Source organism: Coffea eugenioides, unplaced genomic scaffold, assembly GCF_003713205.1.
Source record: "Coffea eugenioides isolate CCC68of unplaced genomic scaffold, Ceug_1.0 ScVebR1_47;HRSCAF=261, whole genome shotgun sequence".
Lineage (NCBI taxonomy): Eukaryota > Viridiplantae > Streptophyta > Magnoliopsida > Gentianales > Rubiaceae > Coffea > Coffea eugenioides.
In genome coordinates, this window is record NW_020864320.1 from 312,196 (window position 1) to 456,374 (window position 144,179).

General features: G+C 38.6%; 1 protein-coding gene and 1 pseudogene across 1 annotated transcript; both read left to right on the top strand.

The window, feature by feature from the left end:
* The first annotated feature begins 2,964 nt into the window (after positions 1-2,964).
* Positions 2,965-42,164, top strand: LOC113758320 (annotated as a pseudogene).
* A 22,195-nt stretch (positions 42,165-64,359) lies between these two features.
* LOC113758321 lies at positions 64,360-104,378 on the top strand. Its single transcript, XM_027301239.1, has 5 exons — positions 64,360-64,551; positions 73,805-74,020; positions 83,274-83,489; positions 103,141-103,453; positions 104,110-104,378. Exons 1-5 carry the CDS (start codon positions 64,360-64,362, stop codon positions 104,376-104,378), a joined length of 1,206 nt encoding a protein of 401 aa, XP_027157040.1.
* Positions 104,379-144,179: the final 39,801 nt, after the last annotated feature.

The following is a 144,179-nucleotide window of genomic DNA, read 5'->3' on the forward strand; positions in this document are numbered from 1 at the left end:
TGGCAATATATGAATACCAGAAAATAATAGGAAAACTAAAATCAGTTAGATATCACAATTTAAGTCAAATCAAATCTTCTGTTGTTCCTTAACTAGAAAAGGAGATTAGTTCATCCCTGTTGAGAAAAACCCATGCGTAATTGTAGAAATACTTGCGGCGTACATCGCCCCCAACCGAGATGATTCAATTCGTTGGAATCAGGAAAAGAAAAGCAAAGACGACAAAGAATGGCTAATTGTTTTCTCCTTGAGTGTCTGCCATATGATGGAAAAGCTAGCTACCAAAAAGTGCAAAAGTCAATAGTCAAGAAGGAGTCAAAATTGACGGCTACTTTTTCTCTCTAATTTCCTATATAATCTCTACTCCTATTTGGCTAGCAATAAGGAGTAAAAGGAAGACTCCTCGTCTCGTTTTACTTCCTCCTTTTTGGAAACCGCCAATAAGAAGAAGAGTGGTCTAGTCTTCCAAAATTGCCCCTGGCTGCCGCATATCTTCCACTCAACAAGGAAACAAAATCGAATCAGCCTCCACCTTGTTGACTGCTACTCAAACTCTTATGCTGGTTACTGTTAGATTGACACCTTTTTATGGTATTTTGTTCCACTCCCTGCAATAATCACAAATTTTTAAAAGTGAGTGGAATCTAACAATTATAAAATAAATGACAAATTTGTGACTTATCATCAGGATCCTATTTTGCTTCTACCACTGATTTGATGTGCAAATATCTCAATGAAGAAGGCCAAATCAGCTCTTGTGCAAAATACAAAAGTTGTAGCCCATTGATTTAAATTTCCAATGCATCAAGAATCAAGTTATTTGGAGATCGTAGGCTAACAAATGATCAAAATATCCTCAACTATTTAGAAGATAAAATGTGTCAACTTTGAGGATCTTTTTGGTTTCTTCATTGCACTTCTTTTCTTCATCATTTGCACTTCATGTACACTTGAAAACCACTTCAATTCATCAAAATTCATCCAAACACATACTTTACTCCATTTGATGATTGAATCCATCAAACCTATAAAACATGAAGTTTTGATCATTTAAATTCATAAAAATGCAATGTTTCTCATTTTAATCATAAAATGCAAAACTTAACTAAAACCTAGTTGTTTAACTCCTAAAACAACTAAACATTAGTTGCCTAGTTGTTTGACTCCTAAAACAACTAAAACCTAGTTGTTTAATTCCTAAAACAACTCCAAAAACTTAGTTGTTTTGAAATTGTGTCCAAACATGGCTTGTATATTAGTCTGCCAAATTGCCAAGCTTTTTTTTTTTTGTTGAACTCAAATATATTGGATTTTCTACATAAATTCCAAATTTCAAAATGAGCAAACTAAACTCAAATTGAGTTTAGAATATAATGAACTTTTTAACTAACAAAACTCAAATGATCTCTTACAAATTTGAAGCCCCGTTTGGGATTATAGTGTGTTTACAAAAAGAAAAGGCGCTTTTAAATACTAAAAGTATTTTTAAGGTGTTTCGTAACTAAATTTTTGTAATTTAAAGAACCCAATTTTTAGTAACTTAAAAGCACTTTTGTTAAGAATAATTGTGTTAGAGGTGCTTCTTTATAAACCACCCCTAAACAGGGCCAGAATCTCATTTGAACCTTAATTGTTAGGGACTATTTGGGCTTCAAACTTTAACAATCTTACACTTTTAGCCCTCTAGTTATTGTTTTTGTCTTTTAGCTCTTGAATTGTTAAAAATGTGTATTTATAATCCTATCAATCTGAACTATTAATCTTAAAGGAATTTTACTTCAACACCCAATAGATGTCAACTTTTTCAATAGTTTTAACCAATAAACTCCTCACGTTATGAAAATTTTGGAAATATAACTTATTTGGCATAATTTTTGCTGCATTAAAAATCCCAATGTTGGACTACTTCATTTAAGATTTTGATAAAATAGCTTTCTAATTTTGCTTGTATGTTGCAAATTATACTTTTCCATCAACTTTAACACCTCAAACTAATGTAACGGCTACAAGCTTATAAGTATATGTTTTCAACATCAAGGGCCAAAAAGGATATGGCTAAAAGTATAAGATCATTAAAGTTTGAGGGCTAATTATGTTTTTCTCCTAATTTTTATTAGCTTTATTTGTGTTTCTAATCGATCAAACTGAACTATGCCAAATCATTAGGGACACCAACTAGTCTTTTCACTTCCGCAATAGTTGGTCCTGCATCTTAGTCAGACGACGGTTAACAATTTGATTAGACCGCACTTTCTAACTAAAATTACGATGTTTCAACCGCCCTTTGAAGCACAGCTCTTCTCTTCCCGACATTATTTTCCTTCTCCTTGCACTTGCTCGTTCTTGTTTTTTCCCATGCATAATTGCTCATCCGACCATCTACTGTATATTTACGCATCAGGACTTCTACTGTTATCACTTACCCATATCAATTGCACCGTACAATATAAATAGTAGCACAATTAATGTAAATACTAATATATTTCATATTTTTTTTATTTTAAAATGTCTTAAAATATTTGTTATATTGAAAAAGTCAAAGTACCTTTTAATCTCTTTTTTTAAGATAATATTTCTTTCTAATCATATATATAAGTTATCATTTAAATTTAAATTTTAAATTTATGGGGGTAAAATTAAAAAAGAAAGTACAAACATCACAATCAAACCATTATTATTAAAAAAATTAAATTCTTCAAACACGACTAAATAAATGGGACGGAGGGAGTAATAATATAAATATTAATACAATAAAATAAAAAATACAACAAAATTTGTTATAAAATTTATATTTTATATTTAATCTTCTCCATCCAATTTCAAAGTAGTCTATCTCCCACCTTTAACTGTAACTTACAGCGCGTACGACTATAGAGGATCTCAATCCTATATATACCACCATTACTCCAAACAGATCAAACTACTATCAAATCTACCTCCAAAGTCCCATAAACAACATTTCCTCACAAATTTTCGCAATGCCGAAAGGCACTAAACCATCCCTTTTCTTTCTTCTTCTCTCTTTGCTTTTATCACCAAAAATCTTTGCCCGAAACCCTCTTCCTCTTCAGCCTCAATCACCTTACACTGCATGCAAATCCACCCTTTATCCCAAGCTATGCCGTTCCATTCTTTCATCTTTTCAGCATTCACCTACAAACTTAGATGGCTATGGAAAATTCTCTGTAAAATGGTGCCTAAAACATGCCCAGAAAATATCTGACCTTACTAACCATTTGCTATCACAGCAAAAACAAAGCAGATTTCTTAGTAGTAAAGAGCTTAATGCATTGCATGATTGTGCTCAGCTATCGGAGCTGACGGTGGATTACTTGGAATCCATATCTGTAGAGCTCAAATCAGATAATTCCTCTTCCGGGAGCGACAGTTTGGTTGGTAGAGTGCAGGCTTTGTTGAGTGCTGTTGTGACGAATCAACAAACATGCTATGATGGCCTTGTTGACAGGTAAAACGTTCCTTTTTCTTGTGGATATTTTTTTCTTTTTTTTTTTGAAAATTTTGTAGATATTCTTAATTAATTAATACTCATTTTTAACCATCTGTTAAATATTGTTGGATTAATTAAACTTGTACATAGGTTGGATGCATATAGTGTAGAATTTTGATATACCATACTCACATATTAATTACAATAATATATTGTAATAACAAAAATTGATGAAAGGAGCACAACGGAGAAGTTTTGATATATTTTGGGTTATTTGTTTTAAAAGATATAGTTGATAATAAGTTTTCTACTATTTTTTTTTTTTCGGGGGTTAGCAATACAGCTTACAAAAATCTTAGCAAAAAAGTCCTTTGTATTTCAAATTCATATAAAGTGCATTTAAACTTTAAAATACATTTCTGTTGCCAATGTAGAGCAAATTGATTCTACATCAAATGCATGAAAAAATTTAAACCTTATTCGCATTGTTAGTTTTCTAAAAAAATTTTATGCATTAATTTTAATTTTTATCTTAAATATTATATTAAATTTTTATAGTATATTTTTCTAAAAACAGTAATTCAAACGGGACCTAAGCTTCTGCAATGCCCTAGTGCCTTCCCTATATGCATAAGTGTACCTAAATTTTCACAATTGACTTGTGTGCTCAAATCTCTGTTTGAGTGACACAGCGGCAGCAACTTGGTGGGTGCACTGATTGCACCGCTGTCTGCTGCCTCGGAGTTGTATAGCGTTTCGCTGGGCTTAGTAACACATGCATTGGGACGCGTTCGGAAAGCTGGAAAAGTAAGCCGACTGTCGGCCTATCGTGGGTTGTTAGAATTGGACTGGACTCGAAAATCAAGTACAAGGATTAACAGAGTAATATCCCTCGGAGGCTCCAAAAGATACCGGCTTTTGGAGTTCTCCTGGGATTAGGTTTGTCTGTCAAAATTTTCGTTTCTCGAAAAAAATGCAAGAAAGAAACTTCCGCTTGGGTCGTCATTCTCTGGGCTTGTGGGGGGTATTTACTTCTTAGTAGCAGCGGTCCAATAGGCTTGGCCCCTGTCGGGGTTTCTATCCCACATCGGCTTTGGGGGGTTGGGAATTTGGGTAGTTAAGTCCCTGGGAGGCTCCAAAAGATACCGGCTTTTGGAGTTTCTCCTGGGATTAGATTTATCTGTCAAAATTTTCGTTTCTCGAAAAAAAAAAAGATTAACAGAGTAATAATTGATCTTGTGCAATGCTGCAAAATTTTTAGGGATAATTTCAGAAACCTCCCTTGAGGTTACTAATCCTTTACAAATTCAGTCCAAATGATTAAAATATTGTTTTAGAGAGTGAAATTAGAATTTTGTACCTGATTTTCCCTTTGTGCTACATGTCCAATGAATGACAAAGTATTACAAATTAATTAATAATTAATAAATTTTAAGGAGCGTAGTTTATAGGCAAATACGTATTACTTATTTAAAGTACCAGCTTTTTACGGGTATTTTACTTTCAAACATTTACTTTATTACAAATATTTATTCTCAAATACAGATTTGTATTTACTCTCAAATATTTAATTTTTGTTAAATAAAAAACCTACCAGTTTTTCTTCCGTAGAAATATTAATATAACACTTTTTCAATTTTAGTTATAAATATTTATGTATTTAGCATAAATTAAATGATTCAGGATAAAATACTCATAAAGAGCTAATACTTTACTCATGCAATGGATGAAAATCATAAAAAAATTAATACTTTATGGGCCATTTCTTTTTTTAAAAAATATTTAATTTATATGAAATAGATAACCTACTGATTTTCTTTTTGCGAGAATGTTACTGTAACACTTTTTAATTTTTAATCACAAACGTTAATATATTTAAAGTACCCGCCCTTTACAGATATTTTATTTTCAAATATTTAATTTATGATAAATATATTAACGTTTGTGATTAAAAATTAAAAAGTGTTACTGTAACATTCTCGCAAAAAGAAAATCAATAGGTTATCTATTTCATATAAATTAAATATTTTTTAAAAAAAGAAATGGTCCATAAAGTATTAATTTTTTTATGATTTTCATCCATTACATAAGTAAAGTATTAGCTCTTTATGAGTATTTTATCCTGAATCATTTAATTTATACTAAATACATAAATATTTATAACTAAAATTGAAAAAGTGTTATATTAATATTTTTACGGAAGAAAAACTGGTAGGTTTTTTATTTAACAAAAATTAAATATTTGAGAGTAAATACAAATCTGTATTTGAGAATAAATATTTGTAATAAAGTAAATGTTTGAAAGTAAAATACCCGTAAAGAGCTGGTACTTTAAATAAGTAATACGTATTTGCCTATAAACTACGCTCCTTAAAATTTATTAATTATTAATTAATTTGTAATACTTTGTCATTCATTGGACATGTAGCACAAAGGGCAAATCAGGTACAAAATTCTAATTTCACTCTCTAAAACAATATTTTAATCATTTGGACGGAATTTGTAAAGGATTAGTAATCTCAGGGGAGGTGAGTGTAAATGTCAGAAACCTCAAGGGAGGTTTCTGAAATTATCCCAATTTTTTATTTGGCCAATTTTTGTGTCGAAAGTTTAGACAGCCGTTTAAATTGCTTTCATTCTTTCAGCTGTAGACATTAATAGATGTAGTACTGGTAGTGATCAACATAAAATTAATAAAATTAAAATATTTGTGAAATTTAATTTTCTTTAGAATTGAAGTGTTAAAAAGTGAAATAATTGCATGGATTGAGATGATTATAAAAAAAAAGTAAAAAAAGGAAAGACGAAAAATATGTGTAATTCGAAAGTGTGTCAGCCTTATATAAACATGAAAAATTTGTACGCAAGGACGGAGAACTTTAAAATGTGAAAGACGGGAAGATAAGAAATTATGGTAAATTTTTTGGGTTTGTTTTTCTCTTTTTGGGTTAGATATTGGAAGTTTGGAACCTTTTAAACCCTTGTCATTACTCATAAGGGTGAAATGTCAAAACACAAAATTTTAGAATCTGAGTTTTTTGGGAGTTTGTCTAAAACTTTACTTTAGTGCACTGTAGAAGTTTTTGAAAAATTTTTGTAGAAGTTTTTGTAAGGTAAAAAACTTTTTTATAGAAGTTTTTGTAATGTGAAAAATTTTGTAGAAGTTTTTGTAAAGTGAAATTTTTTTTTTCCTTTTCTTTCTTTTTCTCTTTCTCTTTCTTTTTCTTTTTCTTTATTTCCTTTTTCTTTTCTTTCCTCTCTTCTTCTTCTTCTTCTTCTTCTTCTTCTTCTTTCCCCCTCCCCCTTCCCCGTTACCTCTGCCTCCCACCTCTAGCACCTCCGCCAGCACCACCTCTCTTCTTTTTCTTTTTTTTTTCTTTTCTCCTCTTCCCCCTCCCTCTCCCTCCCCCGCTACCCCTTTCCTCCCCTCTCCCCGCCACCCCTTTCCCACTCCCTTCCCCGTTCCTCCTCCCTTTGCCCGCCACCCTCCTGGGGCCGCCACCCCTCCCATTCCTTCCCCTGCCACCCCCTATGCCCACCATCCCTTTCCTCCCCTCTGCCCCTTCCCCCTCTCCCCCTGCCACCCTCTTTGTCCCTTCCCCCTCCCCTGTTCCCCTTCTCGCTTCTCACCTTCCCTCTGCCACTTTTTTTTTTCACATTTTCCCTCTCTCTCTCCTCCCGTCTCCTCTCCTTACTCTTGTGGGCAAATGAAGCAGCGAAATGAAAATTTTTTTTTTGGGCAATTTTCCTTCTCTCCCCTCCTCCCCTTCCCCCGCCACCCTCCCCCTCCCCCGTGATATCTGGTCTAGCGACCAGATGGCCAGAGGGGAAGGGGAAGGGTGGTGGGGGAGGAGTGGGGAGATGCAGAGAGAAAAAAAAAGACAGAGAGGATGATGGTAGGGGAGGAAGAGGGGGAGAGGGAAAAAGGGCAAAAAAAAAAAAAGACCGGCACCAGAAGAGGTGATCGGCGCCGAAACCGGCGGCAGAGGTGGTGGCCGGCGACGAAGGTGGTGGTGGGTTGGGGTGGGGGAGGAAGAAGAAGAAGAGAAGGGGAAGGGAATTTTTTAATTTTTTTTGTGTTTTGGATATTTTAAGTGTGTAGGTAAAAATTTTTGAGAAGTTTTTTGGGGTTTCTGTAGCAAAAGTTGTTAAAAAACTAGTAGGTAAAAAACTTGTCAAAAAACATGGCTTCCAAACAGGCCCGTAGGAACCTTTAGTTTAGACATGGTATTGATAAAAATGAAAATGTTCGGGCAAATTGCAATGATAGTCCCTCATATTTGAGTTTTATATTTTTTAGTTTCTCACTTTTAAAATGATGCATTTTAATCTCTTATATTTGAGGTTTTTTCACTTCATAGTCATCCACTTTTGACATGCCAAGTTTGGCTACTTTGCGTTGCTAGTCAAAGTACATAGTGAAGTTCTTAGTGAAGTTTCCATCTAAGTTGTGATAATCCTTAGTAAAGATACTGAATCACCAGGTTCTGCATGGATTAAATGATTCCCAAAGGTGGGGAAGAAATCTAGCCGAATTGGTGGATAAAGGACTAAAGGAGTTAATATCAGAGAGGCAGTTACAGTTAGAAATTATGGGGGTAGCAACTTCACCTCAATAGGAGATGCCATAGCATTTGCACCAGATAACTTGAGGACTGAAGATGGTTATTTTGTGATCTTTGAGAAGCAAGGATTCTATGAAGAGTACGTTGTTGTGCCTAAACACAAGAAAAGTGTAATGTTGATTGGAGATGGAATCAATCGCACTGTGATATCTGGGAATCGGAATGTCGTAGATGGCTGGACAACCTTCAATTCTTCAACATTTGGTAAGTTACTCGTTTAGCTTTCTTGTCTGAAGTTTACAGCAGTTTCATCTCGATCATCTGTAAAACCTTCAAGTGTTACTATCAAGTCTGGAATCATTTGATTCAGCTTTAGAACCTCTTGTCAAACTACTTCTATCTAACAATGATATTCTTCAAACATTAGGCATGATTAAGTTAAGTGGTTAAACTTAATTGTATCGCTACAGTATCTAGAGAAGGTATGTATTTTGAATTACTGGAAGAACCAATGTCTCGAAACTCAAAGAGAGGGCAACTCGGCCAAGTTCAGTCAGGTCAATGGATACAATTGGTAAGTTGGGACTAAAAAATAGAACTATAGAAGACCAGATTACATCATGATTATAATTTAATGTTATGAGTGTGTGTATCTCTCTCTCTCTCTCTCTCTCTCTATTTATACACATGCACAAACACACACACACATAAAAATATCTCATATGGTATTTACAAAATTTAAATGAAATCTTTCTGCATTTATAACTAAATTTATAATATTTATTTGAAAACATATAGAAATTAAGATTGTAATTGAAATTTAAAAAATTTCATAAGAGCATTTATAATTGTTTCAAATGATACAAAATTAAAAATAAATACTATAAAAGTTTGAACAACAAATTGAAGTGAAGAGAAATTAAGAAAATTTATAAAAATAAAAAAAGAGAGCATTAAAAAGAAATAATAAAAAACTTAAGGATTCGTTCTTCTCCTCCCATCAAACTGAATTTTTTACCGGGTCAGCTGCCACATGGTGTTATTTATTAAATCATTGCTTTTCGATTCAACCCCTTGATGTGACGGCCCCACCTCCCCCTAAGGCGAACCAGAGGGTTCGGCGGGTCGCCTGCCCAGCTCTCGCCGGGACTCAGTCGTTCACTACAATCCTCAAACAGATTACAAGATAAGACACAAAAATTACATCAAATTCTCCAATAATTACATGTCAAAAGCAAAGCGGAAATAATTCCCAACTATACATCAAATGATTCCAAATCCAAACTGTACAAGATATAAGCCATCCAGACACGTGAATAAGTACTACCAGCCTTCCTTTGCCACGAGCCCTGTGGAGGGGAATAAAATATTTTTGGGGTGAGCTAAAAGCTCAGCGAGTAACCAGGAAAATCATTAAACAAATATATTTCACAATGTTGCATTTCGATGATTTCGATGATGTCATGATTCAGAGATCAAATGTACGTCTTTTGCTCTCGTGAGCCAGTGAAATCATAGTACTTGAACACCCAACGCTCAAATAGATCATTTAACATTAACATTAAGAGGGAGCCCCTTTTTGAGCTCCAGATAAACATGAACATGAACCGTGAACAGAGGTGGAGACGTTGGTGTCCAGCACAAGACTTTCCCAGAACTCATTGAAGCCAAATCATGTCATGAATCCACATGCAAGCACGCATGATATGCAATCGAATAAATAATGCAAGAAACATTTCACAAGTACTTCGGAAATAGTTTAGGGTCACTCACCTCCACGGCTCAGAAATCATCCAGCATATAACATTGCCTTGCTCAAATCCAAGTCTTAGATCACAAACTCAATGCAAACAAGTCCCTTCAAAGTTCGGACAGCACTTCCCCTGAATTTGCTAACTTTCCCAGCCATCATGGCTTCATTATTTCCTCAGCCAGTCCCAAAGGTACACACACAACAACAAGTTCATCCAATAGTCATTCAGCAAGTTCCAAGTAGTACTAGTACAAGTCAAACTAGGGAAAAGTCCGAAAATGAAAGTTAAGCTCAAAACCAGAAAAATAGCTTTTGACGTCATTTTGTGGTAATGGCACCAAAGGCGCTACGATTGTCGGATGAAGGTGTAAGATACACCGTTTCGAAGCTAAGAGACAGGGCTACAATATCGCAGAAGGCCACTCAACCCAGTTTTGAGTGTAAATAGGTCAAAAATGCAAGAAACTACATCAAAAAAGTAAAACAGATTCACCAAAATGCATTCTAGCGGAAACATCATAACTCAGGCTCTCCAAGTCCAAATCCAGAAATTCCAAAACCAGATGAAAGCTAAGAAAAAGGGTTAAACTTCATCAGAAGGCCTCAACAACCAATTCGGAAGCAATTCCAGCCAAAACAACCCATTACAGACGCACTTCTCAATTTCGGGTGAAACCAGAACAGCAATAGTAATTTCGACTTATCTCATTCTACACGACTCAGATTGACCTGAAATTTTGTAGAAACCTCTAAAATGTCATTCCATACAACTTTTATGTTTTGAGCTAAGGCCAATTCGGCCTCTATCTAGGACCTAAAAATTCGGACAGAATGAAGAACATTGAAACCTAGTTTTCCACTTTTCCTTCCAAAACAGAAATTGATTGTAATTAATCACTTTTTCCACCTCCTAGAGTCATTAAACATCATTTCCAATCATCACACATGACCCCATAATCATATCCATATGAAAACAGAAAAATTCCCAATAATTATAAACTTCACCAATTCAACCAAAATCAAGATATAATCCATAAAAGTGCATCTTATACCACCACCAATCATGAATTGAACATCATTAGAGGAAGGAGAGGGGTCCTTCACAACTCACCTTAGCAATACAAGAGATAGAGCAACAAACCACCTTAGCTTTCCAAACAACTTCACAACCAAGCTCAACTCCACCAAACTAAGAGGTTTTATGGAGTAATTGGAAGATTAATCGGTTTAATTGAAAGATTGGGCAAGATTGGAGACTAGAAAATTGAGAGCTTTTCTTTCTTTCTTGCTTGATAAGGGCCGGCCAAGAAGCTTGTAATATGAAGCTTATTTTGGTCAAATTTTGGTATTTATTTAGTAAAGGTAAAGGTAAAGTTAAATGGTCAAAGTCCAAGATTAAATCACAAGGTGACACTTGTCACCTTTTTGGTTTAAAACTTATCTTTTTGTCTCTCCAATACAAATATCTTAACACCTTGTAAAATAATATCACTTAATACAAAATTCCAACAAGTTGTCAAAAATATAATGCATTTACCGCACTTGCGGGTCCCACGTTCAAAATACGCTTTTAATTTCTCAAAAACTAACCGATACTAGAAAAATCATTTTAAAACTGTCTTTGCTCATAAACTTTATCTGGGAAATTTTTCTAATAAAGAAAATGTAGAAAAGGCGGACGATTAAATAAAATAAACACTAGAAAATTAGAAAATTTTCGGGTTCTCACACTCATTCTTTTCGGGGCGTCACAAACTCCCCTCCTTAAAAGAATGTCGTCCTCGACATTCCATCTTGTACCAATCAAGTCAAGACATCCCAGACATCCCGCAAGAATCACTCAAGCATTCCAAGTAAACACTAAGTCACAAATCAAACCCACAGTCCGGCATCCTAAACTTCAAGCCTAGGATACACTACAGAGATCTGAAACCTAAGCTCTGATACCAACTGTGACAGCCCCACCTCCCCCTAAGGCGAACCAGAGGGTTCGGCGGGTCGCCTGCCCAGCTCTCGCCGGGACTCAGTCGTTCACTACAATCCTCAAACAGATTACAAGATAAGACACAAAAATTACATCAAATTCTCCAATAATTACATGTCAAAAGCAAAGCGGAAATAATTCCCAACTATACATCAAATGATTCCAAATCCAAACTGTACAAGATATAAGCCATCCAGCCACGTGAATAAGTAATACCAGCCTTCCTTTGCCACGAGCCCTGTGGAGGGGAATAAAATATTTTGGGGTGAGCTAAAAGCTCAGCGAGTAACCAGGAAAATCATTAAACAAATATATTTCACAATGTTGCATTTCGATGATTTCGATGATGTCATGATTCAGAGATCAAATGTACGTCTTTTGCTCTCGTGAGCCAGTGAAATCATAGTACTTGAACACCCAACGCTCAAATAGATCATTTAACATTAACATTAAGAGGGAGCCCCTTTTTGAGCTCCAGATAAACATGAACATGAACCGTGAACAGAGGTGGAGACGTTGGTGTCCAGCACAAGACTTTCCCAGAACTCATTGAAGCCAAATCATGTCATGAATCCACATGCAAGCACGCATGATATGCAATCGAATAAATAATGCAAGAAACATTTCACAAGTACTTCGGAAATAGTTTAGGGTCACTCACCTCCACGGCTCAGAAATCATCCAGCATATAACATTGCCTTGCTCAAATCCAAGTCTTAGATCACAAACTCAATGCAAACAAGTCCCTTCAAAGTTCGGACAGCACTTCCCCTGAATTTGCTAACTTTCCCAGCCATCATGGCTTCATTATTTCCTCAGCCAGTCCCAAAGGTACACACACAACAACAAGTTCATCCAATAGTCATTCAGCAAGTTCCAAGTAGTACTAGTACAAGTCAAACTAGGGAAAAGTCCGAAAATGAAAGTTAAGCTCAAAACCAGAAAAATAGCTTTTGACGTCATTTTGTGGTAATGGCACCAAAGGCGCTACGATTGTCGGATGAAGGTGTAAGATACACCGTTTCGAAGCTAAGAGACAGGGCTACAATATCGCAGAAGGCCACTCAACCCAGTTTTGAGTGTAAATAGGTCAAAAATGCAAGAAACTACATCAAAAAAGTAAAACAGATTCACCAAAATGCATTCTAGCGGAAACATCATAACTCAGGCTCTCCAAGTCCAAATCCAGAAATTCCAAAACCAGATGAAAGCTAAGAAAAAGGGTTAAACTTCATCAGAAGGCCTCAACAACCAATTCGGAAGCAATTCCAGCCAAAACAACCCATTACAGACGCACTTCTCAATTTCGGGTGAAACCAGAACAGCAATAGTAATTTCGACTTATCTCATTCTACACGACTCAGATTGACCTGAAATTTTGTAGAAACCTCTAAAATGTCATTCCATACAACTTTTATGTTTTGAGCTAAGGCCAATTCGGCCTCTATCTAGGACCTAAAAATTCGGACAGAATGAAGAACATTGAAACCTAGTTTTCCACTTTTCCTTCCAAAACAGAAATTGATTGTAATTAATCACTTTTTCCACCTCCTAGAGTCATTAAACATCATTTCCAATCATCACACATGACCCCATAATCATATCCATATGAAAACAGAAAAATTCCCAATAATTATAAACTTCACCAATTCAACCAAAATCAAGATATAATCCATAAAAGTGCATCTTATACCACCACCAATCATGAATTGAACATCATTAGAGGAAGGAGAGGGGTCCTTCACAACTCACCTTAGCAATACAAGAGATAGAGCAACAAACCACCTTAGCTTTCCAAACAACTTCACAACCAAGCTCAACTCCACCAAACTAAGAGGTTTTATGGAGTAATTGGAAGATTAATCGGTTTAATTGAAAGATTGGGCAAGATTGGAGACTAGAAAATTGAGAGCTTTTCTTTCTTTCTTGCTTGATAAGGGCCGGCCAAGAAGCTTGTAATATGAAGCTTATTTTGGTCAAATTTTGGTATTTATTTAGTAAAGGTAAAGGTAAAGTTAAATGGTCAAAGTCCAAGATTAAATCACAAGGTGACACTTGTCACCTTTTTGGTTTAAAACTTATCTTTTTGTCTCTCCAATACAAATATCTTAACACCTTGTAAAATAATATCACTTAATACAAAATTCCAACAAGTTGTCAAAAATATAATGCATTTACCGCACTTGCGGGTCCCACGTTCAAAATACGCTTTTAATTTCTCAAAAACTAACCGATACTAGAAAAATCATTTTAAAACTATCTTTGCTCATAAACTTTATCTGGAAAATTTTTCTAATAAAGAAAATGTAGAAAAGGCGGACGATTAAATAAAATAAACACTAGAAAATTAGAAAATTTTCGGGTTCTCACACTCATTCTTTTCGGGGCGTCACAAACTCCCCTCCTTAAAAGAATGTCGTCCTCGACATTCCATCTTGTACCAATCAAGTCAAGACATCCCAGACATCCCGCAAGAATCACTCAAGCATTCCAAGTAAACACTAATAGTCAAATCAAACCCACAGTCCGGCATCCTAAACTTCAAGCCTAGGATACACTACAGAGATCTGAAACCTAAGCTCTGATACCAACTGTGACAGCCCCACCTCCCCCTAAGGCGAACCAGAGGGTTCGGCGGGTCGCCTGCCCAGCTCTCGCCGGGACTCAGTCGTTCACTACAATCCTCAAACAGATTACAAGATAAGACACAAAAATTACATCAAATTCTCCAATAATTACATGTCAAAAGCAAAGCGGAAATAATTCCCAACTATACATCAAATGATTCCAAATCCAAACTGTACAAGATATAAGCCATCCAGACACGTGAATAAGTACTACCAGCCTTCCTTTGCCACGAGCCCTGTGGAGGGGAATAAAATATTTTGGGGTGAGCTAAAAAAGCTCAGCCGAGTACCAAGGAAAATCATTAAACAAAATATATTTCACAATGTTGCATTTCGATGATTTCGATGATGTCATGATTCAGAGATTCAAATTGTACGTCTTTTGCTCTCGTGAGCCAGTGAAATCATAGTACTTGAACACCCAACGCTCAAATAGATCATTTAACATTAACATTAAGAGGGAGCCCCTTTTTGAGCTCCAGATAAACATGAACATGAACCGTGAACAGAGGTGGAGACGTTGGTGTCCAGCACAAGACTTTCCCAGAACTCATTGAAGCCAAATCATGTCATGAATCCACATGCAAGCACGCATGATATGCAATCGAATAAATAATGCAAGAAATATTTCACAAGTACTTCGGAAATAGTTTAGGGTCACTCACCTCCACGGCTCAGAAATCATCCAGCATATAACATTGCCTTGCTCAAATCCAAGTCTTAGATCACAAACTCAATGCAAACAAGTCCCTTCAAAGTTCGGACAGCACTTCCCCTGAATTTGCTAACTTTCCCAGCCATCATGGCTTCATTATTTCCTCAGCCAGTCCCAAAGGTACACACACAACAACAAGTTCATCCAATAGTCATTCAGCAAGTTCCAAGTAGTACTAGTACAAGTCAAACTAGGGAAAAGTCCGAAAATGAAAGTTAAGCTCAAAACCAGAAAAATAGCTTTTGACGTCATTTTGTGGTAATGGCACCAAAGGCGCTACGATTGTCGGATGAAGGTGTAAGATACACCGTTTCGAAGCTAAGAGACAGGGCTACAATATCGCAGAAGGCCACTCAACCCAGTTTTGAGTGTAAATAGGTCAAAAATGCAAGAAACTACATCAAAAAAGTAAAACAGATTCACCAAAATGCATTCTAGCGGAAACATCATAACTCAGGCTCTCCAAGTCCAAATCCAGAAATTCCAAAACCAGATGAAAGCTAAGAAAAAGGGTTAAACTTCATCAGAAGGCCTCAACAACCAATTCGGAAGCAATTCCAGCCAAAACAACCCATTACAGACGCACTTCTCAATTTCGGGTGAAACCAGAACAGCAATAGTAATTTCGACTTATCTCATTCTGCACGACTCAGATTGACCTGAAATTTTGTAGAAACCTCTAAAATGTCATTCCATACAACTTTTATGTTTTGAGCTAAGGCCAATTCGGCCTCTATCTAGGACCTAAAAATTCGGACAGAATGAAGAACATTGAAACCTAGTTTTCCACTTTTCCTTCCAAAACAGAAATTGATTGTAATTAATCACTTTTTCCACCTCCTAGAGTCATTAAACATCATTTCCAATCATCATACATGACCCCATAATCATATCCATATGAAAACAGAAAAATCCCCAATAATTATAAACTTCACCAATTCAACCAAAATCAAGATATAATCCATAAAAGTGCATCTTATACCACCACCAATCATGAATTGAACATCATTAGAGGAAGGAGAGGGGTCCTTCACAACTCACCTTAGCAATACAAGAGATAGAGCAACAAACCACCTTAGCTTTCCAAACAACTTCACAACCAAGCTCAACTCCACCAAACTAAGAGGTTTTATGGAGTAATTGGAAGATTAATCGGTTTAATTGAAAGATTGGGCAAGATTGGAGACTAGAAAATTGAGAGCTTTTCTTTCTTTCTTGCTTGATAAGGGCCGGCCAAGAAGCTTGTAATATGAAGCTTATTTTGGTCAAATTTTGGTATTTATTTAGTAAAGGTAAATGTAAAGTTAAATGGTCAAAGTCCAAGATTAAATCACAAGGTGACACTTGTCACCTTTTTGGTTTAAAACTTATCTTTTTGTCTCTCCAATACAAATATCTTAACACCTTGTAAAATAATATCACTTAATACAAAATTCCAACAAATTGTCAAAAATATAATGCATTTACCGCACTTGCGGGTCCCACGTTCAAAATACGCTTTTAATTTCTCAAAAACTAACCGATACTAGAAAAATCATTTTAAAACTGTCTTTGCTCATAAACTTTATCTGGGAAATTTTTCTAATAAAGAAAATGTAGAAAAGGCGGACGATTAAATAAAATAAACACTAGAAAATTAGAAAATTTTCGGGTTCTCACACTCATTCTTTTCGGGGCGTCACAAACTCCCCTCCTTAAAAGAATGTCGTCCTCGACATTCCATCTTGTACCAATCAAGTCAAGACATCCCAGACATCCCGCAAGAATCACTCAAGCATTCCAAGTAAACACTAAGAGTCAAATCAAACCCACAGTCCGGCATCCTAAACTTCAAGCCTAGGATACACTACAGAGATCTGAAACCTAAGCTCTGATACCAACTGTGACAGCCCCACCTCCCCCTAAGGCGAACCAGATGGTTCGGCGGGTCGCCTGCCCAGCTCTAGCCGGGACTCAGTCGTTCACTACAATCCTCAAACAGATTACAAGATAAGACACAAAAATTACATCAAATTCTCCAATAATTACATGTCAAAAGCAAAGCGGAAATAATTCCCAACTATACATCAAATGATTCCAAATCTAAACTGTACAAGATATAAGCCATCCAGCCACGTGAATAAGTACTACCAGCCTTCCTTTGCCACGAGCCCTGTGGAGGGGAATAAAATATTTTTGGGGTGAACTAAAAGCTCAGCGAGTAACCAGGAAAATCATTAAACAAATATATTTCACAATGTTGCATTTCGATGATTTCGATGATGTCATGATTCAGAGATCAAATGTACGTCTTTTGCTCTCGTGAGCCAGTGAAATCATAGTACTTGAACACCCAACGCTCAAATAGATCATTTAACATTAACATTAAGAGGGAGCCCCTTTTTGAGCTCCAGATAAACATGAACATGAACCGTGAACAGAGGTGGAGACGTTGGTGTCCAGCACAAGACTTTCCCAGAACTCATTGAAGCCAAATCATGTCATGAATCCACATGCAAGCACGCATGATATGCAATCGAATAAATAATGCAAGAAACATTTCACAAGTACTTCGGAAATAGTTTAGGGTCACTCACCTCCACGGCTCAGAAATCATCCAGCATATAACATTGCCTTGCTCAAATCCAAGTCTTAGATCACAAACTCAATGCAAACAAGTCCCTTCAAAGTTCGGACAGCACTTCCCCTGAATTTGCTAACTTTCCCAGCCATCATGGCTTCATTATTTCCTCAGCCAGTCCCAAAGGTACACACACAACAACAAGTTCATCCAATAGCCATTCAGCAAGTTCCAAGTAGTACTAGTACAAGTCAAACTAGGGAAAAGTCCGGAAATGAAAGTTAAGCTCAAAACCAGAAAAACAGCTTCTGACGTCATTTTGTGGTAATGGCACCAAAGGCGCTACGATTGTCGGATGAAGGTCCACGATACACCGTTTCGAAGCTAAGAGACAGGGCTACAACATCGCAGAAGGTCACTCAACCCAGTTTTGAGTGAAAACAGGTCAAAAATGCAAGATACTACATCAAAAACGTAAAACAGATTCACCAAAACGCATTCTAGCGGAAACATCATAACTCAGGTTCTCCAAGTCCAAATCCAGAAATTCCAAAACCAGATAAAAGCTAAGAAAAAGGGTTAAACTTCATCAGAAGGCCTCAACAACCAATTCGGAAGTAATTCCAGCCAAAACAACCCATTACAGACGCACTTCTCAATTTTGGGTGAAACCAGAACAACAATAGTAATTTCGACTTATCTCATTCCACACCACTCAGATTGACCTGAAATTTTGTAGGAACCTCTAATATGTCATTCCCTACAACTTTTATGTTTTGAGCTAAGGCCAATTCGGCCTCTATCTATGATGAGAACATGAAGATTTGCATGGATTCCTTTCATTTTACAAGTCTTCACATTCTAATGATGGTTGATGGTGCAATCGAGCTCGAGAATCATTGAAGATCCAAATTTTCCAAATTTTAATTGGCTTCCAAATCTTGATTGGTATCTTGATTGATTTCCAAATCTTGATTGATATCTTGATTGATTTCCAAATTGAGAGTTAAGTAAGTCGCTTGAATTAGGGAATAAAGGCTAAGGTCATGTTGACCATAGTTAAGCCAATTGAGTCAGTTAGTTCCCTATTCTAATTAAATTAGAGTTTTAGAGAAGTAGTTAACTACTTCCAAATTTATTTAGGAAGTTGTGTCAAGTCAAATAAGGAAGCTTGTATTGTTTCCAATTTAGATTAGGGTTTTGAGTCTTGTAAGGCTATAAATAGCCAACTTTATTTAATTATTGAAAAGACAATTATGAGATGAATAAAAATTGAGAGTTTTCTCTTTCTTGTTCCTTTGGGAGCGTTCCTTGATACAAAGTGAGTTGTATCTCCTTTGTTCAAGTTTCGGCTTATCAATTCAAGACCATGTTGAATTGTGGCGCCTTCTACACTTGCCTGAGGTTCACTAATTCGTTTGGTTACGGGTTGAGATAATATCAACAAGTTCGTAGTCACGGGGATTAGAGGGGTCGTAAGGTCTTTCCATCTTTGTATCCATAACCTGGTCAAGATAGATCCTTCCGCTGCCTGATCGATTCGGTTCTTCAAGACAGGTTCTTGTTGGGTCGAGTTCGTATCATCTGGTATCAGAGCTTCGGCTCTTGATTCAGGTTAATATCCTTTTTCTTTTCTTATTTGTCTATTTTTTTTTCTATCGAAACCCTAGCCGCCTTTCAATTTTAAAAGAAAAAAATTTTTTTGATTCTTGTTTTTTTTTTATTATTTTATCACTTGAGTCTAACCTACCCCCTTGATTGATCGAGGTTGGAATTTCTTGGTGTGATTACGTTCTTGAAAACAGGTTTTTCAAGGGTTTACCTCCCATTTAATTTCTTCCAAGTGAATCCTAACCTTGCATCGAGTCGTCAATAGCAAAAAAAAAAAAAAATTATATATATAATGATGAGAACATGAAGATTTGGCATGGATTCCTTTCATTTTACAAGTCTTCACTTCTAATGATGGTTGATGTGCAATCGGGCTCGAGAATCATTGAAGATCCAAATTTTCCAAATTTTAATTGGCTTCCAAATCTTGATTGGTATCTTGATTGATTTCCAAATCTTGATTGATATCTTGATTGATTTCCAAATTGAGAGTTAAGTAAGTCGCTTGAATTAGGGAATAAAGGCTAAGGTCATGTTGACCATAGTTAAGCCAATTGAGTCAGTTAGTTCCCTATTCTAATTAAATTAGAGTTTTAGAGAAGTAGTTAATTACTTCCAAATTTATTTAGGAAGTTGTGTCAAGTCAAATAAGGAAGCTTGTATTGTTTCCAATTTAGATTAGGGTTTTGAGTCTTGTAAGGCTATAAATAGCCAACTTTATTTAATTATTGAAAAGACAATTATGAGATGAATAAAAATTGAGAGTTTTCTCTTTCTTGTTCCTTTGGGAGCGTTCCTTGATACAAAGTGAGTTGTATCTCCTTTGTTCAAGTTTCGGCTTATCAATTCAAGACCATGTTGAATTGTGGCGCCTTCTACACTTGCCTGAGGTTCACTAATTCGTTTGGTTACGGGTTGAGATAATATCAACAAGTTCGTAGTCACGGGGATTAGAGGGGTCGTAAGGTCTTTCCATCTTTGTATCCATAACCTGGTCAAGATAGATCCTTCCGCTGCCTGATCGATTCGGTTCTTCAAGACAGGTTCTTGTGATACGAACTCGACCCAACAAGAACCTGTCTTGAAGAACCGAATCGATCAGGCAGCGGAAGGATCTATCTTGACCAGGTTATGGATACAAAGATGGAAAGACCTTACGACCCCTCTAATCCCCGTGACTACGAACTTGTTGATATTATCTCAACCCGTAACCAAACGAATTAGTGAACCTCAGGCAAGTGTAGAAGGCGCCACAATTCAACATGGTCTTGAATTGATAAGCCGAAACTTGAACAAAGGAGATACAACTCACTTTGTATCAAGGAACGCTCCCAAAGGAACAAGAAAGAGAAAACTCTCAATTTTTATTCATCTCATCATTGTCTTTTCAATAGTTAAATAAAGTTGGCTATTTATAGCCTTACAAGACTCAAAACCCTAATCTAAATTGGAAACAATACAAGCTTCCTTATTTGACTTGACACAACTTCCTAAATAAATTTGGAAGTAATTAACTACTTCTCTAAAACTCTAATTTAATTAGAATAGGGAACTAACTGACTCAATTGGCTTAACTATGGTCAACATGACCTTAGCCTTTATTCCCTAATTCAAGCGACTTACTTAACTCTCAATTTGGAAATCAATCAAGATATCAATCAAGATTTGGAAATCAATCAAGATACCAATCAAGATTTGGAAGCCAATTAAAATTTGGAAAATTTGGATCTTCAATGATTCTCGAGCCCGATTGCACCATCAACCATCATTAGAATGTGAAGACTTGTAAAATGAAAGGAATCCATGCAAATCTTCATGTTCTCATCAATCTAGGACCTAAAAATTCGGACAGAATGAAGAACATTGAAACCTAGTTTTCCACTTTTCCTTCCAAAACAGAAATTGATTGTAATTAATCACTTTTTCCACCTCCTAGAGTCATTAAACATCATTTCCAATCATCATACATGACCCCATAATCATATCCATATGAAAACAGAAAAATCCCCAATAATTATAAACTTCACCAATTCAACCAAAATCAAGATATAATCCATAAAAGTGCATCTTATACCACCACCAATCATGAATTGAACATCATTAGAGGAAGGAGAGGGGTCCTTCACAACTCACCTTAGCAATACAAGAGATAGAGCAACAAACCACCTTAGCTTTCCAAACAACTTCACAACCAAGCTCAACTCCACCAAACTAAGAGGTTTTATGGAGTAATTGGAAGATTAATCGGTTTAATTGAAAGATTGGGCAAGATTGGAGACTAGAAAATTGAGAGCTTTTCTTTCTTTCTTGCTTGATAAGGGCAGGCCAAGAAGCTTGTAAAATGAAGCTTATTTTGGTCAAATTTTGGTATTTATTTAGTAAAGGTAAAGGTAAAGTTAAATGGTCAAAGTCCAAGATTAAATCACAAGGTGACACTTGTCACCTTTTTGGTTTAAAACTTATCTTTTTGTCTCTCCAATACAAATATCTTAACACCTTGTAAAATAATATCACTTATAACAAAATTCCAACAAGTTGTCAAAAATATAATGCATTTACCGCACTTGCGGGTCCCACGTTCAAAATACGCTTTTAATTTCTCAAAAACTAACCGATACTAGAAAAATCATTTTAAAACTGTCTTTGCTCATAAACTTTATCTGGGAAATTTTTCTAATAAAGAAAATGTAGAAAAGGCGGACGATTAAATAAAATAAACACTAGAAAATTAGAAAATTTTCGGGTTCTCACACTCATTCTTTTCGGGGCGTCACAAACTCCCCTCCTTAAAAGAATGTCGTCCTCGACATTCCATCTTGTACCAATCAAGTCAAGACATCCCAGACATCCCGCAAGAATCACTCAAGCATTCCAAGTAAACACTAAGAGTCAAATCAAACCCACAGTCCGGCATCCTAAACTTCAAGCCTAGGATACACTACAGAGATCTGAAACCTAAGCTCTGATACCAACAGTGACAGCCGCACCTCCCCCTAAGGCGAACCAGAGGGTTCGGCGGGTCGCCTGCCCAGCTCTCGCCGGGACTCAGCCGTTCACTACAATCCTCAAACAGATTACAAGATAAGACACAAAAATTACATCAAATTCTCCAATAATTACATGTCAAAAGCAAAGCGGAAATAATTCCCAACTATACATCAAATGATTCCAAATCCAAACTGTACAAGATATAAGCCATCCAGCCACGTGAATAAGTACTACCAGCCTTCCTTTGCCACGAGCCCTGTGGAGGGGAATAAAATATTTTTGGGGTGAGCTAAAAGCTCAGCGAGTAACCAGGAAAATCATTAAACAAATATATTTCACAATGTTGCATTTCGATGATTTCGATGATGTCATGATTCAGAGATCAAATGTACGTCTTTTGCTCTCGTGAGCCAGTGAAATCATAGTACTTGAACACCCAACGCTCAAATAGATCATTTAACATTAACATTAAGAGGGAGCCCCTTTTTGAGCTCCAGATAAACATGAACATGAACCGTGAACAGAGGTGGAGACGTTGGTGTCCAGCACAAGACTTTCCCAGAACTCATTGAAGCCAAATCATGTCATGAATCCACATGCAAGCACGCATGATATGCAATCGAATAAATAATGCAAGAAATATTTCACAAGTACTTCGAAAATAGTTTAGGGTCACTCACCTCCACGGCTCAGAAATCATCCAGCATATAACATTGCCTTGCTCAAATCCAAGTCTTAGATCACAAACTCAATGCAAACAAGTCCCTTCAAAGTTCGGACAGCACTTCCCCTGAATTTGCTAACTTTCCCAGCCATCATGGCTTCATTATTTCCTCAGCCAATCCCAAAGGTACACACACAACAACAAGTTCATCAAATAGTCATTCAGCAAGTTCCAAGTAGTACTAGTACAAGTCAAACTAGGGAAAAGTCCGGAAATGAAAGTTAAGCTCAAAACCAGAAAAACAGCTTTTGACGTCATTTTGTGGTAATGGCACCAAAGGCGCTACGATTGTCGGATGAAGGTGCAAGATACACCGTTTCGAAGCTAAGAGACAGGGCTACAACATCTCAGAAGGTCACTCAACCCAGTTTTGAGTGAAAATTGGTCAAACATGCAAGATACTACATCAAAAACGTAAAACAGATTCACCAAAACGCATTCTAGCGGAAACATCATAACTCAGGCTCTCCAAGTCCAAATCCAGAAATTCCAAAACCAGATGAAAGCTAAGAAAAAGGGTTAAACTTCATCAGAAGGCCTCAACAACCAATTCGGAAGCAATTCCAGCCAAAACAACCCATTACAGACGCACTTCTCAATTTCGGGTGAAACCAGAACAGCAATAGTAATTTCGACTTATCTCATTCTACACCACTCAGATTGACCTGAAATTTTGTAGGAACCTCTAAAATGTCATTCCCTACAACTTTTATGTTTTGAGCTAAGGCCAATTCGGCCTCTATCTAGGACCTAAAAATTCGGACAGAATGAAGAACATTGAAACCTAGTTTTCCACTTTTCCTTCCAAAACAGAAATTGATTGTAATTAATCACTTTTTCCACCTCCTAGAGTCATTAAACATCATTTCCAATCATCATACATGACCCCATAATCATATCCATATGAAAACAGAAAAATCCCCAATAATTATAAACTTCACCAATTCAACCAAAATCAAGATATAATCCATAAAAGTGCATCTTATACCACCACCAATCATGAATTGAACATCATTAGAGGAAGGAGAGGGGTCCTTCACAACTCACCTTAGCAATACAAGAGATAGAGCAACAAACCACCTTAGCTTTCCAAACAACTTCACAACCAAGCTCAACTCCACCAAACTAAGAGGTTTTATGGAGTAATTGGAAGATTAATCGGTTTAATTGAAAGATTGGGCAAGATTGGAGACTAGAAAATTGAGAGCTTTTCTTTCTTTCTTGCTTGATAAGGGCCGGCCAAGAAGCTTGTAAAATGAAGCTTATTTTGGTCAAATTTTGGTATTTATTTAGTAAAGGTAAAGGTAAAGTTAAATGGTCAAAGTCCAAGATTAAATCACAAGGTGACACTTGTCACCTTTTTGGTTTAAAACTTATCTTTTTGTCTCTCCAATACAAATATCTTAACACCTTGTAAAATAATATCACTTAATACAAAATTCCAACAAGTTGTCAAAAATATAATGCATTTACCGCACTTGCGGGTCCCACGTTCAAAATACGCTTTTAATTTCTCAAAAACTAACCGATACTAGAAAAATCATTTTAAAACTATCTTTGCTCATAAACTTTATCTGGAAATTTTTCTAATAAAGAAAATGTAGAAAAGGCGGACGATTAAATAAAATAAACACTAGAAAATTAGAAAATTTTCGGGTTCTCACACTCATTCTTTTCGGGGCGTCACAAACTCCCCTCCTTAAAAGAATGTCGTCCTCGACATTCCATCTTGTACCAATCAAGTCAAGACATCCCAGACATCCCGCAAGAATCACTCAAGCATTCCAAGTAAACACTAAGAGTCAAATCAAACCCACAGTCCGGCATCCTAAACTTCAAGCCTAGGATACACTACAGAGATCTGAAACCTAAGCTCTGATACCAACAGTGACAGCCGCACCTCCCCCTAAGGCGAACCAGAGGGTTCGGCGGGTCGCCTGCCCAGCTCTCGCCGGGACTCAGCCGTTCACTACAATCCTCAAACAGATTACAAGATAAGACACAAAAATTACATCAAATTCTCCAATAATTACATGTCAAAAGCAAAGCGGAAATAATTCCCAACTATACATCAAATGATTCCAAATCCAAACTGTACAAGATATAAGCCATCCAGCCACGTGAATAAGTACTACCAGCCTTCCTTTGCCACGAGCCCTGTGGAGGGGAATAAAATATTTTTGGGGTGAGCTAAAAGCTCAGCGAGTAACCAGGAAAATCATTAAACAAATATATTTCACAATGTTGCATTTCGATGATTTCGATGATGTCATGATTCAGAGATCAAATGTACGTCTTTTGCTCTCGTGAGCCAGTGAAATCATAGTACTTGAACACCCAACGCTCAAATAGATCATTTAACATTAACATTAAGAGGGAGCCCCTTTTTGAGCTCCAGATAAACATGAACATGAACCGTGAACAGAGGTGGAGACGTTGGTGTCCAGCACAAGACTTTCCCAGAACTCATTGAAGCCAAATCATGTCATGAATCCACATGCAAGCACGCATGATATGCAATCGAATAAATAATGCAAGAAATATTTCACAAGTACTTCGGAAATAGTTTAGGGTCACTCACCTCCACGGCTCAGAAATCATCCAGCATATAACATTGCCTTGCTCAAATCCAAGTCTTAGATCACAAACTCAATGCAAACAAGTCCCTTCAAAGTTCGGACAGCACTTCCCCTGAATTTGCTAACTTTTCCAGCCATCATGGCTTCATTATTTCCTCAGCCAGTCCCAAAGGTACACACACAACAACAAGTTCATCAAATAGTCATTCAGCAAGTTCCAAGTAGTACTAGTACAAGTCAAACTAGGGAAAAGTCCGGAAATGAAAGTTAAGCTCAAAACCAGAAAAACAGCTTTTGACGTCATTTTGTGGTAATGGCACCAAAGGCGCTACGATTGTCGGATGAAGGTGCAAGATACACCGTTTCGAAGCTAAGAGACAGGGCTACAACATCGCAGAAGGTCACTCAACCCAGTTTTGAGTGAAAATTGGTCAAACATGCAAGATACTACATCAAAAACGTAAAACAGATTCACCAAAACGCATTCTAGCGGAAACATCATAACTCAGGCTCTCCAAGTCCAAATCCAGAAATTCCAAAACCAGATGAAAGCTAAGAAAAAGGGTTAAACTTCATCAGAAGGCCTCAACAACCAATTCGGAAGCAATTCCAGCCAAAACAACCCATTACAGGCGCACTTCTCAATTTCGGGTGAAACCAGAACAGCAATAGTAATTTCGACTTATCTCATTCTACACCACTCAGATTAACCTGAAATTTTGTAGGACCCTCTAAAATATCATTCCCTACAACTTTTATGTTTTGAGCTAAGGCCAATTCGGCCTCTATCTAGGACCTAAAAATTCGGACAGAATGAAGAACATTGAAACCTAGTTTTCCACTTTTCCTTCCAAAACAGAAATTGATTGTAATTAATCACTTTTTCCACCTCCTAGAGTCATTAAACATCATTTCCAATCATCATACATGACCCCATAATCATATCCATATGAAAACAGAAAAATCCCCAATAATTATAAACTTCACCAATTCAACCAAAATCAAGATATAATCCATAAAAGTGCATCTTATACCACCACCAATCATGAATTGAACATCATTAGAGGAAGGAGAGGGGTCCTTCACAACTCACCTTAGCAATACAAGAGATAGAGCAACAAACCACCTTAGCTTTCCAAACAACTTCACAACCAAGCTCAACTCCACCAAACTAAGAGGTTTTATGGAGTAATTGGAAGATTAATCGGTTTAATTGAAAGATTGGGCAAGATTGGAGACTAGAAAATTGAGAGCTTTTCTTTCTTTCTTGCTTGATAAGGGCCGGCCAAGAAGCTTGTAATATGAAGCTTATTTTGGTCAAATTTTGGTATTTATTTAGTAAAGGTAAAGGTAAAGTTAAATGGTCAAAGTCCAAGATTAAATCACAAGGTGACACTTGTCACCTTTTTGGTTTAAAACTTATCTTTTTGTCTCTCCAATACAAATATCTTAACACCTTGTAAAATAATATCACTTAATACAAAATTCCAACAAGTTGTCAAAAATATAATGCATTTACCGCACTTGCGGGTCCCACGTTCAAAATACGCTTTTAATTTCTCAAAAACTAACCGATACTAGAAAAATCATTTTAAAACTGTCTTTGCTCATAAACTTTATCTGGGAAATTTTTCTAATAAAGAAAATGTAGAAAAGGCGGACGATTAAATAAAATAAACACTAGAAAATTAGAAAATTTTCGGGTTCTCACACTCATTCTTTTCGGGGCGTCACAAACTCCCCTCCTTAAAAGAATGTCGTCCTCGACATTCCATCTTGTACCAATCAAGTCAAGACATCCCAGACATCCCGCAAGAATCACTCAAGCATTCCAAGTAAACACTAAGAGTCAAATCAAACCCACAGTCCGGCATCCTAAACTTCAAGCCTAGGATACACTACAGAGATCTGAAACCTAAGCTCTGATACCAACTGTGACAGCCCCACCTCCCCCTAAGGCGAACCAGATGGTTCGGCGGGTCGCCTGCCCAGCTCTCGCCGGGACTCAGTCGTTCACTACAATCCTCAAACAGATTACAAGATAAGACACAAAAATTACATCAAATTCTCCAATAATTACATGTCAAAAGCAAAGCGGAAATAATTCCCAACTATACATCAAATGATTCCAAATCTAAACTGTACAAGATATAAGCCATCCAGCCACGTGAATAAGTACTACCAGCCTTCCTTTGCCACGAGCCCTGTGGAGGGGAATAAAATATTTTTGGGGTGAACTAAAAGCTCAGCGAGTAACCAGGAAAATCATTAAACAAATATATTTCACAATGTTGCATTTCGATGATTTCGATGATGTCATGATTCAGAGATCAAATGTACGTCTTTTGCTCTCGTGAGCCAGTGAAATCATAGTACTTGAACACCCAACGCTCAAATAGATCATTTAACATTAACATTAAGAGGGAGCCCCTTTTTGAGCTCCAGATAAACATGAACATGAACCGTGAACAGAGGTGGAGACGTTGGTGTCCAGCACAAGACTTTCCCAGAACTCATTGAAGCCAAATCATGTCATGAATCCACATGCAAGCACGCATGATATGCAATCGAATAAATAATGCAAGAAATATTTCACAAGTACTTCGGAAATAGTTTAGGGTCACTCACCTCCACGGCTCAGAAATCATCCAGCATATAACATTGCCTTGCTCAAATCCAAGTCTTAGATCACAAACTCAATGCAAACAAGTCCCTTCAAAGTTCGGACAGCACTTCCCCTGAATTTGCTAACTTTCCCAGCCATCATGGCTTCATTATTTCCTCAGCCAGTCCCAAAGGTACACACACAACAACAAGTTCATCCAATAGTCATTCAGCAAGTTCCAAGTAGTACTAGTACAAGTCAAACTAGGGAAAAGTACGGAAATGAAAGTTAAGCTCAAAACCAGAAAAACAGCTTTTGACGTCATTTTGTGGTAACGGCACCAAAGGCGCTACGATTGTCGGATGAAGGTGCAAGATACACCGTTTCGAAGCTAAGAGACAGGGCTACAACATCGCAGAAGGTCACTCAACCCAGTTTTGAGTGAAAATTGGTCAAAAATGCAAGATACTACATCAAAAACGTAAAACAGATTCACCAAAACGCATTCTAGCGGAAACATCATAACTCAGGCTCTCCAAGTCCAAATCCAGAAATTCCAAAACCATATGAAAGCTAAGAAAAAGGGTTAAACTTCATCAGAAGGACTAAACAACCAATTCGGAAGCAATTCCAGCCAAAACAACCCATTACAGACGCACTTCTCAATTTCGGGTGAAACCAGAACAGCAATAGTAATTTCGACTTATCTCATTCTACACCACTCAGATTGACCTGAAATTTTGTAGGAACCTCTAATATTTCATTCCCTACAACTTTTATGTTTTGAGCTAAGGACAATTCGGCCTCTATCTAGGACCTAAAAATTCGGACATAATGAAGAACATTGAAACCTAGTTTTCCACTTTTCCTTCCAAAACATAAATTGATTGTAATTAATCACTTTTTCCACCTCCTAGAGTCATTAAACATCATTTCCAATCATCATACATGACCCCATAATCATATCCATATGAAAACAGAAAAATCTCCAATAATTATAAATTTCACCAATTCAACCAAAATCAAGATATAATCCATAAAAGTGCATCTTATACCACCACCAATCATGAATTGAACATCATTAGAGGAAGGAGAGGGGTCCTTCACAACACACCTTAGCAATACAAGAGATAGAGCAACAAACCACCTTAGCTTTCCAAACAACTTCACAACCAAGCTCAACTCCACCAAACTAAGAGGTTTTATGGAGTAATTGGAAGATTAATCGGTTTAATTGAAAGATTGGGCAAGATTGGAGACTAGAAAATTGAGAGCTTTTCTTTCTTTCTTGCTTGATAAGGGCCGGCCAAGAAGCTTGTAATATGAAGCTTATTTTGGTCAAATTTTGGTATTTATTTAGTAAAGGTAAAGGTAAAGTTAAATGGTCAAAGTCCAAGATTAAATCACAAGGTGACACTTGTCACCTTTTTGGTTTAAAACTTATCTTTTTGTCTCTCCAATACAAATATCTTAACACCTTGTAAAATAATATCATTTAATACAAAATTCCAACAAGTTGTCAAAAATATAATGCATTTACCGCACTTGCGGGTCCCACGTTCAAAATACGCTTTTAATTTCTCAAAAACTAACCGATACTAGAAAAATCATTTTAAAACTATCTTTGCTCATAAACTTTATCTGAGAAATTTTTCTAATAAAGAAAATGTAGAAAAGGCGGACGATTAAATAAAATAAACACTAGAAAATTAGAAAATTTTCGGGTTCTCACACTCATTCTTTTCGGGGCGTCACAAACTCCCCTCCTTAAAAGAATGTCGTCCTCGACATTCCATCTTGTACCAATCAAGTCAAGACATCCCAGACATCCCGCAAGAATCACTCAAGCATTCCAAGTAAACACTAAGAGTCAAATCAAACCCACAGTCCGGCATCCTAAACTTCAAGCCTAGGATACACTACAGAGATCTGAAACCTAAGCTCTGATACCAACTGTGACAGCCCCACCTCCCCCTAAGGCGAACCAGATGGTTCGGCGGGTCGCCTGCCCAGCTCTAGCCGGGACTCAGTCGTTCACTACAATCCTCAAACAGATTACAAGATAAGACACAAAAATTACATCAAATTCTCCAATAATTACATGTCAAAAGCAAAGCGGAAATAATTCCCAACTATACATCAAATGATTCCAAATCTAAACTGTACAAGATATAAGCCATCCAGCCACGTGAATAAGTACTACCAGCCTTCCTTTGCCACGAGCCCTGTGGAGGGGAATAAAATATTTTTGGGGTGAACTAAAAGCTCAGCGAGTAACCAGGAAAATCATTAAACAAATATATTTCACAATGTTGCATTTCGATGATTTCGATGATGTCATGATTCAGAGATCAAATGTACGTCTTTTGCTCTCGTGAGCCAGTGAAATCATAGTACTTGAACACCCAACGCTCAAATAGATCATTTAACATTAACATTAAGAGGGAGCCCCTTTTTGAGCTCCAGATAAACATGAACATGAACCGTGAACAGAGGTGGAGACGTTGGTGTCCAGCACAAGACTTTCCCAGAACTCATTGAAGCCAAATCATGTCATGAATCCACATGCAAGCACGCATGATATGCAATCGAATAAATAATGCAAGAAATATTTCACAAGTACTTCGGAAATAGTTTAGGGTCACTCACCTCCACGGCTCAGAAATCATCCAGCATATAACATTGCCTTGCTCAAATCCAAGTCTTAGATCACAAACTCAATGCAAACAAGTCCCTTCAAAGTTCGGACAGCACTTCCCCTGAATTTGCTAACTTTCCCAGCCATCATGGCTTCATTATTTCCTCAGCCAGTCCCAAAGGTACACACACAACAACAAGTTCATCCAATAGTCATTCAGCAAGTTCCAAGTAGTACTAGTACAAGTCAAACTAGGGAAAAGTCCGGAAATGAAAGTTAAGCTCAAAACCAGAAAAACAGCTTTTGACGTCATTTTGTGGTAATGGCACCAAAGGCGCTACGATTGTCGGATGAAGGTGCAAGATACACCGTTTCGAAGCTAAGAGACAGGGCTACAACATCGCAGAAGGTCACTCAACCCAGTTTTGAGTGAAAATAGGTCAAACATGCAAGATACTACATCAAAAACGTAAAACAGATTCACCAAAACGCATTCTAGCGGAAACATCATAACTCAGGCTCTCCAAGTCCAAATCCAGAAATTCCAAAACCATATGAAAGCTAAGAAAAAGGGTTAAACTTCATCAGAAGGCCTCAACAACCAATTCGGAAGCAATTCCAGCCAAAACAACCCATTACAGACGCACTTCTCAATTTCGGGTGAAACCAGAACAGCAATAGTAATTTCGACTTATCTCATTCTACACCACTCAGATTGACCTGAAATTTTGTAGGAACCTCTAAAATGTCATTCCCTACAACTTTTATGTTTTGAGCTAAGGCCAATTCGGCCTCTATCTAGGACCTAAAAATTCGGACAGAATGAAGAACATTGAAACCTAGTTTTCCACTTTTCCTTCCAAAACAGAAATTGATTGTAATTAATCACTTTTTCCACCTCCTAGAGTCATTAAACATCATTTCCAATCATCATACATGACCCCATAATCATATCCATATGAAAACAGAAAAATCCCCAATAATTATAAACTTCACCAATTCAACCAAAATCAAGATATAATCCATAAAAGTGCATCTTATACCACCACCAATCATGAATTGAACATCATTAGAGGAAGGAGAGGGGTCCTTCACAACTCACCTTAGCAATACAAGAGATAGAGCAACAAACCACCTTAGCTTTCCAAACAACTTCACAACCAAGCTCAACTCCACCAAACTAAGAGGTTTTATGGAGTAATTGGAAGATTAATCGGTTTAATTGAAAGATTGGGCAAGATTGGAGACTAGAAAATTGAGAGCTTTTCTTTCTTTCTTGCTTGATAAGGGCCGGCCAAGAAGCTTGTAATATGAAGCTTATTTTGGTCAAATTTTGGTATTTATTTAGTAAAGGTAAAGGTAAAGTTAAATGGTCAAAGTCCAAGATTAAATCACAAGGTGACACTTGTCACCTTTTTGGTTTAAAACTTATCTTTTTGTCTCTCCAATACAAATATCTTAACACCTTGTAAAATAATATCACTTATAACAAAATTCCAACAAGTTGTCAAAAATATAATGCATTTACCGCACTTGCGGGTCCCACGTTCAAAATACGCTTTTAATTTCTCAAAAACTAACCGATACTAGAAAAATCATTTTAAAACTGTCTTTGCTCATAAACTTTATCTGGGAAATTTTTCTAATAAAGAAAATGTAGAAAAGGCGGACGATTAAATAAAATAAACACTAGAAAATTAGAAAATTTTCGGGTTCTCACACTCATTCTTTTCGGGGCGTCACAAACTCCCCTCCTTAAAAGAATGTCGTCCTCGACATTCCATCTTGTACCAATCAAGTCAAGACATCCCAGACATCCCGCAAGAATCACTCAAGCATTCCAAGTAAACACTAAGAGTCAAATCAAACCCACAGTCCGGCATCCTAAACTTCAAGCCTAGGATACACTACAGAGATCTGAAACCTAAGCTCTGATACCAACTGTGACAGCCCCACCTCCCCCTAAGGCGAACCAGATGGTTCGGCGGGTCGCCTGCCCAGCTCTCGCCGGGACTCAGTCGTTCACTACAATCCTCAAACAGATTACAAGATAAGACACAAAAATTACATCAAATTCTCCAATAATTACATGTCAAAAGCAAAGCGGAAATAATTCCCAACTATACATCAAATGATTCCAAATCCAAACTGTACAAGATATAAGCCATCCAGCCACGTGAATAAGTAATACCAGCCTTCCTTTGCCACGAGCCCTGTGGAGGGGAATAAAATATTTTTGGGGTGAGCTAAAAGCTCAGCGAGTAACCAGGAAAATCATTAAACAAATATATTTCACAATGTTGCATTTCGATGATTTCGATGATGTCATGATTCAGAGATCAAATGTACGTCTTTTGCTCTCGTGAGCCAGTGAAATCATAGTACTTGAACACCCAACGCTCAAATAGATCATTTAACATTAACATTAAGAGGGAGCCCCTTTTTGAGCTCCAGATAAACATGAACATGAACCGTGAACAGAGGTGGAGACGTTGGTGTCCAGCACAAGACTTTCCCAGAACTCATTGAAGCCAAATCATGTCATGAATCCACATGCAAGCACGCATGATATGCAATCGAATAAATAATGCAAGAAATATTTCACAAGTACTTCGGAAATAGTTTAGGGTCACTCACCTCCACGGCTCAGAAATCATCCAGCATATAACATTGCCTTGCTCAAATCCAAGTCTTAGATCACAAACTCAATGCAAACAAGTCCCTTCAAAGTTCGGACAGCACTTCCCCTGAATTTGCTAACTTTCCCAGCCATCATGGCTTCATTATTTCCTCAGCCAGTCCCAAAGGTACACACACAACAACAAGTTCATCCAATAGTCATTCAGCAAGTTCCAAGTAGTACTAGTACAAGTCAAACTTGGGAAAAGTCCGGAAATGAAAGTTAAGCTCAAAACCAGAAAAACAGCTTTTGACGTCATTTTGTGATAATGGCACCAAAGGCGCTACGATTGTCGGATGAAGGTGTAAGATACACCGTTTCGAAGCTAAGAGACAGGGCTACAACATCTCAGAAGGTCACTCAACCCAGTTTTGAGTGAAAACAGGTCAAAAATGCAAGATACTACATCAAAAACGTAAAACAGATTCACCAAAACGCATTCTAGCGGAAACATCATAACTCAGGCTCTCCAAGTCCAAATCCAGAAATTCCAAAACCATATGAAAGCTAAGAAAAAGGGTTAAACTTCATCAGAAGGCCTCAACAACCAATTCGGAAGCAATTCCAGCCAAAACAACCCATTACAGACGCACTTCTCAATTTCGGGTGAAACCATAACTGCAATAGTAATTTCGACTTATCTCATTCTACACCACTCAGATTGACCTGAAATTTTGTAGGAACCTCTAAAATGTCATTCCCTACAACTTTTATGTTTTGAGCTAAGGCCAATTCGGCCTCTATCTAGGACCTAAAAATTCGGACAGAATGAAGAACATTGAAACCAAGTTTTCCACTTTTCCTTCCAAAACAGAAATTGATTGTAATTAATCACTTTTTCCACCTCCTAGAGTCATTAAACATCATTTCCAATCATCATACATGACCCCATAATCATATCCATATGAAAACAGAAAAATCCCCAATAATTATAAACTTCACCAATTCAACCAAAATCAAGATATAATCCATAAAAGTGCATCTTATACCACCACCAATCATGAATTGAACATCATTAGAGGAAGGAGAGGGGTCCTTCACAACTCACCTTAGCAATACAAGAGATAGAGCAACAAACCACCTTAGCTTTCCAAACAACTTCACAACCAAGCTCAACTCCACCAAACTAAGAGGTTTTATGGAGTAATTGGAAGATTAATCGGTTTAATTGAAAGATTGGGCAAGATTGGAGACTAGAAAATTGAGAGCTTTTCTTTCTTTCTTGCTTGATAAGGGCCGGCCAAGAAGCTTGTAAAATGAAGCTTATTTTGGTCAAATTTTGGTATTTATTTAGTAAAGGTAAAGGTAAAGTTAAATGGTCAAAGTCCAAGATTAAATCACAAGGTGACACTTGTCACCTTTTTGGTTTAAAACTTATCTTTTTGTCTCTCCAATACAAATATCTTAACACTTTGTAAAATAATATCACTTATAACAAAATTCCAACAAGTTGTCAAAAATATAATGCATTTACCGCACTTGCGGGTCCCACGTTCAAAATACGCTTTTAATTTCTCAAAAACTAACCGAAACTAGAAAAATCATTTTAAAACTATCTTTGCTCATAAACTTTATCTGGGAAATTTTTCTAATAAAGAAAATGTAGAAAAGACGGACGATTAAATAAAATAAACACTAGAAAATTAGAAAATTTTCGGGTTCTCAAACTCATTATTTTCGGGGCGTCACACTTGAGCTTAGGGATGGCAACGGGGCGGGGTTGGGGCAGGGGACCCCTCCCCCATCCCCCGCCCCCCGCCCCGTCCCCCGCCTCCCACTCCCCCCGCCCCGCCCCGCGGGGTTAATAAAATTTTTCCCGCTAGGTTAATAAAATTTTATTATAGTTAAATTTTAATAAATAATCAAGTACTAAAATATCAACACATCATCAAGTTATTATTCATTTTAATTTTACAATTGAAACTCAAAAAAATCAATCAAACAAAAATTATTTGAATACAATCCAACATGATGAAATAAATACAACTAAAATAGTTAAGTTTTCACTTTTGGTACAAATACAATCACTAATTCATTATTGTGTTTGTGCTTTTTTTTTGAGAAAAAAGTGTTATTCTATTAAGTGTAATTAGAAATTTAGTATAAATGTATTAGTAAATTTAGTATAACTAATTAATAAATTCTATTAGTAGACATGTCTAATTATTCGTATAATTGATAATATTAATTATATTACATACACTAATATACATTATATAATACATCTAACTAATAATATCATTATCATAAGTTTATAACTAATTAAATTACATATTATATATAATTATATATATAATTTTTTTTTTGCGGGTGGCGGGGTGGGGGTTGGGCCGGGGTATACTCCCCCGGCCCCCGCCCCGTTTCTAAACGGGGGAAAAATACCCCCCCCCCCCCCCCCCATCCCTCGCCCCGAGAGCCCCCCGCGGGCACCCGCTCCCATTGCCATCCCTACTTGAGCTGGCTAGTCCGATTTGAGTTTCAAAACACTTGAAGAAACATCTCGAGTTATTGCACGTTGAAAGAAGCCTTATTTAGCCTGGAAAAATCAAATTGAAAGTTATATGTATCCCATTAATATCACATTACACTGTAGCCTTTCATTGTCGAAACAAATTTTGTTGGGGATAATACAAGAGAAAATGGTTAAAAGTCACAAAGCAAATGATACAAAAAGACTTCAAATCATGATTCAAAATCACTTTCCTTTAAACTTTATTTATTTGGAATTTTGCGTGCAAAAATTTTGGACAAATATCCTTTAAAATAATTTGAAGGGTGTTTGTCTTAACTTTTGCACAAAATTAGACAAACTTACTTGAGTTATGGTGTGTTTTTGTAGAGAATTCTAGTAGTAGGAAAATAAACTTGTACAGCAAACCATCTTACTAGACCTTTATAGAGTTGAAATTAAAAATGATCAAGAGTTGCAACTTTTCACCATTCATTTGTGTATTTGTGTTGGTCAAAAAGTTCCTCAATATCAATGCAAGTATTCAGATAGTTTTTGAACATCATTTGGATGGTAATTAACTGTCAAAATATTAAAAGGTGCCAAGTAGATTTGAACAACTTCTGAGCATTACAAGAATCAGGCAGTGATGGGTCTTATGTTAGGTCCTAAGACGGGACCCCATCTTGCAACTGATCAAATTTTGAAAATATTCAAAAATCCCCTGCCATTTTCAAAATTTAGAAAATAGACTTCCAAATGTCACAGAATAATTTGACATTCATATGCATAAATAATGGTGTCTTTCAATTGAACCACTATCTTAGTGAATGTTCTTTGAAACTAATCAATACAAAATAATAGACCAACTTTGAAACATTTGTACATTATATTAGTCTCATTAACACATAACACATAAATTTGTACATAACCATATGTTCTTTGATGATGCATTTTACGGCCTCGTATCACTATCTCTTCATGAATGTTTCAAAACAAAGTCCTTAACTTTGTAGTTTGTCAAGCTTACATTCATATGGGTGACATCTTAATGCTCCTGCTATTAATGGCACTTTCAAGATTCATTAAGAGACAATAACTCAATCTAACTATGATTAGGCGAGAATAAATGCACTATTTTACCTTGCGATGAAAAATGTTATAGTGCTCCAACCATTAGAATGATGTACTTTCACTCATCGAATTCAAAACTAGACGTTGTATCTAGCATTGAATTAAGATTCCATCATTAATACTCATTAAGTTTGGACTTTAAATTCATCTTTCTTGATATCTTTAACACCAAGTCTCTTGATATTCCTTTCGTTAAAGGATCACTCATGTTTTCACTAGACCTCACAAAGTCAATTGATATGACTCTATTTGTGATCAAATCTTTCACATAATTATATCTCAAATCAATATGTCTTGATTTGCCATTATACATTTGATTATATACCTTAGCAAGTGTAGTTGTATTATCGCAATGTATGGAGCTAGATGACAATGGTTTTTGCCATAATGGTATATCATAAAATAAATTTCGTAGCTACTCAATTTTTTTTCAAGCTGAAGCAAGTGCTACAAAATTCAGCTACCATTGTTGAATCAGTGATACAGTTTGCTTCTTAGATCCCCAATAAAATAAATTTCGTAGCTACTCAATTTTTTTACAAGCTGAAGCAAGTGATACAAAATTCAGCTACCATTGTTGAATCAGTGATACAGTTTGCTTCTTAGATCCCCAAGAAATCACACCACCACCTAACACAAAAATTCAACCACTCGTTGATGGGTGATCATATCTGTTAGTGATCCAATTAGTATTTGAAAAACCTTCTAAAATCGAAGGATAATTGGTATAACATATACCATAGTTTTTAGTGGCTTTCAAGTACTTTAAAATTCTGATTACACCTTGCCAATATAATCTATTAGGATTGCTTGTAAATTTACTTAATATACCAACAGCATATGTAATATTCGGTTTAGCACATGTCATTGCATACATTAAGCATCCTATAACTTTGCCATATTCTAATTGAGAAATTGGATTCCTTCATTTTTCACATAACTTATTTTGGGATCCAACGGCATTGAAACTGGCACACAATCATTTTGATTGAACTTGTTAAAAATCTTTTCAACGTAATGTGATTCAGACAACAATATATTGTTTTTGTCTTTTGAGATTCTTATGCCAAGGATGACATCTGTCTCACCCATGTCTTTTATATCAAACTTGCTAGAAAGCAAAACTTTTGTGACTTTGACTTGCTCTAAGTCAGTCCCAAAAACTAACATGTCATCCACATATAAATAAATTATGACACCTTTACCTTCATTAAACTTGCTATAAATACACTTATCGGATTTATTAATCTTGAATCCACTACCAAGTATAATTTGGTCAAATTTCTGGTGCTATTGCTTAGGTGCTTGTTTTAATCCATATAAGGATTTAACAAATTTACACGCCTTGTGCTCTTGTCCAAGTACCACCAACCCTTCGACTTGTTGCATGTACACTTCTTCATCCAAATCACCATTCAAAATTGTTGTTTTTACATCCATTTGGTATATGACTAAATTTGGATTGAAACTAGAGCAAGCAGAACCCGAATTGTAGCAATTCTTGCTACTGGAGAATATGTGTCAAAGTAGTCTACACCATGCCTTTGTGTGAATCCTTTTGCAACTAACGTGGTTTTGAACTTATCAATAGTTCCATCAACTTTCATTTTCTTTTTGAAAATTCACTTATAACCTATCGATTTTGAACCAAGTGATAAGTCTACCAATTTTCGGGTTTTAGTACCCATAATTGAGTCCATTTTATCATTTATTGCTTTCTTCCAAAAGGAAACATCTTGTGATTTCATTGTTTTTTCAAAGGTCTTAGGATCAGGTTCAGTATTGAAGTAATAACGGATTTGATTATTCAATGTATCTCTAGTTCCTTTGACTAGATACATATAAAAATCCGAGCAAAATCTTTCGACCTTGTAGCTCTTTTGCTCCTTAATTCAATGGATTTATTTCCATCATCTTTTGTTTATTCACTTGACTTTGAAATATCATCCTATATTTTAGAAATGGAGGTGAATCTATTTTCTTCAAAAATAGCATCCCTAGATTTAATTATGGTATTACTCGAAGTTGAATCATTAGGTTCAATTACCATGAACCTATAAGTTTTGCTATTATGTGCATATCCTAAGAATATGCACTCAACACCTCTTCTGCCAATTTTCTTTTTTTAAGTTCTAGGAGTTTCACAATAACCCTACAACCCCAAACTCTCAAATAGTTGAGATTAAGTTTCCTTTTATTCCAAAGTTTATAAGGGGTGATAGAATTCCTTTTATTTGGAACTCTATTTAGAATGTGACAAACTGTGAATAAAACTTCACCTCAAAACCTTTACTATGGCCAAAATTTGACAAAAGTGTATTAACCATTTCTGTTAATACATGATTTTTTTTTTCAACTATACCATTTTGTTGTGGTGTATAAGGAGCAGTAATGTCATGTTTAATCCTTTTTGACTAAAAATAGTTGATATCATTGTACTCTCGACCTCTATCGGACCTTAATCACTTCACAAATGTTTCAAGATGAAGTTCAATTTCATTTTTATATATTTTAAATTTATGCATGACTTCATCTTTTGAATGTAACAAATAGACATAACAATATCTAGAGAAATTATCTATAAATGTGACAAAATACTTATTTCCTCCTAAATTAGGTGTGCCATATAAGTCACATATATCACTATGAATCAAATCCAACACTTTGGAAGTTCTTTCAATCTTAGGAAATGGATTTCTTGTGATCTTTGTTAACATGGATGTGTTATATTTTCCTTCATTTTTATCATATTATGGCAAAATATCAAGTTTCATCATTTCATGCATTCTTTTATAATTAACATGATTAAGTTTATTATGCCATAAACTAGACAATGATTCAACCAAATATGCAGGAATAACATTATTCTTATTATTAGTAATAACAAGTACATTCAACTTGAACATACCATTACAAAGATAATCCTTACCTACATATATACCACCCTTGGATAAAACAAACTCGTTAGTCTCAAAAACAAGTCTAAAGCCAAATTTGTTCAATAAACCACGTGACACTAAGTTCTTCCTAACTTCCGGTACATAGAGAACATTCGTTAAAGTTACAACATTTCCGAAAGTGAACTTTAATTCTACTTCACCAACTCCTTGAACCGAAATGGTGGTAGAATTTTTCATGTATACCACGGTGCCTTCATTTGCCGGCTTCATAGATTTGAAGAACTCCTTGTTGTTGCAAATGTGTCGCATTGCACCAGAATCAACATACCAAGCAAAATCATCTTTTATTAAGTTCACTTCAGAAATTATAGTAACTAGATTTTTGCTTGTATTGTTGCAAGAGTCTTGCTTCTCCTTCTTGTTTTGAAGGATTTTGCATTCGAACTTGTAGTGACCTTTCTTTTTGCAATAGAAGCATTTGCCCTTCTTCTTTTTTTTGTTGTTTTTCGATTGACTCTTTAGTTGTTGGCTTCTCTTGCTACCTTGAGACTTGCTTGATTGTCCTTCTTCAATCACATTCACTTTTATAGTAGAGTCTTTATTCTCTTCAAAGTTCTAATTATCCTTTTTTTTCCTGCATGCGAATTCAAAGTCTAAAGATTGTTGGGGATAATATAGGAGAAAATGGCTAGAAGTTACAAAACAAATGATACAAAAAGACTTTAAAACGTGATTTAAGATCACTTTACTTTAGACTTTATTTGTCCAAAATTTTGTGTGCAAAGACTTTGGACAAATATCCTTTAGGATTATTTGAAGGGTGTTTGACTTAACTCTTGCACAAAGTTAGACAAACCTATTTGAACTATGGTGTGTTTTTACAGAGAATTCTAGTAGTAGGAAAATGATTTTCTGCTGCAAACCATCTCTACTAGACTTGAATAGAGTTGAGATTGAAAATGATCAAGAGTTGCAACCTTTCACCACTGATTTGTATATTTGCGTTGGTCAAAAGGTTCCTCAACATCAATGCGAGTGTTCAGATAGTTTTTGGATATTTAAATACCATTTAGATGGTAATTAAAAATATGAAAAGGTGCCAAGTAAATTTGAACAACTTCTCAGCATTACAGGAACCAGACAGTGATGAGTCTTATGTCGGGTCTTAAGACTGGTCCCGTCTTGCAATTGATCAAAATTTGAAAATATTCAACAAATTTATCCTATTGAGAAGTCTAAAACGTCCTTGAAATTGTCTGAAAAAGACATTAATCATTGTTGTTCCGACGTCCTCTTGTTTTTTAGCCCCTCAAAGAAATCTAGTAAAAGTATGTTGGAAAGAACTTCCAGCACGCAGGACCTTTATCAAATCAAAGGATAACTGCCATCTTGAGATATGGACTTCCAAAGTTTTGTAGACTAATATTTTAGTAGTCTCAGTAATTATACATTGCTTCTACAACATGTGATTATTAACTCATTTCAATGTATGCTGGATCATGGATGCAGCTGTTTCCGGAGAGAGATTTGTAGCCATAGGAATAACGTTCATGAATATAGCTGGTCCTGGAAAGCACCAAGCTGTTGCCGTTCGGAACAACGCAGATCTTTCCACATTCTATCGCTGTAGTTTTGAAGGCTATCAAGATACTTTATATGTACATTCTCTGAGGCAATTCTACCGAGAATGCGACATATATGGAACCGTAGATTTCATCTTTGGCAATTCTGCAGCTGTTTTTCAGAACTGCAATCTTTTTGCAAGAAAGCCAATGCCAAACCAAAAGAATGCAGTCACTGCCCAAGGTAGAACTGATCCGAACCAAAATACTGGCATATCAATTCAGAATTGCTCAGTTCAGGCAGCACCAAACTTGTCACTGGACTTGAACTCTACCTCAACTTACTTAGGTCGGTTGTGGAAAAAGTACTCAAAAACAGTTGTTATGCAGTCCTTCGTTGGTGATTTGATCAATCCTCAAGGATGGTTAGAATGGAATGCCAATATGGGATTAGACAAAATTTACTATGGTGAATATGAGAACTGTGGACCAGGTGCTAACACATCCAGGAGAGTTCGATGGCCTGGTTATAGTCATATGAACGATTTAGACGCTTTGAACTTCACAGTGTATAATTTTACAATGGGAGATACTTGGTTGCCTTACACAAACATACCTTTCTCCAGAGGTTTGCATAAATGAGATCATTATATGTCTATAGTCATTTCTGTATTATTTTGTTATCCAATCTTCATTTAGCTCCTCAACACATTTTTAGTTTCCAAAACTATTGAGGTAGCAATAATTGACCTGATTTTTTTTTATTGGGTTCCCTTCTTAGTTTTTCAATACTTGAATCCACACACACACACACACCCCCAAACACACACACACCGGGTAAATTGTTTGATTTGATGGATCTGGAATTTGGATGGAATTCATACAAATTGACGGAAGTATCTAAAATCTGTACTGCCCTTTCGCTGTTATTTTTAATACAATTTATCTTTTCCTTTCGTATTAACTTTTCTTTATCATAATGATTTATTTCTTTTCTTTTTCCCTTCAATTTTTAACACTTTTTTTTTTCATTAATCTTAGCATCTCAATCACATTCTTCCTAACATTATTTTCCAATCACTTAGCCCCTTGGACTAAAAGGGACTAACCATCAATGCTTAAGGTGTGTACTTTGTGAGTAAAAAGCCACAATTGCCCTTCAATTAACAAAACTTTTTATGTTTAACCCTTAATATTTAGTGCCTCTATCACTTTAGTTGCTAGCATCATTTTCGTGTCAACTAAAGTTGAGAAAATTAAGAAAACATTATGAACGAATTGTAAATTGTGTTGGGAAAATTCAGAACCAAAGCCGATACAGCATTAAAATCCTTGCATCATGAAAAATCATTTGATATACAGATACCCAAAACTGGATTTTGAAAATCGAATCTAGATTGAAAACCCATTCAGCTTTCTATTTGCAATTTTGTCAAATTCTTTGTTAAGAGTTCGATTTTACCCTTATTTTCAATTTTTAAACCTATGAAGCCCTTCAACTTAATTTTGCCAAAAATTTTTGAGGCACCCATAATTAAAACCTCTATAAATTAATGACTTAGGACCATACAAATTCTATTAATTTAAAGAGGCATTAATGAATCAATAAATTAATAATTTATTAATGTATTGAGTGTACTTATAATTCAAAAAACACACAATTAATCAACTAAAGTTTTATTTTATTTTATAAAAATTTGAATTATTTTATTAATTAAAGGGGTTATGGAATATAAACCAATCCAAGTTTAGAGGTCTCAAATCTAGAATAAATTATTGCTAGCATTACTGAAAATCCTGCCAATGATGAAGCTGAGGATGATATAGTAGTTTTGGAGCCTATTACAAGGAAGAAAGCACTCAAAACATCAATAAATCTTCGTGATTTCTTATTGCAATAAAAGAATTCAAGTCCAGAACTTTTAGATGCAATAAGAAAAATTAGGTATGAGATTTAGGTACATTTATTTTTAAAAAAAAACAGATTTATATTTTAAAAAATATATGATATATAATTTTAGTGAATTATTAATTTATGATATGATTAGAACCAAAGCCTCATGTAAGGTTTTTAAAAAATTATTATCTTATTATTTTATCAAAATTATTAATTTAGCTCCTTAGCCCAATTTGGGATCAGGAAAAAATTATTATTTAATAAAGGTTATTAATTTATAGAGATGCTACTATTACAAAGCACAAGACCCAAGGTCAAGGCCCACTTCTAAACTGGAGGGCGTGTCTAACCTGGAACCGGTATAAGAGACTTCCTTGTGAATAGCATCAAGGGGTAATTTCAGAAACCTCCCCTAAGATTTCTAATAATTTTGTTGTCCTCCCATGAATTTTTAGAAATATTACTTACCTCTTCCATCAATCATTTGGAATCCAATACTTACCTCATTGATGGTCAAATGACTTTATTACCCTTAAAACTTAGAAAATTTTATGTAGTGATATGGAGAGAAACACTTGAGTCACTTGTACTAAATTAACTATGGAATGTAAAATCTTTGAAAATCTTGAATACTAAATTTTATAATGATAATTGTTAACATTCTAAAATTCTTTTTCTATATCTTAGTAATTCTTGTAATTTCTTCCCCCAAAAAGATTAAAATCCTATTGAGATATTATTATTTCATAAGAATAACAAGATGAATATAAAAGTACATAAAAAAGAGGGTAAAGTATTAAAATAAGTTTATAAATATATTTTATAAGTTATAGATAAAATGTAACTATACATATTAATCCAAACATTGCCCAAGACTTGTTATTTTTCTTGCAAATGATGTTAATTTCTTAGTAATCATGTGAAATAATGGATTCCATAAGTGAAAGAAATAATTCAAAAAAACATAACATATTTTAGCATATTTTATTTTTTTAAATCTATTGTGGTGTTTTTTCTTGAAGAGGCCATACGTTGTCTTGTCAAATTCTTATTCAAAATCTTCTAAAGCCCAATACTAAGAATTTAGGAATTCTATGTGTAAATCTTGATTCCAAAATAATAAAATTTCCTCTCCAATTCTTTGATTTTGCTATTTTATATAGTTCTATGGAAAGTAGCCGTTATTACTGGATTCCACTGTGGTCATGCTAGTGTTGCAATTTACCTCACTTACACGGACGCTCCCTAACTTTAGGTCTCCTTTGGATTGTAACTTTTTGAAATTTTTGTAGAAAAATATACTGTACTGATATGATATATACGAAGTCAAATGTAATTGAACAATGTGTAAGGAAAATTTTTACATGAAAAATAGCAACCCAAACATGTTTTCAATCTTTATGTTCTATTTTTAACTAATATTCATTTTTTTATTCTAACTCAATCAACTAGTAACAACTTGAGGGTCACTTTTGGTATGAAATATTTTTCTCACTCTTGAAATCATTTTTTATTGTTGATTTTTTCTGAATTGGGCTAAATTGTTACAAGAAATTTTAGTTTTAAAGGAAGTTAGTGATATTTTTAAAATCATAGCAAAGGACAATAAAACTGTCGGAAACCTCAAGAGAGGTATTTGAAATTATCCACAAAAAAAAAATTAGCACCGTTGTGGTACTTTTTTAAAATGACGTAGTGTATGGTTATGTTACACTGTTATGTACATCAATTTTCTTCATGTTTAACGTAAGAACAGTACGTAAGATCACAAAATCTTGAAAGAAATACAACCACCCATTCAAGTGTATCAACGGCCAATAGTACCTATCTCCCAATATGCATTTTAGAATCTTTAAAAAGCATCTGAATGAAATACTATACTAAATCTTTAAAGAAATACAACAAATTCAAGTGTCTCAAAGGCTAGCCGTACCTATACCCGAATCCTGTTTCCAATTGTAAGAAAAAAATCTGAGTGAACTACCATTCCAACTCCTAACACCGATTGATTAATTATCCTTCATATGTCTATTTAGACGCTCTCGACTGACCACTTCCAACTCTGTTGCTACTTCCTTTGTCCCTTTTCCTCTATCCTCTTGATGGAGCTATTCTCTTTACCCTCTATATCCACTTTATCTTCCTCATATCGCTTTACCTTTACATGTTTTTTCTCAAGCCAATATGCAAACAAACCACCAAAACAGGCTTCAAAATCTACCCTCTAGTAGGTACTCTACCAAAATTCCTCCTAAACCGCCACAATTTTCGTGATTGGATCACTGAAATCCTCTCAAATTGCCCCTTCAACACCACGCCATCTGCCACCCAGGATAATAGCCAACGCACAAGTTGTTGAACACATGCTCAAAGCCAACTTTGAGAACTACCCGAAGGAAACTCGATTCATTGGCCTTATTGAAGACTTTCTTGGGAAAGGCATATTCAATTCAGATGGTGAATTATGGAAAGTTCTGTTGGTTCTGAACCAAAATAATCATATAAATAGCAATATTTTTCTAAAACAATTTGACACTGAAATTAATGAAAATCTCATACCTCAATATTGCATTAAAAAATACAAATCATTTGTACCATAAAGTTAGTTTAGCATGGGTTGAGGCTGTGAGGCCCCGAAATTTTACTTTTCTTTATAACCCTTATGTGAACTCACTTACCTTTGATTCTTGGTTGCTTTAATGGTTGAATTTGAGTCAAGGGAGTGAATTTTGTTAAGAAAAGTTTCATAATCTCAAGTTGTTAGAAAATCTAGAATTTTCGCAGGAGGCTCTGCGCAGCTTTGGGAAATTGGCTATAACTTCATATAGGAAAGTCGGAATTGAGTTCCGTTTGTTGCGTTTGAAACTAGACTCAGAGGGCTTCCTACGGTGTAAAATTTAGAGTTTGATTCAATGTCTATAAATTCTAAAAAATTGGCAAAGTTGACTGAAAATTCTGCCCTGCACAAGTAAACATAGGAATGTTGTAGTAGCTTATGGCTCAATTTGGACAAACTTATGAACTAAATCTCTTTGAGGTGTCTTCGAAAGATTCTTAGTATTTGAAGTCTAGTTTTTAACAAGCCAAGTTATATAAATTTTTGATAGTTATAACTCAAGTTATAATTTTTCAAAAGGAAGGGCATAAGTTAGGGTTTTTGTGCATACTAGTCTTTTGGTGTGTGTTTTTGTGTGCATTTTGGTAGTGTGATTGTAAGGACTTGCAAAATCCCTCATATTTTCTTAAAAATTTCCTTTTATTTGGAATCCATTATTTTACAATAGCTTTACTACTCATTCACTTCCTCAATAGTTACAATTAATCATAGAACCAAGGGTTTTCCCTTTACTTTCATCGTTAAGGTAAACTAGGGTTTTTACGTCCTTTGGTAGTGTGATTAATCGGTGTGGAGTGTGTACTCAATTTGGTGATTAAGAGTGAGTTTTAGATAAGAGAAAGTGTGTGATTAAAATTGATAATAATAAGTTAGTGAATCATAAGTTAAAACCCTAGTACGCGCGATTTACGGAAAATCGGTTTGAACCGACGGGTACCGTTCGTTACAGATTGAGTGCACCACTTGAACACTACTTTATTACCTTAATCTATTTACTTTTATTTCAGAAAAATTAGCCCTAAATATCTCCTCTAATCAGCCGAAATTATTGACTAATAAAAGAGAGGAAAAGAAAAAAATTTGGGATTGAAGCTTGAGGCGACACTTGGCAACCATCCAAGGGTTGTTTGACCAACCAATTTCCTTCATTTTTATCACCAACTTTACTTCATTTCTTCTTCATTTCTGCATCTTGTGGCCGAGCTTGAGGGAGGAGAAAAACCAAGAGAGAAAAGTTCCACTTTAACCTTGAATCCTTCTTGTTTGGGTGAAATCTCAAAACCTAAACCAATTAAACTTACCTTGTGGTGTTTGGCAAGCTTTGTGTGGAAAAATTTTTGGAAGAAAGGTGTTTGGTTCTTACTTACAAGCACTTTTGGGAAGGTATTATGGCTGCCTATCCTTTTTCTATTCCTTAATCTTGTTTAAGTTGGATAGAATCTTATATTCTTGGCTTGAGACAGTTAATTTGTTAGTTTAGCATGATATGTTGGATTGTTGAGCTAGGGTTTGGAATTTTCAGTGTGTTTATTGTTATTTATATAGTATATGATGTGGAGGAGCTTGGATAGGGACTTGGATAGTGATTCAAGATATGAATGTGACTAGTAAGCATTAAATTTCCAGCTTTAAAGAGAAATCTGTCCTGCTTCTGATCTGTTTAATTCGTTCATGTTAGAGGCCGAATCAGGCTTAGGTCAAAACATGAAAGTTGTAGGAAATGATGTTAAATAGCTGCCTGAAAAATTCAGCTCAATCGGACCTAAGCTATTTAACACCATTTGACTGCCAAATGTACTGTTTTGCGGACAGTTTTCTGTTTTCTCGGAGATTGCACCTTTTGACCTTGAAAATGAATGAAATGGCTGTCGATGTCTTCATAAGACTTGTAGTTCTCTGTCTTAGGTTCGAAACAGTATAAAGTGTACCCCAAACCGATAGGCATAGCTTCGGTTGTGACCGAAACGCCAAGAGACGTCAAACCTGTTATTGTGTTATTTGTCTTGAACATTAGTTCCGGTCGCATTGTAAACATTGATTTGTAATTGAATGACTTTGAGCCTAGTGAACGGCTATTGTGGTAAGATTATTTATGTGTGACTTTCGGGCTGAATTGAGAAAAATAATGAAGCCATAAATGGCTGGAAAAATAGCTAAATACAAAGGGCGTGTAGCCCAAATTTTCACTCGAGGATTAAGCGTGTGTACTGGCGATTTGAACGAAGATTTGACGTCGCATTGAACTTGGATTGTCCATGGTATTTGAGTCTTCTTTCATAAAGGTATATAAGCTGAATTTTGGCCGAAACTCGTACCCTTGGAAAAATGTAAGTAGTGACCACTCGGAATATGTTTTCCTTGTCTTTTGGACTTAAATGCGAATTCCAAAGTTTTAGTTGCTTCTTTAGCAACGCCAAAAGAGCGAGCATGAATTTTCTAGAGTTTGATACATAACATGAATTCTATCTAAACGAGTTTCATTTACTTGATCTGTTTAAAGCGAAACTCTTAAGTTTCGAACCCTAGTTAATTTCAAGCTTTTAAATGATATTGTATCGCAGATTTGGACTCCAACCAAGGAGTTACACCTGAATGTGATTTTGACAAGCACTAAATCTTTGGTGAGTGTTCCTTGTGTCTCTGTACAATAAGTAACTATGTGACTATTTGTGAATGTTTGCTTGAATGTTAAATGTTTTCTAAGGATTACTAAATGGATTTTCGATGGGCGAGTGTGTACTTTATCGCACTCGACTCAAGCACTTTATCGCACTCGACTCAAGCCAAAGTGAATTTTCAATGATTGAATGCTACTTGTGCATGAATGTAAGCCTTTTGGTTGAATTGGGCCCTTGCCCTTCTTTGCTAGCCGACTCGAGCCAGAAGCGGACTCGGTTGGGCGGTTGGTGACCCTGGGACAGTGTTTTGGTATACTCGAGTATGACCATGAAGATTAGTGGAGACTGGCCAGTGAATTGGCTAGTGGCGGGAAATGAAATGAATGAATGAATGTCAAGAATTGGAGGAGTTTTCACTTGCAAATGTTTTCTAATGTCGAAGGGATAAGGAAAATGATTGGCGAATGAATGAATGAATGACTTGAATGAATGGCTCCAAGTGAGCACGTATCCTTCCAATGATTGAGTGTTTATATCTTGAATGACTGGATATTACTATGCAAAATATGCAAATTATTAAAAAATGTAACGTTTCCCTGATTTCTATACCTGATTATTTGTTTGGGAACCTCACTGGGCTTTTAGCTCATTCCACGCCATTTGTTTTCCTTACAGGGGGTACGAGCGAGGCGTGAGACTGGTACAGGTTAGCATAGTCTAATTTTTGAAATTTTGCGATTGTACTTGCGCTAGTGCTCGGTTAGGGTTGAATGTATCTAGAATTCACAACTTTTGTTATATTTGGGATTGTATGAATGTTTGGGAAAGATATGAATGTAAGTACACGTTCCAAGTTTGGGAACTGTTATTTCACTTATTCTTGAGGTTATATCTTATTTTATTTGTTAAGAGTGAACGAGTCCTGGCGAGAGCTGGGCAGGCGGTCCGCCAAATCCTAAGGTACGCCCTAGGGGGAGGTGGGGTCGTCACAGAGGCATGGATTAGGTCGCTCACTTTAAAATAATTCGCACCCTTATGGAATATCCTCTACTGTAGTAAGTCTCATCATGTTGCCCTCAAGATATAACAGGTCAGTTTATATCATTGTAGTCTACTCCAATCTATACTATTGGAGTAAGACCGAAATCTCACGCAATATTATTCTTTGTCTTATAAACTCTAATAGAAGTGAGAGGAAAAAAAGTAGAAGATAGTCTAAAGATAGTAAAGTATAAATGTGACTTGTTGATAGAACCTCTATTTATAGGATGAGAAAATAGGAGTACTAAAGTATAAACATTAAGTGGAATAAATATCTCATATTTTTAGTTACAAATTGAAAAGATTTAGGTTCATTGTGTGACGATCCCACCTCCCTCCAGGGCGTACCCTAAGGGTTAGCGGACCTCCTGTCTAACTCTCGTCAGGATTCACTTACTCACATTAACTTGAGAGATAACATTTCCTATTAAACATCTCAACATTCATTCTTAAGTACATCACCAACCAGGTTGGAATATAAATTGTCCATTAAAAGAAACAAAATACAAGTTTTAACATCGAGATACACAATGGACCTTCCAAAACCATCTATCTCTACTCGACGCTTCTTCCAACCTCAACTCCTGTAAGGAAAACAAAACTAAGGAGTTGAACTAGAGGTCAGGGAGGTTCAAAAGGGACAAGTAACGAATTAGCAATATAAAACATCCACTAAACATAGCAATTCAAGATATCAATTTCAATAAAAGTAATCAATTAATTCAAAGGATATAGATTCTGTTCACTCTGCCATTCCTTCTCCTTATAACCTCCAAAACAATAAATAATCCCCAACGTTCGTTAAACAGTTCCATAATCTCCAAACTTTAGGATAAAACTCGAGTTTGTCGTACAATTGTCCAAGATGGCTGATCTAATCGACCCAGTCCATCACTAGCTCGACTAGGTCAACTTGCCAAGGGCATAGGTCCCAATTTGGCCAACATGATAAAGTACACAACGGCTTACAGCCATGCACATTCCATTTAACAATTGCTGTGATAACTATTTCAATTCAATAAGGCAAGCGGCGATAAAGTACGCCTTAGCCTTTTAACAACAATTTCAATAACATGGTAATAACCTCATCTCTCTTTCAGTCGTTACATTTACCAATATGTAAACAAATCATCAAAACCAAACAACCAAATAAACAAGTATTAGTAACTTAAGAACACTCACTCAAATCAAGTGGGCTACACCTTAGTCTTGGGGTTGCTTTCACGCCCACTAGTAGTTCCTGAGACAAATTACAAGTACTATAGTTATGGTATAATTACAGGAATAATCACTAAGTGTAGTTACTTCCATTCCCAAACCCGATTCTAAGTTGATTATACCAAGTTCAACAAAACTCCTGGCAACAAAATCGAAAATTTCAAGCTTTAGTGTTTCCTCCCAAAATCAGTCTTCTCTAACTTTTAACTCAACACATATGACATGCATGTCTAGTTTTAGATGTTAAGAGGTATATGAAGCAAAGATATATTTATTAATAACTAAAGTTATGGAGTTAAAACTGAAAATTCCCAGCTCTCTCTCTCCTCGGCCCTCAACAAAATTTCCAGCAATTTCCTTAAGTTTTCTCTTAAAACAACTAACTTTTCACTAGAGCCTAAAGTGAAACACATGATACGACATATATACAACAAGGAGTAAGCACATAACAAGAATTCTCCTAGCCAAACTCCTAAAAATTTGAATATAAGTTTGGGAAACCAAACTCTCTTTCCTCTCGGCCAAAGCTGGAAAATTCCAGCAAGTAAACAGTTCGAAAATAAATTTTCTCCAATAAAACTCTTCATTTTATACTCAAATCCATCATGCATGTTAAGATTTATGTGATATAAGGCATATTGAACCATAATATGAAAGTTTGCAGCCAAAATTCACATAGGAAAAACTAGAAAATTCTTCCTCTCCCTCTTGGCCATCTCAATAGAATTCCAGCAAGGTCCTTCAACATTTTCAACCAAGTTCACCAACGTTTCACTAGTTTAAAAGATGAATATCATATAAGACAAGAGATAAAACATATATCATGCATTCCTAGTGAAATTTCCTCCAAAATTTTGAACGAAAAGCTATGAGACTCAAGCTCTCTTCCTCTTGCCCAACATAGAGAATTTCCAGCATGTAGCAGAGTTCTCCTTCAAGTTTTACACTGATCCTTCTTTGCTTCAAGTGAAATTCTACATGCATGACAAGATAGAAGAGTTGGGGTTGTGTGTGTTGCAAACAAATACAACTTAACAGATTTTTTTAGTGAAACAACCATAGCTTTACAGACCGACAACATGCAGTAGTTTCAGTGGAATATTTCTAGCTTTGAGGTATTTTTCCTTGGTTAAGCTTCTCTTTCCTTGATGGTAGTTCAAGTTAAGACATTATAGAACCAAAATGGTAACGAAATAAGGGAAATTTATCAGGTTTTGCCTCTTGCTTCCTCACAAATGAAAGCTGGAAAAATTGCAGACTGTTTCACCTTTCTTCTCCCTAGGATTCTCAAAGACAAATGCTCCAATTTTCTCCCTCAATACGGCTGGTTTGGACACCAAGAAGATGCAATCTCGTCCTCACTCTCAATTCTCTTTCTTGTATTGAACTAATAAAAGGAAAATGGTGTAACTCTCTCCCTCACTCCCTCAATTGCAGGCTGGAGAAATAAGGGACCAGAAATGTGTTTGCTTTCTTAGTTAAAATTGCTTTTGTACGTCAAGAAACGAATGAGCTGGCATAGACTTGGTTTAGTGGTTGGACAAGTATCAAACTCATGCCAAGTGTCTAATGCATGGACAAACAAAAATTTCAACCTTGCACTTTCATTCCATCTCACTATTACCCCACTAGTTTTTTGTCAAATTCATATTAAATTTCCATGAATGTGAATCATGCATGAATTTAACATATTCTAATACACTTAAGTATAAGGCAATCAATTAAACACTCCGAGTAGTTGATAATCCAACAAGATTGCACGATCAAAATTTCTAATGGTAGGGTACGCAATTAGATTTAAAATTTTGAATTCTCACACTCTCTCTCCCTTCAAAGAATTTCATCCTCGAAATTTGTACCTTCATTTGGGAATAGTTTGGGGTCGCATCTTTTCTTCCAACTCCCACTAGAATAATATGAGCCCTGCTACTTCCCTCCTCTGCCATTCTTACGGCCTTTTCTTAAAATTTCAAACATTTTGATTTTGACCCCATGCAAGTTTTTTAAAATTTATTTTATGACAAATGATGTCCAATTGGGTTATCATTAAACATTGATCCCTTTTCAGATTGTTGGTAACTTTTTTTTAAAAAAAAATGGGTTATCGCATTGCAGATCCAAGTTTCAATTTCAGAGATGATCACCAATTATTAGGCACCACAATGAACTATTCTAAAAATTTTGAAGGATTATGATACCTAGATACTAGAAATAGTATAATATGGAATAAGATTGATGATATTAAGACTTGACTCAGGTTAAACCTTGTATGTTAGGTCATAACATCTACTTATTTGTAGTTGAATGTTTGGATTGTTTCATTTCTTTTGAGCATTTTTGAACTTGATTTGTATGGTGAATGATCTTGTTTTGTCATATACTCTTGACTAATTGTGACCTTGTTTTGTATTAATGGTACAAGTATGTTTTGGTGTTTAATTGAGTAATATTACATGAATGAATATTTAATCAATATATATGTACACATATATAGAGATTATAGTGAGAAAATATGGAACCAGGGGGAAAAATGCCGCGGATGGCCTAGGCAGGACCATAACCAAGAGAGAAATCGGAAATCTACCGCCAATCAAAATCCTGGACCAGGAACCGATGCAAGGGACCCAATAGCAAACATTTTAAATCGAATAACAAACCTTTTAGAACATATAGCCGCCTGTCAAGACTAAGAGGCGGAGCCCAGTCCTGCAAACAAATATAGAAATTGGGATATAGGAAAGGACATAACCTTAGAACGATTTTAAAAGTTTTCTCCACCTAAGTTTACCTGATTCAAAGATAGTGAAAAATTGGTTAGAAAACATTACCAATATTTTTGAGACCCTAAGATATGTGAAAGAGAGACAATTGACTTTTCTGACGTTCTTGAGAAAGTCCAAAGGATAAAAAATGCAAAATCCTAACTTAGAACCTTTCAAGCAAGAAAAATGAGCGTACTTAATTGTAACCAAGGAAAACTTAAAGGAGATACCCTACCTTTCAAAGTTGGAAGTGGATCGGGTGGTGTGAGATTTGTACCGAGAACATAAGGTAGACTAGAGGGAGGCCCAAATGACGGGATTGATGGTTAAGGAAAGGGACATGTTAGAAAAAATTTGTAGGTGAAATACCTGTAAGCATAGTTTCAGACGTAGTTGCCTGATTTATTGGGATGAAGTAGAAGAGAGAAAATTTTTGGATCTCGAGAAAGTACTTTCGGTTGAGAAGGCATATGAAAAGTTGAAAATAATTCTCAAAGAATCCAAACAGCTCAGAGTCGGCAAAAGATTTATGTAGATAATCAGAGAAAGGATTTAAAATTTGAAGTGGGGGATAAGGTGTTTCTTAAGGTCATTCCATTAAAAGGGAGTGTCAAGCCGAGAGAAAGAAAAGAAACTCAAACCTAGATGTGGGACCCTTTAAGATTCTCCAACGAGTAGGAAGGGTGGCATATCAATTAAATTTGCCGCAAATCTGTCTAGGATCCATGACATTTTCCACGTCTCATTATTGAAAAGGTATTATCTAGATCCGACTCAAGTGCTCCAACTCGAAGAAATTGAGATAGACGAATCTTTGACCTATCAAGAGCAGCCTGTACAACTCTTAGATTGGAAGATGAAAGCATTAAGAAACAAACAAATACCTTTAGTTAAAGTTCTAAGGAAACATCAAGGATTGGGGGAAGTGATGTGGGAGCTGGAAGAAAAGATATGGAAGGAGTATCCCAAACTTTTGTAAATGAAGGTACAAATTTCAAGGATGAAATTCTTTTAAGGTGAGAGAGTGTGAGAGCTCGAAAATTTATACCTAATTGCGTACACTATCATTAGAAAATTTGATCATGCAATCTTGTTGGATTATTGACTACTTGGAGTGTTTAATTGATTGCCTTATACTTAAGTGTATTAGAATATTTTAAATTCAAGCATGATTCATATTCATGAAAATTTAATACAAATTAGACAAGAACTAGTGGGGTAATAGTGAGAGGGAATGAAAGTGCAAGGCCTAAATTTTTATTTGTTCATGCATTTGACACATGGCATGAGTTGGACACTTGTCCAACTACTAAACCAAGCCTGCACCAGCTCATTTTTCTCTTCATACAAAAGCAACTTTTGACCGAGAGAGCAAACACATTTCTGGTTCTTTTGTTTTCCAGCCTGCAACCGAGAGAGTGCGTGACAGAGTTAGTCCATTTTCCTCTTATCACTTCAACACAAGAGAGAGAATTGAGAGTAAGGAAGAGATTGTAGCTTCTTGGTGTCCAAACCAGCTACATTGAGGGGAGAAAATTGGAGCATTTTGTCTTTGAGAAACCGAGGGAGGAGGAGTAACGAAACAAGAGTTAAAAACCTGATAAATCTCCCTTATTTCCTTTCTACCTTGGGTCTATAATGTCTTAATTTGAACTACCCTCAAGAAAAGAGAAGCTTAACCAAGGAATTCTATTGAACTTACTGCATGTTGTTCGTCTGCAATGTTGTGGTTGTTTTTCTCAAAATCTATTAAGTTGAATTTGTATACAACACACACACACCCTAGCTCTTCTACCTTGTCACGCATGCAACATTTAACTTGAAACAAAGAAGGATTAGTGTAAAACCTGAAGGAAAACTCTGTTTAAAACTGATTACCTGCTGGAAAATTCTCTGTGTGGCCGACAGGAAGAGAGCTTGAGTCTCACAGCTTTTCATTCGAAATCTTGGAAGAAATTTTACTAGGAATGCATGATATATGTTTTCTCTCTTGCCTTATATGATATATAGTATGTTTTATCTTTGAAACTAGTGAAAAGTTGGTGAACTTGGCTGAAATGTTGAAGGACCTTGTTGGAAATTCTGTTGAGATGGCTGAGAGAGAAAGAAAGAACTTTTCCAGTTTTTCTCCATGAATTTTGGCTTTAAAATTGCATATTGTTGTTCAATACACTTTATAACACATTAATCTTGACATGCATGTAGGATTTGAATGAAAAATAAAGAGTTTTATTGGAGAAAATTCATTTTTCACACTGTTTTGCTGGAATTTTTCCAGCTTTGAGCCGAAGGGAAAGATTGAATCTTCTAACTTTATCTTCCAATTCTTGGCTGAAATATTAACATATCTTTGCTCCATATGCCTCTTAATACTTAATCCTTAGCATGCATGTGGTAAATTACTCGGATTAAACAAGGAATTTGGGTAAGTTGCAAGAGAATGAGACGTAACTCGGATTAATCCTTAGCATTTATTTGCACAATTTTGGCTAAGCATGTTGTATTTCTGGCATTTTATACCCTCCAAACATATTGACCATAGAATTGCATGAGAGTTTTCACTTGATTTGAACAAGAAATTTAATGTTCTGCGCAAGGTAAATGAAAGAGGCTAACCTGGAAAATTATTTTAGCTTTAAGACCAAACTTTAGCCCTAATTATTTCTGGGTTTTAACTCGAATTGTTGGGTAGATTTTAATACAATATTGTTGTTCTTGAGCTTAACTATAATTATACTAGAATGAACGTTATATATATTTTGAGTGTCTTTTAATGATTAAACCTAGTATAATCAACTTAGAATTGGGTTGGGGATGAAAGAAATTGCACTTAGTATTTATTCCTAGAATGATATCCCTCAAAAGTAAATAACTATGGTACATGTAATACGTTTCAGGAGCCACTAGTGAGCGCAAAAGCAATCCCGAGGCTGAGGTGTAACCCGCTTGACTTGAGTGAGTGTTCTATATTTGTTTGTAATGATTGAATGCATGATGAATGATAAATGTTATGTGCTTAGTTGATTAATACTTGTTGGATTATTGATGTTGAATTGTTAGAGTGGAGTTTGACAATTTCTATTGTTTTACTGAAAGGCGAGTGCATACTTTTTTGCACTCGACCTAAGTGAAGTTTGGAAATATTATTAGTGATTTATTGTAAAGTGTACCTCAATTGTCCCTCGCCTTCTAACTTGGTGGTGTACTTTATTGCACTTGATTTAGTTGAGGTTGAAGGTTGATAATTGACTAATTGATATTGCAACTGTGCATGACGTTATTGGGTCCAAACCCCATCGACGATCGACCTATTTAAGCCAACAACGAGCTTGGTCGAGTAGGTCGATAGTTCTTGGGTATTGTTTATTAGTATACTCAAGTATTACTCCTTTATTGAGGCGCCTATTGGAGTGATGAAATGATTAATGATTGAAGGGGACTGTTTACTATTTTGGAGGATATAACGAGGAGTTTGGTGGAGTGTGAAGTGATTGCAGGGAGTTGTGCAATGAATTACTGAACGGAGCTAAGTGCTACGTCTAGAAACAAATGGGAACCACCTCTAGAGCCCATATCAATACCGTCTCCTTTGATATTGATTGTGCTATTGTTAAGAATTGTTTCACGAATTATCCTATTATTAATTGGTTTGTTATTCCTGTTATATTACTGAAAGTGTTAAATTGTATGTTTAAGGTTACCCGTTTTCTTAGAACCTCACTGGGTATAAGCTCACCTCTTTAGTTTGTTTTCCTTAACAGGGGTTGAAAACGTGGAATTAGGGAGTAGTAAGTTCGAGAGTTGAAGTCTTCGCTTTAAGTAAATTATCATCCTATTTGTACTTAGTGAATTGATTGAACAACTTATATTTTGATCCGTTTGGTTGTACATATAAGAATGGATGATTTGGAATGTTGGATGGTTTGTAATGTTTAATTGTGGGGTTTTAATGCTTACTTTAGAGTTAATGCTAGTGATTGGAAGATTTTGAATGAGTTCTGACAAGAGATAGGCAGACAGTCCACTAAATCTTGGGGTACGCCCTGAGGGGTGGGGTCATCACAGATGGTATTAGAGCTCTTGACTTAATCAGTAAGTAAAGGTTATGGTTACCTTTAAGTGATGTTTTCTAATAAACTCAGAGTATGGGGTAATAGTGGGGAAAGCTTTCTAAACATCAACCATTTAGGATACCAAGATACCACCTCACTGGCATGATACTAAATATGAAAGTTTGCATTTGAGGTATCAGTGTGTTATTGTCAGGATCAAGCGCTTACCATTACACCAAAAGTTATAGCTATTTAGCGAAGGCGCAACTTTATTTCCTTAACCACAATGGCAGCGCAAAGCACCGTACCACGCTCGGCCAGCATGAGGGGCTGCACCCCTGGATGCCACGGGCTGGGCGGTTAGTCCCTTCGAGCCGGGATCTGAGGGATGTTGCTGATTAGGCCAACAATCCCTCCCCCAGCAACAGCCAGGGAGACTCGAACCCACGACCTCGCTCTGATACCACTTGTCAGGATCAAGCGCTTACCATTACACCAAAAGCTATAGCTATTTAGCGAAGGCGCAACTTTATTTCCTTAACCACAATGGCAGCGCAAAGCACCGTACCACGCTCGGCCAGCATGAGGGGCTGCACCCCTGGGTGCCACGGGCTGGGCGGTTAGTCCCTTCGAGCCGGGATCTGAGGGATGTTGCTGATTAGGCCAACAGTTATAGTTTACAAGTTTTATGTCGTATACTAGAGCCCATGTAAACTACTGTCTTATTGAAACAATTACGCCTTTTGTGAGAACTCAAAAAATATTGTCATTTTACCCATTTTAATTGCATTGCATTTTATTCATTTAATTACTTATTTATTTGTTTATTGATTCGGCAATGATTTTTTTTAATTGTTACATGTAGGAGTTAGTAAGTGGGGTGACTATGACTTTGAGTGAGGTGTGTGAGGAAACTTTAGTTAAAAGAGGGAGTTTTTGTGCAAAAGACAGATTTTTGGGGACAAAGATATTTGGAGCAAGACGCCATGAGAATTGGACAAGTGGCACACTAGGAACCAAGCACTTTATAAGATTTCACCTACCAAACTCTTTTCTTTCCATTTTCAATTTCTTGTCTTCCAAGAGAGAGAGAGAGAGACCAAGAACTCTTAGGAAGAAAAGGGGAGGAAAAACTTCTCCAACTCAAGTTCCAATCTTGCTTGGAATTGTGGGAAAAATGAAGGGAAGACCTTGATTACTTCACCCATCCTTGGTTTAAGCTCAGAAGGAAGAAGGTTTGGTAGGTTTGTGGGTTGATTTCATCTTGTTTGGTGGATCAAAAAAGGTAAACATGCTAGATTACCTTTCTTTTTTTTTTTCCTTATGTTTAAGATAAGTTGATCTTGTGGGCTTAAAGACTAGATCTTGGGAAGAATCCTAGAAGTTTCGCAAGTTGTTGATTTTGAATTTGATGTTTGACTTCTTGAGATGACAACTTAGGGTTTGGATGATTATATGTAACTTTTGTGGCTTTACTTGTTAAGATTTATGGTTATATATATCTATTAACATGATGGGGATGAAGCCTTGTGGATTTGTTAGGAATTTTTGGTTAAAAATTGAATGATTAGTTGGATAAATGTGGGAAAAAATTTGAAAAAAATTTCTGCTTGCTGGTCGAAAAAGGGATTGGAAATTTCAGCTTCAATTTTAAATTTTTCATGATGATTTTAAGCTAAATTTTTCTCAAATACTCTATAAGACTTTAAACTACAAGTGTGTGTTGGATTTGAACCAAAATCATGGACTTTAAGTAATTTAAACTCCATTTTCTCATTGTTTTCTTGGCTGAAATTCCGCTCAAGCTGGCTGAAGAGAGAGAGAGAGAGTGTGTGTGTGTGTGGTTTTGTGCATCTTTTCTCTTGAAGTTGTGGGGTGAAATTGTCATATTAATGCCTTATACACTTGATTATATCTTAACCCTGACATGGATGATGGATTTGAGCTAAATATGATAAGTCTAAGAGGTGAAAAGCCTCACTTTTCCCTGTTTTAAGTGCTGGATTTCTAGCCTAGAAACAAAACTGTTTTGGGCAGTTTTAAGTCCTAATTGGTGGATGATGAGATATTTTTGCATTACTTTTTACTTGAATCATTGACCTAACATGTACATGGATTTCCCCCTTGAATTGAACAAGAAACCATGCGTTTTTGGGGAGAGTTTGTGAGTGAGAAAAATCCGAAAACTTGAGACTTCTTAGCTGGGTCTTGGAGGTAGTTTAGTTTAAATGTTATGGCTTGGAGTAATGGATCTTATTGTACTTTATTTACTTAATTCTATGACTTGGAAGTGAGCTCGAAGTTGCACCCGAGACGGACATTTGAACTTTGATTTAAGTTGTGAGTGTTCTAAGTGCTTATGAAGAAGTGCTTATGTGCCATGTTTCCTTACTTGAATGACATGCTTTCTTGATGGGGATTGTGAGGACTCGTAAAAACTATTATTTTTAAGCCTAATTTATGGCTTAATAAATTATTTAATTGGATTTTTACCACAAGGAATATTTTCTAGTCTTATTAGACCTAAATACATGATAATATAACTTCGTTATATTTTCAAAGTGACTCGTCTCAAAAAATTAATTTCCTGGAGTGCGTTTAGTAAAAATAGTGAATAGTGCTCGGAGATTTTACCGCGTAGGAGCACAATAAGTTTGGAATATTGGAGACTTGTACTATGGTCCTAAAATAGGTAATCTTATGTATAAATACTCAAGTGATAGTTAGTAGTGCAATCGTTATAAGAATTTATCGGAAGTTTCGCGTTATAGCGTTAAAATTGACGGTACGCGTTTTCATACGCGCGACTTTATTTGAGGGACTTTAGACCCATATTTCGAGACAATTAAGAGTGAATAATATTTATATGAACATAAGTACATTAGAGGTTTAGTGCACTAGTGAACCAAACGCGAGAGAAATCGAGCCCTAAACGCACCAAACGAGCCCTAATAAGGGTTGACTTTGGAGTGATTGTACACCACTCATTTAATCTTCTCTTGGAAGCTAACTTTGATCAAAATTTCACTCTTCCTTCTCTCACCAACAGCCGGCCAGCCTTCCCTCTCTCTCTCACTCCCTTGCTTCACAAATTTCTTCATCAAATTAACCACAAAACTTCAACCAATCTTCACCAAACTTGAAGACCATCTAGCAAACTACTTGGAGGTTGGATCAAGCTAACTAAAGGGCTGCATTTCACGGTTTCTTGGAGCCTCTTGAGGACCGAAAATTTCTGGTTTAAAGCTCTAAGGAGGTATAACCTCATCTTACACCTTAAACTTGGATTATGATGGTAGAAATACATCTTTAAGCTATTGCATGTGTATGGATGGCTTGATATTGTTGGAAAATTTGAAAAGTGGGCTCTTTGAATTCCGACATTTGGGTTGTTGCTGATTAGAGGATTAATGTTGGATTTAATGGTAGTTTAGTGGTTAAAATGATGGATTTATGGAGTATTATTGTTGGAAACTCAAAGTTGAAGTCATGACAAGAAACTTCCGAAACTGCCCCTGTTTTGTTCGGCCATGATTAGGCCAATTTTTGGTGATTTATTGGTGTGAACCTGATGTTTATATGTTATGTTATATGTGTAAAAATTTTCATTGGAAAACGTTAACGTTTAGATGGGCAAATGAATTTATTCGAGAACTAGGCAAGCTGGAAATTATTTTCGGATAACCCTGTCCAGCGGTAGCATTTTGACCATAACTCTGTCCTCCGATGTTGAAATTGAGTGCCGTTGGTGGCATTCGAAACTAGACATCCATACCTTTCCAACGGTGTAAAATGCGTATTCTGATTCCATGTGTAGGAGCCGAACCATTCGTTTTAAGATAGCTGTCCTGTCTCTCGGATCTGCTGGAATGGTTTGTAGAGGCAGCAACTTGAGGCTCAATTTCGAGCTGGTTGCTTGCCAAATTTCAGAACGTTTCCTTCTGTGAAATTTTAGTCCTATGAATTTATTTTCCAACGCCATAAACCATGCTCAATTCCGAGCTAAATTGACTGAGTTGTGACCAAAACAATATGACTGCCCTGTTTTGGAAAAACGTAATATTTAGACTGGTTTGGGACAAAACCCGGGAGTGATCTTATTAATTGAATTTTTGATGCTAAACCATCACCAAAAGGTATTATGGATGTATCTTAGACCTTTATTTCACAAATGAACCATGGTTGGATAGCTTTCTTGGTTAAACGATTTGAATTGGGAAAATGAAAGTCAAAAGGCAGATTGCCTTAGAAATTTTCCTGAACTTTGGATGACTAGTTAACTACCTTCCCGAGGGTATTTTTCCCTGAAATTTGGTAGAGAAATACCTTTCACCAAAGAGTAATATACTGCCAATTTTGGTACTAATCCAAGCTCGTTTCGATACCTAATTAAATTTCTAGTGTTGGAGGTTCAAATCTGGAAATTCTTCTCCAGTCTTGAATTTCCCTAACTTTGAGCTACCGTATCTCGGTACTCGAAACTCCGATTCTTGATCCGCCTGCTTTGCTATAAACCTCACTTGCAACTCTAATTGAGTTACAAATTTCAGAGGCCGGTTTGCAACGTGTGAATCGTGCCGAATTTTCAAAGTTGGCCGAAATCCAACTTAATTCTGCCTTGAAAACCAAGTCTGTACCTTCAAGCTCATTTTTGAGCACTTTCCACTTCGATTCGTGGAAAAATGTCTTCTAGGAACTTATAGTACTTTCTACGAGGTTTCCAACGGTATAAAGTTTTCCAATTCTCGACTAGTGCCGAGTGAGTTACGATTTTTCTAAGATTCATAATAAAACTGAAATTTTCCAATTTCAAGGAAAAAGAGTTTTTCAAGAACTCTTTATTCTTTTGATATTATCTAAACGTTTTATCCCCGATTTCCTAGATAAAGACTTAAATACTTTTGAACGTTATCAAACCCCACTCGAACCTCGATTTACGAGCAATTGAGGTTCATTTTCACGGAATTTCCTCGATTAATGCTAGTGAACGAATTATTCCTCGATATTTGGGATGTGAATGATAAATTCACTATTATTTGCTCAGGCACACACGAGGACCTTCAAGAGGATTCCCCGGTGGACGCTTGAACTTCCCTTGACTTTACTCACACCTAATACTTGGTGAGTGTCAGGTGTATGTAACCTTGTTACATGTTTAATTGTTATTGATAATTGGAAATCTTGAAAGTGGAGTCGAGTGTGTACTTTACCACACTCGTTCTCATTAGAAATGAAATTTTAATGATTGAAATGCATTGAATGAATGATTGAAATGCATTGAATGAATGAAATGTATTGGTATGCTAGCTGCATACGTCGTTGGAGTGAATCTCCTCGACGCAAAAGTGTACATGGGGGACGCCCAAATCTCATTGGCCGACCTTGGACTCGAGCCGGCATGGGCTTGGTCGGGAACCTTGGCGAGCCATGAGATATATAAGCTTGACCTAATGAGAGGTCTTGCTTGGCATACTCGAGTAGTATCGCCACCAACAAATGACAGGCGGGCCCGATACAGGGGTATGTAAGGTGAAAGGGGACAGGTTAAGTGGAGTTCTACGGACTAAACCTACCCGATTGACGGAGTGTCAATTCGTGGAGGTTATTGAATGTGCAAGTGGAATATAGCTCCTGAGAGCTCCAGTATCCTTGAATTGTTTCTGGTTATATTTCCAGTAAATTGTTAATTACTAAAATATGATTGCTTGACTTGTAAATTGAGATTGTTATTTGAGCAATGTGCTTGCATGTGTGTTCTTGGCCTCATGAGCGTTTTGCTCACCCTGTAGATTTGTTTTCCTTAACAGGACCGAATCTCGGAGAAGTATGGAGAAACCCTTCGTTGTACTTTTGTTTAAGGTTCCTACTATATTTTGGCTAGGCCCTGGTTTGGGTTGAACTTTTGGGAATTGAAATGTAAAAATTTGGGCCCTGACGTGTATTTTGAATTTAAGTCGTATTATGATTATCGATGTAATGGTTACATGTTAAGTGACTTGTTAAGCTTGAACGCTTCCGCATTATTTATATTCATGTTGCTCTCTTCGAAATGTTTAGTTCGGTTTTAATTTGAACGGAATTGCTTGAGTCCTGGCGAGAGCTGGGCAGGCGTCCGCGGATACCCTTTGGTCCGCCTTAGGGAGATGTGGGGCGTCACAGTTGGTATCAAAGCGCTAGGTTAGCGCTAGGTTAGAGATCTACATAGGAGACATATTGGATACTCTACCCTTAGAACCTGAGACCGGATAGTTAAGTTATATTTTAAAGGGTATTTGGGACATACTAGTGATCGGGTTAGGCATGCATAAATGACGTTTGAACTAGATAGTGATTTAAATTTCTAATCCGAAAAGTGCTATTATTTTGCAGGAATGGAAAACGAAAATGGAGTTTCGGCAGCTAACGGGGATGGCCATGCGAATGGTCATGTAGTGCCTCCTAGACCTATCTATTACTGAGCTTTAGCTGGGGGAGCTCGTGTGCGCTACTCGCCTGATCCTCGATACCCCCGATGTGCTTGTAGGGTGACTTTTGCTTACCCAAATCATGTTGTACTGGCCTTGGACGACGAGCGTCGTCAGTTGGTGACTGCCAACTTGGACTTACAGGCTGAGGTGGACGAGCTACGACAGATGGTGAGCGCTCAGGGTGAGAGGGTCGCCGAGCTTGAGGAGGTGATTGAGGGCGAGGTTGCCACATCTGCTGTGGTTAATGAGGAGCTCCGTAGCACTAGAGCTCAGCTTACTAGGCTGAGAGAGGAGGTCCGTAGTCGGGCTTCCGATATTGTAGCTGATGCCACTAGGCTAGTCGATGAGGCTATGGGGGTAGCCCAGGACTCTGAGGAGGATCCGGAGGAGGATCCTGGGGAGGAGGTTCCTCCTGATAGTCCTACTGTGGACTAGGTCTAGGCAGTTTGACTACTCTTTTGACTCTTTTGACCAGTATAGCTAGAATTAGCTGGGGTGATGCTAAGTGCTGAGGCCATTGTATTTTGCATGACTGTGTGGCTTATTTTGACGCACTTGCTCTTACTTTAGTCTTCTGTGACTAAAAGTACTTCTGCGGCACCTGTGTGCTATATTTTTATGACTACCCCATGACTTGCTGATTGTATGAACTTGATATGTTAATGAATGTAAATTATTGTTAATTTCAATATTTTCTTGATCAGCTCTTGCTCTTTACTTTGCACCGCATAATTTATTTATTTATTTCTTGCAATAGGCACGCCTAAGTTATGGAAGGGCTAAGAAGGGGTCGAGGCCGTGGTCGAGGCCGTGGGCGGGGGACTAGACCGGCCCAACCTCAGGGGAATGACCAGGGATCGGCAACTGGACCGACCCAGGGCCAGGAAAATATAGAGGGTAATCAAGTGGCTACTGCCATTAACAGGATGACGGATATCCTAGAACGTTTAGCTGATAGACAAGGACCTGGACCGTTTAACCAGCCTGGGGGTCAGGAAAGAGGAGAGGATAGAGCCCTAGAGAGATTCTTAAAATTTAACCCGCCTAAGTTCCTTGGCGAGCCTGATCCTGAGGTCGCGGAGAATTGGTTAGAAAGAATGACCAACATATTCACTGCTTTAGATTACACTGAGGATAGGCGAGTGAACTTTGCTGCTTTCCAATTTGAGGGAGTAGCCCGTGCTTGGTGGGATTTGATAAAAGGAAAATGGGAAATGGCTCAAACCCCTTGGACTTGGGAGAATTTCACAAGGGAGTTTAATGAAAAGTTTCTTCCGCCCTTAATCCAAGAGAAAAGGGAGGATGAATTTATTAAGTTGAAACAAGGAACCCTTACTGTAGCAGAGTATGAAGGGAAGTTCACTAAACTTTCCAAATACGCTCCCGAGTTAGTAGCCAATGAGCGGAGGAGGATTAGAAGGTTTGTACAGGGACTTAATGTGGAACTTCAGGAGGGCCTGGCTGCAGCCCAAATCTCTACCTTTACTGAGGCTTTAGAGAAAGTGCAAAGGGTTGAGAATGCAAGATCTCAAGTGAGGGATTTTCACAACAGAAAAAGGAATTTTCCTAGTCGCACTTCTGGGCAGACCAGTAAGAATGTACACCCTTCTAAAATGGGAAGAGGAGAAGGAGGAACGAGAACTGCTGGAGCTTCTAGGGGAGCTCTATCTAGAGGAGGTCGTAGCGGGACGACTCAACTTAGGGGGGCACCTTCTGTTGGATCGACTGTAACCCCTCAAGTTACATGTGGGTATTGTGGTAAACCCAATCATTCTGAGAACGATTGTTGGAGAAAGTTGGGGAAATGTTTATTTTGTGGGAGTACGGAACATCAAGTCGTCAGTTGTCCAAAATCACCAAAGACAGGGGGAAATGCTCAAAGGCCAGAAAAGTCAACTTCTAAGCAGACCAGTGCCGGAGGGAGCCGACCGAAAGTACCGGCCAGGGTTTATGCACTGGATTATCAACAAGTTCCGGAGGCAACTGAGGTGGTAGAAGGTACAATCCCAATCTTTCATCGTTTAGCTAGGGTTTTAATTGATCCAGGTGCAACTCATTCCTTTGTAAACCCTAACTTCATGAATGGGATAGACTTGAAGCCAATTAAGTTACCATATGACTTGGAGGTTAAAACACCTACTGGAGACAAAAGCTTAATTGCTAATCTGGAGTACAGGAATAGTGAAATCTATGTAGGGGAACGGAAATTATGGGCCGATTTGATCGGTTTGACGATTAAGGGATATGATGTAATCTTGGGAATGGATTGGTTAGCCCGTTATAATGCTCAGTTAAACTGTAGGACGAAAATTGTAGAGTTGCATATTCTAGGAGAAGCAACCCTGAGACTGGATGTAAGGGGTAGATTAGCTTCGTCTGCACTTATTTCAGGAATTCGGGCTAGAAAATTATTAAGTAAAGGAGCTCAAGGGTATTTGGCTTTTCTTATTAACACTCCTAGTGATAAGGTGAATTTGGAAGACACACCAGTAGTAAAGGATTTTCCAGATGTTTTTCCGGAAGAATTGGAGTCTCTACCCCCGGAACGGGAAATAGCTTTTAAAATTGATATAGCTCCGGGAACAGCACCTATCTCAAGGACACCATATAGGATGGCTCCCGCTGAATTGAAGGAATTGAAGTTACAATTACAGGATTTGTTGGAACGGGGTTTTATACGAGAGAGTGATTCCCCGTGGGGAGCCCCAGTTTTGTTTGTAAAGAAGAAAGATGGGAGTTTGAGGTTATGTATAGATTATCGAGGTTTAAATGATATTATGATTAAGAATAAATACCCACTGCCCCACATTGATGAGTTGTTTGACCAATTGCAAGGAGCTGTAGTATTTCTCAAAATTGGATTTGAGACAGGGTTATTACCAGTTAAGGATTTTGGAGAAGGACATACCCAAGACTGCTTTTAACTCGAGATATGGGCATTTTGAGTTTGCCGTAATGCCATTTGGGTTAACAAATGCTCCTGCTGCTTTTATGGATTTAATGCATAGGGTTTGTAAGCCCTATTTGGATCAATTTGTAGTGGTGTTCATTGATGATATTTTGGTATATTCTAAGAATGTGGAGGATCATGAAAAGCATTTGAGAATTGTTTTGCAAACTTTAAGGAAACATCAACTATACGCTAAATTTAGTTAGTGTGAGTTCTGGTTACAAGTTGTGACTTTCTTAGGACACATAATTTCTGAGAATGGGATTAAAGTGGATCCAGCTAAAGTTGAAGCTGTTTCGAAATGAAAACGACCGGAAAACCCTACCGAGGTTCGGAGTTTTATTGGATTAGCAGGGTATTACCGGAGATTCATTCAAGATTTTTCAAAAATTGCTGGACCCATGACTGAATTGACCAAGAAAAATGGAAAGTTTATATGGAATTCTAAGTGTGAGGAAAGTTTTCAGGAATTGAAAGGACGGCTGACAAGGGTACCTGTGTTAGCCTTGCCGAATGGAAAGGATAGTTTTGTGGTTTACACAGATGCTTCTAAGGAAGGATTGGGGTGTGTTCTAATGCAAAATGACGGAGTGATAGCATATGCCTCTAGGAAATTGAAACCGCATGAAGGAAATTACCCGACTCATGATTTGGAGTTAGCAGCTGTGGTCTTTGCTTTAAAGAAATGGAGGCATTACCTGTATGGAGTGACATTTGAGGTTTTTACAGACCACAAAAGTCTTAAGTACTTATTTTCTCAAAAGGAACTGAATTTGAGGCAGCGTAGATGGATGGAATTTCTGGAAGACTATGACTGTACGATTAAATACCATCCAGGAAAAGCTAATGTAGTGGCTGATGCTTTGAGTCGTCAAGTACAGATGGCTGGATTGATGATTAAGGAATTTGAATTGTTGAAAGAAATTAGTCAGTGGAATCCTCGATTGGAACCGAGGAAAGTAATTCTGGGGAACATTGTATTGAATTCTCCTTTGATGGAACGTATCAAGGAATCCCAAGGAAAGGACACTGAAGTACAGAAATGGTCGGAAAAGGTTAAAAAGGGGGACAAATCGAATTTTAACTTGGGACCAAACGGTGTATTGAGATTTCGGAATCGGGTAGTTGTGCCAAAAGATGAAGGACTTAGAAAGGAAATTTTAGAAGAGGCACACCGATCAAAGTTTACAGTACATCCAGGAGGGAATAAAATGTACCAGGACTTGAAGAGTCTTTATTGGTGGAAAAATATGAAGAAGGAGATTGCCCAATTTGTCCAAACGTGCTTAATTTGTCAACAGGTTAAAGCCGAACATCAGAAACCATCAGGGCTTTTGCAACCTCTAGAAATACCTGAGTGGAAATGGGAGAATATCACTATGGATTTTGTATCGGGGTTACCAAGAACACAGAAAGGCCATGATGCGATTTGGGTAATCGTAGATAGATTGACCAAATCAGCTCATTTTCTGCCAATTAATATGAAATATCCATTGGAGAAGTTGGCCAGGTTGTATTTGGATGAGATCATTTGGTTGCATGGAATACCTGTCAGTATCGTATCGGATAGAGATCCAAGATTTGTTTCGAGGTTCTGGCAAAAGATGCAAGAAGTATTAGGGACTAAATTGAACTTTAGTACCACTTACCATCCCCAGACGGATGGACAGTCGGAGAGGACAATTCAAACTCTTGAGGACATGTTACGGACTTGTGTTCTGGACTTTGGAGAGAGTTAGAGTAAGTTTTTGACTTTAGTGGAATTTGCCTACAATAATAGTTTCCACTCTTCTATTCAGATGGCCCCGTATGAGGCACTTTATGGTCGGAGATGTAGGTCTCCAATTTGTTGGGATGAAGTAGGTGAACGAAAAATTTTAGACCCGACTACCGTATCTTGGATTGAGGAGGCTAATGAAAAGGTAAAATTGGTACGGCAAAGGATTCAAACTGCTCAGAGTAGACAAAAAAGTTATGCCGACAATCGGAGAAAGGATTTGGAGTTCACTGTTGGAGATATGGTATTTCTCAAGATTACGCCTTTAAAAGCAAGCTTGATGTCCGGAAAAGGGAAGAAACTACAACCAAGGTTTGTAGGGCCTTATAAGATTATTCAACGAGTTGGAAATGTAGCCTATAAGCTGGAATTACCACCGAGCTTATCTCGAATTCATAACGTGTTCCATGTGTCCATGCTTAAGAAATATCATCCAGACCCCTCTCATGTTTTACAACCGGATAATATTGAGATCGATGAAACCCTGACCTATGAGGAGAGACCGGTAAAACTTCTGGATCGAAAGGTGAAGGAATTGAGGAACAAACAGATACCACTAGTGAAAGTTCTATGGAAGAACCACGGAGTAGAGGAAGCAACATGGGAAGTTGAAGAGACAATCAGAGAGAAGTATCCAGACTTGTTCATCAACCAAGGTAAATTTCGAGGACGAAATTTTCTTAAGGGGGAGAGGATGTGAGAACTCGTAAAAACTATTATTTTTAAGCCTAATTTATGGCTTAATAAATTATTTAATTGGATTTTTACCACAAGGAATATTTTCTAGTCTTATTAGACCTAAATACATGATAATATAACTTCGTTATATTTTCAAAGTGACTCGTCTCAAAAAATTAATTTCCTGGAGTGCGTTTAGTAAAAATAGTGAATAGTGCTCGGAGATTTTACCGCGTAGGAGCACAATAAGTTTGGAATATTGGAGACTTGTACTATGGTCCTAAAATAGGTAATCTTATGTATAAATACTCAAGTGATAGTTAGTAGTGCAATCGTTATAAGAATTTATCGGAAGTTTCGCGTTATAGCGTTAAAATTGACGGTACGCGTTTTCATACGCGCAACTTTATTTGAGGGACTTTAGACCCATATTTCGAGACAATTAAGAGTGAATAATATTTATATGAACATAAGTACATTAGAGGTTTAGTGCACTAGTGAACCAAACGCGAGAGAAATCGAGCCCTAAACGCACCAAACGAGCCCTAATAAGGGTTGACTTTGGAGTGATTGTACACCACTCATTTAATCTTCTCTTGGAAGCTAACTTTGATCAAAATTTCACTCTTCCTTCTCTCACCAACAGCCGGCCAGCCTTCCCTCTCTCTCTCACTCCCTTGCTTCACAAATTTCTTCATCAAATTAACCACAAAACTTCAACCAATCTTCACCAAACTTGAAGACCATCTAGCAAACTACTTGGAGGTTGGATCAAGCTAACTAAAGGGCTGCATTTCACGGTTTCTTGGAGCCTCTTGAGGACCAAAAATTTCTGGTTTAAAGCTCTAAGGAGGTATAACCTCATCTTACACCTTAAACTTGGATTATGATGGTAGAAATACATCTTTAAGCTATTGCATGTGTATGGATGGCTTGATATTGTTGGAAAATTTGAAAAGTGGGCTCTTTGAATTCCGACATTTGGGTTGTTGCTGATTAGAGGATTAATGTTGGATTTAATGGTAGTTTAGTGGTTAAAATGATGGATTTATGGAGTATTATTGTTGGAAACTCAAAGTTGAAGTCATGACAAGAAACTTCCGAAACTGCCCCTGTTTTGTTCGGCCATGATTAGGCCAATTTTTGGTGATTTATTGGTGTGAACCTGATGTTTATATGTTATGTTATATGTGTAAAAATTTTCATTGGAAAACGTTAACGTTTAGATGGGCAAATGAATTTATTCGAGAACTAGGCAAGCTGGAAATTATTTTCGGATAACCCTGTCCAGCGGTAGCATTTTGACCATAACTCTGTCCTCCGATGTTGAAATTGAGTGCCGTTGGTGGCATTCGAAACTAGACATCCATACCTTTCCAACGGTGTAAAATGCGTATTCTGATTCCATGTGTAGGAGCCGAACCATTCGTTTTAAGATAGCTGTCCTGTCTCTCGGATCTGCTGGAATGGTTTGTAGAGGCAGCAACTTGAGGCTCAATTTCGAGCTGGTTGCTTGCCAAATTTCAGAACGTTTCCTTCTGTGAAATTTTAGTCCTATGAATTTATTTTCCAACGCCATAAACCATGCTCAATTCCGAGCTAAATTGACTGAGTTGTGACCAAAACAATATGACTGCCCTGTTTTGGAAAAACGTAATATTTAGACTGGTTTGGGACAAAACCCGGGAGTGATCTTATTAATTGAATTTTTGATGCTAAACCATCACCAAAAGGTATTATGGATGTATCTTAGACCTTTATTTCACAAATGAACCATGGTTGGATAGCTTTCTTGGTTAAACGATTTGAATTGGGAAAATGAAAGTCAAAAGGCAGATTGCCTTAGAAATTTTCCTGAACTTTGGATGACTAGTTAACTACCTTCCCGAGGGTATTTTTCCCTGAAATTTGGTAGAGAAATACCTTTCACCAAAGAGTAATATACTGCCAATTTTGGTACTAATCCAAGCTCGTTTCGATACCTAATTAAATTTCTAGTGTTGGAGGTTCAAATCTGGAAATTCTTCTCCAGTCTTGAATTTCCCTAACTTTGAGCTACCGTATCTCGGTACTCGAAACTCCGATTCTTGATCCGCCTGCTTTGCTATAAACCTCACTTGCAACTCTAATTGAGTTACAAATTTCAGAGGCCGGTTTGCAACGTGTGAATCGTGCCGAATTTTCAAAGTTGGCCGAAATCCAACTTAATTCTGCCTTGAAAACCAAGTCTGTACCTTCAAGCTCATTTTTGAGCACTTTCCACTTCGATTCGTGGAAAAATGTCTTCTAGGAACTTATAGTACTTTCTACGAGGTTTCCAACGGTATAAAGTTTTCCAATTCTCGACTAGTGCCGAGTGAGTTACGATTTTTCTAAGATTCATAATAAAACTGAAATTTTCCAATTTCAAGGAAAAAGAGTTTTTCAAGAACTCTTTATTCTTTTGATATTATCTAAACGTTTTATCCCCGATTTCCTAGATAAAGACTTAAATACTTTTGAACGTTATCAAACCCCACTCGAACCTCGATTTACGAGCAATTGAGGTTCATTTTCACGGAATTTCCTCGATTAATGCTAGTGAACGAATTATTCCTCGATATTTGGGATGTGAATGATAAATTCACTATTATTTGCTCAGGCACACACGAGGACCTTCAAGAGGATTCCCCGGTGGACGCTTGAACTTCCCTTGACTTTACTCACACCTAATACTTGGTGAGTGTCAGGTGTATGTAACCTTGTTACATGTTTAATTGTTATTGATAATTGGAAATCTTGAAAGTGGAGTCGAGTGTGTACTTTACCACACTCGTTCTCATTAGAAATGAAATTTTAATGATTGAAATGCATTGAATGAATGATTGAAATGCATTGAATGAATGAAATGTATTGGTATGCTAGCTGCATACGTCGTTGGAGTGAATCTCCTCGACGCAAAAGTGTACATGGGGGACGCCCAAATCTCATTGGCCGACCTTGGACTCGAGCCGGCATGGGCTTGGTCGGGAACCTTGGCGAGCCATGAGATATATAAGCTTGACCTAATGAGAGGTCTTGCTTGGCATACTCGAGTAGTATCGCCACCAACAAATGACAGGCGGGCCCGATACAGGGGTATGTAAGGTGAAAGGGGACAGGTTAAGTGGAGTTCTACGGACTAAACCTACCCGATTGACGGAGTGTCAATTCGTGGAGATTATTGAATGTGCAAGTGGAATATAGCTCCTGAGAGCTCCAGTATCCTTGAATTGTTTCTGGTTATATTTCCAGTAAATTGTTAATTACTAAAATATGATTGCTTGACTTGTAAATTGAGATTGTTATTTGAGCAATGTGCTTGCATGTGTGTTCTTGGCCTCACGAGCGTTTTGCTCACCCTGTAGATTTGTTTTCCTTAACAGGACCGAATCTCGGAGAAGTATGGAGAAACCCTTCGTTGTACTTTTGTTTAAGGTTCCTACTATATTTTGGCTAGGCCCTGGTTTGGGTTGAACTTTTGGGAATTGAAATGTAAAAATTTGGGCCCTGACGTGTATTTTGAATTTAAGTCGTATTATGATTATCGATGTAATGGTTACATGTTAAGTGACTTGTTAAGCTTGAACGCTTCCGCATTATTTATATTCATGTTGCTCTCTTCGAAATGTTTAGTTCGGTTTTAATTTGAACGGAATTGCTTGAGTCCTGGCGAGAGCTGGGCAGGCGTCCGCGGATACCCTTTGGTCCGCCTTAGGGAGATGTGGGGCGTCACAGTTGGTATCAAAGCGCTAGGTTAGCGCTAGGTTAGAGATCTACATAGGAGACATATTGGATACTCTACCCTTAGAACCTGAGACCGGATAGTTAAGTTATATTTTAAAGGGTATTTGGGACATACTAGTGATCGGGTTAGGCATGCATAAATGACGTTTGAACTAGATAGTGATTTAAATTTCTAATCCGAAAAGTGCTATTATTTTGCAGGAATGGAAAACGAAAATGGAGTTTCGGCAGCTAACGGGGATGGCCATGCGAATGGTCATGTAGTGCCTCCTAGACCTATCTATTACTGAGCTTTAGCTGGGGGAGCTCGTGTGCGCTACTCGCCTGATCCTCGATACCCCCGATGTGCTTGTAGGGTGACTTTTGCTTACCCAAATCATGTTGTACTGGCCTTGGACGACGAGCGTCGTCAGTTGGTGACTGCCAACTTGGACTTACAGGCTGAGGTGGACGAGCTACGACAGATGGTGAGCGCTCAGGGTGAGAGGGTCGCCGAGCTTGAGGAGGTGATTGAGGGCGAGGTTGCCACATCTGCTGTGGTTAATGAGGAGCTCCGTAGCACTAGAGCTCAGCTTACTAGGCTGAGAGAGGAGGTCCGTAGTCGGGCTTCCGATATTGTAGCTGATGCCACTAGGCTAGTCGATGAGGCTATGGGGGTAGCCCAGGACTCTGAGGAGGATCCGGAGGAGGATCCTGGGGAGGAGGTTCCTCCTGATAGTCCTACTGTGGACTAGGTCTAGGCAGTTTGACTACTCTTTTGACTCTTTTGACCAGTATAGCTAGAATTAGCTGGGGTGATGCTAAGTGCTGAGGCCATTGTATTTTGCATGACTGTGTGGCTTATTTTGACGCACTTGCTCTTACTTTAGTCTTCTGTGACTAAAAGTACTTCTGCGGCACCTGTGTGCTATATTTTTATGACTACCCCATGACTTGCTGATTGTATGAACTTGATATGTTAATGAATGTAAATTATTGTTAATTTCAATATTTTCTTGATCAGCTCTTGCTCTTTACTTTGCACCGCATAATTTATTTATTTATTTCTTGCAATAGGCACGCCTAAGTTATGGAAGGGCTAAGAAGGGGTCGAGGCCGTGGTCGAGGCCGTGGGCGGGGGACTAGACCGGCCCAACCTCAGGGGAATGACCAGGGATCGGCAACTGGACCGACCTAGGGCCAGGAAAATATAGAGGGTAATCAAGTGGCTACTGCCATTAACAGGATGACGGATATCCTAGAACGTTTAGCTGATAGACAAGGACCTGGACCGTTTAACCAGCCTGGGGGTCAGGAAAGAGGAGAGGATAGAGCCCTAGAGAGATTCTTAAAATTTAACCCGCCTAAGTTCCTTGGCGAGCCTGATCCTGAGGTCGCGGAGAATTGGTTAGAAAGAATGACCAACATATTCACTGCTTTAGATTACACTGAGGATAGGCGAGTGAACTTTGCTGCTTTCCAATTTGAGGGAGTAGCCCGTGCTTGGTGGGATTTGATAAAAGGAAAATGGGAAATGGCTCAAACCCCTTGGACTTGGGAGAATTTCACAAGGGAGTTTAATGAAAAGTTTCTTCCGCCCTTAATCCAAGAGAAAAGGGAGGATGAATTTATTAAGTTGAAACAAGGAACCCTTACTGTAGCAGAGTATGAAGGGAAGTTCACTAAACTTTCCAAATACGCTCCCGAGTTAGTAGCCAATGAGCGGAGGAGGATTAGAAGGTTTGTACAGGGACTTAATGTGGAACTTCAGGAGGGCCTGGCTGCAGCCCAAATCTCTACCTTTACTGAGGCTTTAGAGAAAGTGCAAAGGGTTGAGAATGCAAGATCTCAAGTGAGGGATTTTCACAACAGAAAAAGGAATTTTCCTAGTCGCACTTCTGGGCAGACCAGTAAGAATGTACACCCTTCTAAAATGGGAAGAGGAGAAGGAGGAACGAGAACTGCTGGAGCTTCTAGGGGAGCTCTATCTAGAGGAGGTCGTAGCGGGACGACTCAACTTAGGGGGGCACCTTCTGTTGGATCGACTGTAACCCCTCAAGTTACATGTGGGTATTGTGGTAAACCCAATCATTCTGAGAACGATTGTTGGAGAAAGTTGGGGAAATGTTTATTTTGTGGGAGTACGGAACATCAAGTCGTCAGTTGTCCAAAATCACCAAAGACAGGGGGAAATGCTCAAAGGCCAGAAAAGTCAACTTCTAAGCAGACCAGTGCCGGAGGGAGCCGACCGAAAGTACCGGCCAGGGTTTATGCACTGGATTATCAACAAGTTCCGGAGGCAACTGAGGTGGTAGAAGGTACAATCCCAATCTTTCATCGTTTAGCTAGGGTTTTAATTGATCCAGGTGCAACTCATTCCTTTGTAAACCCTAACTTCATGAATGGGATAGACTTGAAGCCAATTAAGTTACCATATGACTTGGAGGTTAAAACACCTACTGGAGACAAAAGCTTAATTGCTAATCTGGAGTACAGGAATAGTGAAATCTATGTAGGGGAACGGAAATTATGGGCCGATTTGATCGGTTTGACGATTAAGGGATATGATGTAATCTTGGGAATGGATTGGTTAGCCCGTTATAATGCTCAGTTAAACTGTAGGACGAAAATTGTAGAGTTGCATATTCTAGGAGAAGCAACCCTGAGACTGGATGTAAGGGGTAGATTAGCTTCGTCTGCACTTATTTCAGGAATTCGGGCTAGAAAATTATTAAGTAAAGGAGCTCAAGGGTATTTGGCTTTTCTTATTAACACTCCTAGTGATAAGGTGAATTTGGAAGACACACCAGTAGTAAAGGATTTTCCAGATGTTTTTCCGGAAGAATTGGAGTCTCTACCCCCGGAACGGGAAATAGCTTTTAAAATTGATATAGCTCCGGGAACAGCACCTATCTCAAGGACACCATATAGGATGGCTCCCGCTGAATTGAAGGAATTGAAGTTACAATTACAGGATTTGTTGGAACGGGGTTTTATACGAGAGAGTGATTCCCCGTGGGGAGCCCCAGTTTTGTTTGTAAAGAAGAAAGATGGGAGTTTGAGGTTATGTATAGATTATCGAGGTTTAAATGATATTATGATTAAGAATAAATACCCACTGCCCCACATTGATGAGTTGTTTGACCAATTGCAAGGAGCTGTAGTATTTCTCAAAATTGGATTTGAGACAGGGTTATTACCAGTTAAGGATTTTGGAGAAGGACATACCCAAGACTGCTTTTAACTCGAGATATGGGCATTTTGAGTTTGCCGTAATGCCATTTGGGTTAACAAATGCTCCTGCTGCTTTTATGGATTTAATGCATAGGGTTTGTAAGCCCTATTTGGATCAATTTGTAGTGGTGTTCATTGATGATATTTTGGTATATTCTAAGAATGTGGAGGATCATGAAAAGCATTTGAGAATTGTTTTGCAAACTTTAAGGAAACATCAACTATACGCTAAATTTAGTTAGTGTGAGTTCTGGTTACAAGTTGTGACTTTCTTAGGACACATAATTTCTGAGAATGGGATTAAAGTGGATCCAGCTAAAGTTGAAGCTGTTTCGAAATGAAAACGACCGGAAAACCCTACCGAGGTTCGGAGTTTTATTGGATTAGCAGGGTATTACCGGAGATTCATTCAAGATTTTTCAAAAATTGCTGGACCCATGACTGAATTGACCAAGAAAAATGGAAAGTTTATATGGAATTCTAAGTGTGAGGAAAGTTTTCAGGAATTGAAAGGACGGCTGACAAGGGTACCTGTGTTAGCCTTGCCGAATGGAAAGGATAGTTTTGTGGTTTACACAGATGCTTCTAAGGAAGGATTGGGGTGTGTTCTAATGCAAAATGACGGAGTGATAGCATATGCCTCTAGGAAATTGAAACCGCATGAAGGAAATTACCCGACTCATGATTTGGAGTTAGCAGCTGTGGTCTTTGCTTTAAAGAAATGGAGGCATTACCTGTATGGAGTGACATTTGAGGTTTTTACAGACCACAAAAGTCTTAAGTACTTATTTTCTCAAAAGGAACTGAATTTGAGGCAGCGTAGATGGATGGAATTTCTGGAAGACTATGACTGTACGATTAAATACCATCCAGGAAAAGCTAATGTAGTGGCTGATGCTTTGAGTCGTCAAGTACAGATGGCTGGATTGATGATTAAGGAATTTGAATTGTTGAAAGAAATTAGTCAGTGGAATCCTCGATTGGAACCGAGGAAAGTAATTCTGGGGAACATTGTATTGAATTCTCCTTTGATGGAACGTATCAAGGAATCCCAAGGAAAGGACACTGAAGTACAGAAATGGTCGGAAAAGGTTAAAAAGGGGGACAAATCGAATTTTAACTTGGGACCAAACGGTGTATTGAGATTTCGGAATCGGGTAGTTGTGCCAAAAGATGAAGGACTTAGAAAGGAAATTTTAGAAGAGGCACACCGATCAAAGTTTACAGTACATCCAGGAGGGAATAAAATGTACCAGGACTTGAAGAGTCTTTATTGGTGGAAAAATATGAAGAAGGAGATTGCCCAATTTGTCCAAACGTGCTTAATTTGTCAACAGGTTAAAGCCGAACATCAGAAACCATCAGGGCTTTTGCAACCTCTAGAAATACCTGAGTGGAAATGGGAGAATATCACTATGGATTTTGTATCGGGGTTACCAAGAACACAGAAAGGCCATGATGCGATTTGGGTAATCGTAGATAGATTGACCAAATCAGCTCATTTTCTGCCAATTAATATGAAATATCCATTGGAGAAGTTGGCCAGGTTGTATTTGGATGAGATCATTTGGTTGCATGGAATACCTGTCAGTATCGTATCGGATAGAGATCCAAGATTTGTTTCGAGGTTCTGGCAAAAGATGCAAGAAGTATTAGGGACTAAATTGAACTTTAGTACCACTTACCATCCCCAGACGGATGGACAGTCGGAGAGGACAATTCAAACTCTTGAGGACATGTTACGGACTTGTGTTCTGGACTTTGGATAGAGTTGGAGTAAGTTTTTGACTTTAGTGGAATTTGCCTACAATAATAGTTTCCACTCTTCTATTCAGATGGCCCCGTATGAGGCACTTTATGGTCGGAGATGTAGGTCTCCAATTTGTTGGGATGAAGTAGGTGAACGAAAAATTTTAGACCCGACTACCGTATCTTGGATTGAGGAGGCTAATGAAAAGGTAAAATTGGTACGGCAAAGGATTCAAACTGCTCAGAGTAGACAAAAAAGTTATGCCGACAATCGGAGAAAGGATTTGGAGTTCACTGTTGGAGATATGGTATTTCTCAAGATTACGCCTTTAAAAGCAAGCTTGATGTCCGGAAAAGGGAAAAAACTACAACCAAGGTTTGTAGGGCCTTATAAGATTATTCAACGAGTTGGAAATGTAGCCTATAAGCTGGAATTACCACCGAGCTTATCTCGAATTCATAACGTGTTCCATGTGTCCATGCTTAAGAAATATCATCCAGACCCCTCTCATGTTTTACAACCGGATAATATTGAGATCGATGAAACCCTGACCTATGAGGAGAGACCGGTAAAACTTCTGGATCGAAAGGTGAAGGAATTGAGGAACAAACAGATACCACTAGTGAAAGTTCTATGGAAGAACCACGGAGTAGAGGAAGCAACATGGGAAGTTGAAGAGACAATCAGAGAGAAGTATCCAGACTTGTTCATCAACCAAGGTAAATTTCGAGGACGAAATTTTCTTAAGGGGGAGAGGATGTGAGAACTCGTAAAAACTATTATTTTTAAGCCTAATTTATGGCTTAATAAATTATTTAATTGGATTTTTACCACAAGGAATATTTTCTAGTCTTATTAGACCTAAATACATGATAATATAACTTCGTTATATTTTCAAAGTGACTCGTCTCAAAAAATTAATTTCCTGGAGTGCGTTTAGTAAAAATAGTGAATAGTGCTCGGAGATTTTACCGCGTAGGAGCACAATAAGTTTGGAATATTGGAGACTTGTACTATGGTCCTAAAATAGGTAATCTTATGTATAAATACTCAAGTGATAGTTAGTAGTGCAATCGTTATAAGAATTTATCGGAAGTTTCGCGTTATAGCGTTAAAATTGACGGTACGCGTTTTCATACGCGCAACTTTATTTGAGGGACTTTAGACCCATATTTCGAGACAATTAAGAGTGAATAATATTTATATGAACATAAGTACATTAGAGGTTTAGTGCACTAGTGAACCAAACGCGAGAGAAATCGAGCCCTAAACGCACCAAACGAGCCCTAATAAGGGTTGACTTTGGAGTGATTGTACACCACTCATTTAATCTTCTCTTGGAAGCTAACTTTGATCAAAATTTCACTCTTCCTTCTCTCACCAACAGCCGGCCAGCCTTCCCTCTCTCTCTCACTCCCTTGCTTCACAAATTTCTTCATCAAATTAACCACAAAACTTCAACCAATCTTCACCAAACTTGAAGACCATCTAGCAAACTACTTGGAGGTTGGATCAAGCTAACTAAAGGGCTGCATTTCACGGTTTCTTGGAGCCTCTTGAGGACCAAAAATTTCTGGTTTAAAGCTCTAAGGAGGTATAACCTCATCTTACACCTTAAACTTGGATTATGATGGTAGAAATACATCTTTAAGCTATTGCATGTGTATGGATGGCTTGATATTGTTGGAAAATTTGAAAAGTGGGCTCTTTGAATTCCGACATTTGGGTTGTTGCTGATTAGAGGATTAATGTTGGATTTAATGGTAGTTTAGTGGTTAAAATGATGGATTTATGGAGTATTATTGTTGGAAACTCAAAGTTGAAGTCATGACAAGAAACTTCCGAAACTGCCCCTGTTTTGTTCGGCCATGATTAGGCCAATTTTTGGTGATTTATTGGTGTGAACCTGATGTTTATATGTTATGTTATATGTGTAAAAATTTTCATTGGAAAACGTTAACGTTTAGATGGGCAAATGAATTTATTCGAGAACTAGGCAAGCTGGAAATTATTTTCGGATAACCCTGTCCAGCGGTAGCATTTTGACCATAACTCTGTCCTCCGATGTTGAAATTGAGTGCCGTTGGTGGCATTCGAAACTAGACATCCATACCTTTCCAACGGTGTAAAATGCGTATTCTGATTCCATGTGTAGGAGCCGAACCATTCGTTTTAAGATAGCTGTCCTGTCTCTCGGATCTGCTGGAATGGTTTGTAGAGGCAGCAACTTGAGGCTCAATTTCGAGCTGGTTGCTTGCCAAATTTCAGAACGTTTCCTTCTGTGAAATTTTAGTCCTATGAATTTATTTTCCAACGCCATAAACCATGCTCAATTCCGAGCTAAATTGACTGAGTTGTGACCAAAACAATATGACTGCCCTGTTTTGGAAAAACGTAATATTTAGACTGGTTTGGGACAAAACCCGGGAGTGATCTTATTAATTGAATTTTTGATGCTAAACCATCACCAAAAGGTATTATGGATGTATCTTAGACCTTTATTTCACAAATGAACCATGGTTGGATAGCTTTCTTGGTTAAACGATTTGAATTGGGAAAATGAAAGTCAAAAGGCAGATTGCCTTAGAAATTTTCCTGAACTTTGGATGACTAGTTAACTACCTTCCCGAGGGTATTTTTCCCTGAAATTTGGTAGAGAAATACCTTTCACCAAAGAGTAATATACTGCCAATTTTGGTACTAATCCAAGCTCGTTTCGATACCTAATTAAATTTCTAGTGTTGGAGGTTCAAATCTGGAAATTCTTCTCCAGTCTTGAATTTCCCTAACTTTGAGCTACCGTATCTCGGTACTCGAAACTCCGATTCTTGATCCGCCTGCTTTGCTATAAACCTCACTTGCAACTCTAATTGAGTTACAAATTTCAGAGGCCGGTTTGCAACGTGTGAATCGTGCCGAATTTTCAAAGTTGGCCGAAATCCAACTTAATTCTGCCTTGAAAACCAAGTCTGTACCTTCAAGCTCATTTTTGAGCACTTTCCACTTCGATTCGTGGAAAAATGTCTTCTAGGAACTTATAGTACTTTCTACGAGGTTTCCAACGGTATAAAGTTTTCCAATTCTCGACTAGTGCCGAGTGAGTTACGATTTTTCTAAGATTCATAATAAAACTGAAATTTTCCAATTTCAAGGAAAAAGAGTTTTTCAAGAACTCTTTATTCTTTTGATATTATCTAAACGTTTTATCCCCGATTTCCTAGATAAAGACTTAAATACTTTTGAACGTTATCAAACCCCACTCGAACCTCGATTTACGAGCAATTGAGGTTCATTTTCACGGAATTTCCTCGATTAATGCTAGTGAACGAATTATTCCTCGATATTTGGGATGTGAATGATAAATTCACTATTATTTGCTCAGGCACACACGAGGACCTTCAAGAGGATTCCCCGGTGGACGCTTGAACTTCCCTTGACTTTACTCACACCTAATACTTGGTGAGTGTCAGGTGTATGTAACCTTGTTACATGTTTAATTGTTATTGATAATTGGAAATCTTGAAAGTGGAGTCGAGTGTGTACTTTACCACACTCGTTCTCATTAGAAATGAAATTTTAATGATTGAAATGCATTGAATGAATGATTGAAATGCATTGAATGAATGAAATGTATTGGTATGCTAGCTGCATACGTCGTTGGAGTGAATCTCCTCGACGCAAAAGTGTACATGGGGGACGCCCAAATCTCATTGGCCGACCTTGGACTCGAGCCGGCATGGGCTTGGTCGGGAACCTTGGCGAGCCATGAGATATATAAGCTTGACCTAATGAGAGGTCTTGCTTGGCATACTCGAGTAGTATCGCCACCAACAAATGACAGGCGGGCCCGATACAGGGGTATGTAAGGTGAAAGGGGACAGGTTAAGTGGAGTTCTACGGACTAAACCTACCCGATTGACGGAGTGTCAATTCGTGGAGGTTATTGAATGTGCAAGTGGAATATAGCTCCTGAGAGCTCCAGTATCCTTGAATTGTTTCTGGTTATATTTCCAGTAAATTGTTAATTACTAAAATATGATTGCTTGACTTGTAAATTGAGATTGTTATTTGAGCAATGTGCTTGCATGTGTGTTCTTGGCCTCACGAGCGTTTTGCTCACCCTGTAGATTTGTTTTCCTTAACAGGACCGAATCTCGGAGAAGTATGGAGAAACCCTTCGTTGTACTTTTGTTTAAGGTTCCTACTATATTTTGGCTAGGCCCTGGTTTGGGTTGAACTTTTGGGAATTGAAATGTAAAAATTTGGGCCCTGACGTGTATTTTGAATTTAAGTCGTATTATGATTATCGATGTAATGGTTACATGTTAAGTGACTTGTTAAGCTTGAACGCTTCCGCATTATTTATATTCATGTTGCTCTCTTCGAAATGTTTAGTTCGGTTTTAATTTGAACGGAATTGCTTGAGTCCTGGCGAGAGCTGGGCAGGCGTCCGCGGATACCCTTTGGTCCGCCTTAGGGAGATGTGGGGCGTCACAGTTGGTATCAAAGCGCTAGGTTAGCGCTAGGTTAGAGATCTACATAGGAGACATATTGGATACTCTACCCTTAGAACCTGAGACCGGATAGTTAAGTTATATTTTAAAGGGTATTTGGGACATACTAGTGATCGGGTTAGGCATGCATAAATGACGTTTGAACTAGATAGTGATTTAAATTTCTAATCCGAAAAGTGCTATTATTTTGCAGGAATGGAAAACGAAAATGGAGTTTCGGCAGCTAACGGGGATGGCCATGCGAATGGTCATGTAGTGCCTCCTAGACCTATCTATTACTGAGCTTTAGCTGGGGGAGCTCGTGTGCGCTACTCGCCTGATCCTCGATACCCCCGATGTGCTTGTAGGGTGACTTTTGCTTACCCAAATCATGTTGTACTGGCCTTGGACGACGAGCGTCGTCAGTTGGTGACTGCCAACTTGGACTTACAGGCTGAGGTGGACGAGCTACGACAGATGGTGAGCGCTCAGGGTGAGAGGGTCGCCGAGCTTGAGGAGGTGATTGAGGGCGAGGTTGCCACATCTGCTGTGGTTAATGAGGAGCTCCGTAGCACTAGAGCTCAGCTTACTAGGCTGAGAGAGGAGGTCCGTAGTCGGGCTTCCGATATTGTAGCTGATGCCACTAGGCTAGTCGATGAGGCTATGGGGGTAGCCCAGGACTCTGAGGAGGATCCGGAGGAGGATCCTGGGGAGGAGGTTCCTCCTGATAGTCCTACTGTGGACTAGGTCTAGGCAGTTTGACTACTCTTTTGACTCTTTTGACCAGTATAGCTAGAATTAGCTGGGGTGATGCTAAGTGCTGAGGCCATTGTATTTTGCATGACTGTGTGGCTTATTTTGACGCACTTGCTCTTACTTTAGTCTTCTGTGACTAAAAGTACTTCTGCGGCACCTGTGTGCTATATTTTTATGACTACCCCATGACTTGCTGATTGTATGAACTTGATATGTTAATGAATGTAAATTATTGTTAATTTCAATATTTTCTTGATCAGCTCTTGCTCTTTACTTTGCACCGCATAATTTATTTATTTATTTCTTGCAATAGGCACGCCTAAGTTATGGAAGGGCTAAGAAGGGGTCGAGGCCGTGGTCGAGGCCGTGGGCGGGGGACTAGACCGGCCCAACCTCAGGGGAATGACCAGGGATCGGCAACTGGACCGACCCAGGGCCAGGAAAATATAGAGGGTAATCAAGTGGCTACTGCCATTAACAGGATGACGGATATCCTAGAACGTTTAGCTGATAGACAAGGACCTGGACCGTTTAACCAGCCTGGGGGTCAGGAAAGAGGAGAGGATAGAGCCCTAGAGAGATTCTTAAAATTTAACCCGCCTAAGTTCCTTGGCGAGCCTGATCCTGAGGTCGCGGAGAATTGGTTAGAAAGAATGACCAACATATTCACTGCTTTAGATTACACTGAGGATAGGCGAGTGAACTTTGCTGCTTTCCAATTTGAGGGAGTAGCCCGTGCTTGGTGGGATTTGATAAAAGGAAAATGGGAAATGGCTCAAACCCCTTGGACTTGGGAGAATTTCACAAGGGAGTTTAATGAAAAGTTTCTTCCGCCCTTAATCCAAGAGAAAAGGGAGGATGAATTTATTAAGTTGAAACAAGGAACCCTTACTGTAGCAGAGTATGAAGGGAAGTTCACTAAACTTTCCAAATACGCTCCCGAGTTAGTAGCCAATGAACGGAGGAGGATTAGAAGGTTTGTACAGGGACTTAATGTGGAACTTCAGGAGGGCCTGGCTGCAGCCCAAATCTCTACCTTTACTGAGGCTTTAGAGAAAGCGCAAAGGGTTGAGAATGCAAGATCTCAAGTGAGGGATTTCCACAACAGAAAAAGGAATTTTCCTAGTCGCACTTCTGGGCAGACCAGTAAGAATGTACACCCTTCTAAAATGGGAAGAGGAGAAGGAGGAACGAGAACTGCTGGAGCTTCTAGGGGAGCTCTATCTAGAGGAGGTCGTAGCGGGACGACTCAACTTAGGGGGGCACCTTCTGTTGGATCGACTGTAACCCCTCAAGTTACATGTGGGTATTGTGGTAAACCCAATCATTCTGAGAACGATTGTTGGAGAAAGTTGGGGAAATGTTTATTTTGTGGGAGTACGGAACATCAAGTCGTCAGTTGTCCAAAATCACCAAAGACAGGGGGAAATGCTCAAAGGCCAGAAAAGTCAACTTCTAAGCAGACCAGTGCCGGAGGGAGCCGACCGAAAGTACCGGCCAGGGTTTATGCACTGGATTATCAACAAGTTCCGGAGGCAACTGAGGTGGTAGAAGGTACAATCCCAATCTTTCATCGTTTAGCTAGGGTTTTAATTGATCCAGGTGCAACTCATTCCTTTGTAAACCCTAACTTCATGAATGGGATAGACTTGAAGCCAATTAAGTTACCATATGACTTGGAGGTTAAAACACCTACTGGAGACAAAAGCTTAATTGCTAATCTGGAGTACAGGAATAGTGAAATCTATGTAGGGGAACGGAAATTATGGGCCGATTTGATCGGTTTGACGATTAAGGGATATGATGTAATCTTGGGAATGGATTGGTTAGCCCGTTATAATGCTCAGTTAAACTGTAGGACGAAAATTGTAGAGTTGCATATTCTAGGAGAAGCAACCCTGAGACTGGATGTAAGGGGTAGATTAGCTTCGTCTGCACTTATTTCAGGAATTCGGGCTAGAAAATTATTAAGTAAAGGAGCTCAAGGGTATTTGGCTTTTCTTATTAACACTCCTAGTGATAAGGTGAATTTGGAAGACACACCAGTAGTAAAGGATTTTCCAGATGTTTTTCCGGAAGAATTGGAGTCTCTACCCCCGGAACGGGAAATAGCTTTTAAAATTGATATAGCTCCGGGAACAGCACCTATCTCAAGGACACCATATAGGATGGCTCCCGCTGAATTGAAGGAATTGAAGTTACAATTACAGGATTTGTTGGAACGGGGTTTTATACGAGAGAGTGATTCCCCGTGGGGAGCCCCAGTTTTGTTTGTAAAGAAGAAAGATGGGAGTTTGAGGTTATGTATAGATTATCGAGGTTTAAATGATATTATGATTAAGAATAAATACCCACTGCCCCACATTGATGAGTTGTTTGACCAATTGCAAGGAGCTGTAGTATTTCTCAAAATTGGATTTGAGACAGGGTTATTACCAGTTAAGGATTTTGGAGAAGGACATACCCAAGACTGCTTTTAACTCGAGATATGGGCATTTTGAGTTTGCCGTAATGCCATTTGGGTTAACAAATGCTCCTGCTGCTTTTATGGATTTAATGCATAGGGTTTGTAAGCCCTATTTGGATCAATTTGTAGTGGTGTTCATTGATGATATTTTGGTATATTCTAAGAATGTGGAGGATCATGAAAAGCATTTGAGAATTGTTTTGCAAACTTTAAGGAAACATCAACTATACGCTAAATTTAGTTAGTGTGAGTTCTGGTTACAAGTTGTGACTTTCTTAGGACACATAATTTCTGAGAATGGGATTAAAGTGGATCCAGCTAAAGTTGAAGCTGTTTCGAAATGAAAACGACCGGAAAACCCTACCGAGGTTCGGAGTTTTATTGGATTAGCAGGGTATTACCGGAGATTCATTCAAGATTTTTCAAAAATTGCTGGACCCATGACTGAATTGACCAAGAAAAATGGAAAGTTTATATGGAATTCTAAGTGTGAGGAAAGTTTTCAGGAATTGAAAGGACGGCTGACAAGGGTACCTGTGTTAGCCTTGCCGAATGGAAAGGATAGTTTTGTGGTTTACACAGATGCTTCTAAGGAAGGATTGGGGTGTGTTCTAATGCAAAATGACGGAGTGATAGCATATGCCTCTAGGAAATTGAAACCGCATGAAGGAAATTACCCGACTCATGATTTGGAGTTAGCAGCTGTGGTCTTTGCTTTAAAGAAATGGAGGCATTACCTGTATGGAGTGACATTTGAGGTTTTTACAGACCACAAAAGTCTTAAGTACTTATTTTCTCAAAAGGAACTGAATTTGAGGCAGCGTAGATGGATGGAATTTCTGGAAGACTATGACTGTACGATTAAATACCATCCAGGAAAAGCTAATGTAGTGGCTGATGCTTTGAGTCGTCAAGTACAGATGGCTGGATTGATGATTAAGGAATTTGAATTGTTGAAAGAAATTAGTCAGTGGAATCCTCGATTGGAACCGAGGAAAGTAATTCTGGGGAACATTGTATTGAATTCTCCTTTGATGGAACGTATCAAGGAATCCCAAGGAAAGGACACTGAAGTACAGAAATGGTCGGAAAAGGTTAAAAAGGGGGACAAATCGAATTTTAACTTGGGACCAAACGGTGTATTGAGATTTCGGAATCGGGTAGTTGTGCCAAAAGATGAAGGACTTAGAAAGGAAATTTTAGAAGAGGCACACCGATCAAAGTTTACAGTACATCCAGGAGGGAATAAAATGTACCAGGACTTGAAGAGTCTTTATTGGTGGAAAAATATGAAGAAGGAGATTGCCCAATTTGTCCAAACGTGCTTAATTTGTCAACAGGTTAAAGCCGAACATCAGAAACCATCAGGGCTTTTGCAACCTCTAGAAATACCTGAGTGGAAATGGGAGAATATCACTATGGATTTTGTATCGGGGTTACCAAGAACACAGAAAGGCCATGATGCGATTTGGGTAATCGTAGATAGATTGACCAAATCAGCTCATTTTCTGCCAATTAATATGAAATATCCATTGGAGAAGTTGGCCAGGTTGTATTTGGATGAGATCATTTGGTTGCATGGAATACCTGTCAGTATCGTATCGGATAGAGATCCAAGATTTGTTTCGAGGTTCTGGCAAAAGATGCAAGAAGTATTAGGGACTAAATTGAACTTTAGTACCACTTACCATCCCCAGACGGATGGACAGTCGGAGAGGACAATTCAAACTCTTGAGGACATGTTACGGACTTGTGTTCTGGACTTTGGAGAGAGTTAGAGTAAGTTTTTGACTTTAGTGGAATTTGCCTACAATAATAGTTTCCACTCTTCTATTCAGATGGCCCCGTATGAGGCACTTTATGGTCGGAGATGTAGGTCTCCAATTTGTTGGGATGAAGTAGGTGAACGAAAAATTTTAGACCCGACTACCGTATCTTGGATTGAGGAGGCTAATGAAAAGGTAAAATTGGTACGGCAAAGGATTCAAACTGCTCAGAGTAGACAAAAAAGTTATGCCGACAATCGGAGAAAGGATTTGGAGTTCACTGTTGGAGATATGGTATTTCTCAAGATTACGCCTTTAAAAGCAAGCTTGATGTCCGGAAAAGGGAAGAAACTACAACCAAGGTTTGTAGGGCCTTATAAGATTATTCAACGAGTTGGAAATGTAGCCTATAAGCTGGAATTACCACCGAGCTTATCTCGAATTCATAACGTGTTCCATGTGTCCATGCTTAAGAAATATCATCCAGACCCCTCTCATGTTTTACAACCGGATAATATTGAGATCGATGAAACCCTGACCTATGAGGAGAGACCGGTAAAACTTCTGGATCGAAAGGTGAAGGAATTGAGGAACAAACAGATACCACTAGTGAAAGTTCTATGGAAGAACCACGGAGTAGAGGAAGCAACATGGGAAGTTGAAGAGACAATCAGAGAGAAGTATCCAGACTTGTTCATCAACCAAGGTAAATTTCGAGGACGAAATTTTCTTAAGGGGGAGAGGATGTGAGAACTCGTAAAAACTATTATTTTTAAGCCTAATTTATGGCTTAATAAATTATTTAATTGGATTTTTACCACAAGGAATATTTTCTAGTCTTATTAGACCTAAATACATGATAATATAACTTCGTTATATTTTCAAAGTGACTCGTCTCAAAAAATTAATTTCCTGGAGTGCGTTTAGTAAAAATAGTGAATAGTGCTCGGAGATTTTACCGCGTAGGAGCACAATAAGTTTGGAATATTGGAGACTTGTACTATGGTCCTAAAATAGGTAATCTTATGTATAAATACTCAAGTGATAGTTAGTAGTGCAATCGTTATAAGAATTTATCGGAAGTTTCGCGTTATAGCGTTAAAATTGACGGTACGCGTTTTCATACGCGCAACTTTATTTGAGGGACTTTAGACCCATATTTCGAGACAATTAAGAGTGAATAATATTTATATGAACATAAGTACATTAGAGGTTTAGTGCACTAGTGAACCAAACGCGAGAGAAATCGAGCCCTAAACGCACCAAACGAGCCCTAATAAGGGTTGACTTTGGAGTGATTGTACACCACTCATTTAATCTTCTCTTGGAAGCTAACTTTGATCAAAATTTCACTCTTCCTTCTCTCACCAACAGCCGGCCAGCCTTCCCTCTCTCTCTCACTCCCTTGCTTCACAAATTTCTTCATCAAATTAACCACAAAACTTCAACCAATCTTCACCAAACTTGAAGACCATCTAGCAAACTACTTGGAGGTTGGATCAAGCTAACTAAAGGGCTGCATTTCACGGTTTCTTGGAGCCTCTTGAGGACCAAAAATTTCTGGTTTAAAGCTCTAAGGAGGTATAACCTCATCTTACACCTTAAACTTGGATTATGATGGTAGAAATACATCTTTAAGCTATTGCATGTGTATGGATGGCTTGATATTGTTGGAAAATTTGAAAAGTGGGCTCTTTGAATTCCGACATTTGGGTTGTTGCTGATTAGAGGATTAATGTTGGATTTAATGGTAGTTTAGTGGTTAAAATGATGGATTTATGGAGTATTATTGTTGGAAACTCAAAGTTGAAGTCATGACAAGAAACTTCCGAAACTGCCCCTGTTTTGTTCGGCCATGATTAGGCCAATTTTTGGTGATTTATTGGTGTGAACCTGATGTTTATATGTTATGTTATATGTGTAAAAATTTTCATTGGAAAACGTTAACGTTTAGATGGGCAAATGAATTTATTCGAGAACTAGGCAAGCTGGAAATTATTTTCGGATAACCCTGTCCAGCGGTAGCATTTTGACCATAACTCTGTCCTCCGATGTTGAAATTGAGTGCCGTTGGTGGCATTCGAAACTAGACATCCATACCTTTCCAACGGTGTAAAATGCGTATTCTGATTCCATGTGTAGGAGCCGAACCATTCGTTTTAAGATAGCTGTCCTGTCTCTCGGATCTGCTGGAATGGTTTGTAGAGGCAGCAACTTGAGGCTCAATTTCGAGCTGGTTGCTTGCCAAATTTCAGAACGTTTCCTTCTGTGAAATTTTAGTCCTATGAATTTATTTTCCAACGCCATAAACCATGCTCAATTCCGAGCTAAATTGACTGAGTTGTGACCAAAACAATATGACTGCCCTGTTTTGGAAAAACGTAATATTTAGACTGGTTTGGGACAAAACCCGGGAGTGATCTTATTAATTGAATTTTTGATGCTAAACCATCACCAAAAGGTATTATGGATGTATCTTAGACCTTTATTTCACAAATGAACCATGGTTGGATAGCTTTCTTGGTTAAACGATTTGAATTGGGAAAATGAAAGTCAAAAGGCAGATTGCCTTAGAAATTTTCCTGAACTTTGGATGACTAGTTAACTACCTTCCCGAGGGTATTTTTCCCTGAAATTTGGTAGAGAAATACCTTTCACCAAAGAGTAATATACTGCCAATTTTGGTACTAATCCAAGCTCGTTTCGATACCTAATTAAATTTCTAGTGTTGGAGGTTCAAATCTGGAAATTCTTCTCCAGTCTTGAATTTCCCTAACTTTGAGCTACCGTATCTCGGTACTCGAAACTCCGATTCTTGATCCGCCTGCTTTGCTATAAACCTCACTTGCAACTCTAATTGAGTTACAAATTTCAGAGGCCGGTTTGCAACGTGTGAATCGTGCCGAATTTTCAAAGTTGGCCGAAATCCAACTTAATTCTGCCTTGAAAACCAAGTCTGTACCTTCAAGCTCATTTTTGAGCACTTTCCACTTCGATTCGTGGAAAAATGTCTTCTAGGAACTTATAGTACTTTCTACGAGGTTTCCAACGGTATAAAGTTTTCCAATTCTCGACTAGTGCCGAGTGAGTTACGATTTTTCTAAGATTCATAATAAAACTGAAATTTTCCAATTTCAAGGAAAAAGAGTTTTTCAAGAACTCTTTATTCTTTTGATATTATCTAAACGTTTTATCCCCGATTTCCTAGATAAAGACTTAAATACTTTTGAACGTTATCAAACCCCACTCGAACCTCGATTTACGAGCAATTGAGGTTCATTTTCACGGAATTTCCTCGATTAATGCTAGTGAACGAATTATTCCTCGATATTTGGGATGTGAATGATAAATTCACTATTATTTGCTCAGGCACACACGAGGACCTTCAAGAGGATTCCCCGGTGGACGCTTGAACTTCCCTTGACTTTACTCACACCTAATACTTGGTGAGTGTCAGGTGTATGTAACCTTGTTACATGTTTAATTGTTATTGATAATTGGAAATCTTGAAAGTGGAGTCGAGTGTGTACTTTACCACACTCGTTCTCATTAGAAATGAAATTTTAATGATTGAAATGCATTGAATGAATGATTGAAATGCATTGAATGAATGAAATGTATTGGTATGCTAGCTGCATACGTCGTTGGAGTGAATCTCCTCGACGCAAAAGTGTACATGGGGGACGCCCAAATCTCATTGGCCGACCTTGGACTCGAGCCGGCATGGGCTTGGTCGGGAACCTTGGCGAGCCATGAGATATATAAGCTTGACCTAATGAGAGGTCTTGCTTGGCATACTCGAGTAGTATCGCCACCAACAAATGACAGGCGGGCCCGATACAGGGGTATGTAAGGTGAAAGGGGACAGGTTAAGTGGAGTTCTACGGACTAAACCTACCCGATTGACGGAGTGTCAATTCGTGGAGGTTATTGAATGTGCAAGTGGAATATAGCTCCTGAGAGCTCCAGTATCCTTGAATTGTTTCTGGTTATATTTCCAGTAAATTGTTAATTACTAAAATATGATTGCTTGACTTGTAAATTGAGATTGTTATTTGAGCAATGTGCTTGCATGTGTGTTCTTGGCCTCACGAGCGTTTTGCTCACCCTGTAGATTTGTTTTCCTTAACAGGACCGAATCTCGGAGAAGTATGGAGAAACCCTTCGTTGTACTTTTGTTTAAGGTTCCTACTATATTTTGGCTAGGCCCTGGTTTGGGTTGAACTTTTGGGAATTGAAATGTAAAAATTTGGGCCCTGACGTGTATTTTGAATTTAAGTCGTATTATGATTATCGATGTAATGGTTACATGTTAAGTGACTTGTTAAGCTTGAACGCTTCCGCATTATTTGTATTCATGTTGCTCTCTTCGAAATGTTTAGTTCGGTTTTAATTTGAACGGAATTGCTTGAGTCCTGGCGAGAGCTGGGCAGGCGTCCGCGGATACCCTTTGGTCCGCCTTAGGGAGATGTGGGGCGTCACAGGGATACTTGTACTTGAATTGATATTGCCTGGGCGAGTATGTACCTTATCATACTCGACCCTTCTTGACTAGATTCTCGATGTTTGTATTAAATGAATTGCTTTACCTGTGCTTGACTTGATGGTCGTTTGGGTTGTTATCCCATCGACTCCATTGCGTGCTTGGGGCACTAAACCCCATCGGCTAGGTGGTCGAGTCGAGTCGGCAAGGACTTGGTCGATGAAATCAATGAACCATGGGTCTTGTCACTTGGACTTGAACTTGAACTTGCACTTGATCTCTTGAACTTGAACTTGAACCAGTATACTCGTGTATTACCCTTCTTGAATTTGACGTGAGGGCCCGGTAGGGGATTGAACGGTGGTTGGGGAATGATGTGTGAAGTGGTGAATTACTTGATAGTATTATGGAATAAAGTTGACGGAGTGTCAATGGAAATCTTGAATCTTTATCAATCTACTTGAACAAGCTCATGACAGCCCCGTATGCTTTTAAATGAATGTGATATTCCTTAATTGAAGTGTAATTGCTCTATCTTGTGGTGGTTTACATTCTTTGTGGCTTGTGTGTTATATTATTGATTGCATGACCGTCTTGGAACCTCATTGAGTGAAAACTCACCCTTTTAGTTTGTTTTCCTTACAGGGGGCGAGAATTTGGACAATTGTTTGCTAAGGGCCGAGTTTTGTCTAAATCTTTTGCTTTTGTGTAATAGTATCAACTCTCTAGTTTTGTTTATGACTTGTAAGTTTGAAAACTCAACTTTTGTAAGTTTGAGCTAGTGATGTACCTTAAGATTGAAGTGATCACTATCTCATGTATTTATTGAAGAATGGTTCTTGTTATTGTCATTTGGAGAAGCGATTCTTGTTTTTTTTGAGGTGGTTGCACTTGTAACCAAGGTTTGTGAGTAAATTAGTGATTGAATTCTGATGAGAGTTGGGTAGGCGACCCGTTAAACCCTTTGGTTTGCCTTAGGGGGAGGTGGGGTCGTCACACCTTTCAACTAGGCAAACCAGAAAAGTTCGAGTATATTACGCCTAGTGACTTATGCCCAGCGGTGTACTTTACCGAACCTCACTTATGGACATCACAGGACCTTCCCCTTATAACCTCCAAAACAATAAACAATTCCCAACATTCATTAAACTGTTCTATAATCTCCAAACTTCAGGGTAAAATTCGAGTTTACCTTACAATTGCCCAAGGTAGTTGACCTAATTGACCAAGTCCACCACTGGCTCGACTAGGTCAACTTGCCAAGGGCTTAGGGTCCAATTTGGCCAATGTGATAAAGTACACAATGGCCTACAGTCATGCACATTCCATTCAATAATTGTGGTGATAACTATTTCAATTCAATAAGGCAAGTGTCAATAAAGTATGCCTTAGCCTTTTAACAACAATTTTAATAACATGGCAATAACCTCATATCTCTTTCATTCATATCATTCATCAACATGCAAACAAACCACCAAATAAACAAGTATTAGTAACTTAAGAACACTCACTCAAATCAAGTGGGTTACACCTCAATCTCGGAGTTATTTTCACGCCCACTTGTAGTTCCCGACACAAATTACAAGTACTATAGTTATGGTATAATTTTAGGAATAATTAGTAAGTGCAGTTACTTCCATTCCCAAACCCGATTCTAAGTTGATTATACCAAGTTCAACAAAACTCTTGGCAAGAAAACCAAAATTTTCAGTTTTAGTGTTTCCTCCCAAAATCAGTCTTCTCTAACTTTTAACTCAACACATACCACATGCATGTCTAGTTTTAGATGTTAAGAGGTATATGAAGCAAAGATATATTTATTAATAACCAAAGTTAGGGAGTTAAAGCTGAAAATTCCCAGCTTTCCCTCTCCTCGGCCCTCAACAAAATTTCCAGCAATTTCCTTAAGTTTTCTCTTAAAACAACCAACTTTTAACTAGAACCAAAAGTGAAACACATGATACGACATATATACAACAAAGAGCAGGCATATAACAGGAATTCTCCGAGCCAAACTCCTAAAAATTCGAATATAACTTTGGGAAACCAAACTCCCTTTCCTCTTGGCCAAAGCTGTAAAATTCTAACAAGTAAACAGTTTGAAAATAAATTTTCTCCAATAAAACTCTTCAATTTATACTCAAATCCAACATGCATGTTAAGATTTATGTATAAGGTATATTGAACCACAATATGAAAGTTTGCAGCCAAAATTCATAGAGGAAAAATTAAAAAATTCTCCCACTCTATCTCGACCATCTCAACAGAATTCCAGCAAGGTCCTTCAAAATTTTCAGTCAAGTTCACTAACTTTTCACTTGTTTCAAAGATGGATATCATATAAGAAAAGAGATAAAAACATATATCATGCATTCCTAGTGAAATTTCTTCCAAAATTTCGAACGAAAAGTTGTGAGACTCAAGCTCTTTTCCTCTCAACGAACATAGAGAATTTCTAGCAGGTAATCAGTTTTTAAGCAGAGTTTTCCTTCAAGTTTTACACTGATCCTTCTTTGCTTCAAGTGAAATTTTGCATGCATGACAAGATAGAAGAGATGGGGTGTAAGGACCTGAAAATTATTTTATATTTTATTTTATTTCTTTGAATACATTTTCTTTACTTTAATTTATTACCTTAATTTTGCTAATTATTTTTATAAGTGAGTCAAGATTTTTATCATTTTTCTTCTATATGCTAGTGCATGTTAAATTCATAGTGCATTTTAGAAGTGGGACCCACTAGTGAGGTGTGTATTAAATTTAGTGGACAAACGGGTATTTTTACAAGATAATTTACGTGATTAGAAGTGCTAAGAGTGAATTAGAGAAAAACAATATAGATTATCCACTAGAGACAAAGAAAAGACAAAGGGATAAGTTTTGAACCCTAAGCCGACACTTGTCGGCCATCCAAGAAGTCTTGCCAAGACTTTGACCAAGACTTTTCCTTAGTCTTTATCTTGCATTTTCACCAAAATTCCTTCATTTGTTCCTTCATCTTGGCCGAAAAAGAGAGAGAGAGAGAAAATGGAGGAAAACTCTTTCAATTTTACCTTGAAATCTTGCTAGATTTTGTGGAAAATCCAACCTACAACCCTAATCCAATCCGTAGGAAGTTGCATCAAGGAAGGAGGGAAGCTTGTGTGGAGTGATTTGGGGAAAAAGAAGCTCTTGTTTGCATTTCTCCTTAGAGTTTGAAGGCATTCATGTCAAGAAACTACCTTTTTCTCTTTTATCTTGCATTTGAATGGATTTATGACTTGATTATGGTAGGTTTCATGGAGAATTTCATAGTTTTGTGAAGTACTTTGTAATTTCCACTTTATTTGTGAATTTTCAGCCTTGAAATGTTAGTTTCAGCTTTGCTATGACCTGTTAGCCTTGCCATGCGATTTTTCTAGCTTTTATATGTTCTTTTAGCTTCATTATAGAAATTTCCAGCTTGTGGTTATGAATTTAAGCTTAGGGTTTATATTTTTCCAGCCTTGGTATGATGGTATAAGAGCTAGTTTTATGTCCAATTTGGTTAGCTTTGTGGCCTAAAATAAGTACCTCTTATAGCTTATAACTCGAGGTCTTGTTTAAGATGGATTTGCCAAGAAGATAAGTGTTGAATTTGGAGGAAAATTTAAGGAGAAATAGGGGAAATGCTGTCCAATTTGGAATCATCTTGGTTTCCTTGGATTGTTGATGTGTGCACGGATGGCCGCCTTGACTCCAGGCATCCATAGGCACATTGAAGGCTTGGAAGATACTAAGCAAGTTATCTACACTTTGATTCAAGCCGACGAAGCTTAACATTCTGGTCACGCATGTTCTTCATTTGTTGAGACCGATTATTAAGTTGTTAGTAGTAGTGGTTATTTGTTTCGGTTTTGTTTATTTTGGTTGATTCAATAAGTCGGTCCACTCATGACTAAGAGTGGCCCGAATACGTGTCTTAGGTTAGGAAAGAGTCGAGGCCCATCAATCCTTACTCCAATCGATTTTCTTTAGTTTGCTAGTCTACAAAAAGGCACCCTTTGTACGGTTGGAAGGGTAGACACTTTGATAATAAAATTTCCATTTGTTTCTCTTCCAATTTTTGAGAGTTACATCTTTACTTGCTTGGCAAAGATTATTTGAGCAATCTCACATGACGTCCTTGGTTGTTCATCTGGCCTATCTACTTGAGTAACCACCTCAATTGGAGTCGCCGTTCTACCACCTTGAATCGAGTTGTGTCGTCCCTCTTGGTTCTAGGTCCCGCAACATCCAAACGGTTGAGTATCCCCTCTAGATCCTTGAGCGATCATGCTACGTGTCTCGGAACGAGTTGAGCGAGGAGCGTATCAGTTGGCTTCAGAGCTGGTTGAAGTATCAATTCGTTATATCCGTTTTCTGGTTCATCTAGTTCGTTCTAGGGTTTGTTATTTCTGCTGCATTGTTACAAAAACAAAAGAAAAAAAAAATCTGTCCGTAGTGTCAAATCTGTTCGCCGTTTGTTTCTTTGTTGCTTTACAATTCAGTCGTGTGTTTGGTCAGAAATTCTGGCCGTAGTTGCTTACTTGTTGCGTCTCATAATCTGTCCGAAGTTTTGTGTTTCTTGTGTCACAAATCTGTCCATAATTTTATTCCTTCGTGGCGTCAAATTCTGACCGTGTTATACCTTGTCGCAAGTCTTCAATTTCTGTCCGTCCTTGTGTTACTTCGTTGTATTGATTCTGTCCATAATAGTGTCGTCAATTCTGTCCGTGTTCCAACTAAAACTCTGTCTTTTGATCCATCATTTGCTTGTGTCTTGCTGCCCGTAATTTCTGGTACCCTTGTCCTTGTGTTATCCAACTTGTTAACTAGTTTTCAAATCTGGAATTTTGACAAACTTGTTGGTAATTTGTGAATCTTGAGAGAACCTACAAGAATCTTGAGTTTCTTGACCACAATCTTGAAAATCTTGAAGTTCTTGATAACTTTTTGGAAAGTTCTTGACGAATCTTGATGAACTTGAGGGTTTCTTGTTGGGTGGATTAGCTGAAACAAATCTATAATATTAGTCCATTCGGCCAAACTTGTGTTGTGTTTATTCATTGTAGTAAAAAAAAAAAAGGAAACAAAAAAGAAATGAAAAAAAAAGAAGAAGAAGAAGGAAGAATCGGTTGACAAGAAAACAAAACAAGAGAAAAAGAAAGAAAGGAAGCAATCGAGTTGTTTTGGAATTGGAACCAAATCTGATTTGTGCAATCCTTCTTGGAGTAGAATTTGGAAGTTCCTAAAAGTTGTTACAAGAAGAAAAGGTTTCCCAAAAGGTTTCCAAAAACTAACTTGTTTCCAAATTCAATTAGGAAACTAGTGGACAGCTTGGATAACTCTCCTAATTCCACTCGGATAAGTCCACTCATCTTAGGAAAATAGGGTTTGTTTGTTTCCTTTTCCATTTTCGCACACTTTCCTAATCTGTCCGCCCTAGGAAACAGTCCAAACTACCCTCTATCGCGTCCACATTGCTTCCAAAATTGTGTCTTGCTCTTGGTTACTCTTGTGGGAAGTTTGGTGAACAAATTGAGGACCTTGTGCAGCATTTCTCAAACTACTCAAACCAGTAAGGTAAGGAAGCTTGGTAATGTCATTCGAGTGCTTGGGAGTGAAAACACGAGTGTGAGTGAAACACTTAGGGAGTGAAGTGGGGTTCTATTTGTATTATTTTCTTGGTCACTAACGTTGCAGGGCAAAACGAAAGACATAGAGCAAACTAACCAAACCGCCGACTACACGTTGATGTTCAATGCTATGAAATCCGAACTAAAGTGGATTAGTGAGCAACAAATGGAGGAAATGCACAACCGATTTGATGAACTCTCCAAGAGCTTCACGAGGGGCTCTCGATCCAGATCTCACAACCGAAATCACCATGGTACAAAAGGGGCAAATTATTAGGATTATTCGGCAAGTGACGATGAAGATAGAGCCAAGAGGCTTAAAAGGGACACTACCAAAGATGCACTTAAGAGACTTAAAATCAAAATTCCCACATTCCAAGGTAGAAATGATCCTGAGGCGTACTTGGAATGGGAAGGCTGAATTGAGATGGTTTTCGATTGCTATGACTATAGCGAGGAAGAAAAGGTGACGGTCGCCACTGTTGAGTTCACCGACTATGCACTCGTTTGGTGGGAATACGGACAGGAAGGAGGAGAAATGGTAAACCACAAGTCTGAACTTGGCGTGAACTCAAGGCCATGATGCGTAAGAGGTTTGTTCCAAGCTACTACAACAGCAATCTCCATTCAAAACTGCAAACCCTCACTCAAGGCAACATGAGTGTGGAGGACTATTACAAGGAGATCGAGATGGCCATGATGAGGGCTAATGTCCAAGAAGATAGTGAGACCACAATGGCAAGATTTCTTCGGGGTTTAAACCCAGAACTTCAAGAGGTCTTGGAGCTTCAACATTATTTGGATATGAGTGACCTTCTTGAGTTAGCCATCAAGGCCGAAAGAGGGAGGAAATTGAGGAGAGGTGGCCGACCCTACCAAACCTCAAATCTGAATGTATGGAAGGGAAACCAGCCGAGAAGAACATCACATGGAGTTGGCCAATCGGTGACACCACCCACTCCTAGCCGAACACAAGGTAACTTACCTAACCGAAATTCCATTTCTATCTCTAATAAGTTTGTTGATGCATCTAGGTCCACTTCAAAGCCCGCTCAAGAGACTCCTAAGATCAGGAGTAGGGACACTAAGTGGTTCAAATGCCAAGGATTCGGACATATCCAATCTCAATGTCCGAATCAAAGGGTCATGCTCATTACTCACAATGGAGAAGTCGTATCTGATGATGACGATTGTGAGGAGATGTCCGGATTGACCACGGAGGAAGGCGAATGAGACTCAGTCGAGGAAGAATGTTCGCCAATCCAGGGTGAAATTGGTTGCTTGGTCGCGAGAAGAGTGCTAACCGCTCGTGTTAAGGAGGATGAGCAATTACAGCGTGAAAATTTGTTTTACACTAGGTGTAAAATAAATGACAAGGTGTGTAGTCTCATCATCGATGGCGAAAATTGCACTAATGTTGCAAGTTTGATCATGGTGGAGAGCTTACGGCTGCCCACAACCAAACATCCGCATCCCTATCAACATCAAGGGTTAAGTGAAGACGGCGAAGTCCGTGTCTACAAGCAGGTACGCCTTCCTTTCTCGATTGGTCAGTACTGTGATTAAGTCATATGCGATATTGTACCTATGCATGCTACTCATGTGATACTAGGAAGGCCATGGCAATTTGATAAGCATGTCACATTTGATGGTAGGTCTAATAAGTACACTCTATTGCACAATGGTAAACGCATGGTCCTAACACCCCTCACACCTGCACAAGTATGTGAGGACTAACTTAAATTGCAAAGAGAATATGACTTAGACCGACAAAAGAGAAGACAAAAAGGGGCCGAATCTGGAAATTGTTCAACCTCTACGTTTGAGCAATCGGCCCAAGGGTAGAATGTTATCACTAGTGTTACAAATGAACAAGCATTAGTTAAGTCAAACACTAGGAAACAAAACATGGTAATAAAGGCTAAGCACATTAGGAAAGTTGCGCAATCTAATGAGCCTTTGTTACTTGTGCTCTGTAAACATGTGCTCTTGAATGCTGATGAACTCGACACGGCATTTTCTTTGAGTGTAGTTGCTTTGTCGCAGGTTAAACAAGGAGAGATTGTGTTGATTAAGGCATGTTCCATCCCTAAATCCATTGTTTCAAAGGGAGTTCCTTGCACTGGAATCTGGTCCTATGCCTTCTTACCATTTTGCAACAAGTGTTCCAAGTGATGATCAGTTTGATGAAGTTGAACGTGTTCAAAGTGTTCTTCATTCTCTCCGTTGCATTTTGGAGGAACCAAGAAGATATAACCTTGCTGCCAATGAACCATACATTCTACATTGCATCATGGAACTGAGGCTATATGCGTTATCTTCGAGGAGTCATTGGAGTAAAGCCATGAGTTTTTCATGGCTGGTTGTGAGCATTTTCAAGCTGACCAATAGACATGTGCACCGAATTATAGTAATCATGACGTATGCAAGTATCATTCAATCTAAGAGGGCCAATATGTGGTAGCGTTACATTTGAGGTTTCAAACTACCAACTCTTGTTAGCATCATTCATTTCCATCCAGATTTCAGGACAAATCCTTCTCAAGTGGAGGGGACTGATGTGTGCACGGATGGTTGCCTTAACTCCAGGCTTCCATAGGCACATTGAAGGTTTGGAAGATACTAAGCAAGTTATCTACACTTTGATTCAAGCCGATGAAGTTAAACATTCTGGTCATGCATGTTCTTCATTTGTTGAGATCGATTATTAAGTTGTTAGCAGTAGAGGTTATTTGTTTCGATTCTGTTTGTTTCGGTTGGTTCAATAAGTCAGCCCACACATGACTAAGAGTGGCCCGAATACGTGTCTTAGGTTAGGAAAGAGTCAAGGCCTATCAATCCTTATTCCAATCAATTTTCTTTAGTTTGCTAGCCTGTAAAAAGGCACCCTTTGTACGGTTGGAAGGGTAGACACTTTGATAATAAAATTTCCATTTGTTTCTCTTCCAATTTTCGAGAGTTACATCTTTACTTGCTTGGCAAGGGTTATTTGAGCAATCTCGCGTGACGTCCTTGGTTGTTCATCTGGCCTATATACTTGAGTAACCACCTCAATTGGAGTCGTTGTTCTATCACCTTGAATCGAGTTGTGTCGTCCCTCTTGGTTCTAGGTCCCGCAACATCTAAACAGTTGAGTATCCCCTCTAGATCCTTGGGCGATTGTGCTACGTGTCTCGAAACGAGTTGACTGACGAGCGTATCAGTGGACTGATGTGTGCACGGATGGCGGCCTTGACTCCATGCTTCCATAGGCACATTGAAGGCTTGAAAAATACCAAGCAAGTTATCTACACTTTGATTCAAGCCGATGAAGCTTAACATTCTGGTCACGCATGTTCTTCATTTGTTGAGATCGATTATTAAGTTGTTAGTAGTAGTGGTTATTTGTTTCGGTTCTGTTTGTTTTGGTTGGTTCAATAAGTCGGCCCACTCATAACTAAGAGTGGCCCAAATACGTGTCTTAGGTCAGCAATGAGTCGAGACCCATCAATCCTTACTCCAATCGGTTTTATTTGGTTTGCTAGCCGATAAAAAGACACCCTTTGTAAGGTTGGATGGGTAGACACTTTGATAATAAAATTTCCATTTGTTTCTCTTCCAATTTTCGAGAGTTACATCTTTACTTGCTTGGCAAGGGTTATTTGAGCAATCTCGCGTGACGTCCTTGGTTGTTCATCTGGCCTATCTACTTGAGTAACCACCTCAATTGGAGTCGCCGTTCTATCACCTTGAATCGAGTTATGTCATCCCTCTTGATTCTAGGTCCCGCAACATCCAAACGGTTGAGTATCCCCTATAGATCCTTGAGCGATCGTGCTACGTGCCTCGGAACGAGTTGACCGAGGAGCGTATCAGTTGGCTTCGGAGCTGGTTGAGATATCAATTCGTTATATCCGTTTTCTTGTTCATCTAGTTCGTTCTAGGGTTTGTTTTTTCTGCTACATTGTCACAAAAACAAAACAAAAAAAAATTCTGTCTGTAGTGTCAAATCTGTCCGTCGTTTGTTTCTTCGTTGCTTTACAATTCAGTCGTGTGTTTGGTCAGAAATTCTGGCCGTAGTTGCTTACTTGTTGCGTCTCATAATCTGTCCGAAGTTTTGTGTTTCTTGTGTCACAAATCTGTCCATAATTTTGTTCCTTCGTGGCGTCAAATTCTGACCGTGTTGTACCTTGTCGCAAGTCTTCAATTTCTGTCCGTCCTTGTGTTACTTCGTTGTCTTGATTCTGTCCATAATTGTGTCGTCAATTCTGTCCGTAGTTGCAACTAAAACTCTGTCCTTTGATCCATTGTTTGCTTGTGTCTTGTTGCCCGTAATTTCTGGTACCCTTGTCCTTGTATTATCCAACTTGCAAACTAGTTTTCAATTCTGGAATTTTGGCAAACTTGTTGGTAATTTGTGAATCTTGAGAGAACCTACAAGAATCTTGAGTTTCTTGACCACAATTTTGAAAATCTTGAAGTTCTGGATAACTTTCTTGAATGTTCTTGACGAATCTTGATGATTTTGAGGGTCTCTTGTTGGGTGGATTAGCCGAAACAAATCTGGAATATAAGTCCATTCAGCCAAACTTGTGTTGTGTTATTCGTTGTAGTAAAAAAAAAAGGAAACAAAACAGAAATGAAAAAAAAGAAGAAGGAAGAATCAGTTGGCAGGAAAACAAAACAAGAGAAAAAGAAAGAAAGGAAGCAACCGAGTTGTTTTGGAATTGGAACCAAATCTGATTTGTGCAATCCTTTTTGGAGTAGAATTTGAAAGTTCCGAAATGTTGTTACAAGAAGAAAAGGTTTCCCAAAAGGTTTCCAAAAACTAACTTGTTTTCAAATTCAATTAGGAAACTAGTGGACAGCTTGGATAACTCTCCTAATTCCACTTGGATAAGTCTACTCAAATTAGGAAACTAGGGTTTGTTTGTTTCATTTTCCATTTTCGCACACATTCCTAATCTGTCCACCCTAGGAAATAGTCCAAACTACCCTCTATCGCGTCCACATTGTTTCCAAAATTGTGTCTTGCTCTTGGTTACTCTTGTGGGAAGTTTGGTGAACAAATTGAGGACCTTGTGCGGCATTTCTCAAACTACTCAAACCAGTAAGGTAAGGAAGTTTGGTAATGTCATTCGAGTGCTTGGGAGTGAAAACACGTGTGAGTGAAACACTTAGGGAGTGAAGTGGGGTTCTATTTGTATTATTTTCTTGGTCACTAACGTTGCAGGGCAAAACGAAAGACATAGAGCAAACTAACCAAACCGCCGACTACACGTTGATGTTCAATGCTATGAAATCCGAACTAAAGTGGATTAGTGAGCAACAAATGGAGGAAATGCACAACCGATTTGATGAACTCTCCAAGAGCTTCACGAGGGGCTCTCGATCCAGATCTCACAACCGAAACCACCATGGTACAAAAGGGGCAAATTATGAGGATTATTCGGCAAGTGACGATGAAGAGAGAGCCGAGAGGCCTAAAAGGGACACTACCAAAGATGCACTTAAGGGACTTAAAATCAAAATTCCCACCTTCCAAGGTAGAAATGATCCTGAGGCGTACTTGGAATGGGAAGGCCGAATTGAGATGGTTTTCGATTGCTATGACTATAGCGAGGAACAAAAGGTGAAGGTCGCCACTGTTGAGTTCACCGACTATGCACTCGTTTGGTGGGATCAAGTACGGACTGGAAGGAGGAGAAATGGTGAACCACAAGTCCGAACTTGGCGTGAACTCAAGGCCATGATGCGTAAGAGGTTTGTTCCAAGCTACTACAACCGCGATCTCCATTCAAAACTGCAAACCCTCACTCAAGGCAACATGAGTGTGGAGGACTATTACAAGGAGATCGAGATGGCCATGATGAGGGCTAATATCCAAGAAGATAGTGAGGCCACAATGGCAAGATTTCTTCGGGGTTTAAACCCTGAACTTCAAGAGGTCTTGGAGCTTCAACATTATTTGGATATGAGTGACCTTCTTGAGTTAGCCATCAAGGCCGAAAGAGGGAGGAAATTGAGGAGAGGTGGCCGACCCTACCAAACCTCAAATCCGAATGTATGGAAGGGAAACCAGCCGAGAAGAACATCACATGAAGTTGGACAATCGGTGACACCACCCACTCTAGCCGAACACAAGGTAACTTCCCTAACGAAATTCCATTTCTACCTCTAATAAGTTTGTTGATGCATCTAGGTCCACTTCAAAGCCCGCTCAAGAGACTCCTAAGCTCAGGAGTAGGGACATTAAGTGGTTCAAATGCCAAGGATTCGGACATATCCAATCTCAATGTCCGAATCAAAGGGTCATGCTCATTACTCACAATAGAGAAGTCGTATCTGATGATAACGATTGTGAAGAGATGCCCGGATTCACCACGGAGGAAGGCGAATGAGACTCAACCGAGGAAGAATGTTCGCCAATCCAGGGTGAAATTGGTTGCTTGGTCGGGAGAAGAGTGCTAACCGTCCGTGTTAAGGAGGATGTGCAATTACAGTGTGAAAATTTGTTTTACACTAGGTGTAAAATAAATGACAAGGTGTGTAGTCTCATCATTGATGGCGAAAGTTGCACTAATGTTGCAAGTTTGATCATGGTGGAGAGCTTAGGGCTGCCCACAACCAAACATCTGCATCCCTAACGACATCAAGGGTTAAGTGAAGACGGCGAAGTCCGTGTCTACAAGCAGGTACGCCTTTCTTTCTCGATTGGTCAGTACTATGATGAAGTCGTATGCGATATTGTACCTATGCATGCTACTCATGTGATACTAGGAAGGCTATGGCAATTTGATAAGCATGTCACATTTGATGGTAGGTCTAATAAGTACACTCTATTGCACAATGGTAAACGCATGGTCCTAACACCCCTCACACCTGCACAAGTGTATGAGGACTAACTTAAATTGCAAAGAGAATTTGACTTAAACCGACAAAAAAGATGACAAAAAGGGGCCGAATCTGGAAATTGTTCAATCTCTACGTTTGAGCAATCGGCCCAAGGGAAAAATGTTATCACTAGTGTTGCAAATGAACAAGCATTGGTTAAGTCAAACACTCGGAAACAAAACATGGTAATAAAGGCTAAGGACAGTAGGAAAGTTGCGCAATCTAACGAGCCTTTGTTATTTGTGCTCTGCAAACATGTGCTCTTAAATGCTGATGAACTCGACAAGGCATTGTCTTTGAGTGTAGTTGCTTGGTCGCAGGTTAAGCAAGGAGAGATTGAGTTGATCATGGCATGTTCCATCCCTAAATCCATTGTTTTAAAGGGAGTTCTTGCACTGGAATCTGGTCCTATGCCTTCTTACCATTTTGCAACAAGTGTTCCAAGTGATGATCAGTTTGATGAAGTTAAACGTGTTCAAAGTGTTCTTCATTCTCTCAGTTGCATTTTGGAGGAACCAAGAAGATATAAACTTGCAGCCAATGAACCATACATTCTACATTGCATCATGGAACCGAGGCTATATGCGTTATCTTCGAGGAGTCATTGGAGCAAAGCCATGAGTTTTTCATGGCTGGTTGTGAGCATTTTCAAGCTGACAAAGAGACATGTGCACCGAATTATAGTAATCATGACGTATGCAAGTATCATTCAATCTAAGAGGACCAATATGTGGTAGCGTTACATTTGAGGTTTCATACTACCAACTCTTGTTAGTATCATTCATTTCCATCAAGATTTCAGGATAAATCCATCTCAAGTGGAGGGGACTAATGTGTGCACGGATGGCGGCCTTGACTCCAGGCTTCCATAGGCACATTGAAGGTTTCGAAGATACTAAGCAAGTTATCTACACTTTGATTCAAGCCGATGAAGCTTAACATTCTGGTCATGCATGTTCTTCATTTGTTGAGATCGATTATTAAGTTGTTAGCAATAGTGGTTATTTGTTTCGATTTTGTTTGTTTTGGTTGGTTCAATAAGTCAGCCCACTCATGACTAAGAGTGGCCCGAATACGTGTCTTAGGTTAGGAAAGAGTCAAGGCCTATCAATCTTTATTCCAATCAATTTTCTTTAGTTTGCTAGCCTGTAAAAAGGCACCCTTTGTACGGTTGGAAGGGTAGACACTTTGATAATAAAATTTTCATTTGTTTCTCTTCCAATTTTCGAAAGTTACATCTTTACTTGCTTGGCAAGGGTTATTTGAGCAATCTCATGTGACGTCCTTGGTTGTTCATCCGACCTATATACTTGAGTAACCACCTCAATTGGAGTCGCCGTTCTATCACCTTGAATCGAGTTATGTCGTCCCTCTTAATTCTAGGTCCCGCAACATCCAAACGGTTGAGTATCCCCTTTAGATCCTTGAGCGATCGTTCTACGTGCCTCGGAACGAGTTGACCGAGGAGCGTATCAGTTGGCTTCGGAGCTGGTTGAGGTATCAATTCGTTATATCCGTTTTCTTGTTCATCTAGTTCGTTCTACGGTTTGTTATTTCTGCTACATTGTTACCAAAACAGAACAAAAAAACATTCTGTCCGTAGTGTCAAATCTGTCCATCGTTTGTTTCTTCGTTGCTTTACAATTCAGTCGTGTGTTTGGTCAGAAATTCTGGCCGTAGTTGCTTACTTGTTGCGTCTCATAATCTGTCCGAAGTTTTGTGTTTCTTGTGTCACAAATCTGTCCATAATTTTGTTCCTTCGTGGCGTCAAATTCTGACCGTGTTATACCTTGTCGCAAGTCTTCAATTTCTGTCCGTCCTTGTGTTACTTCGTTGTCTTGATTCTGTCCATAATTATGTCGTCAATTCTGTCCGTAGTTGCAACTAAAACTCTGTCCTTTGATCCATTGTTTGCTTGTGTCTTGTTGCCCGTAATTTCTGGTACCCTTGTCCTTGTATTATCCAACTTGTTAACTAGTTTTCAAATCTGGAATTTTGGCAAACTTGTTGGTAATTTGTGAATCTTGAGAGAACCTACAAGAATCTTGAGTTTCTTGACCACAATTTTGAAAATCTTGAAGTTCTGGATAACTTTCTTGAATGTTCTTGACGAATCTTGATGATCTTGAGGGTTTCTTGTTGGGTGGATTAGCGGAAACAAATCTGAAAATATTAGTCCATTCAGCCAAACTTGTGTTGTGTTATTCGTTGTAGTAAAAAAAAAAGGAAACAAAATAGAAATGAAAAAAAAAGAAGAAGGAAGAATCGATTGGCAGGAAAACAAAATAAGAGAAAAAGAAAGAAAGGAAGCAACCGAGTTGTTTTGGAATTGGAACCAAATCTGATTCGTGCAATCCTTCTTGGAGTAGAATTTGAAAGTTCCTAAAAATTGTTACAAGAAGAAAAGGTTTCCCAAAAGGTTTCCAAAAACTAACTTGTTTCCAAATCCAATTAGAAAACTAGTGGACAGCTTGTATAACTCTCCTAATTCCACTTGGATAAGTCTACTCAAATTAGGAAACTAGGGTTTGTTTGTTTCATTTTCCATTTTCGCACACTTTCCTAATCTGTCCGCCCTAGGAAATAGTCCAAACTTCCCTCTATCGTGTCCACATTGCTTCCAAAATTGTGTCTTGCTCTTGGTTACTCTTGTGGGAAGTTTGGTGAACAAATTGAGGACCTTGTGCGGCATTTCTCAAACTACTCAAACCGGTAAGGTAAGGAAGTTTGGTAATGTCATTCGAGTGCTTGGGAGTGAAAACATGAGTGTGAGTGAAACACATAGGGAGTGAAGTGGGGTTCTATTTGTATTATTTTCTTGATCACTAACGTTGCAGGGCAAAAACGAAAGACATAGAACAAACTAACCAAACCGCCGACTACACGTTGATGTTCAATGCTATGAAATCCGAACTAAAGTGGATTAGTGAGCAACAAATGGAGGAAATGCACAACCGATTTGATGAACTCTCCAAGAACTTCACGACGGGCTCTCGATCCGGATCTCGCAACCGAAACCACCATGGTACAAAAGGGGCAAATTATGAGGATTATTCGGCAAGTGACGATGAAGAGAGAGCCGAGAGGTCTAAAAGGGACTCTACCAAAGATGCCCTTAAGGGATTTACAATCAAAATTCTCACCTTCCAAGGTAGAAATGATCCTGAGGCGTACTTGGAATGGGAAGGCCGAATTAAGATGGTTTTCGATTGCTAAGACTATATTGAGGAACAAAAGGTGAAGGTCGGTACTGTTGAGTTCACCGACTACGCACTCGTTTCGTGGGATCAAGTACGGACAAGAAGGAGGAGAAATGGTGATCCATAAGTCCGAACTTGGCGTGAACTCGAGGCCATGATGCGTAAGAGGTTTGTTCCAAACTATTACAACTGCGATCTCTACTCAAAACTGCAAACCCTCACTCAAGGCAACATGAGTGTGGAGGACTATTACAAGGAGATCGAGATGGCCATGATGATGGCTAATATCCAAGAAGATAGTGAGGCCATAATGGCAAGATTTCTTCGGGGTTTAAACCCTGAACTTCAAGAGGTCTTGGAGCTTCAACATTATTTGGATATGAGTGACCTTCTTGAGTTAGCCATCAAGGCCAAAAGAGGGAGAAAATTGAGGAGAGATGGCCGACCCAACCAAACCTCAAATCCGAATGTATGGAAGGGAAACCAGCCGAGAAGAACATCACATGAAGTTGGACAATCGGTGACACCACCCACCCCTAGCCGAACACAAGGTAACTTCCCTAACGAAAATTTCATTTCCATCTTTAATAAGTTTGTTGATGCATCTAGGTCCACTTCAAAGCCCGCTCAAGAGACTCCTAAGCTCAGGAGTAGGGACATTAAGTGGTTCAAATGCCAGGGATTCGGACATATCCAATCTCAATGTCCAAATGAAAGGGTCATGCTCATCACTCACAATGGAGAAGTCGTATCTGATGATGACGATTGTGAGGAGATGCCCGGATTGACCACGGAGGAAGGCGAATGAGACTCAGCCGAGGAAGAATGTTCGCCAATCCAGGGTGAAATTGGTTGCTTGGTCGGGAGAAGAGTCCTAACCACCCGTGTTAAGGAGGATGAGGAATTACAGCATGAAAATTTGTTTTACACTAGGTGTAAAATAAATGACAAGGTGTGTAGTCTCATCATCGATGGTGAAAGTTGCACTAATGTTGGAAGTTTGATCATGGTGGAGAGCTTAGGGCTGCCCACAACCAAACATCTGCATCCCTATCGACATCAAGGGTTAAGTGAAGACGGCGAAGTCTGTGTCTACAAGCAGGTACGCCTTCCTTTCTCGATTGGTCAGTACTGTGATGAAGTCATATGCGATATTGTTCCTATGCATGCCATTCATGTGATACTACAAAGGCCATGGCAATTTGATAAGCATGTCACATTTGATGGTAGGTCTAATAAGTACACTCTATTGCACAATGGTAAAGGCATGGTCCTAACACCCCTCACACCCGCACATGTGTGTGGGGACTAACTTAAATTGCAAAGAGAATATAACTTAGACCGACAAAAGAGAAGACAAAAAGGGGCCGAATCTGGAAATTGTTCAACCTCTACGTTTGAGCAATCGGCCCAAGGGAAGAATGTTATCACTAGTGTTACAAATGAACAAGCATTTGTTAAATCAAACACTGGGAAGCAAAACATGGTAATAAAGACTAAGGACATTAGGAAAGTTGAGCAATCTAATGAGCCTTTGTTACTTGTGCTCTATAAACATGTGCTCTTGAATGCTGATGAACTCGACAAGGCATTGTCTTCGAGTGTAGTTGCTTTGTCGCAGGTTAAGCAAGGAGAGATTGAGTCGATCATGGCATGTTCCATCCCTAAATCCATTGTTTTAAAGGGAGTTCTTGCACTGGAATCTGGTCTTATGCCTTCTTACCATTTTGCAACAAGTGTTCCAAGTGATGATCAGTTTGATGAAGTTGAACGTGTTCAAAGTGTTCTTCATTCTCTCAGTTGCATTTTGGAGGAACCAAGAAGATATAACCTTGCTGCCAATGAACCATACATTCTACATTGCATCATGGAACCGAGGCTATATGCGTTATCTTCGAGGAGTCATTGGAGTAAAGCCATGAGTTTTTCTTGGCTGGTTGTGAGCATTTTCATGCTGACCAAGAGACATGTGCACCGAATTATAGTAATCATGACGTATGCAAGTATCATTCAATCTAAGAGGGCCAATATGTGGTAGCGTTACATTTAAGGTTTCATACTACCAACTCTTGTTAGTATCATTCATTTCCATCCAGATTTCGGGACAAATCCTTCCCGAGTGGAGAGGACTGATTTGTGCATGGATGGCGGCCTTGACTCCAGGCTTCCATAGGCACATTGAAGGTTTGGAAGATACTAAGCAAGTTATCTACACTTTGATTCAAGCCGATGAGGCTTAACATTCTGGTCATGCATGTTCTTCATTTGTTGAGATCGATTATTAAGTTGTTAGTAGTAGTGGTTATTTGTTTCGATTCTGTTTGTTTTGGATGGTTGAATAAGTCGGCCCACTCATGACTAAGAGTGGCCCGAATACGTGTCTTAGGTTAGGAAAGAGTCAAGGCCTATCAATCCTTATTCCAATCAATTTTCTTTAGTTTGCTAGCCTGTAAAAAGGCACCCTTTGTACGGTTGGAAGGGTAGATACTTTGATAATAAAATTTTCATTTGTTTCTCTTCCAATTTTCGAGAGTTACATCTTTCCTTGCTTGGCAAGGGTTATTTGAGCAATCTCGCGTGATGTCCTTGGTTGTTCATCTGGCCTATATACTTGAGTAACCACCTCAATTGGAGTCGCCGTTCTACCACTTTGAATCGAGTTGTGTCGTCCCTCTTGGTTCTAGGTCCCGCAACATCCAAACAATTGAGTATCCCCTCTAGATCCTTGGGCGATCGTGCTACGTGTCTCTGAACGAGTTGACCGACGAGCGTATCAGTGGACTGATGTGTGCACGAATGGCGGCCTTGACTCCATGCTTGCACAAATGGAGGAAATGCACAACCGATTTGATGAACTCTCCAAGAGCTTCACGAGGGGCTCTTGATCCAGATCTCGCAACCGAAACCACCATGGTACAAAAGGGGCAAATTATGAGGATTATTCGGCAAGTAACGATGAAGAGAGAGCCGAGAGGCCTAAAATGGACACTACCAAAGATGCACTTAAGGGATTTAAAATCAAAATTCTCACCTTCCAAGGTAGAAATGATCCTGAGGTGTACTTGGAATGGGAAGGCCAAATTAAGATAGTTTTCGATTGCTATGACTATAGCGAGGAACAAAAGGTGAAGGTCGCCACTATTGAGTTCACGGACTACGCACTCGTTTGGTGGGATCAAGTACGGACTGGAAGGAGGAGAAATGGTGAACCACAAGTCCGAACTTGGCGTGAACTCAAGGCCATGATGCGTAAGAGGTTTGTTCAAGCTACTACAACCGCGATCTCCATTCAAAACTGCAAAACCCTCACTCCAGGCACCATGAGTGTGGAGGATTATTACAAGGAGATCGAGATGGCCATGATGAGGGCTAATATCCAAGAAGATAGTGAGGCCACAATGGCAAGATTTCTTTGGGGTTTAAACACTGAGCTTCAAGAGGTCTTGGAGCTTCAACATTATTTGGATATGAGTGACCTTCTTGAGTTAGCCATCAAGGCCGAAAGAGGGTGGAAATTGAGGAGAGGTGGCCGACCCTACCAAACCTCAAATCCGAATGTATGGAAGGGAATCCAGCCGAGAAGAACATCACATGAAGTTGGACAATTGGTGACACCACCCACTCCTAGCCGAACACAAGATAACTTCCCTAACCGAAATTCCATTTCTATCTCTAATAAGTTTGTTGATGCATCTAGGTCCACTTCAAAGCCTGCTCAAGAGACTCCTAAACTCAGGAGTAGGGACATTAAGTGCTTCAAATGCCAAGGATTGGGACATATCCAATCTCAATGTCCGAATCAAAGGGTCATGCTCATCACTCACAATGGAGAAGTTGTATCTGATGATGACGATTGTGAGGAGATGCCCGGATTGACCACAGAGGAAGGCGAATGTGACTCAGCCGAGGAAGAATGTTCGCCAATCCAGGGTGAAATTGTTTGCTTGGTCGCGAGAAGAGTGCTAATCGCCTATGTTAAGGAGGATGAGCAGTTACAGCGTGAAAATTTGTTTTACATTAGGTGTAAAATAAATGACAAGTGTGCAGTCTCATCATCGATGGCGAAAGTTGCACTAATGTTGCATGTTTGATCATGGTGGAGAGCTTAGGGCTGCCCACAACCAAACATCCGCGTCCCTATCGACATCAAGGGTTAAGTGATGACGGCGAAACCCGTGTCTACAAGCAGGTACCTCTTCCTTTCTCGATTGGTCATTACTGTGTTGAAATCATATGCGATATTGCACCTATGCATGCTACTCATGTGATACTAGGAAGGCTATGGCAATTTGATACGCATCTCACATTTGATGGTAGGTCTAATAAGTACACTCTATTGCACAATGGTAAACGCATGGTCCTAACACCCCTCACACCTGTAAACATGTGCTCTTGAATGCTGATGAACTCGACAAGGCATTGCCTTCGAATGTAGTTGCTTTGTCGCAGGTTAAGCTAAGAGAGATTGAGTTGATCATGGCATGTTCCATCCCTAAATCCATTGTTTCAAAGGGAGTTCTTGCACTGGAATCTGGTCCTATGCCTTCTTACCATTTTGCAACAAGTGTTCCAAGTGATGATCAGTTTGATGAAGTTGAACGTGTTCAAAGTGTTCTTCATTCTGTTAGTTGCATTTTGGAGGAACCAAGAAGATGTCACCTTGTTGCCAATGAACCATACATGCTACATTGCATCAAGGAACCGTGGCTATATGTGTTATGTTCGAGGAGTCATTGGAGTAAAGGCATGAGTTTTTCTTGGCTGGTTGTGAGCATTTTCAAGCTGACCAAGAGACATGTGCACCGAATTATAGTAATCATGACGTATGCAAGTATCATTCAATCTAAGAGGGCCAATATGTGGTGGCATTACATTTGAGGTTTCATACTATCAACTCTTGTTAGTATCATTCATTTCCATCCAGATTTGAGGACAAATCCTTCTCAAGTGGAGGGGACTGATATGTGCACGGATGGCGGCCTTGACTCCAGGCTTCCATAGGCACATTGAAGGCTTGGAAGATACTAAGCAAGTTATCTACACTTTGATTCAAGCCGATGAAGTTTAACATTCTGGTCACGTATGTTCTTCATTTGTTGAGACCGATTATTAAGTTGTTAGTAGTAGTGGTTATTTGTTTCGATTCTGTTTGTTTTGGTTGGTTCAATAAGTCGGTCCACTTATGACTAAGAGTGGCCCGAATATGTGTCTTAGGTTAGGAAAGAGTCAAGGCCCATCAATCGTTACTCCAATCGATTTTCTTTAGTTTGCTAGCCTGTAAAAAGGCACCCTTTGTACGGTTGGAAGGGCAGACACTTTGATAATAAAATTTCAATTTGTTTCTCTTCCAATTTTCGAGAGTTACATCTTAACTTGCTTGGCAAGGGTTATTTGAGCAATCTCGCGTGATGTCCTTGGTTGTTCATCCGGCCTATCTACTTGAGTAACCACCTCAATTGGAGTCGCCGTTCTACCACCTTCGATCGAGTTGTGTCGTCCCTCTTGATTCTAGGTCCCGCAACATCCAAACGGTTGAGTATCCCCTCTAGATCCTTGGGCAATCATGCTACGTGTCTCGGAACGAGTTGACCGATGAGCGTATCAGTGGACTGATGTGTGCACGGATGGTTGCCTTGACTCCAACTTCCATAGGCACGTTGAAAGCTTGGAAAATACTAAGCAAGTTATCTACACTTTGATTCAAGCCGATGAAACTTAACATTCTGGTCATGCATGTTCTTCATTTGTTGAGACCGATTATTAAGTTGTTAGTAGTAGTGGTTATTTGTTTCGGTTCTGTTTGTTTTGGTTGGTTCAATAAGTCGGTCCACTCATGACTAAGAGTGGCCTGAATACATGTCTTAGGTTAGGAAAGAGTCGAGACCTATCAATCCCTACTTCAATCGGTTTTCTTTGGTTTGCTAGCCTATAAAAAGACACCCTTTGTAAGGTTGGAGGGTAGACACTTTGATAATAAAATTTTCATTTGTTTCTCTTCCAATTTTCAAGAGTTACATCTTTACTTGCTTGGCAAGGCTTATTTGAGCAATCTCACGTGACGTCCTTGGTTGTTCATCCGGCCTATCTACTTGAGTAATCACCTCAATTGGAGTCATCGTTCTACCACCTTCTACCAAGTTGAGTCGTCCCTCTTAGTTCTAGGTTCCGCCAATCCAAACGGTTGATCGTGCTTCTAGATCCTTGGACAAACGTGCTACGTGTCTCGGAACAAGTTGACCGAGGAGCGTATCAATTGTAGAGTGACTCGAGGTCTTGTTTAAGATGGATTTGCCATGAAGTTAAGTGTTGAATTTGGAGGAAAATTTAAGGAGAAATAGGGAAAATGCTGTCCAATTTGGAATCATCTTGGTTTCCTTTGATTGTGGAGTGATTTTGTGGTAAATTTGCCTAAGATACTTGGTAAACCTTTAACCTTTACTTATGCGTTGAATTTTAGATGAAATGGAGGGCTTTCGTTGGTGATTTTCTCCAATTTTTAGGGTTGCAATTTTGCTTGTTGGCCGACTTGATAGTGATGCAATTTACCTTGTTTTTCCTCAATCTTTTCATGATGAGTTTTGGCCAAATCTTGTCCAAACACTGGTTAAGACTTTTGTATGTTGAACTTGGGTAAAAACCATGCTTTTTGGAAGGTGAAAACCTCATGATTGTGCTTGTTTCAAAGCTGGAAATTTTTGGTAGGTAGGGTAGTTGTATACCCTGCTGTCTTTTAGCCTTAAAGTCCTTTGGTTTGGTGGTCTTTTGGACTCAATTTTGCTCATTTCACTTGCTAAAACCTTGAACTGCAATAGAGGGTTGAATTGGAGCAAATATCATAACTTAAAGAGGTGAACTACCTTGTTTTTCTTCACTATTTTGTTGCTGGTATTTCCCAGCACTGAAATGAAATGTGTAACTCTTTGGTTGCCCATGTTTTTTGGTCCAAATGTTTTCCTTTCGCTCCAAAACCATACTTGAATCACTGCCCTAGTATGTACTTGGATTTTCCTTGAATTGCACTTTCAAATTTGTCTTTAAACCCTTGTGATTTTGGGAGGCTTACTTGGATAGGTGTATGGATCATAGCTGAGTCTAAAATGTGAATTTGGTTCACCTAAGCTTTGGATGGTTGGACATAATATTTTTGTCTTGGTTGCTCTTAGGGTTTGGCAGTGAACACGAGCATAATTCGGAGACGAGCGTTTAACGTGCTCTGCTTTGAACTGGTGAGTGTTCCAACTACATGTTCCATGCTACTTGTTGCTAAAATTGCTAGACGCTTGATTTGTCATTTCTTAGACAAGTGTGTACTTTAACGCACTTGATCTAACTCGACTAAACTTTTGATATCTTGTTCATGCATGTACAAGCAATTTGATTTATAAGTGACCTGTATCTTGAATTTGAAATACTTGATCTTGTGTGCGGACTGGCATGTACATGTGCATGATTGTAGATCAGCTGTATATCTTCTTGCAGCGGTTGAACTAGACCCTTGGACCCTTACCCGAGATGTCGGCTATGTGGGAACTTGGGTTATTTATGCGTATGCGTGAATGTAGGTCGGTAATGGCTGAACTAAGCGCTCATTGGACCTCTTACTTGAGACCAGCCTTAGAGCAGTCAGGTAAGTTGGGCAACCTTGGGTAAAGAACGAAATTCCTAACCTGTTTACTCGTAGCTTGAATTAATGACTTGAACTCAAGACATGCTTGAATACGGAGCGTTAGGTAATAACCAACGTCTCCAATCTTTACTTGCATGAGCGTTGGGTCACAGCCAACGACTCCACTTGTGAATACTTGAATACTTGGAGTTTTAAACCCAAATCATGGATACTTGACTACTTAGGGTTGTAAGCCCAACCCAGGGCTAGTTGGTCGAATCGAGCCGGCAAGGTTTTGGTCGAGGAGATTGACGAACACTGGGTACTTGATTGGTGTTCGGGCCTGATAGGGGAATGATTGGTGGACGGAGATCGATGTTTAATGGTGATCTACCGACATTATAATTCCATGCTTGATGGTGTGAGACCCCATAAATTTTCTTATTTTCTAGGTTTTATTCTATTTAATTGCATGCTTTTCTGCATTTTCTTTATTAGGAAAAGTTTTCAGATAATTTTTATGAGTAAATATAGTTTTTAAATGATTTTTCTAGTATCGGTTAGTTTTTGAGAAATTAAGAGCGTATACCGAACATGGGACATGCTAGTACGGAAAGTTCGGTAAAATTCGGCCAGTTAAGTTAAGTGTTGGATATCGGGTTTATTTTAGCAGGTGTTAAGAGATAATTAGAGGATACCCAATGGATGAGAGTTGGAGAGACAAAAGGATAGCCAAGCATTAATGGTAGTGACAAGTGTCATTTGGTGGTTAATTCTTGACTTTGACCACTATTCACTACTTTACCAATTAAATAAAAAATTACCCAAAAATCATCCTCATTTGCAAGCTTCTTGGCCGGCTATCTTCAAGGGGAAAAGAAGAAAAAACTCCAAACTTTCTTGCTTCTAATCTTGCTCAATCCTCAAGTTCAACCGATTAAACTTGGATTTCCTCTATAAAACCTCTTAGTTTAGTGGTATTAAGGTTGGTTGTGAAGTGGTTTGGGAGACCAAGGTACTAAGTGCTTCCTTTCTTGAGTTGGTAACGTGAGTAGCTAAGGAACCTCTCTTTTCTTCTCAATAATGTGTAATTAGTGGCTTATGTGAGTTAAAGAGATGGTTTGAGGTGCTATTTCTTGACTTTTGGTAGAAATTGGTGAATTTTATATTTATCCATGATTTTTCTGTTTTTATATGTTTAGTATTGGTTTTCCATGGATGATGGTTGGGAATGGTTTAGAATGAAGCTATAGTGCGTAAATTGTGGCTATTTGCGGAAAATTTCCGCTTTGAAAGGAAATTTCGAAATTAGGGTTTCAATTAATCTCATTCTATCCAGTACTGTTTCTCCTAGTTAGAGGCCGAATTAGCCTTGGGTTAAAACATGAAAGTTGTATATAATGATGTTTTATAGTTGCCTACAAAATTTCAACTCAATCGGAGTAGTGTAGTCTATGAAAAGACCGAAATACCCCAGCAGCCCTGTTTCTGTCCGAAACTGATAATCCGCTTCTGTAATTGGTTAGTTTGACCAGGAATACTACTGATTTGGTTGTCGATGTCTTCTTAAGAAATATAGCCTGGTATCTTAGCTTTCAGATGGCTTTGGAATCACTTGAATTGGAGTTGTATATGATTGAATGAATCAGGACTGCTAGATGAATTTCGCCGTAAACTTTGAACTAGAAAATCTGGGGTTGTTTTGGTAAATTTGACCTAGATACATTGTAAAATGGACTGAGTAGCCTTCATCAAAGTTGTAGCCCTCTGTCTTAGCTTCGAAGCAGTATAAATTTCACATCCATCCGATAATCGTAACGCCAGTTGTGTCCAATACGCTAAACGACGTCAAAACTATTTTTGGGCTTTAGGGCTTAACTTTCATTTCCGGACTTTCCCTAGCTTACTTTGGTATTTGTATGTTCTAATGGAGCCTTATTTTTGGTAGTATGTGGATTCGGTTTATGACTCGAATTTGAGTCTCATTGTGTTTGTTTGAATGTTTTAGGGCGTGACGGTGATTCAAGACGCTCTTTGGGCGGAAGTTTATGAAATTTCATTTGCTTGCTTGGTGAGTGTACCACTCACTTGCTTGTTACTATGTGGCTTTGTTACACTTGAAATTGATGCCTTGAATGCTTATTTGCAACGTTGAAATTGGTTCAAGCGAGGGTGTACTTGATCACTCTCACCCTTTATGTCTTACATATGACTGTTTACTGCGTTACTTGAATGGTATGTGAAATATTGGAATTGGTGTCGTTTGGACGAGTAGCCAACGGCCATTACTGTTCTCAATGAGCTCAACCCCATTGGTGGTCAATTGAATCGAGCCGGCAAGGGCTTGGTCGTGAAAATTGACGAGCCATGGGGACTGTTATATGGAATCTTGTAGTATGAGACTCTCGATTCCGGTATACTCGAGTATTGCTAATTTTCTACTGTTTGGAGTTCGGGCCCAGTAGGGGTATGTGAGGTGGATGGAAAGTGAAGAAAATGGGGTCTACGGTATTGGTTACTTCTTTAAGCGTTGACGGAGGGTCAACGGGGCGAGATCAAGTACGGCAAGCGAGGATAAGGGCTCTTGAGAGCCGTCCGTATCCTTTTATTGAATTTAAATGTAATGTTAGTTCAGATTACTTGTTGAACGTTTGGACTGAGCAACTATGTGCTTTGTGAATTTTACTGATCTGCATGAGTGTACCTCACTGGGCGTAAGCTTACTCCATTAAATTTTGTTTTCCTTACAGGGAACCACTTTTGGGGACTATGATGTTTTGAAGCATGAGTTGAGCTAGTTTTAATATATTTTGTAAAGCTCCTCGATAGTTGGAAAAACCCTAAATGTATTTTGATCTAATTATCTTCCTTTTGTTTTGTAAATTACAAACGTATGTGTATAACACTGTTTAACCCTGTTTATGTGTCCTATTTGGTTTGGAAATGTTTTCTGAGTTATATGACATGGCACCCACTATTCATCGACGATTTTGATTTTCGTTTGGCTATTTTGCGATTTTGACTTGTTTGAGCGCGCTTTTATTTTTTCAGAACCTTTTAGATTGTGTTTAACTGCACCGTTAGTCCTGGCGAGAGTTGGAAAGGCAGTCCGCTAACCTCTTTGGTTTACCTAAGGGGAAGGTGGGGCTGTCACAGGTAGTATCAGAGCCTAGGTTTGAATTGGCCTGGGCGTGTTAGAAATGCTCGACTTGAGGATTACTTTGATTGTGTCCCTTAAGATTATTTATGATTATTTACTCTTTTGGTGTAGGATGGACGGGCATAGTGGGCCTAGTGGTAGCCCTACTGGTGAGCGACCCCGTGGAGTGCTTCCGACGATTAAGTACCAGATTCGGCCAAGAGAGGCCGTCGTACGTTGGAGTCCGGCTAACCGCCTCCGACGTTGTGAGTGCCGTCACACTTACGCCTACCCTAACACCTTAGTGTTGGCTGTGGTAGAGGAACGAAAGGAGTTGGCGAGGGATAACGCTAGGCTTGAGGCCGAAGTGAACCAACTAAGGACAGCTAACGAGAAACAAGCCGAGCGAATCAAGGAGCTAGAGTACGACGTTATCGAAGGTCAAGATAGGGTGGACGACCTTTGCGCCCAACTTGGAGAGGCACGTGAGCGTATGACTAAGAGAACTAGGAAAGTTAGGGTTCGAGTCGAGTCGATTTTGAACCTTTGCGACGATTTGCTCGAGGAGGAGAGTGACGAGGCTTCGTGTGCGGGGGGCGAGGTTGGAGGTGAATCCACCCCGTCGGGTGGGTCCACTAGCCCGACGACGGACTGAGCCGTTAGTCTTAGGATTTTGGATGGTTTTGACTATTGTGTATAGGATGGATAGGGAATGGTAGACCTGGAAAAGAACTTTAGCTAGCCATTTTTGTACGTTTGGACTAGCGATGTATATACTACTGTTGATGATGCCGTTCCCTTGTGGATTGTCTTTGTTATACTTGACTGACTGTTAATATGTGCCTTGTTTGACTTTGTTTTGGTGACTTTGCTTTGAAATGTGTATATGCTTTATTGTAAAAGTTTATGATTTCTTATGTACATGTATTGTTATTTTATTGTTCTAGTTAAATTTGTCTAGATTGAATAGATTCTATGAAAGGCACACGTAGTGGAAGAGGGCGTGGGCACGGGAGTAGGCAACCCACGTCGGATGGGGGCATTGGGGAAACTTCGTCTGGGCCCAACCCTGAACCTAGGGTTGACCCCAACGTTCAAATAGCTGTTGCTATGCAACAAATGACTAATTTACTGGCCCAAGTGGTGCAGCAACAGGGTCAAAACCCTAATCCCAACCTTGGGAACCCTGGCAACCACGTGGAGAGCGAGGACAGGGCTCTCGAGAGATTTCAGAAGTTTGCCCCACCAAAGTTCATTGGGGAGCCCGATCCAGATATAGCCGAAAGATGGCTAGAGAAAATGGTGGATATTTTTGCTGCCTTGCACTACACCGAGTAAAGGCAGGTGACCTTCGCCGTCTTCTAACTAGAAGGGGCGGCCCGTTCTTGGTGGAACGTCATCCGGCAGAAGTGGGAACGGGAGCAAACGCTCCGGACTTGGGTGAATTTCATGCGAGAGTTCAACGCTAAATTCTTCCCTCCTCTAGTCCAGGAATGGAAGGAAGATGAGTTTATCCGACTTCACCAAGGGGCCCAGTCTGTAGCGGAATACGAGAGTCAGTTCACCCGCCTATCCAAATTTGCCCCCGAGCTGATCATGACCGAGCAACGGGCGAATAAGGCGCTTTATCCAGGCCTTGAACGTAGAAATTCAGAAGGACCTCGCGGTGGCCCAGATTAATGCTTTTAGCGAGGCCGTGGAGAAAGCCCAACGGGTGGAAAGCGCTAGGCTCCAAGTAAGGAACTTCCAAGCAAAAAAGCGAGGCTTCCCTTGGAGCAGTTCAGGGCAGGGGGATAAGGGTACCCCTCCCAAGCTTGGACGGGGAGCCAGAGGTGGACGATAGTCGGGAGAGGCCAGGGAGGAAATTTCCAGAAGGGTTCAGGTTCGGCGTCCCGTGGACCTTGTGGGTACAGCGGGAAGCCAAATCATTCAAAGGACAACTGCTGGAAGAAAGATGGGAAATGTCTGCATTGAGGAAGTGTAGACCACCAACTTGCCGCCTGCCCAATCCTAAAGTAAGATGGAAAGGAAAGTCAACCACCATCAAAGACCAACGCTGGACCAGCTAAGGGAGATGGGACGAAACCTAAGGTGCCAACTCGAGTGTACTCATTAAAACCTCAACAGGTCCCAGATTCCTCTGAGGTCGTAGAAGGTACGATCCCTGTATTTCACTGCTTTGTAAAGGTTTTAGGAGATCCCGGTGCCACCTATTCCTTTGTTAACCCTAATTTCATGTGTGGCATTGACATAAAGCCTGCTAGTTTACCTTACGACCTAGAAGTTAGTACGCCTACGGGGGATCATTGCTTGGTTACTAGTATGGTGTATAAGGACTGCGAGATTTGGGTAGGAGAGAGGAAGTTGTTAGGGGACTTGATTAGTCTGTCCATTAAGGGGTATGATGTAATCTTGGGTGTGGACTGGTTAGCCAGGTATAATGCGTAACTGGATTGTAAGAAGAAGGTGGTAGAATTCCGCATTCTTGGGGAGGCGACCCTAAGGTTAGATATAAGGGGAAGGTTAGCTTCATCTGCCTTGATCTCAGGCATTCGGGCTAGAAAACTGCCAAATAGAGGGGCACAAGAATTTTTAGCCTTTCTAATCAACACCCCCATGGATAAATTGAAGGTAGAGGATGTGCACATAGTACGGAAATTTTTGGATGTATTGCCTGATGAGTTACTAGCCTTACCTCCGGAGAGAGAGATAGAATTCAAGATCGACCTGTTACCGGGAACCTCGCCTATCTCAAAAACCCCGTATCGAATGGTCCCTGCTAAACTTAAGGAGTTAAAGTTGCAGTTACAGGATCTTTTCGAGAGGGGGTTCATTCAAGAGAGTGGGTCTGCTTGGGGAGCCCCTGTGTTGTTTGTAAAGAAAAATGACGGAAGTTTGAGGATGTGTATCGACTATCGGGGCCTGAACAATATCAAGGTTAAAAATAAGTATCCACTGCCCCACATTGATGAGTTGTTCGACTAGTTGCAAGGAGCAGTGGTCTTCTCGAAACTAGACCTCCGTCAAGGGTATTACCAGTTGTTGATTAGGAAAGAGGATATTCCGAAAACTACTTTCAATTCGAGATATGGGCATTACGAGTTCGCAGTTATGCCCTTTGGACTAACCAATGCTCCTGCCGCCTTCATGGATTTAATGCAAAGGGTTTTTAAGCCCTATTTGGACCGATTTGTCGTTGTTTTCATTGATGACATCTTGGTCTACTCCAAGACTCGCAAGAAACATGAACAGCACCTAAGAATTGTTTTGCAAACCCTAAGAGAGTGTCGGTTATACGCCAAGTTCAGTAAGTGCGAGTTTTGGTTGGAGAAAATTTCTTTCTTAGGGCACGTAATTTCTCATGAGGGCATCTCCGTTGACCCGGCGAAAGTAGAGGCCGTGACCAATTGGAAACGGCCAGAAAACCCCACGGAGATTCGTAGTTTTCTAGGGCTGGCTGGGTACTACCGGCGTTTCATTAAAGATTTCTCCAAACTAGCCGATCATTTAACCGACCTGACAAAGAAACATGGTCGGTTCGTATGGAATGCCCGATGTGAGACAAGTTTCAAAAAGTTAAAGAAAAGATTGACCATGGCTCCAGTTCTAGTCTTGCCTAACGGAGTAGACGGGTTTGCCGTTTATACCGATGCGTCGCGAGAAGGCCTGGGATGCTTTTTAATGCAGAACTGGAATGTGATATCTCTTACCTCTAGAAAGTTGAAACTCCACGAGTAGAACTACCCAACCCACGATCTTGAGTTAGCCGCGGTTGTTTTCGCTCTGAAGAAGTGGAGACACTACCTTTACGGGGTGACCTTCAAGGTTTACTCAGACCACAAGAGCCTTAGGTACCTCTTTTCACAAAAGGAATTGAATATGAGGCAGCGACGGTGGATGGAATTTCTGGAGGATTACGACTGTACTATCAACTACCATCCGGGGAAGGCGAACGTAATAGCCGATGCTTTAAGTCGCAAGGCTCAAGTAGCAGGGTTAATGATTAAAGAGTGGGATTTGTTGGAATCCGTTTGTGAGTGGAAACCCTGCCTTGGGAGTCATAAGGTGATTTTTGGTAATATTAAGGTAACATCTACCCTACTGGAGCGAATTAAAGAAGCACAAAAGGAGGATTCGATGGTGCGAAAGTGGGGAGAGAAGGTGGAAAAAGGGGAATCAACCGACTTCAACTTCAATCCCGAGGGTATTCTAAAATACCGAAACCGAGTGGTGGTGCCTAAAGATGAAGCGGTGAGAACGGAGATCTTAGAGGAAACTCATCGGTCCAAGTATACAATCCATCCGGATAGTAGCAAAATATATCAGGATCTGAAAGGAGCCTATTGGTGGGACAATATGAAGAAGGAAATCGCTCTGTACGTGCAGAAGTGTCTCGTTTGCCAACAAGTTAAGGCGGAGCATCAAAAACCATCAGACTTACTACAACCTCTTGAAATACCTGAATGAAAGTGGAAAAACGTCACAATGGATTTCGTTTCAGGTTTGTCGCGAACGCAACGAGGACACGATGCCGTTTGGGTGATCGTCGATCGATTAACCAAATCGGCCCATTTCTTACCAGTAAACATGAAATACTCCATGGAGAAATTGGCTCAGGTGTACATGGACGAGATCGTAAGGTTACACGGCGTTCCTGTGAGCATCATTTCAGACAGAGATCCCCGCTTCGTATCTAGGTTTTGGCAGAAATTCCAAGAGACTCTGGGGACCAAACTCAACTTAAGCACCACCTATCACCCGTAGACGGATGGACAATCGGAGCGAACAATCCAAACTCTTGAGGACATGTTAAGGACCTGTATTCTGGATTTTGGGGGTAAGTGGGGTCAACACATGCTCTTAGTGGAGTTTGTGTACAATAACAGCTACCATTCGTTAATTCAAATGGCTCCATACGAAGCACTTTATGGGAGAAAATGTCGGTCACCGATCTACTGGGATGAAGTCGGCGAGAGGACAGCCCTAGATCCAACGACTATCCCATGGATTGAGGAGGCATGAGAAAAAGTCAAGTTGATACGACAAAGGTTCCAAACAGCTCAAAACCGGCAAAAGAGCTATGCGGACAATCGAAGAAAAGACTTGGAGTTCGAAATCGGGGACCGTGTTTTCTTCAAGATCACACCGTTACGGAGCGTCACAGCGGGAAGAGGAAAGAAGCTCCAACCGAGGTTCGTTGGACCTTTCAAGATTCTCCAAAGGGTTGGTAAGGTAGCGTATCGCCATGAGCTACCATCCAGTCTCTCTCGAGTTCACGACGTCTTCCACGTCTCGATACTTAAAAAGTACTATCCCGACCCATCCCATATCTTACAGTCAGAGGAAATCGAAATAGATGAATCGCTCACTTACGAAGAGAAACATGTACAATTGCTTGACCGGAAAGTTAAAGAGCTGAGAAACAAGCAGATTCCGTTGGTTAAGATACTGTGGAGGAATCATGGGGAGGAGGAGGCTACCTGGGAGGTGGAAGAAGAAATGCAAAAGAAATACCTTGAACTTTTCGTGAGTTAAGGCGAGAAATTTCGAGGGCGAAATTCTTCTAAGGGGGAGAGGGTGTGAGACCCCATAAATTTTCTTATTTTCTAGGTTTTATTCTATTTAATTGCATGCTTTTCTACATTTTCTTTATTAGAAAAATTTTCTAGATAATTTTTATGAGTAAATATAGTTTTCAAATGATTTTTCTAGTATCGTTTAGTTTTTGAGAAATTAAGAACGTATACCGGACGTGGGACCCGCTAGTGCAGAAAGTTCGGTAAAATTCGGCCAGTTAGGTTAAGTGTTGGATACCGGGTTTATTTTAGCAGGTGTTAAGAGATAATTAGAGGATACCCAATGGATGAGAGTTGCAGAGACAAAAGGATAGCTATGCATTAATGGTAGTGACAAGTATCACTTGGTGGTTAATTCTTGACTTTGACCACTATTCACTACTTTACCAATTAAATCAAAAATTACCCAAAAATCATCCTCATTTGCAAGCTTCTTGGCCGGCTATCTTCAAGGGGAAAAGAAGAGAAAACTCCCAACTTTCTTGCTTCTAATCTTGCTCAATCCTCAAGTTCAACCGATTAAACTTGGATTTCCTCCATAAAACCTCTTAGTTTAGTGGTATTAAGGTTGGTTGTGAAGTGGTTTGGGAGACCAAGGTGCTAAGTGCTTCCTTTCTTGAGTTGGTAAGGTGAGTAGCTAAGGAACCTCTCTTTTCTTCTCAATAATGTGTAATTAGTGGCTTATGTGAGTTAAAGAGATGGTTTGAGGTGTTATTTCTTGACTTTTGGTAGAAATTGGTGAATTTTATATTTATCCGTGATTTTTTCTGTTTTTATATGTTTAGTATTGGTTGGACATGGATGATGGTTGGTAATGGTTTAGAATGAAACTATAGTGCGTAAATTGTGGCTATTTGCGGAAAATTTCCGCTTTGAAAGGAAATTTCGGAATTAGGGTTTCAATTAATCTCATTCTGCCCGGTAATGTTTCTCTTAGTTAGAGGCCGAATTAGCCTTGGATTAAAACATGAAAGTTGTATATAATGATGTTTTATAGTTGTCTACAAAATTTCAGCTCAATCGGAGCAGCGTAACCTATGAAAAGACCGAAATACCCCTGCTGCCCTGTTTCTGTCCGAAACTGATAATCTGCTTCTGTAATTGGTTAGTTTGACCGGGAATACTACTGATTTGGTTGTCAATGTCTTCTTAAGAAATATATCCTGGTATCTTAGCTTTCGGATGGCTTTGGAATCACTTGAATTGGACTTTGGTAGCCTGAATTATGGTTATTTAACCAGAATACGGTTCGCTAACCTGTTTATGCGGTTCTGGTTTGGTACATTGAAATTTTGACCTAGTTGCACTACAAACTAGACTGAATGGCCTTCTTCAACATTGTAGCCCTCTGTCTTAGCTTCGAAGCGGTATAAATTACATATCCATCCGATAATACGCTAAACGACGTCAAAACTATTTTTGGGCTTTAGGGCTTAACTTTCATTTCTGGACTTTCCCTAGCTTACTTTGGTACTTATATGTTTAACGGAGCCTTATTTTTGGTGGTATGTGGATTCGGTTTATGACTTGTATTCTTGTCTCATTGTGCTTGTTTGAATGTTTTAGGGCGTGACGATGATTCAAGACGCTCTTTGGGCGGAAGTGCATGAAATTTCATTTGCTTGCTTGGTGAGTGTACCACTCACTTGCTTGTTACTATGTGGCTTTGTTACACTTGAAATTGATGCCTTGAATGCTTATTTGCAATGTTGAAATTGGTTCTAGCGAGGTTGTACTTGATCACTCTCACCCTTTATGTCTTACATATGACTGTTTACTGTGTTACTTGAATGGTATATGAAATATTGGAATTGGTGTCGTTTGGACGAGTATCCAACGGCCATTACTGTTCTCACTGAGCTCAACCCCATTGGTGGTCAATTGAATCGAGCCGGCAAGGGCTTGGTCGTGAAAATTGACGAGCCATGGGGACTGTTATATGGAATCTTGTAGTATGAGACTCTCGATTCCGGTATACTCGAGTATTGCCAATTTTCTACTGTTTGGAGTTCGGGCCCGGTAGGGGTATGTGAGGTGGATGGAAAGTGGAGAAAGTGGGGTCTATGGTATTGGTTACTTCTTTAAGCGTTGACGGAGGGTCAACGGGGCGAGATCAAGTACGGCAAGCGAGGATAAGGGCTCTTGAGAGCCGTCCGTATCCTTTTATTGAATTTAAATGTAATGTTAGTTCGGATTACTTGTTGAACGTTTGGACTGAGCAACTATGTGCTTATGTGAATTTTACTGATCTGCATGAGTGTACCTCACTGGGCGTAAACCCACTCCATTAAATTTTGTTTTCCTTACGGGGAACCACTTTTGGGGACTATGATGTTTTGAAGCACGAGTTGTGCTAGTTTTAATATATTTTGTAAAGCTCCTCGATAGTTGGAAAAATCTTAAATGTGTTTTGATCTAATTATCTTCCTTTTGTTTTGTAAATTACAAACGTATGTGTATAATACTGTTTAACCCTGTTTATATGTCCTATTTGGTTTGGAAATGTTTTTTCGAGTTATATGACATGGCACCCACTATTCATCGACGGTTTTGATTTTCGTTTGGCTATTTTGTGATTTTGACTTGTTTGAGCGCGCTTTTATTTTTCCGGAACATTTTAGATCGTGTTTAACTGCACCGTTAGTCCTGAAGAGAGTTGGGCAGGCAGTCCGCTAACCTTTTTGGTTCACCTTAGGGGAAGGTGGGGCTGTCACATATACTGCTGCGTCTCTTGTTTCTCTTGGTTCTTGTACTTACCTACCGCCACGTCCATGGCTAGCCCTACGTCCCCAACTAGTCCCTCGTCCTTAATTTCGTCTACCCTCCATACCCTTCTCTCTCTTTTTTTTTTCAAAAAGTTATGTAGCACATAAACAAAATAAATCGACTATAACAGAAAAAAAAGACATTTTTAAAACACACAGTCAAAGATAAGGAAATGCACTTAGTACATTTATAACATTCCAAGTTCATTCATCAGGTTACAAAGATACTTTACATATCAATTTGATCAAAACCAAGTGCGTAAAACAAAGCAGATACTATAAACATTAGTATTGACACGTCACTAGCAGTATACATACAGTGGTAGAACAAGAAATGGCTTGTCATCCTAGTTACCTACACCTACGTCCTACATTCTTGAGTCTCTAATCTAGATAATTATCGAACCAACTGATTCTACCTCTCCCTGGGACGCAGGTTGCCCTACTTTAGGCTCAAGATTAAATTCATTAGGGCTTGCATACCCTTGACCTCCCTTGACTACGTTCACTTGTACTAGCTCATCCACAAGCATATCAAATTAGTCAAAGTACAAACCGCTTCAATTGCAGGTACAAATTCAAATATATCATTAGTAATGCCAATCCAAGGTAATAACCTATTCTTTCGATCCAGAAACAATTCATATAAGCATGACCTAATCGCAACTTCCATTTGTAACCGTCATAAAAGTATCAACTCTTTGGTACTCGAGTACAAGAATTCAAAAATAGGAAAATTCACAATTCGAGCCGGCCGGTCCCAAGAGCAAATTAACCACATTTGAGATTCCTACCCGACATACATTTCTAATTTTGCCCAAGTATCAAGATAAAATGTTTATACCTATAGCATTCATGATTCACAACTTACGCTTAAAAAGAGCATCTAATCCTTTATGCTTTTCACATAATCGGGACGATAACACCACTTGGCCCAAGCTCACCCTTGCGCAGAGACCACGCGAGATAGTTCTGATACCACCTGTGACGACCGCACATCCCCCTAGGGCGTACCTAAAGGTTTGGCAGACCGCCTGCCCAACTCTCGTCAGGACTTACTCATTAACGTTCTTGAAATAGCCGTTCAAGTCTCAAAATTAACATAAAAGTTCCATTTCCAACCAACAATTCAAACTTAATATACAAATCAAGAGCAAAACATAGGATTACATTTCTAAAGATTTCAAATACATCTCATCTAGAAAAGTACAAGTGTGAGAGATTATATACACTAGTTCATGACTACTTGTTCCAACTTTCCCCTATAAGGAAAATAAACTAATGGGATGAGTTAAAAGCTCAGTGAGATTTCCAAACCAACGGTCAAGTAGATAAAACATATAAGTATCACATTTGACACTTTTCACACTTTGCATAGTAATAATGCAATCATTCAAAAAACAAATATTCAATCATTGGAAGGATACGTGCTCACTTGGAGCCATTCATTCATTCAGTCTCTGATCATTTCCCTTATTTCTCCAATATTTAAAAATATTTAACAATGAAAACTACTTCAGTGTTCATTTCATTCACTACCCAGTTCTCCACTAGATTTCGTGGTAATACTCGAGTATACCAAAACACTGTCTCAGGGTCACCAGCCGCCTGACCGAATCTAGTTCTGGCTCGAGTCGACTGGCAACGAAGAGCAAGGGCCCAGTTCAGCCAAAGGCTTACATTCATGCACAAGTAACGTTCAATCACTTGATCATTGAAAATTCACATTGACTTAGGTCGAGTGCGATAAAGTACACACTCGCCCATTGAAAATCCATTTAACGGTCATTGGAAAGCATTTAACATTCAAACAATCACTCACAGATATTCATATAGTCACTTATTGCACAAACATGCAAGGAACACTCACCTTTTAAAGTAGAGCAATGCTAAACATTCGACTCCGGGTCATGGTCGTTCCCACCGCTAAACCCTAAAAGTAACCAAGACAAGATGTCATGGTCCAATAATTCAAAACTTAGGTTAATAAGGTACTCACTTCAGCTTTAATCATGTGCCATACGCCTATCTAAATTTGGGCTCTCAAAACATAAAAGTCAAAGACAAACTTGAAAGCCAATCGAAGAAGGTCCAAGTGCATTCTAGGGCTATGGTTCAAGTAAGTTATTAGTATGAAAAGAAAGCACTTGGATTCAAAAGGAGCAAGAAATCAAAAGAAGAAAATTACATATATATATATAGCTCATGAAACTTAGCAAAACATACGTAAGATATACACACCACTATTAGAAGAAAACAACCAACCTCAAGTCTAAAGTTGGGCAACGAAACTAGAGAGCATGATAGAAGAAACCATTACTTTTCCTCTTACTTTACACATGATTTTTTTTACCAAAATTCCAGCTCATATGTCACTACCAAGGTAGACTTAAGTATTCCTAAGCAAACTAAGTCCAAAACATTCAAAAGTCACATCAAATTAAAGTTTAAGACTTAGAAAAGTTTTTTCAAAGTTTTTCAAGTTCCACTCAATTCATTTGACAAAATTCTTAGCTTTGGCGATAATTTTTGAAAAAGTATAAGTTGAGTTTTGTAGGTTGAAAAATTACAAATCTTATACCGTTAGAAAATAAACTCAAAGTACTAATAGACTTTAGAAGACATCTTCATGAAATTCAACTCATAAGTTAGTCAAATTTCAGTTCAAACTCACTGCTATCTCATATACAAAAACAGAACAGTCATGATTTTTCAAGAAACTTTGCAGATTTTTTGGTATTTATAGGAATTAAACCAAACCCTGAATTTTGTACCGTTGAAAGCTCTATGAATCTAGTTTCAAACGCAATAAACAGAACTCAATTTGGACTTTTTTACACCAAGATATAACAGATTTTCCAATACTGCTCAAGGTCTCCTGCGGAAACATTTTCAGCAGCACTTCCCCTTATTTTTCCTAATTTCTAGCCATTTTCAAGGCTTCATTCTCATCACAAGACAGCCCCAAATCAAGTTCACAAGGTATAGGATACATATATTACTTATTTTTGCCACAAAACTAACTATAATCAACATATACATAAGCTGGAAAATTCTCACACCAAGCTGGAAAATCCCCAACAAAGCTAGAAGTCCCTCAAGTGAAGCCAAAATTACACGTATAAGCTGGACAAATCATTATGGCAGGTTTATGACTCATAGTAAAGCTGGAAATACTCAATAAAAACTGGAAATGATCACTAAAAGCTGGACATAACAGTCCACATACTAAAACTACACAACCAACCATAAATCCTACTAGAATCAAGCCAAAACTCCAACCGATTGCATGATTAAAGGGATAAAATAAATTTCAGCCAATAATACCTTAAATCCTCAAGCTGAGTAGGAAAAGACAGCCTACTTTCTCCCAAAACAACTCCACTTTAGCCCACCTTTCTTCCTTGTAGCAACTTCCTATGGCTTAACTTTGGATTGGAGATTGTTTTCCCACAATTTTTTTTCTATTCTTCCTCCTCTTGGTCAACAATTTCGGCCAGCTTTAGGATTAATTTGGGGAAGGATAAATGATAGGAAATAAGAAGATTAGGGAAGAAAGTATTGGTCAAGTGGTGCCTTCAACCGGTAACAAACAGCGCGAGTCGGTTCACACCTATTTTCTTAACTCTCTTATACTTTTATTTTTAACTTATGATTCACTAATGTACTCTTCCTCCTATTTAATACCTGCTCTTATCCACCAAATTTAGTACACACATCTCACCAATTAATCACACTACTACAATGCACCAAAACCATAACTTACACTAACTTTAAAAGTAAAAGTAAAACACTTAACTCTATTATTTATTACAACTATTAAGGGAAGTAATTAGTATTAAAGAAATTATAAATTAACTTATTCAAAATAAAAGAGTCTTATAAGAAAATATAAGCAAATTTTCAAGTCCTCACAGGGCCCGGTAGGGGGTGAAACGGTGGATGGGGATTCATGTCAAGTGAATTCTACAGACTTGTTATTTGCGTGGTTGATAGAGTGTCAACAAAAAAGAATGATATCCAAGTTCGTGAAATGGCAAGCTTGTGGATTAGCTCCTGAGAGCTCCTATATCCTTTTGATGAACGTGTTTTAGTCCTTTTGTGTACGTAGAACTATTATTGTTATTCGGTGCATGTGCCACTTGAGTTGAATTATGATACTTGTTTTACTTGCTTTCTTGTTTTCTTGGCTTCACTGAGCGTTAGCTCATTCCTTTTAGTTTGTTTTCCTTAGCAGGCATCGGCAATATGGAAGTGCGGAAATAGACAATTCGAGAGTTTGCGTCTAGCTTTAAGTAACTTGCCATTTTAGTTGTACGTGGTGATTTGATTAGACGACTTAGATTTTATTCGTTTGATTGTATGTATAAGTAGGGATAACTCGGAATATTGGATTGTCTGTAATGTTTAACCATGAAGTTTTGATACTTACTTTGAGGTTAATACTATTGGGGTTTTGGAATTGTTATTATTCTCTGAGATTCGTGAGTGAGTCCTAACGAGAGTTGGGCAGGCGGTCCGCCAAATTCTTGGATACCCTTTAGGGGAAGGTGGGGCTGTCACAGACTCCATCTTTTTCTTCATTAGCAATATTCATATATAGTGGATCACCATATGTTTGCAATTTCAACTCACCTACTAATCTTTCACCTACAAAATAGTGAGTACTTCCATTATCAACTAGTATAGTGACCCCTTTTCTTTTATTTTTCCCTTTATCTTAATACTTTTATGCTCAAAGTCACCAGCCAGAGCATGAATTGAAAATTTTTATGTTCTCATTAATCATCTCTCCTTCTTGACAGTCATAGAAAATTTCTTATTCTTCTTTTGTGGCATATTCACTACTACTGGATCATCAGAATCATCAAACAAGTAATAATTCACATATTCTTGATTGCAAACATGGTAAAAAATATAAGGTTCCTCACATTTGTAACACAAACCTTTCTCTCTTCTAAGGTTGAATTCAGCAGGGGTTGTTTTCTCAATTGGTTATATGATTTGGTGAATGGGTTTATATTTTTTATAGGATTCATTTCTAGCTTTTTGGCTTGTGGAAAAATTGTCCACTTGAAACTAGAGGTAGGGGTTTTCTCTGGAAATTAAATAGTTGTATGAGTTTTCTAGATGGCTTTTTGGTTTTCCTCTTGGAGTTTTGCAGCTTTCATGGCATCAACCAGGGTTGTAGGCATTAGCATTTTAACCATGTTTACAATTTCATCTTTCCATACACTCAAAAAACATGCCATATAGGAAGAACTTAACATTTTAGGTACGGAAGGCATTACCATCTTAGTAGTCAAATTTTTCCAAACACAAAAATTGTTCCATTCAGCACAAATTTGTGAATCCTCAATTGCCTCATTAGGAGATCCTTCTCCAAACCTCTCACAAAGTGCATTTGATAATTCCTTCCATGGAATCATTCATCTCCCTCTGAGTTTCCCATAAAACTAGTTATCAGCTCTCCCTACGAAGTGGAGTTTTGCAATTGATATTTTAATTCATCGTCAACTTCTTAAATCTGGAAATATTTAGAAGCTTTTCTCACCCAATCTCTTAGCTGTCTTCTTCAAACACGGGGATATCTATCTTGGGAATTTTGACACTGATCTTAAGTTCATCTTTCTGCAATTTCACTAGTTTCTTATTAGCAACTTCTTGAGGTTTTTTTTAATAATTTCTGGCCATCCCTATGGTTTGATAACTGAGCTCTGATACATTGTAATGTGTTGATCAGATCTAGTTTAGAAATTGATGAATTGGCAAATAAAAAATAGCTAATTTGAGCAAATCAATCAATTGTAATTCTCATTAATAATCAATAATTGAAATTATAGTAATCAGAAATTGATGAACACAGGTGTAGACAATGAAGTTTTAATTAATTCTTAAAATTACCATTAGTCTATAAATTATTTTTACGGCTTATTTTCATTCAATTGGGTATTGCCGTATGTCATGTACACTTGGAAAAATTAGTTATTAAATGGCCAATTATACTTTGCCACGTGTCAAGTTGAGGTGTTTCAATCAATTGAAATTACTGGAATGTTTTCACCAACCAAATCATATCATGTCACATGTCTATTGGATAAATATCTAAATATTTATTTCTTATTAAAGGGATAATATTTAGCGTTGTTTAGTCCAAGAATATTTCTTATATACTGCAATAGTTTGTCCAATCAAACGACGCCACGTCATAGGTCCATACAAGTTTGGCCAATCAAGGGACTACTTATTGGTATTATCTCTTTATTAATAAATACAAAATAAAGAGATAATATTTAAGTTGGCACAGTCCCAATATGATTGCACGTCTTGCAAGGCAAGTAAAGTGGTACACATGCTTTCAACCTCTACCTCATACCATAGCTATAAATAGGGGTCTCTCTACCAAGACACAGGGACACATCATGAGGCATCTCATATGCTCAAGTATTGAAGCTCCAAGCTATGAAGGTTTGGATCTTCTGTAACAGCCCCACTTTCCCCTAAGGCGAACCAAAGGGGTTAGCGGGCTGCCTGCCCAGCTCTCGCCAGGACTACGGATCAGTTCACGTCGATCTAATACGTTCCGGAACATACCCAATCGCGTAAACAAGTCAAAATCACAAAATGAAAAAACAAGAAAACGAAGCCGATGATGAACAGTACCGGCCACGTCAGAATCCAGTTACTAGGCCGAGAGTAGCCAAAATTTTCTTTTGCCGCTTGAAATACGAGTTGATCCGAAATTCAACCAAATATCAACCAAACATACATACATTGAACTGTAACATTTACAAGCCAAAGCGGCATATCAAAAACCATTCATTACGAATATTCATGTTCGGTTTGTCAATCAAAAGAAAGTGAACCCAATACACATTAGGGTTTCATTCAAAGAGCTATTCAAAATACATTTACATGAGCTCAACTTGACAACCAACTAACACAACCTTTTCCAAAAGTGGTCATTTCCTGTAAGGAAAACAAATGGAACAGAAAGGGGTGAGCTTGCGCTCAATGAGGTACCAAACAGATAGCATTAAAATCAGGGCATTTCACATTTAACAAATCAGATACACATGTCAGATGTAAAGTAAAGTAACCAATGATTCAAATCAGAAGGATACAGGTGGCTCTCAGGAGCCAAATTTCCAGCGCAATACTTGATCCAAACCGGTTGACTCTCCGTCAACGTATATAGAACCAACGCATCCGTAGACCTCACTTCGCACCGAATTCCGTCCACCAAACACCCCTTTACCGGGCCCGCTCACCGTATTCGAACATAAATGGTAATACTCGAGTATACCCCGAATCAAGGGTCTCAATACCCAAAATCCCCGAACAGACTACCGTGGTTCGTTATCTAATCGTCCAGGCCCTTGCCGGCCCGACTCGAATAACTTAGCCACAGGATTGAGCTCATAGGTCATAGAAATCCGAACAGATGCAGACACAGATAACAGATTCAAATTTTTTTCATAGAAATTGGCACATGAACAGACTAGAGAACGAGTGTGATAAAGTACACCCTCGTCTCGAACAAATAAACAGATTGCAGAGCAGAAATCAAGTTAAACAGCAATGGAGGGGAGTGGTACACTCACCGGCTCAACTTCAAAAGTTTTCACTTCAGATTGGCCTTAATCGCCAAGAAACCCTAAAATAATCAAAGTAAACTAATTGAAGGTTTCACATCCAGAATCGAGTAAACAAAATACACATGAGGCTCGACTACTAGTCGTATGCCCCGCCAAATAAATACTAATGCAAGGGTGGAAAACATGATTTTCTTGGAAACGAAAAGGTAACATGAAAACCTAGGCACAACCAACCCAAAAGTCCTTTGCTCAAATCACAAGTAAATCCAACTAGCCTTCAAGTAAAATTTCGGCAGCATATCCCTTGTGTTTACCTAGTTTCCAGCCATCATGGCTTCATTATTTCCTCAAATCAGTCCCAACATCTCACACAAAATTCATCTCATTCCCCAAAAGCCGTTCACTAGGCTCAAAGTAGTACAAGTACAAAAGTTAGCTAGGAAATGATCGGAATAAAAACAAGCCCTAAAACTATTCAAATAAACACAATAAGATTTGTTTACAAGTCATAAACCAAGGCCAAGTATTACCAAAATAAGGTTCCATAGGAATATATAAGCATTAAAGGAAACCAGAAAAATCAGGAAATATAACTATATTAGCTCTAACAACAAAAACAGTTTTGGCCTCCTTATGCGGTAAAGGTACAAAATGCGTTATGCTTATCGGATGAGGGTGTAAGACCCACCATCTCGAAGCTAAAATACAGGGCTACAATAATGTAGAAGGCCACTCAGTCCAAATCCTAGCACAACTAGGTCAAATATGCAAAATACCAAACCAGAACCGTAATTGCAGGTTTACAAATTACACTAAGCTGTAATTAGTCCAACTCAATCTATACAGGTCCAAATGCAGAAATTACAAAGGCATATGATAGCTAGGACATCAAGCTACATTTCATCAGAATACCTCAACACCCAAATCCAAAACAATTCCAGTCAAAACAGACGATTACAATCGCAGTTCGCACATTCTGAACACCCAGAACAGAAACAGTAAAAATGACATAACTCATTCTACACTACTCCAAATGACCTGAAATTTTACAGGCATCTCAAACACATCAATACCTACAACTTTCATGTTTTAAGCAAAGGCCAATTCGGCCTCTAACCATATGATCCAAAATCGGACAGAAAAGGGGGTTATGAAACCCTAACTTTTCACATTTCAATCCAAACCCAAAATTGGTTGCAATTATCAATCATTCACACCTACAAGAGTCATAACCCCTCATTACCAACCATCATAAATAACCACAACACCATGATCACATTAAACCAGAAAATTCCTCAAAAAAATAAAAACTTCACCAATTCATCTCAAACCAAGAAATCAATCACAAATTTCAACACTTTAGCCACCACTAGGCACAAATTAAACATCATTAAGTCTAGGAGGAAGTGTAATCACCACTTACCTAGTAAACAAGAGAGGGAGAGTTGTAGGACACCTTAGCTTCTCCAAAAAAACTTCACCAAATCACTCACTAGCACCAAATGGAGGGATTTTATGGAGTAGAAACAAGTTTTAGCACTTGATTTGGATGATTTGCACTAGATGGAGAGTTTTTCTTTGAAGAGTTTTTCTTTCTTCCTTGCTTGAGAGTGCCGACCAAGAGGGAGAAGAAAAGAGTGAATTTTGGGTAATTTTTGAGATATTTAATCCAAGGGTAAGAAAGGTCAAAAAGGTGAATAGTTGTCTTAGGCTTCAACCACTCACAAAGTGACACGTGTCACTTCATTAAATGCATTTCTATCCTTTTGTTTCCTCTCACATCAATCACATCTCATTCTCTACTTATCTCTTAACACCCAATAAATTTTACACAGTATCCGAAACTTAACCTTATTGGCCGAATTTTTCCGAACTTTTCGCACTAGTGGGGCCCACGTCCATTATACGTTCTTAATTTCTCAAAATCTATTCGATACGAGAAAAATCATCTAAAACTATATCTGCTCCTTAAAATTATATAAAAAAAAATTCTAATCACGAAAATGCAGAAAACAAGCCATGAAAAATTCTAAAACCTAGAAAATGAAAATTACGGGTTCTCACATCTTCAAACTCTCCAAGTCTTCCATATATCAAGGCTTGAGTTTTCAAATATTTTCAAGTTCTTCAAATCTTCCATATCAAGATTTGAAGGAATCGGTGGTTGATCCAAGTACAAGCTGCGAAACCCTTGGATTGGCGTTCGAGGAGAAGAATCGAAGGAAGCTCTCTATAAGTTCGAGAAAATTCCGGAGATTGTACCCACATATTTTTTCTAAATTTATATATTACATATTTGTCGTGTATTTCTTTTTCTTGTCGTTTTACAGACTTGAAATTTTAATCGCGTACAACAGGAAAGAGGGGATGTTGTAGAGTGTAGAAAGCCTAACAAAGAAGAATAAAACAGAAAGAAAAGCCCATGAGATGAGTTTTTTCTTCACTTGATTCCAATAGAAAAAATGTGATCAAGCATATGCAAATGGAAAATGATTCCTATGACACCTAAGCATGGGGATGATAACGGAGCAGTTTTGGGCAAAGAAAAGGTTCCTTACCCACCCTTCCATTATCAATTAATTTCTCCCACCTCACCCCGCGTTCCCCGGAGGTGCCCACGGAAAATAAAATACTAATACACCACAAGATACTTTTAACAAGAGTCGACAATTTCATGTTGCAACTTCTAACTTCATACAAGATGAGAACCACAATGCATTTTGAAGACATAAGAGTGTTTCTGCATCTTTGAAATTTTTACTCTTGATTCATCTAACGTTTTATTGTTTGTAGCGATTTCACTTTCTTGTCAAACTTGGAAGCAGCTATTTCTTATTTTGTCTTGCTATCCTTTCTTAGGTAGCTCTTGGTCTCATTTACCCATCTTGTCTAATACTCCATACTTTTAGCTCAAAGGTTATGACCTCATACCAGGTAACCCGACCTATTGTATTAATTTAGAAAGTTCCAGCTCAACATATTTTCTGTGATCACTAGGACATTTTGGATTATTTTTTCTAAATCTATTGCTATATAAACATTATAATTACTTGACACTGCACCAGGCCTAGTTACTTTGTCTAATGGTTAGTTTATTTCATGGCATGACATGTCTGTCTATAGATAAAATATTCACTATACAATGCATTTTCATGTGCAACAGCTTAATCTTTTTCTGGGAACTAATTGGATAGGAATGAATTTATAATTATTACATTTTATGTATAATTATCAAAGTATTTAGGTTATATATTTTTCATATTAAAGGGATAATATTTAGCTTTGTTTAATCCAAGAATATTTCTTATCTACTGCAATAGTTTGTCCAATCAAACGGCGCCACATCATAGGTCCCTATAAGTTTGGCCAATCAAGGGACTACTTATTGGTATTATCTCTTCATTAATAAATACAAAATAAAGAGATAATATTTAAGTTGGCATAGTCCTAATATGACTGCACGTCTTGTAAGGCAAGTAAAGTGGTACACATGCTTTCAACCTCTACCTCATACCATAGCTATAAATAGGGGTCTCTCTACCAAGACACAGGGACACATCAGGAGGCATCTCATACGCTCAAGTATTGAAACACCAAGCTACGAAGGTCTGGATCTTCAAGCTCTCCAAGTCTTCCATATATCAAGGCTTGAGTTTTCAAATATTTTCAAGTTCTTCAAATCTTCCATATCAAGATTTGAAGGAATCGGTGGTTGATCCAAGTACAAGTTACGAAGCCCTTGGATTGGCATTCGAGGAGAAGAATCGAAGGAATCTCTCTATAAGTTCGAGAAAATTCCGAAGATTGTACCCACATATTTTTTCTAAATTTATATATTACATATTTGTCGTGTATTTCTTTTTCTTGTCGTTTTACAGACTTGAAATTTTAATCGCGTACAAATTTTTGGCACGTCCAGTGGGACCATCTCTGCCTTCCATCTCTTCTCTTCGAATATTTAACTACATATATTGTCGATGGCATCAAAGAACAACAAAACCATGATTGCACGTTCCAAGGCTACTGATGCTAAGCCTGTCCATGAAGCTGCACATGTTGCCACCAATACCCGCGCTATTGGTCCTGTGACAAGGAGTATGACAAGAGCCTCCACCCAAAGTAGCATGGAAGCTCCATCGGCGTTAACTCCCGTCTTTGATTCAACATCACCAATAAGCTATTCTTTCACGGTAGGGATTGAAGACGTTCTTGCCTCGATTGAGAAGGCTCTTGCCATGCTTGAACTTGGATCCGAATCCAAATTTTCTAAGCATGATGATGATTCATCAAGCACCGGATCAGCCTCTTCCCATGAAACTCTTCAATCAAAATTTTTTATTGAAGATCCCGCTGTCTCTTCTGCTGCAATGCCTGCTATGATGAAAAATACTTTAAGTCTCGAATAACAAGTTTCAAACATGTCTAAGATGATGGAGACCATAATGAAACACATCAAGGACCAAGATACTCTTATCGCTCAACTGTTCACTCAGAAAGATCACGCTCCTGAAGGAAGCCATACGAACCCTAACGAGCACCAAGAGCGTGAAATTTCCTCATCTAAAGGCAAGGACAAGGTGAAGGAAGTATATGTGACCGCCGATGGGACTATCCCCGTGGAACAACTGAAGGAACTTGTTGAAGGCGTGATCAAAGATAAAAAGGAGGGTGGTTCAAAGTCAAGCTTTATCTACTGCAAGCCTTACACTGCTAGAATTGACAACCTAGCAATGCCTGCTGGATATCAACCGCCTAAGTTTCAACAGTTCGATGGAAAAGGCAATCCAAAACAACATGTGGCCCATTTCATCGAGACCTGCAATAATGCTGGAACCTATGGTGACCAGTTAGTCAAACAGTTTGTTCGGTTCTTGAAGAGCAACGCATTTGATTGGTACACTGATCTCATGCCGGGGTCTATCGACAGTTGGGAACAGTTAGAGCAAGAGTTCTTGAATCGCTTCTACAGCACTAGAAGAACCGTCAGTATGCTGGAGTTGACTAACACTCGTCAATGGAAGGATGAACCTGTGGTCAACTATATTGATAGGTGGAGAAGTCTGAGTCTCAATTGCAAGGACAGACTGTCTGAACCCTCTGCCATAGAAATGTGCATCCGAGGAATGCATTGGAGCTTAAGTTACATTCTACAGGGTATACGTTCAAACACATTTGAAGAATTAACTACTCGTGCTCATGATATGGAGTTAAGCATCACAGCTAATGCAACTGATGGGCTTCCTATTCAAGCTCCGAGAGTGCAACCGCCTCATCAAAGCAATGAAAGACAAGAAAATAAAAAAGGGGGGCAAACTTCCTTCAAGACTCAGTAATAAGGAGTCCATGGCAATAAACACAACCCCCATGAAAATTGTTACCGAAGTGAGCCGAAAGGTCACTGAGAAGTTGGATTCCTCCTAAAATAGGTCAGTAAGAAGACATACTTTAAAAGAGATGTAAGAGAAGGAGTACCCCTTCCTCGAGTCTGACTTACAAGGGATGTTTGATGATCTTTTTAAGGAGAAGCTTCTTGAACTGCCCGACATGAAGCGCCCAGAGGAAGCCGGTCAAGCCAATGATCCAAATTATTGCTATTATCACCGCTTGATTGGCCACCCTCTTACTAAATGTTTTGTCTTTAAAGACAAAATTATGGAATTAGCCCGTCAAGGAAAAATTCTTCTCGAGGAGGACAAAGTTTCGGCAAATCAAACAACAATAATGTTTGGATCTGTGTGTTGTCCGATAGAAGTTCTACCCACATCAAGCAGTGCTCTGTCTATACAAATGGAGTTTGAAAGATCGTCAAGTGAAAATGTTATCAAAGGTGATAATGAAGGATGGACCTTCGTCACTCGAAAAAGGACCTGCAAGCCAAAGATATAGAAGTACATCTTTTCGAAAAGCATTCGTTCGACAAAAGTTAAAGTGATAATGAAACAATAAAATGCAACAAAGAAATAAAAAGGAGTGGCCACAACACCAATTCCTTCAGATTTTCAGCTCCTTCAAGAGGTTCGACAGCCGGTGACACTGAGAGGATTATACCCAAGGGGTATCTAAGTGACGATGCTGGTAATTCCACTTCTTGTAATGTCGTCAAAACTGAAAATCTTCAAGTCACACAAATTGGCATTGAATTTGAAAAAAACTCAAAATCGATGATAAACCACCAGTGGATTGTGCAACGACTATCATTTTTTATGATGACGATTTAACTATTGAGTTCAAAACCCACAATCGACCTTTGTTTGTTAGTGCATATGTCCGAGAACAGAAGATGAATCGGATACTCATTGATGGAGGATCTGCTGTCAATATCATGTCCGTACGTGCTATGAAAGAATTAGAAATTTCAAGCGAAAAACTCTCCCAAAGCCGCCTCATGATCCAAGGATTTAACCAAAGGAGGCAAAGAGCAATTGGCCTCATAAAGCTTGAATTGCTCATTGGTGAGTTATCTTCAAGTGCGTTATTTCATATTATTGAAACCAAAATCTCTTATAATATGCTCTTGGGACGATCCTGGATTCAGGAGAATGAAATTATACCGTCTACCCTACATCAATGTTTCAAATATTGTCGAGACGGTATAATTAAGAAGGTTACTGCCAATGATAAACCTTTCACTGAGGCCGAGGCTCACTTTGCCGACGCCAAATTTTACCTTTAGAAAGAAGCAAAAAGAAAAGATTCAGTAAAGGAAGAAAGTCAAGATTTCAAAGTACCTATTTTGCGTTATATTTCAAAATCAAAGAGAGAAGAAGATCAGTCTTCTTTTATCCGAAATGATACATTAAATGTTCCGCTCACCAAAATAGAGCTTGTTAAAAGTGAGAAAACGAATTTGCAAGGGTTCGTTTGTTCTAAAGAAGAACCTACAGTGGAACATTACTCACTACCAACTAATCGGACCCAAGAAGGTTTTGATCCAAACACATATAGATTTCTTATTAAGGCCGGTTATAACCCAAATGAGAAGCATGCATTGGGCAAACTCCCTCCTGAAGTGACTGGCCAGAAGACTCATGGATTAACACCTATGCAGAAAATGTTGAAAGAAAAAGGCTATAATGTTGAAAGTTCATCCATGGGTCTTGGTTATCAATCGCCTTCTCCAGTGCGTATAATGATCAAAAGGGCAAATTGTAACTACGTGAACGAAGAAATGGAGGTCACAAGCCGAAAGAGATCTGTGTTCAATAGATTGGGAAATAAGTCAAAGCGTACTTCTGTGTTTGACAGACTTGGTCCGCAGCCGAAAAATTTGAAATCGCCCATCTATGAGAGATTAGGCAGTAAAAAGAAAGAGTACCAAGTTGCCAAGGAAGAATGTCTTATTCCAATAAAGAAGAACGGACCAAAAAAGCGAGTCTCCAATTTCTTCATGCACTATGGAGACTTATTCAACATAAGAATTGAAACCGTTTTTGAAGAACGGGGTTAAGAAAGTATGGCTTCCTGTCATTATATTACGATCAGCGATCCCGAAGAAGAAGAAGAAGATGCGGATGATGCTCTCCCTGAACTTGAACAAGGAGTAAAAAATACAGTCGATAAGCTAAAGGAGATTAATCTTGGCACAAATGACGATCCTCGCCCAATTTACATAAGCTCTTGTATGACTCCCGAAGAAACGAAAGAGTATGTTGATTTGCTGCTCGAGTTCAGGGATGTCTTTGCCTGTAATTACTCAGAAATCCCTGGTTTGGATCCAAGGATCGCCGTTCATAATTTATCTATCAAGCGAGGAACAAAACTTGTCAAGCAAACTCAAAGGCGCTTTCGGCCCGAATTGATTCCTCTGATAGAAATGAGATAAATAGATTGATTGAGACTGGACTCATACGGGAAGTGAAATATTCAACATAGATTTCAATCATTGTCCCTGTGAGGAAGAAGAATGAACAAATTCGAATTTGTGTTGATTTTCGAGACTTAAATGAAGCTTACTCCAAAGATGATTTTCCACTTCCCATCACAGAATTAACAGTAGATGCTACAACAGGACATGAAGTACTATCTTTTCTCGATGGGTCGTCTGGTTACAATCAAATACGCATAGCAACCGAAGACGAGGAGCTCACTGCCTTCCGCACTCCCAATGGCATTTATTGCTATAAAGTGATGCCGTTTGGGTTGAAAAATGCTGGAGCGACATATCAAAGGGCAATGCAAAGAATTTTTGATGATATGCTCCATAGAAATGTGGAGTGCTATGTTGACGATCTTGTGGTAAAATCAAAGAAACGAGAAGATCACATTCAAGATCTTCGAAGAGTTTTTCAACGCCTCCGAAGATACCAACTGAAGATGGATCCTTTGAAGTGAACATTCGGAGTCACTTCTGGCAAGTTTCTCGGTTTCATCGTTTATCAACGGGGAATAGAGGTCGATCGATCTAAAATTGATGTCATTGTAAACATGCCTGAACCGCGAAATATCCATGAACTGAAGTGCCTTCAAGGAAAATTGGCTTACATCCGGAGGTTTATCTCTAATTTGGCTAGACGATGCCAACCTTTCAGTCGACTAATGAAAAAAGGGGTACCCTTCGAGTGGGGTAAAACTTGTAGAAATGCTTTTATAAGTATTAAAACGTACCTCATGAATCCCCCTGTGTTAGCTGCACCAATTCCAGGATAACCATTGATCCTCTATATTTTCGCCCAAGAACGGTCAGTCGGGGCTTTACTTGCTCAAGAAAATGATGAAGGTAAGGAGAATGCGCTGTATTACTTGAGTCGGATGATGACATCTAATGAGTTGAATTACACACCCATCGAGAAGTTGTGTTTGGCACTTATATTTGCCATTCAGAAGTTGAAACATTATTTTCAAGCACATACTGTCCGACTCATATCCAAGTCCAATCCCATTAAATATGTCATGGCAAAACCTGTACTGTCCGATCGACTTGCGAGATGGTACCTTCAGTTTCAACAATTTAAAATTATTTATGTACCTGCGAAGGCTGTCAAAGGACAAGTATTGGCAGACTTTCTAGCCGATCATCCCATGCCTGCCGAATGGGAGTTGACTGATGAACTCCCCGATGAAGAAGTGTTTGTGGTCGAATCTCCGTAGTCGATGTATTTCGATGGAGCTGCTCACCGTGATGGAGCTGGTGCGGGAGTTGTCTTTTATATCCCTGAAGCAGATATATTGCCGTACTCTTTCACTTTAACACGTCGGTGTTCAAATAATGTGGCCGAATATCAGGCGTTAATTCTCGGTCTTGAAACGGGTGTAGACATGAAGCAGTTGCATCTTAGAGTTTATGGTGATTCAAAATTAGTGATAAATCAACTTCTTGGTATTTATGATGTCAAGAAACCTGAATTGATTCCATATTATAAGTATGCAAGACAACTCATGGGATATCTGGACAATGTCACTATAGAATATATCCCTAGAAATTTCAACCAACAAGCTGACTCTTTGGAAAGGGTGGCGTCCATGATCACTCTACCTTCTTATCGAAATCAAATTTC

Bases quoted from the DNA above. Each gene is read 5' to 3' on its own strand.
- LOC113758321 (XM_027301239.1), top strand. From the start codon at position 64,360: ATGGTGAGCGCTCAGGGTGAGAGGGTCGCCGAGCTTGAGGAGGTGATT. The intron at 74,021-83,273 runs GTAGCCCAGGAC...TTGGACTTACAG, and splicing joins TAGTCGATGAGGCTATGGGG to GCTGAGGTGGACGAGCTACG. The intron at 83,490-103,140 runs GTAGCCCAGGAC...CTAACGTTGCAG, and splicing joins TAGTCGATGAGGCTATGGGG to GGCAAAACGAAAGACATAGA.